The sequence below is a fragment of the Saccoglossus kowalevskii genome, chromosome 2 (genome assembly GCF_978046115.1).
Source record: "Saccoglossus kowalevskii chromosome 2, keSacKowa6.1, whole genome shotgun sequence".
Taxonomy (NCBI): domain Eukaryota; kingdom Metazoa; phylum Hemichordata; class Enteropneusta; family Harrimaniidae; genus Saccoglossus; species Saccoglossus kowalevskii.
This window is the reverse complement of record NC_140642.1, coordinates 26,146,595-26,282,779: the sequence shown is the minus strand read 5'-3', so window position 1 is coordinate 26,282,779 and position 136,185 is coordinate 26,146,595. Positions and strand designations below refer to the sequence as shown.

General features: G+C 34.6%; 7 protein-coding genes and 1 long non-coding RNA gene across 9 annotated transcripts; 3 read left to right on the top strand and 5 right to left on the bottom strand.

Annotated features, from left to right (window-relative positions):
• Window positions 1–5,069: 5,069 nt before the first annotated feature.
• On the bottom strand, window positions 5,070–21,725 carry LOC144343449 (uncharacterized). The gene is made up of 5 exons (XM_085506986.1): window positions 21,605–21,725; window positions 13,191–13,431; window positions 12,508–12,678; window positions 7,250–7,455; window positions 5,070–6,925 (listed from the first exon to the last, which is right to left on the bottom strand). Exons 1-5 carry the CDS (start codon window positions 21,671–21,673, stop codon window positions 6,689–6,691), a joined length of 924 nt encoding a protein of 307 aa, XP_085363112.1. The 5' UTR covers window positions 21,674–21,725; the 3' UTR covers window positions 5,070–6,688.
• Window positions 21,726–32,087: 10,362 nt separating this feature from the next.
• Window positions 32,088–34,716, top strand: LOC100373391 (tubulin alpha-1 chain-like). The gene is made up of 3 exons (XM_006825210.2): window positions 32,088–32,199; window positions 32,566–32,788; window positions 33,525–34,716. Exons 1-3 carry the CDS (start codon window positions 32,197–32,199, stop codon window positions 34,655–34,657), a joined length of 1,359 nt encoding a protein of 452 aa, XP_006825273.1. The 5' UTR covers window positions 32,088–32,196; the 3' UTR covers window positions 34,658–34,716.
• On the top strand, window positions 32,131–45,694 carry LOC100373241 (V-type proton ATPase subunit D-like). The gene is made up of 8 exons (XM_085493686.1): window positions 32,131–32,199; window positions 40,289–40,536; window positions 41,400–41,517; window positions 42,003–42,082; window positions 42,758–42,825; window positions 42,956–43,000; window positions 43,906–44,076; window positions 44,474–45,694. Exons 2-8 carry the CDS (start codon window positions 40,496–40,498, stop codon window positions 44,698–44,700), a joined length of 750 nt encoding a protein of 249 aa, XP_085349812.1. The 5' UTR covers window positions 32,131–32,199; window positions 40,289–40,495; the 3' UTR covers window positions 44,701–45,694.
• LOC144343440 (uncharacterized) lies at window positions 35,724–38,529 on the bottom strand. The gene is made up of 2 exons (XR_013418952.2): window positions 38,403–38,529; window positions 35,724–37,658 (listed from the first exon to the last, which is right to left on the bottom strand). It is a non-coding gene; the product is annotated as an uncharacterized LOC144343440 (long non-coding RNA).
• LOC100373090 (arpin-like) lies at window positions 45,560–48,223 on the bottom strand. Its single transcript, XM_002741718.4, has 5 exons — window positions 48,090–48,223; window positions 47,280–47,355; window positions 46,619–46,751; window positions 46,238–46,444; window positions 45,560–46,139 (listed from the first exon to the last, which is right to left on the bottom strand). The coding sequence occupies exons 1-5, from the start codon at window positions 48,179–48,181 to the stop codon at window positions 45,973–45,975; spliced, it is 675 nt and encodes a 224-aa protein (XP_002741764.1). The 5' UTR covers window positions 48,182–48,223; the 3' UTR covers window positions 45,560–45,972.
• Window positions 48,224–48,376: 153 nt separating this feature from the next.
• On the top strand, window positions 48,377–58,429 carry LOC100372948 (tubulin--tyrosine ligase-like). The gene is made up of 8 exons (XM_085493673.1): window positions 48,377–48,604; window positions 49,554–49,877; window positions 52,664–52,796; window positions 54,589–54,721; window positions 55,329–55,396; window positions 56,603–56,696; window positions 56,983–57,101; window positions 57,542–58,429. Exons 1-8 carry the CDS (start codon window positions 48,445–48,447, stop codon window positions 57,654–57,656), a joined length of 1,146 nt encoding a protein of 381 aa, XP_085349799.1. The 5' UTR covers window positions 48,377–48,444; the 3' UTR covers window positions 57,657–58,429.
• Window positions 57,876–102,101, bottom strand: LOC100372796 (protein PALS1-like). 2 transcript variants are annotated; one of them, XM_085493665.1, is made up of 17 exons: window positions 101,839–102,101; window positions 88,932–89,155; window positions 87,651–87,765; window positions 73,665–73,774; window positions 72,096–72,147; window positions 67,523–68,467; window positions 66,475–66,683; window positions 65,793–65,870; window positions 65,262–65,411; window positions 64,030–64,191; window positions 63,762–63,839; window positions 63,430–63,629; window positions 62,732–62,853; window positions 62,029–62,196; window positions 61,196–61,398; window positions 60,135–60,245; window positions 57,876–59,826 (listed from the first exon to the last, which is right to left on the bottom strand). In XM_085493665.1, the coding sequence occupies exons 2-17, from the start codon at window positions 89,058–89,060 to the stop codon at window positions 59,650–59,652; spliced, it is 3,009 nt and encodes a 1,002-aa protein (XP_085349791.1). In that variant the 5' UTR covers window positions 89,061–89,155; window positions 101,839–102,101; the 3' UTR covers window positions 57,876–59,649. The 2 variants fall into 2 exon arrangements, with proteins under 2 accessions (XP_085349791.1, XP_085349796.1); XM_085493670.1 differs by lacking the exons at window positions 72,096–72,147; window positions 73,665–73,774; window positions 87,651–87,765; window positions 88,932–89,155; window positions 101,839–102,101 and adding an exon at window positions 70,580–70,665.
• An 8,446-nt stretch (window positions 102,102–110,547) lies between these two features.
• LOC102809823 (uncharacterized) lies at window positions 110,548–135,502 on the bottom strand. The gene is made up of 28 exons (XM_085506979.1): window positions 135,314–135,502; window positions 133,725–133,829; window positions 133,271–133,335; window positions 132,999–133,120; window positions 132,244–132,401; window positions 131,998–132,087; window positions 131,492–131,555; window positions 131,241–131,307; window positions 130,924–130,990; window positions 130,380–130,534; window positions 127,338–127,493; window positions 126,853–126,967; window positions 126,116–126,172; window positions 125,997–126,021; window positions 125,694–125,790; window positions 125,458–125,527; window positions 124,016–124,203; window positions 122,830–122,881; window positions 122,524–122,571; window positions 122,026–122,087; window positions 121,363–121,449; window positions 120,405–120,678; window positions 118,197–118,304; window positions 117,788–117,863; window positions 115,103–115,219; window positions 114,686–114,891; window positions 114,255–114,446; window positions 110,548–112,092 (listed from the first exon to the last, which is right to left on the bottom strand). Exons 1-28 carry the CDS (start codon window positions 135,392–135,394, stop codon window positions 111,958–111,960), a joined length of 3,039 nt encoding a protein of 1,012 aa, XP_085363105.1. The 5' UTR covers window positions 135,395–135,502; the 3' UTR covers window positions 110,548–111,957.
• Window positions 135,503–136,185: the final 683 nt, after the last annotated feature.

Sequence of the window (136,185 nt, the reverse complement as noted above, 5' to 3'; positions counted from 1 at the left end):
ATAGTGTCTCTCATCTAAGTGTTCACATAATCGATAGTGTCTCTCATCTAAGTGTTCACATAATTGATAGTGTCTCTGATCTAAGTGTTCACATAATTGATAGTGTCTCTCATCTAAGTGTTCACATAATTGATAGTGTCTCTGATCTAAGTGTTCACATAATTGATAGTGTCTCTGATCCAAGTGTTCACATAATTGATAGTGTCTCTGATCCAAGTGTTCACATAATTGATAGTGTCTCTCATCTAAGTGTTCACATAATCGATAGTGTCTCTCATCTAAGTGTTCACATAATTGATAATGTCTCTGATCTAAGTGTTCACATAATTGATAGTGTCTCTGATCCAAGTGTTCAGATAATTGATAGTGTCTCTGATCTAAGTGTTCACATAATTGATAGTGTCTCTCATCTAAGTGTTCACATAACTGATAGTGTCTTTCATCTAAGTGTTCACATAATCGATAGTGTCTCTCATCTAAGTGTTCACATAATTGATAGTGTCTCTGATCTAAGTGTTCACATAATTGATAGTGTCTCTGATCTAAGTGTTCACATAATCGACAGTGTCTCTGATTTAAATGTTCACATAATCGACAGTGTCTCTGATCTAAGTGTTCACATAATTGATAGTGTCTCTCATCTAAGTGTTCACATAATTGATAGTGTCTCTGATCTAAGTGTTCACATAATTGATAGTGTCTCTCATCTAAGTGTTCACATAATTGATAGTGTCTCTCATCTAAGTGTTCACATAATTGATAGTGTCTCTGATCCAAGTGTTCACATAATTGATAGTGTCTCTGATCCAAGTGTTCACATAATTGATAGTGTCTCTGATCCAAGTGTTCACATAATTGATAGTGTCTCTCATCTAAGTGTTCACATAATCGATAGTGTCTCTCATCTAAGTGTTCACATAATTGATAATGTCTCTGATCTAAGTGTTCACATAATTGATAGTGTCTCTGATCCAAGTGTTCAGATAATTGATAGTGTCTCTGATCTAAGTGTTCACATAATTGATAGTGTCTCTCATCTAAGTGTTCACATAACTGATAGTGTCTTTCATCTAAGTGTTCACATAATCGATAGTGTCTCTCATCTAAGTGTTCACATAATTGATAGTGTCTCTGATCTAAGTGTTCACATAATTGATAGTGTCTCTGATCTAAGTGTTCACATAATCGACAGTGTCTCTGATTTAAGTGTTCACATAATCGACAGTGTCTCTGATCTAAGTGTTCACATAATAGATAGTGTCTCTCATCTAAGTGTTCACATAATTGATAGTGTCTCTGATCTAAGTGTTCACATAATTGATAGTGTCTCTCATCTAAGTGTTCACATAATTGATAGTGTCTCTCATCTAAGTGTTCACATAATCGATAGTGTCTCTGGTCTAAGTGTTCACATAATTGATAGTGTCTCTCATCTAAGTGTTCACATAATTGATAGTGTCTCTGATCTAAGTGTTCACATAATCGATAGTGTCTCTCATCTAAGTGTTCACATGTGTTATCAGATAAAACTGAAATATTAGCGGCTGGTGGTCGGAATCAAGCCTATTGCACACCTGACTATCACTAATTATATTAAAGACGGCAGCAGGTGCAAGTAAATATTCAACACTGACACCTCTTTCATTGACACACGTGAAAACATCACAGACTTCCCCTTTCCGTGCTCACACGCCATTGACCATTCACATGTCAGTTGTCTTGTAAAATTCCAAAAGCAAATTACAATACGGATACGTCAACAAAATTATGTATTTGAATTGAGACTTACTGCACATAATCTATGTTATTTAAACGATTTGCGGTTTTTACATTAAAGTCGTTACATAGGGTTTCGCGCATGCTACCTTATCTTCTAATTTACTGATTATTTTATTGCCAGAGTAAAGAGAAGATCCTCCGGTGGCGTATATAAACACATATAATAATAATAGAAGTACTGTCGCCAAACTATTAAATTTAAAGCGCGGTGGTCGTCGCGCAGCGCATGTTTGAATTTCATGTATTTCAGACGCGTTGTATACGTCGCTATGAGTCCCATATCTAACAGGACGCGACGCAACGACTGTAGCCCTTTAACCCACACAATATCGTTCGTATAGTTCTGAATCAGTTGTACGAATGCGAAAATACTAGTTTATAAAAAGACAATAAATCCACCAGAAGGTCTCCCAACACGATACCGTTTTTTAACGTATAGTATTGACACATTCTTGATTTGAAAATAAAACCAACAGGTGATAGAAAATCACAGAAATCAGAATTTAGGAAATTTGTGTTTTTAAGTCCTGGACATTTTTAACACATAATTTCTTATTTTATCTTAATCTATATACGTTTTGCGTCGTTTACAAAGTTGACATTGTTTACAAAGCAATAATCATCATTAGATAACGATTTGATATTTTAGCCTCTTCTACGCTCTATTATGTGCAATGCCATGATACATGTACATACATTTTACGTTATCATTTACAAGTTTGTAAAATTTCATATAGGCGGACTGCCCTATTCTCTTGCTTTGACCACACCCCCTCAAGGAACTGTGCTTTGACAAGTAGTTTGTCTAGTTTTCTTCTAGAAACCTTTACCAACCATGGGCAAACATTCTTCGGATACTCGACAACTAATATGCCGTCAACGAAATTATTTGCGGCTACATAGACATGGAGTTTTATTTTTCAATCGCAATCGCCGGAATACTCTTTCGAATTCAATTACTCAACAAACTAAGCAAGTTCGCTTGAGATAAATTCGCGCAACTTTCTTTCTGATTCATCCCGGAGTTCTTTGATCACATTATGTTTGATTCGCCGAAATATTAGGGTTCAACGTTTCATTTGATCCTCTTCTTTGTCTCTTGCTTCTCTTTCCAAATATAGTTGGCGTTTTAATTCATGGTTTGCGTTTTCCGCGACAAGACATGTGAGGCTTTACTTCAAGCAGTTCCTTTCGTAGTTACTTTACCCCACCATGCAATCTAATGCGTGTTTGCGGCTGTCGGGAGCAATTATCGACTTATCGCCGAATTGATTAGACGACAAACACAAATGGTTCAGGTACATGAGGTGATGTTTTACACTCGTTTGTATAAAATTCAAAATAAACAATTTTATTTTAACCATTAATGATTCTTATGGGACATTTTCGCCCAAAACGATAATTTTGTATTTTGGCGAAACGTGACTTGGTTTATTAATCTCACATTGCGACAATATCGAAATATCTCTATTTATTTTGATTTTATAGTTGAACAAGCAGCCTCTCGGCTGAGATAGCTCCGCTGTTACCAATGCACATTTCAATTAAAGAACAGAAAATATTATTAGAAAATGAACAATATGTAGACTTGCTGTTTTTAACAAAAATGACGAAAATAATCATCAAAATTAGATATTTGAAGATATCACCACGAAATTAACAAATCTGAGAGAGGTCCACATGTAGTACCTATATATGTAATATAAAAGCAATCGGACTTGTGGTTTTTAACAAGAAGTCGAAAATATCACTTTTTAACAACAATTACAAAAATATTCACTAAAATTAGAGAATTGATAATATCATCACGAAATGAACACATCCGAGAGAGATCCACATGCAGTACCTATATATATAATATCAAAGCAATTGGACTTGCGTTTTTTAACAAGAAGTCGAATATATCACTTTTTACAAAAAATGACAAAAATATTCACCAAAATCAGAGAATTAAAGATATCATTACAAAATGAACAAATCTGAGAGAGGTCCACATGTAATACCTATATATGTACTATCAAAGCGATTAAACTTGCGGTTTTTAACAAGAAGTCGAAAATATCACTTTTTACCAAAAATGACAAAAATATTCACCAAAATTAGCGAACTAAAGATATCATTACAAAATGAACAAATCTGAGAGAGGTCCACATGTAGTACATATATATGTAATGTCAAAGCAATTGGACTTGCGGTTTTTAACAAGAAGTCGAAAATATCACTTTTTACCAAAAATGACAAAAATATTCATCAAAATTAGAGAATTGAAGATATCATCATGAAATGAACAAATCCAAGCGAGGTCTACCCAAGGTACATATACACCAAGTATCAAAGCATTTAGGCTTGTAGTTTTCAAGAAGAAGTCGAAAAAGTAAAACATTGACACGGACGACGGATGACGACAGACAATCACTCATATGATAAGCTCTGCTCAACAAAGATTTGTGGTTTCTTCTCAGTATTTAATTTTCATTTCGCCTTTACCAGTATTACATATACACAACATCATTCTTGAGTGGACTGGAAAGGGCATCTTAATGACTGGATGCAGGTTCGGAAATGCATGAATTTTATTATTTTTAGGCACAGTCCAATTTTTTGTTTCCCCAAACACACCTTTCTATACCATGTTAAAAGAGGATGTCTCTACTCAAACGAAATTCGCCAATTGTTATTAAAAAATATCATTTAGGGCTGCATGGCCAACGTGATAAAGCAAATACGAAGCTGAATATAAACTGCAAATCTAGTCTACATGACCGCTGCTGGGAGGTCAGTAAGAGTCATGTTTTCTGATTAGCCAACACAATGTAGATGCGATATACCGGTATTGTTAAATACGTGTAAGCATTCAAATAAATTAGAGCATTCTCCAAGAGTTTCCCATCATGTAACTATGGCAATATATATGTTATTCAGTCAGCTAAGATATAGGATAGGGAGCTAAGATGTATAACATTTCTATGAAAAGTAGATCTCAGTTCTGCATTCATAAATTATTATATATAATATCATCTATAATCATTATATGTTCTGTAAGTAAGACTTATATACCAATAGCTCCGTTGCTTGAGATGCACACTGTGAAAGCAATCTGATCCACGCGAAGAGAAGTCAATAATAAAAATAAAACAAAACTTCAGAAACATTTAATTATATATAACAAAAGAAACTATTTGATGGTATAGTAGGAGTTGAAAATGATGAATAAACAGATTATTGAGGGGGGAGGCAATGTGTAAGGTTTTCATGTGTCTAAATCACTGCATGAACAACGCATACCACCATTTACTATCAACTGTAATTTATTCAATAAACATATTGCATTCTTTTAAAGAGAAAATTAAAATTTAACAAAGTATAAAAGTTAGTTCAAAATGCATTTTATTTTTTCCATTGTTGGTATTCTACATCATGTAAAATTTTAGTAACTATTTCTTTTTTCAAAGAAATCACTTTCTAAATATGTATGTCACTCCAACTACGAACACTATGCAGCCACAAAAGCATATTCTAATATAATTCAACTACTAAGTAAAGTTGGTTATTCTAGTTTCGCGAAGATATGCTCTAAAATTATTATAAACAACTAACTACTACAAGTCATGAAATGACATAGTCCCTGTCCAGTCATATAAAAGTACATGTATTTCCATGCAAAATAAAAAAGGCCTTGTTGGCCATTATTATACTAAAAAATAAAAGACAATTTGTCCATACTTGACAGAGTATAGGTTTGAACATGACAGAAAAGTTTGATTTTGTTAATACTAAAATGTGATACTAAAATGGCTGCCATTTGGCCATCTTGAATCAAATCACAAAACAAATAAACCTTCATGTGTATACTTATAAGTTTAATTATAAGTTTTCAGATTCTGTCTGAACAGAGACTAATTATTAGTATTTCATGTTGGAAACATTTAATATAAAGAATAGATAAAAGATAATTTGAATGCGAATAGATTAAACAAGTAAAAGTATAAGAAGGATAAAATACTGACAATCTTAGGTAGTGAGAATGGTAATTCACATAACTCATATGGTTATAAAAACTTGTACCCCAGCAGTCTTAAAGTGGGGGAGATGTCACCTGTGCATGCGTCAGATGGCCATAGCGTGTCATTGTTTACAAACAAGCGTCAACTCATGAGCCTTTGCGTTTTTAGCGTGAGTTGTTATCATCGCTTGGGACTCAATTCCTGCATGTGACAACGCTCTCGCTTTAAATTAATGATCATTCTGTATTTTAAAGGTTACATGCTGTAACTTGGGTATGACATGGTATATGTAACATATTAACTATAAATTCAGCTACACGTATTCGCAACAACAATTGAATTGGCTGAAAATCAAGAATGTGCGTCAGCAGCGGTATAATTTACTTGATCATTTACTGAAATCATGACTTGATGATTAAGCCACATAAATCACTCACGCTTGCGTTCATTGTTTATATGCCATGTTTTGACAAGTGCTTACTGAGCCAACTATGTGCTACAACTTGTATTGGTATTGGTATACCGTATATTGGTCTGACGATTCAGATTACCCGATTACAGCTCAGACTTGTAATTTCGGAAATACAGTTAAAGTAAAAAACATTCAGATGAATTTTAAAGGGTACAATAATCATGATGAATCAATATCATGATTCAATGAACATGATTTAATGCAACTGGTGAATTGATATTATGATTCAAGGAATCTGATGAAATGTCATCATAATTGAATGATTCTGATGAATCAACAACAAGATTCAATGAAATTGGTGAATCAGTGTCATGATTAAATGAATCTGATGAAACATTATCATTATTCAATGAATCCAAGTGTACGATAATATTTTTTTCACAAGTTTTCTACTATGGAAATTGCATGGTAGAGGACGTCATCCCAATACATTTTAGGAAGTGGAACTAGTTGAAGCCTGCGTGTATAGATTTCGTATTGCTGGTGCATAAGACTGCAATGCACAAACGAATTCTTTAGCGACCGTCAGTGAAACGGAAGGATTAAGATACATTTGTATCATCATACGATGTCCCCACGGTGGCATTACTACTCCCATTGTTATGTAACGATCGTTGTACGAGTGTCGTTCAGGTGCTCCTGCAAGCCAATGTTTCAGACACATTTCCATCTAGAAATAAAAAAATAATATTTTTTGCATGAAAACGATGTAATTATTTGTCATTAATGATTAATCATATTAATTTTAGAAAGATAAACTGAGCATTGAAGAAGCATTTAACAAATGTTATGATGTGAACAGAGCTAGTTTACCCATTCACGCTAGTCATAAGAAAACATTGTACTCTATATAGGTGTCAGTGACTACGAAAAAACATAAATTAGACTTTAATTTAGGCACCAAGAAAGATTGAAATGATTGAAAAATGAAGCCTAAATTAGAGTATTTACAGCAGTTTTTTGACTGTTATCAAAAATGTTAATCTTATCTTACCCCACATAAGCCAAACCAGCCGAAACAACACGGTTTTTGCCCATAGATATTGGTCTCAGCTTTGACTCCCATAGATGCATACAGTTCAACACTTTTGAACGCTCCCATCGGAATAGATATATAGTGCAATGTGTCCGAGCATGTTGTCTCTACGTGGTATCCACCGGGTAACTTCTTAGGATCACCAAATTTAGACAATTTTGCTCCTGTGAAAATCAGTGTCATGACAACGATATGTAATATGAATCATACTAACAATTATAAGCATATTCATTAAATATGCAACTGTTATATCGAGATGCACTTCTGATACAATACAGGGCATGTGCTTTTATTGGTATGTTATATAGGAGATGCACATCTAATAGAGAAAATATGGTCTGTGCATTCTATTGGAGATGTGCTTCTAATAGAGAAAATATGGTTTGTACAGGGCATGTGCTTTTATTGGTATGTTATATAAGAGATGCACATCTAATAGAGAAAATATGGTCTGTGCATTCTATTGGAGATGTGCTTCTAATAGAGAAAATATGGTCAGTGCATTCTATTGGAGATATGCTTCTAATAGAGAAAATATGGTCAGTGCATCCTATTGGAGATGTGCTTCTAATAGAGAAAATATTGTCTGTGCATTCTATTGGAGATGTACTTCTAATAGAGAAATTATGGTCAGTGCATTCTATTGGAGATCGGCTTCTAATAGAGATAATATGGTCTGTGCATTCTATTGGAGATGTGCTTCTAATAGAGAAAATATGGTCTGTGCATTCTATTGGAGATGTGTTTCTAATAGAGAAAATATGGTCTGTGCATTCTATAGGAGATGTGCTTCTAATAGAGAAAATGTGGGCAGTGCATTCTATTGGAGATGCACTTTTAATAGAGAAAATATGGTCTGTGCATTCTATTAGAGATGTGCTTCTAAAAAAGAAAATATGGTCTATGCATTCTATTGGAAATGTGCTTCTAATAGAGAAAATATGGTCAGTGCATACTATTGGAGATGTGCTTCTAATAGAGAAAATGTGGTCTGTGCATTCTATTGGAGATGTACTTCTAATAGAAAAAGTATGATATGTGCGGAATTTACAAAAAAAAAACAATTTGGATGACACATAATTTATTTTTACTGAAGAAAAATTACAAGCCAGGTGAAAATATTTACTACCTTATACCACAGTCCCTCTATCCCCGGTCTGGAAACGGTCATTGTATTAGGTATTACTAATTGGCCTCCTTCCCTGGCAAAGGCGCATTGCATTGCGGGTATGGGCAAAGCATTGTCACGTGATCAGTACGCAGCCGGCCACTATTTTTGACATCGTCAGTGTTATGTACTTTTTTACAACTTACCGGTAGTTGTTTATTCCAGAATTCGTGCTTTTTTACATAATTTTTTGATTTGTTATTTGTCACACCGCATTTTATTAATGTTAAATTGAGTGACTTTTATGGATGCTTTTTAGATCGTAAATGCAAATGGCGACGTTTTGAAATGACAATGTACTCAATTCTGTGCTAAAAAAACATTTATATACAAACATTGAAGCATTGTTATATACTTTTGCATAGAATAAAGCCATTAGTTGTTGTATAGTTGACTTGAACTGTTATGTACCCCCCAAGAATCAGAAATATCACAGGTTTTTCGATCGACTGCGTTAACATGAACGACGCCATTTTGACAAGATTTGTTTAGCGATGTCAGCATGTTGGCACGTCAAGTTTTTTCCCTATTAAAACAAGAAAATGAACATAATTCCCAATATTAATCTTTGCATTGCAGGAACTGGATGTTTATAAGCTGGTAGGCTGGTGGTGATGCGCATCAGGGTTCAAAAAACCCAAATTTCATAGTGATAATTTTGTTTACATGTTTGTTTACGTTGTGGTTGCCCGATTTTGAAGTCAAAGTGAAGTCATACAATGAGGTATCGCTTTGCATGACGGTAAATTTTCCGATTTTAATGAATATTTTGACGGTATTGTAATCTGTCTGACTTCCTGACTCCCTCGGCCCGGGTGTGAACGGTTTGTTTACCCGCACCGCGGTTCGAGACAAAATAACGCTAGTCGTTTCTAGACCGGAGATAGAGGGACTGTGCTTATACTAAAATATAATTGGATATTTAGAGTACTAACGAATTCCAACTTATGGTCCGGTTAGACTTAAAATACACCACGAAATTCACTTTTCAGATATAATTTTTGGTATGTGTTGGTTCTTGGATATCTAAGCTTCGTCGTTCTGTACTTCGTTTAGTAATTCGAACTTTCCAGTTTGCGTACAAAGGGAGAGTTTTGCGATTTTGACATTGAAAATGCCTTTGCTTCAGTATTTGCTGAGGGACGGCCGCTTAAGTATGTGCTCTGTAACTTACAGCACATGAACCTAAAAACGTTAGGTAATCAAACAAAAATGACGTTGTACTAAAGTCCAAAAAGTACGTTCAAGGTCTTCATTTTTTTCGTACCATAAAAACGATTTACTCCCTCGCTTATTGTGACACCCTCAAATCAACTGATTTCCATTCCCCTTAAGAGTGAAAATGGTATGTGCCTCCATTTTACGCTACGACTGGAAAAAGTCTTTTTTGCTTGACGTGTTCATTTGCCTTCAATTACGTTTCAGTGGCTGTCACTGTCGCATTCTGAGTCTTGCCGATAACATTTTGGTTCAAATCCACGTAGCTATTGCTGAAAATTCAAGAAATCTTTTATTTCTTTGGCAACTAACATGCCGGAAATCAAATTAGCATAACAATGCGTTCGAAGGTTGTTGCCATTTTATTCGACAGCTTTCCACACTAGTGCCACATCACTTACAACTAAAACATTTAAACCTTTGTTGGGAAATTCATGTGTAAATTGCGTTTTTAAGTCGCGTACCATAAATTGCGTTTTACAGTCCCTCAAGTTTGTTCCAAAGACTGCAGTCGCACCAGAGATAACCAGAACATTGATTCGTTTCAAAAACGTTCGTTGTTAAATTCACGTTTAAAAACGCTTTTGACCTTTGTGAATTGATGATAAGCAAAAAATCATGGTAGATTGGCCCCGACTTTCTGTCGATCGGAATCGCCAAGGGGATAAGATTCGATTTTCATAGACGCAGGTCGTTTAGATCCGACGGTTACTTTTGTTTCAGGTTCGATAGCTGCATTTAGTGTTCATTTCTATGAAATAATAACAGTTAGACACTGACAAGTAAGTAGGTTGGTATTAGTAAACAGCCCGGGACATAGTCAATATAGGAGTCTGAATCAGTTAGGCCCTGAAAATAGCGTCATCGCACAGTATTCCATTAATGAACGAAGTTCACATAACAATCTTATGCCTACAAATCATCCCATACCGGTAATTATTAAGTTGTTACTAGCTTATACTAAAACAAGCCGGCAGGCTGGTTCGGCGATTGGCTCCGCTCCAAAAACATGTTTTCTGCTGTTGCCACGGTAGGCACCGGGCACCGTATACGAAGGTCGCCAAAAAAAACACTCAGTCTTTAGAAGTCACTTTATTTTATTGCTAGGACGTATTCTGCTGTTAAATTTATTATTTCCAACCGTTTTGCAATAGTATTTTCTAGATTGAAGGCAGCATTTACAGTTCATTTAAAGTTCAAAGTTGCGTTGGGATTACGTTGATACAGTGTAACAATGTCAGCGCCGGTGATCTCTTACCGGTGTGCAGGCAACGTAGCCAAAATAAAAAGCATGACCATTTAAACACTGCTATTACAAGACTGGTAATAGGTAATACATTTGGGGCGAAAGTATTCCAATTAGTGGCGGTACGACCTGCCTGTCAAGTATGAACAAAATCAGCGAAGCCAAAAAAATCACAGAAGAGTTAAGAAGCAATTCTTGGTGAACTGTAACCCCAACTTTGGGGTCAAATTTCTCGGCAATGAAAAAAGATATCAAAAATTCAAATATCTACTTTGTGCCCACACTCAAGCTGAGTAGAATGAGCTATGTCTGTTATTTAGAGTACTAACAAATTCCCACTTCCGGTCCAATTAGAATTAAAATACACCACGAATATTCACTTTTGAGATTTTTGGTATGTGTTGGTTCTTGGATATTTCAGCTCCGTCATCCTGTACTTCATTTAGTAATTCGAACTTCCCAGATTGTGTCAAATCGGAGAGTTTTTTGATTTCGATATCAAAACTGCCTTGGCTTAATTATTTGCTAGGGGGCGCTTAGGTATGTGCTCTGCAACTTGCAGCGCATGAACCTAAACATGTTAGGTAATCAAATTCACTAGAAGTTGACAATCCCTAATACTGCTACATCGCCAGTTGTGAACTTTATCAGGATTCCCATATAAAGTTACACATCATTCTAGCAAGGAAAAATATTGCTTACTGTTGTGCAGGTTATATAATAAAATATGAAATAATCAATATTTCATTTTTGTTAGTATATCTTTATTTATTAAAATATGTACACATTATATCTAATTGGGGTGGGTATTGCCAAGCAAGTTTATAAAATTATAAACAAATCTTTAGAAATACAGTATTTCTATCAGTACAGTAGCAATAAAAGTATAATAAATAAGTATAAATAATGTAAATATATACATTCCTTTATTTCATTGTTGAGACTGAGTTATACAGTTTGTTACGTACTACAATTTATCTATATTGGTTATAGGGATTATTAATTTCAATAAACAATATTAAACTATCCTTTGCAACACCAATAAGCTCATAATGGTTAATGTTTATTGGTCTTTGAAACTAGAGGCATTATCAGAGCATGGGTCTTATTTTGGAACTCCTGCTAGGATGGTATTCCCAGAATATCGCCAGTTGTTAAAGAAACATAAAACTTTAATTCTCAACAAGGATGAAAGGACCAGTTACTGAGACAAAGATACAAAACCCAATTACCACGAAAGCCACTCACCGCGAAGCTACTAGTTAAATTAATTAAAAAATAAAGAGATCTACATTGCAACATGTTCTGCTTATCAGTAACATCAAATCACAAGATTACATACAAGCTGTTAATCTTATCCTGGTAACCCTTGAAATTTAGCTTAAAGGGGCACCTTCCAGTTAAGATTAATTTCACAACAAATTTACTTTCTGGATTAAAATAACAAAGGATAACAAAAGATAGATTAACATTGTAAACAACATAAACAATAGTGTCCCATGATTCTTTGGTGCAATCCAAGGGATTGAGCGGTTCCATTAAGCTATAAAGGGATCCTAAAAAGAATTAATACAATGAACATACCTGTGGAGTTTTCAGCTGAAAGTAGCAACAATCTATGAGTTGTGAGAAACGCCCTGCCTTGCTTCATTGCTGGCTTGGGGGTAACATTACTGTGTTCATCCAGGAATGACACAAAGCCATAGTAAATGTACTGATTATTTACAAGTAGTTTTTCTTCTTGGAATAAAAGGCCTTAAAAAAAAACCACAGAAATATGATAAGCAGACTAACAGTAGATACTGGTATGCATGTCACATAAATCCATCAACAAACCTGGACAGGTAATAATTAAGTTGTATAATAGTATATTGCAGCAATTTTATACAGCATTCTCGCTGCCCAGTTATATATTTCCTTCTTTTCCCCTTCATCTAATTCTCCGATTTTATCAACTTTCATATACCTTAGGAAAAAAAATGAACATCACAGAGGAAATTGTTATGATTAATATTTATTTTTTCATGAATGAATACTTAAACATGAATACCAATGAAAACACATATTTTCTCTCAGAAAAATATTTTAAACTGGGCACAAAAAATTATGATTGTGTCTGGACAGAAAATTGTTGATGATGAATTATTATGCTGAATTATTATGCTGCAAACTTCACAGAAAATGTGTATTAAACATTTAACCAATGAGTACAAAAGATATACTTGATTACAAACATGTGAATAAACAAACAATAGAAGTCAACATACTTGCCAGCAGGTTATCGTATCCCATATTATCATGCATAGCAGTGAACGCACCCGCTGTGGACTGGTATAGGTTTCTGGATACTTGAGTTATCACGTTGTTCAATAGCTCACGGCTCATATGAACGTACGTTCCATTTAATATGGCTCGAGACTCAGGATCATACAACGACTGGTCAAACGATGTCATAACTTGTGGTCTGGTTGTTCGCATGGATGTGCTGCCTGATGCACCTTGGGAACCCTGCAATTTATTGGCAGCATGGAAAATATAGTTAGTTGCTACTCCCAAAATAAAACAGCTCAAGACTCAGGATCATATAACGACTGGTCAAACGATGTCATAACATGTCAGGGTAAATGTGTTAGCTTTAAAACATCAAATGCAGCGTTAAATAAAAAGTGAATTTTATAGGATCAACCTTACACAAATAATCTGGATTTGGAAGTTGCATAGAAACAGGATAATTTAAGACTGTGCATTTATTGGGCCCGAATTTCTTCTCCGTGACAGCTAGCCATTTTTTCCCCAAAATATGCACGGGGATAATTTAATTCGAGTAGCCATTATCTAAGTGAATAGATTTTACTTTATTCAACTATGAACTTAATTTCAGTTTCAAGCAAATCACAAGTGCCCGTTGATTTTAATGTCTGCTACTCAAGGCTATCTTCAAATTTGACAAATATTAAAATACCATACTATGACTTTATTGTACGTGTAGATCCCTCTCCGATATCGATCTAACAATGAGATAATTATGAGAGAATGGGTGAGAAATTTTAAAATTAAAAAAAATCAAATGTGGAATTCTGATGTGGGTGTTGTCTAATATGGACATTAACATTGAACTGTGAATTATGAATCAAATTTACAGGTAGTATAAACTTGCGCAATATCCCTGCTCCTTGCATTAGAGGAAGCCGGCTTATTGTACATTTGAATTATCGGATAATTATCTGATAATTCTCGATGTTTTAGATCGATATTAGACAGCAGTGGTTTAATTTTTCTAAACATGGAATTCTCAGATAATTCTCTAAAAACTATCAATGTCTTAGACTAATAGAAAAACATATAACGTGTGGAGATAAACAAAGAATGTTGACCGAAAACACACAATATGGGAATGTAAAGAGATAGTGTGAAACCTTTGTACTTTTTGGCAATCTCAAATACTTATGCAAACACTACGGAATGCTAAATGCAGTGCCTATTTAATCTCTTGCATAATAAATACACAAATAAATGATTTTAATCAATATGTAGATAAATTTGGAAAGGTGCTACCCAGATGCACGGTTACTAAAAAAGACGGTTAGGAAACGCCATTGTTAAAAGGTGTGAATCTGCCTAATCCCGCAAGGATGCGTGTCGCGCTGTGTACGCCCTCTATTGCTTGAGATTTCAAGGTACACCATTTTGTTTCATTTTTGTGTCGATCACTTGATGTTCCGCGAATTTGAAATTTTAAGCTCGTTTTAGATAGAATATCCACGTTTAGTGAACAAGCTCTACGAAGAACCACATGTACATTTCGGATGAGTACTCTTTGTGACTGTGAAAACATTTAGAATCGAGAATCGTCATTTATCGTTTTCACTGTTGTCATGAGAGTAAGCTTGGGTCCCGGTAGAAAAGTGACAAAAATTCTAACCCCTAAGTCACTATTTTAAAATACATTATAATATATATAAAATACTACCAAATGAATTTTTAGTATACTAGTGTGCGTACTTATGAAGGTTGTGTGCGATTTGGGGGCTTATTAGAGTAATTTTTGTCGTTTTGCTTTCTCGTCACTGTATCAGCCATTTTGTTCAAAGTCGTAACACTTTTTTTGTAGACGCCGTAGAAATTGTTGAAAATGTATTCAACATTAGACGCCGTAGAAATTGTTGAAAATGTATTCAACATTTTCCGCCAGTTTCATAAAATGCCTGTTTAATTGTTCTTGTCTGTCCTTGTTTCAGTTTTTTTTGGAAATTTTTCATGTTGCAATATTCAGCGTGCCGTTAAATGTGGTTTTAGTCAACGCTACAATTTTTGAACACATTGAACTGTCGATACAACTTTCTAGCAGTCTCTTCGCCAAATCAATTTTTCGAACCCTTTTTAACCAATCTTAATTTCATTGGAACAGCCTGTTGTTGCATATTTGGTCTGCTTACATGCATTATGTAGAGCATGGGCGGGTCATTTCAGTTATCTTATCGCATATCATATCATGATACGTGGTATCATGGCTCCTCATTAAAACTTTCGCCTGGCTGAAATATAAACACTTGTATGGTTTCTTTGACGTCTTTTTTTCTGATCATGTTTTTTTGGTTTTTTTATTTCAGTTTTTTGCCGATCTTGTTATTTAGAAACAAAAATGCCATACACGCAGGCAAATTTGTTTTGAGTTTAAACCGAGCGACAGGTTTTGTCAGGATTCACTGTAACAACTTACACTTTAGTATTACTGAAAGTATCGACAGAGACACAATAAAATGGCGTGCAGTTGTTGATTGCAATGAACTCTGGGGAAAATGACGTCATATTTGCGTGATTTCCTGTCTACATTTTATGTTAATGATTTATCACAGATTAGTACGTCTTTTGTTTCAAATGTTTACCCGCGACACTCATCCAATGAAAAGAACATGATTCGTTTCCTAACCGTCTTTTTTAGTAACCGTGCCAGATGTAAACAACAACCTTGCAATTCCACGACTGATGAATATCGAAGTACAACTTTCATAATCAAAGAAAGCTTAGAAAGAACTCCCATGTGCTGAGAGTATTGGAGACACATTAAATATAATTCGAAATTACTTAGCTGAAAACTAATTATGCAAATCAGAAAATTAATATGACCAGATTTGAGTGTAAAACTAATGAGGTCTGCGCAATGTAACAGAAAATCTATGTCTCCAAGTTTAATTGAAATGTGATTAGAACCAAAAAATTATGAATTATTATGCTTATTAGGGAATTAATAATAATAATAATAATAATAATAACTTTATTGCATCCTTAGAAATACAATGTTTCTATCAGTTAATAGCAATAAAGATTAGTTGTGATAACTACTACTACAAAAAGAAAGTTAGTTGTTAAAAAAAAAAAAAGATAAAGCAAGTGTTACATATCAAATGGCATTTTTATGAATATGAACAGATTTTTACCCCAAACTAATTAGGTTTGTACATTGTCCTAGAGCATCTTTGTACTAAGTTTCATTGAAATGGAATAATTAGTACCGTGAAAACTCCAAAATTTCGACCCCTCTAAAAATTCGATCGCCTATTTATTTGCCGGGTTTCGGTGTTTTATTTACCTCCAAATTTTCGACTCCACTAAAAATTGCCGACTCATTCTTATTCGAAAATTGCGACCAGTTTTAGTTTTCCCCCAAACGAAAAAAAACCCGATGTGAGCGTTCAAACGGGACCTTCCTCGAAGGCATGAATCCGGGTTTCTGATTGACTGAGAGATTTTTATTTTATTGGTAACGAAAATATATTCTAAATAAACGAAGTTTCAAATAAAAACGAACACAAAAATCTCGGCATGCTGCGTTTCTGAATTGTTGATTATTACTGTACTCAGTAGTGATTATAATAATGTACACAAAATAAATTTGTTGAATGGTTATGAAATACAAATAAAAGTCAACTTAGTTTCATCGTAAGCGAATGATTCCGGTCTCGTATAAACGTTTGATGCTGTAGGATATCCGCCATGTTCTCTTTGGTCAAATAGGTCAAATCGCTAATTAACCAATCAAAAAGCTGGATGATGCCAACGTGTTCAAATTACCATAGCTTATTTAAATATGTTAATGTTATTGAACGCAATGCGGAAGAGATTGATGTTGTAGTACGATATTTTGGCTTGGATTTTGATGCGAAAACGGCATGATTTTTTTTAAATAAAAAAATTAGTTGTTTTTAAAAAATAAACTGGTCATCTGAAGAATAATTTAACATTGTTCACAGTGATAACAGCTCATTCTCGAAAGGAAGCTTACCCGCTCACGCTAGTCACGATAAAAATCATACACGTGTACTCTTGAATAGACAGACGTCAATGACTACGGTAAAACTTACTCTATTTTAGCCGGCAGGATTGATTGAAATGTCCGAAAAATGACGCCAAAATACACCTTAAAAGTCCCATTTTATTTTCTTAAATCCCATTTTATTTTTTAATCCAAGGGCGAATTTACGGCAGAATTTGGTCCCTCAAATAAGGGACACGTGAGCTTTGATTCTAACCAGATACATTGCACTGGGTCGGGGAGATAGTTTGCTAAACTTCCATGTATCTTTTGTCCAATGGGTACCTGTACTTCGAACATTCGCAAGTTTTCCTAGGTAGTGCGAGACAGCTTTGTCTTTTGACCTATTAGTTTTGTGCTGACCCCTTCTCCGCGTCTTGATGTTTTGTTTTGCTTGTCATAATACTCACTGATTGATGACTTTGTTTAGATTTTGAGTTACAACTCGGCCACGACCACAGTCCCTCTATAGAGGGACTGTGGCCACGACCTTTGCTTATACCGTGAAACATGAGGAAGTTTACGTCAATTGACGGACATTGCATTTTTTAAAAACTAATGAAGTACACTGTCTATCATCCCCATTTTTTCATTTGCTGATTTCTATTCTGAAAAATTCGACCGTCCGAAAATGCACCTTAATTTTGACTCTAAAAACACGTCACATTTCTAACACCAATTATTTAAAACCGGTCGAAATTTTGGAGTTTTTACGGTACTTTAGATATCAGTGTGAAAGCTTAAAATTGGTTAATTATGCAAATTAGGTAATTAATATGTACAGATTGTAACCCACAATTATTCAGGTCTGTCTATTGTCCTACAGCATCCATGTACATTCATTGATATGTGATGTATAGTACCTGAGATATCAGTGTGAAAGGTGGTTAATTATGCAAATTAGGTGATTAATATGCACAAATATTTACCGGAAACTAATTGGGTCTGCATAATTCTAGATTCATTGAAATGTGATGATTAGTACTTTAGATATCAGTAGAAAAGCTGAAAATTAATTATGCAAATTAGGTAATTAATATGCACAATTATTTACCCTAAAACTAATCAGGTCTCTGCATAGTCCTAAAGGATCTATGTACCAAGTTTCATTGAAATGCGATGATTAGTACTTGAGATACCCATGGAAAAGCTGAAAATTAACTAATTATGCAAAATAGGTGATTAATATGCACAAATATTTATCGAAAACAATCAATCTCTGCATAGTCCTTGAGTATGTAAGTACCAAGTTTCATTGAAATGTAATGCTAACTACTTATATCAAATGCTGAAAATTAATTAATTATGCAAATTAGGTAATTAATATGTACTGATATTACCATAAAAACTATCAGGTCTGTGCAGTGTCGTATGACATCTATGTATCAAGTTTCATTGAAATGTGATGATTAGTACTTGAGATATCAGTGGATATACCGAAAATTGACTAATCATTATGCAAATTAGGTAATTAGTATCCACGGATTATTACCAAAAACTAATCAAAACCTAGCATTAGTTCAGAGCATCTATGTACCAAGTTTCATCAAAATCCAATGAGTGGTTGTTTAGATATCAGTGGAACAGTCATGGAACCACTAAAAAATAGCTAATTATCATGCAAATTAGGTAATTAATATGCACGGATTTTTACCAAAATTAATCAAATCTGCGCATATGTTCAGAGCATCTATGTACCAAGTTTCATCAAAATCCAATGAGTGGTTCTTTAGATATCAGTGGAACAGTCATAGAACAGCTAAAAATTAGCTAATTATCATGCAAATTAGGTAATTAACGAGCATGGATTTTTACCAAAACCTAATCAAATCTGCGCATTGGCCCAGAGCATCTATGCACCAAGTTTCATCAAAAACCGATGTATGGTTCTTGAGATAGCAGTGGAACAGTCGGACACACATACACACACACATACACACATACACACATACACACATACACACATACACACATACAGACACACTAACTGCAAAGACTCCCATTTTGTGCTTCGCACATGGGAGTCAAAAAGGGTAAAATAATTCTCCGATAATTATCGATCTAATATCGATCTAAAACTTTGATAGTTAGGCTATCAGAGGATTTAAGGATTGAAACACTGACAAAACACACACAGATATTGTTAATGAATTGTCAAAGTATTAGACTGATACAATGAGCAACATTGTTTGATAGTTCTCTGATTATTATCCGATAAAAATATACAAGATCCCGCCTTCATGGATATTCGAGCATCATGGCCGAACTCCGGTTCACTTCAGTTGGATTCCCAGTATTAACCCACAGGACATCCTGGTTACAGGTCATAGCTGTCAAAGACCACGCAGGGTATCATATGCATTATAATTACCTGTGGTCACATGCTGTTGTGGCCATTTGACACAAGTATACTGTGTGTCGGAACATAGTAGTGTCAGAACATAGGGGTGCCGGAACATAGAGATGTCGGAACATAGAGATGTCGGAACATAGAGATGTCAGAACATAGGGCAGTCCCCCCAAACAGACAGTTTTCACAAAAGCAAGAGAAATCCGTTGTCATGTCATATGTTAATACTAAAAAGTGGCTGATATGAAAATTTTAAAATTAGGAGGTGCAAGAAAAAAACATATTCTTGTGTATTTTATTATATTACAGCAACATATACATTAGTTTATTTTGACTCATTCAGTTTTGTCTTTCAATAAGCTGTTTAACTTTTTGTTGTAACATCTTCACCTCTTCCTGGGACTATGTGGTAATAGCATTAATAATTAAAAGTAAAATGAAGTAAAACAGTCAAATTGGACTTTGAACATACCAGTAGTTTTTGATTCTTAATCACAACAACCTGATTTTATAAATTAAGATTTTTTTCCCTAAACAATCCAATTTTTCTTCTTGTATATATGATTTTATTTTATTGATGATTTATGATTTTATCGACATTCTAAAATAAAACAAAATACAACTAGGAACTATAAAGCTACAAAAATAAGAAATTAAGGTTAAAGGTTAAGTATTTCCATAGAAAATGGCATAATGAAAATTTTTACATAACCAGGAGGGTTATTTAGCTTAAAAATTTGATTGTATTGTGTTCGGTCTAGGTTGCTGTCTTGTACATAAATATTTTTCTACTTACTTTGCTAACACGATATTAAGAGATGGTTATATCTGAACTCATGATTGTGAAGAACTTGTTGGTTTTTGTCAAAACAGTGAAATTTTTAATTACTTTGCTGTTTGTATTTTTTACATGAAACTACAAAACAAGCGTGTCTTATATCATTAATTTCCATAGCAGTACATAGGTCGCACATTCCTTCGTCAATTGGAGTTTTAGGTTTTGTATGTCTGCCCATTTTTATTTTGAGACAGTGATTGCTGAGTCTGAATATACTCAATTGTTCTCTCATTTTGATGTTCTCGATATTAACCAGGTATTTTTCCAATATGAATATTTTTTTGAAACCTCTGTATGTTCTCAGTTTATTTTTTTCATTGACATTCTTTTTATTGTCATCATCATGATTGCGATAGTTTTTCCAAAAAAATTTAAAAAATGTTTAAATTTGTTTTTCCAATATTTTTGATTTGATTTTTGTTATTAGTTTTTCAATGTTAATAAATCCTGATTGATTGATTGATTGATTGCAAGTTGGGTTTCCATGTCCTTGTACCATTTACTGTAATAATTTTCCTGTTTCTATCTGCAGCATCTTTTAAACGGGTATTATTTGTATTCATTGTGAGATTGTAATATTTGATCATTTGTCTCTTGATGAATATATCTAATGGATATCTGCTGAGTGTTGCGTACCGTAGATGCCAATTTTGGAAGTTTTGTGACGCCAAGTAAAAGTCCACAGTAGCTTAGGTGTACCACCGCCCCTCAACATGTGTGGAGGGGCTGTGGGTGTACGACTGACTGAATAACCGTGTTCAAACCGACTGAATATTCAAATCATGTATTATGAAAATATGACAGCGATATAATTCAGTGAATAACGCGGTCATCGAACCCACGCGTCATCGGACCCACACACCACAACGGTGTAATGGAGTACTAGTAATTATTAGCCTGGTACATGAACTATTAAAAATATAGGAGAGTATAACTGTCGTTCGCATGGGCATTTGCTAGCCCTGTGTACATGTCTATTTTTTCCGGCCGCTACGGCGTACACAGGGCTAGGGCATTTACATACAATGTAATAATTCCGACGGGTGTTCTGAAAGAATGGCGAAAACTCGCACATGAACAAAACAGACAATTGATAAATGAATCTGCTCCTCCATTTGGTCTTACACGGTCTTTGTCCCCAAGTTAATGATTCAGATAAGAGGTAAATGATGACACTTACCACTGGACCAGTAAGTGCACTATCTTCCATTTCTATAGGATCGGCTGCGGGATTAACTAATTCTGTCATCCGCAAACAAAGTCTACATGCGTCCAATATAGTCTTCTGTGAATACCCAGCGTTCAATGCATCATCAATTACTAGTATCGTATCGCGCTTCCAGGTATTTTGGTGTTATCGAGATTATAATCTTCGCTAGCCAAGGTTCATTTATTATGCCATTGCCTCACATCGAACTCGCGAAACCGCGCTATTGGGCGATGCAAGCTTATGAACACCAAAGCTGTTTTATTTCATAGCTGTTATGCTGGTGCTCGGGTATGGTTTCCCATCATTAATATGAATTTATTCTGACTGTTTTCTTTATCAAAATTAAGAACTTTATGTTGTGCAGTCAGAAATAATTTGTCCCTATGATGACTGTAACTGGACATTTCATTACAAAATGTTGCTCATCCTCAATTTTATTTTGCATTGGCGAGGGTACTGGGGGGTGCGGTCGCGGTCGCCTCCTCGAAAAAATGTTGGGGGCGTCGCTCCTCCAAAATCTAGCTAAAACCTTTTGTGTCAGTGAAATTTTCCCCTCAAAATGCAGGAAATAGCGTTCCAGAGGGTCCATATTTCAAAATTTTTAAGTGGGAGCATGCTCCCGGACCCCCTAGTAAGGTCGCGCCTTCGGCGCAAAGTTGGTGAGCAGATCTCGTCCCATCATGCAAAATTTTGTACCGCCGCCTCTGTTTCGGCTGCACATATCACATGTTCTTTTATCCAGCAGCACATTATTATGTCTGCCGTTCTCAATTTTAAGGTCATGGTTGCTTGTCCTGAATTTTGCAATTAATCTTCTAAGACCATGGTTTTGCACATTAATTAATTGTAAATCTTGTTTAAAAAGTCTGTATGTTCTTAGTTTGTTTTTAGCCATGGTTTTTCTATTATCATTATACATGTCATTGGTTCTCAAATGATTTGTTTATTTGTTTATGAATAAAATCTAAATTTTTCTTATTTATTATTTCACTTACAATGGTAACAACATAAATATCTTGCATGAGGGTTTCTATACTTGTAAACCATTTAGTTTTGACATTCTTATTTACTATGTAGGCCAAGAGGGACCATTCAGATACTAAAACACATTCTTACCGAGAACAACTGGGAAAAACACGTTTTACCCTAAGTAACTTAAAAGAAGTGTTTTGAATTTATACTTTTGAAAACGTCATCGCCCCCATTACCCCCCCCCCCCCAGAATTTACAATGGCCCAATTTTTTAAGCAATATAATTTACAAACACGTATATGATTTTAATAGTCAAATAGTCAAATTCACCATCAGAATGCTATGGGAGGCCCAGTCGGACTGGCTTCCTCTTGTGTCTGTCTGGCGTTCCTCGGGGTTCAATCTTCGGACCTTTATCATTTTTGAGTCTTTGCGGATAGTGCATCTGTGTATGTCTGTGTTCCACTAATATCTCGAGAACCATTTATCAGATTTTAATGTAACTTGGTACATAGATGCTCTGGGATAGGGCACAGACCTTTTTAGTTTTTAATTGATTCCATGCATATTAATTACCTGATTTGCTTATTAATTAATTTCTCTTGTTTCTTATGCACTATTCCACAGACTTCAGTGAAACTTGGTACATATATGTTATGGACTTACAATGGTAGAGTCTATATTAAGAAAGACCAAAATGCAAGGTCAGTTATCATACGAGTTTCACCCTCCGAGTTTAATACCAAATTTGACACTAACTATAATGAATATCTCTCCATATCGCACATTAATATTCGTTCACTTAATAACAATTTCGATCAATTCAAGTTATTATTCCAAGATTGTCTCAACACTAATTTTCAATTTATTGCCGTATCTGAGATTTGGCAATTGAATAATCCAGAACTAGTCCAATTATCAAATTATTCCCTTGAGTTAAAATGTAGAGACAATGGCAGAGGTGGTGGTGTGGGTGCATACATCCACTCCACAATCAACTACAAACGTTTAGATTTCAATGTCATGCATTCCGAAACATTAAGAGTCGAAATTATTGGTAAAAAGAACAGAGTTGTTATCGCGGTTGTTTATAGAAAACCGGGTACAAATATTACCGAATTTACAAATTCAATACTTAATGTCCTCTTTAAAATTAAATTAGATAAAAAAACATTGCATTCTCTTTGGAGATTTTAACATTGACCTGACAGAAAATGAAAATATTGCAGACCCCCTAGTTAATAATTTACAATGTCTTAACTTACATCAAATTATTTCAATTCCAACTCGTGTTACTGTATCATCTAGTACTGTGATTGGCCACATCTATACAAATATCAATACTGGACAAATCCATACAGGTACTATTGTTACAGATATATCTGACCACTTTCCAGTGTTTTCAGCTTTTTGATATTAATGTCGCTGCCAAGAAAACAGTTTTTTCAAGAGATTTTAAAATGTATGATCGTAATAGTTTTAGACAAGATTTGACCAAAGAATCATGGGAGATAACTTTTAATACCACCGACACAGACACAGCATATGACTCGGTTTATAAGACGTTTTCTAGGATTTGTGATGCGCATGCGCAAAAGCTAGCACTAACAAGTGGATCACTAGTGCTATTAAAAAATCAATTAATACGAAACACAAACTATAAGCAAAATCTCTAGCAAATAATCATGAGCCACATGCCTAATGTAACTGGCTCAATTAGCATCAGAGGAAAATGTGTTCAGGAAGCCAGGGTAGTTTCATTTGTTGGTGTTTTAATGGATAAACATCTTAATTGGTCATATCACATCGATCACATCAACAGTATAAATAGAAAAAAATGTGTGGCGTATTATATAAACTTAGACACGTCATACCCCTTAACATTTTAATATTTCTTTACAACTCCATTATACAGCCGAATATTACTTATGGTCTGGAGGTTTGGGGTAATACATATCACTCACACTTAAATACCATTTATATGACCCAGAAAATGTTAGTTCGCGCAATTACGTTTAGTTCGTTCACTGAACACTCGGCCCTTTTATTCAAAAAAATAAACATCCTTGATATCTATAAAATGCACAAATTAGTCACTTGTACTTTCATCCATGACTTAATCCATCATAATTCTGCTCATAATATTAATAACTACTTCAAACCTATCCATCATTCATATCAAACCAGACAACTCCACTATCAAAATCTTTTTGTTTTTTTGGCCAGTTCTCGATGACATACTCAGGTGCGAAAATATGGAATAAAATCCCGGCTAAAATTAGGTCAATTATCTCACGCAGCTCGTTCAAAAAAATAATTAAACAATTATTATTGACAGAAAACTAGACAAATATGAATTTGGTTGCCAAGTTGTTTATTTATTCATTTTTTTAACCTGAATTATTTTTCCAAAACTTATTTTCTTAGACTTAGAAGTTCTGTATGGCATCAGGTTGGTTTTTGGCGGTACCACTTTCGCGGATGCCCTGCGGTGCTGGTGGTGGTGTTGGTAAAGTGTGATGCCATACAGACATATCTGTTCATTGATTAAAATGCTATATGTTTATTCATCACCGATTTGTATTAACTTTCATATTCGTTTGTTATTATATTTATTAATTTGGTTAGTTAATCTTCAGTAAGCTATTTTCTGATTTCTTTTTTACCCAATATATATATATATATATGTATTTTTCTTACCATTTGTTTTTCTTCGTATTTGTTTTTCTGTATGGCTTACTTTTGTTATTTTTTTCAGTGTTTCTTATTGTTATTATTATTATTAGGTTATTATTATTATTAAAGTGGTATTTACAGAATGATGACGTAATGGATGGTATAATTAAACTTGAAAATGACGTGGTAAATTCTTTGTCACAATGTAATGCTGGTGATATTAGCATAATAATGGCTGGGGATTTCAATGCTAGAACCGCATCTGACACTGATTATATGTTACATGATGATGCTCGTTATAGCATTGGAATCGATTCTAATTATATGCAGTGCGATTTTGATATTCCACGCCATTCTAGGGACCTTATCCGTTATAATTTTGGCATTTCACTTCTGTCTATGTGCAAACACCTGTCTGTATGTATGTTAAACGGCAGAAAAGAACCTGGTGAATTCACGTGTATTGCAAATGATGGTACAAGTGTAGTCGACTACGCCCTGGTATCCCTGGATTTGTATGGCTATGTGACATCCTTCACAATACCAGTCAGGAGTGAGTCTGACCATTTCCCACTGTGTTATAAACTTAGAATTTCTGGTGTACTTAATTCAGACGAAAATTCGATTGGAAATAATTCCATTGTGAAATTTCGTTGGAACAAAGAACTATTGCAAATTTATAAAACACGTGCTCTGGAGAAAACTGCTGAAATTAATTTATTGACTAATCAACTGGGGGCTCATAATTTAAACGAAACCCAATTTACAGATATTTTAAAAGAATCGGGAGAAATTATGCAAGTACAGATCCCTAACAAAAGATTATCTTCACACAGACAAAATAAACAACCATGGTATGATGAGGAATGTCGCATGGCAAAATTATATAAACGTTTACGTCGATATCGTGATACTGGTCGTGAGATTGATTTAAATAACTACAGAAGTGCCCGTAATTCATTTCGCTCACTGGTGAGAAAAAAGAAACATACATATAACGAAAAATTGCAGGATACAATTAAAGAAAACATAAGTGAAAAATGTATCTGGGAAACTATTAGAAAGAATAAGAGTAAAACTCAAACATCTATAATCCTATCACGGGGTAAAATCTCTCTCTGGGGTTCTCCACACTTGTCGGGGGGGGGGGGGGGAAACTCGTCTCGTCTCTATATCTCGTCCCCTTGAGGTACGGGATCGGGAAAGTCACTTTAACTTTACAGTCAAATAAGGCACACACAACGAAATACGTCATATCTTTTGAATAATCGTTCACTACATTAATAACTATGAATATCAACTGTCAAAATCGCGACGGTATCTTGTAATTAGTTCCAAATCACTGAGCCAAGTTCCGTCCAAAACTTCAAATAGGCCTACACGATGACAGACATAACACAGCAATTCGCTAATAATCAGTTAATTAAGTCGGTCAACAGATACGCAAAAACAAATTCATGACACATCCCTTCACCCAAACTGAGATATGCCTCTCGGCATTACACGTTCATAAATCAAAGATACCGTCAGCCACTCATCGTCATAGGGTTAAATACAATACTAAGAAAAAGGATAAATCAAAAAGAGTAAAACACACTAATTAATAAACTGATTATAAAGTCTAAATACAATGGTTATAAAGTCTCAAATATCAAGGGAAAGGCTACCAATCGACTCACTTTTCTCAAAACGGTCCGCTGAGGGTAACCCTTCGCTGCACTGTCTCCGCTACTAAGGTTACAAACTCTATATCAAAAGGTCAAAAAACTAAGGCGTGGCGGTGTAACCAAGCGATCAGCCAATCGCGGCAGTCGACAGCACGATCACGTGATTACCAGGGATGCGTCTCTTGGTTAAAGCATTGCAAAGCGGTAACTAATAAACAATGAATAAACAAGCTATTAATCAAACTCCTGTCATATACGCTTATAAACTTCAACTGAACTCAAAAGTCGTTAATCTAAACAAAAGTCATACGGCGTGGTAACAGAATGCAAAGACAATGTCGCTTTCATAACACATTACTCCTCTGGCAAAAAAGACGGGAAAGGCTAAAACGATAGAAACTACTGAATTACATATAAACCTGTCAATCATGAACAAAAGCTTGCGTTATCAAACAATACATATATAGGCGCACCAAACTCTCACCTCAAAACGACATTAAAAAACGTTACAAAGTGCTCTCAACTCAAAAAGCGTCAGAAGTATTCCGGAAACAACACATAAACAAAAACAACTCTTAAAACGTTGATATCTCTGTACATCGACAAATCTCAAAACTCTTAAAAACTCATTGGGGCATTACTTTCCCCATCATAATCCGTACTCATAAACTCCTTAAAACACCATAAAACATCACAAAACTCAAAACACTGTGTTGCAAATACTTGTCCACTGAGGCGCGCTTAAATCGTTATAAAGGACCTCGAACGTCACTAAATATCACTTCAAAACAAAAATCTGGGCGCTTACATACATACAATTCGACATCACAAAAAAACGGTAAAAACGATAATAAAAAGCAGGCAATACATTACATTACTGAGCAATAGGGTTAGGGTTGTGGAAAAGAGTTCAACGTCTTGAGTTACACAGTGTCAGTTACAGTGTCCAGCGAGCGGTACTCTAAGCAAATAGCTAAAGTTCTAATCAAAGTCTATAAGCGTCTTCTCTTGTCGCGTTATTCCGGGTCGTTCTTTGTCATCTTCTTGTCTTTAATGTCGCTCAATTCTAAATTATACAGTCCTATCCGGTACTCATCCTTCGTAAGGGGTTCAGAAGTCTTCATCTCTTCAGCGTCGTTCATCGGTGCCATACTGTTAACGGTGTTAGTCGTCAAGCGCGGTTTCGTCTCTGCCATCGAGCCAGTTAGTTCGGTTCACAAGAAAGACACATCTTCGCCATTTCACTTCTCTTCACAGGATGTCAATGTGTGTTAAACACCTGCCCGGTTTCTCCACTCACGTATCACGGGGGAAAATCTCTCTCTGGGGTTCTCCACACTTGTCGGGGGGGGGGGAACTCGTCTCGTCTCTATATCTCGTCCCCTTGAGGTACGGGATCGGGAAAGTCACTTTAACTTTACAGTCAAATAAGGCACACACAACGAAATACGTTTCAACTCTCGTCTTAGTCGATCTTTTGGAGCACTCTATAAGACACAGCGCCCTGGGGAAAAGTCCCCAAGACTCTCACAAGGCTGAACCAAGACTCGCCCAAGACTGGACTGCCTCAAGGCTCGCCCCTGGACTGGACTCTCGACTGCCCAGGACTGCCTTCTCTCTCTACTGCGTCTATCGTGCTGTGTTCGTCAAGACCAACTCAAACTCTCTTTATTCATTTTCACAACTCTAACCAATTACAAAGCAGTAAAAGACTCTAGGGCGTAACCTTCGATCATAAAGCCAATCACACTAAGTACTGAATACGTCATATCTTTTGATTAATCGTTCACTACATTAATAACTATGAATACCAACTGTCAAAATCGCGACGGTATCTTGTAATTAGTTCCAAATCACTGAGCCAAGTTCCGTCCAAAACTTCAAATAGGCCTACACGATGACAGACATAACACAGCAATTCGCTAATAATCAGTTAATTAAGTCGGTCAACAGATACGCAAAAACAAATTCATGACAATCCCATTACAAGATTGGGTCATGTACTTTGAAAAACTGTATAACCAGGATTCATGTAACAATAACATAGATCGAGAACATCTTACTGAAGTTAAAAACTTTCTGTATAATTTTGATCCGCATTCTTCAGAATTTGGTGAAACTGACACGACATTGAATGTGCCAATAACGAATGAAGAAATTATTCAGTAAATACATGAACTTAGAAATGGCAAATCTGCAGGTCCTGACCTTTTAATCGCTGATTTTTTAAAATTTTCATGTGATGTGTCGATAACATTTTTGAATGCCCTTTTTAACTTAATTTTTAATACTATTCAACTATTGATCAAATATTTACCTTATATGCCATAGTTCAGAAACAGTTAGCCAAGAAAGGGGGAAATTGTATTGCCTCTATATAGATTTCCAGAAGGCATTCGAATCGGTTAACAGGGAGTTTTTATTCTTTAGACTGGCCAATACTGGTATCAACGGAAAAATGTATGTAATTTTAAGTATTTATAAAGTTGTCAAATCATGTGTTCGTGAAGGAAGGGTCACTTCGAGATTCTTTGAATTGAAGAATGGGGTTCGACAAGGGTGCATGATCAGCCCTATTTTATTCTCATTTTACATTAATGAGCTACAAAGCATGTTGAATGACTCTGGGTATAGAGGAATACAATTGATCCCGAACGACATGTTAGAGTTGTTTTCATTATTGTATGCTGACGACATTGCTTTATTTTCAAATTCTGGTTTGGGCTTGAAAAGACTAATAAGTATATTGTATGAGTTTACAAACAAGTTGGATCTAGACTAAATATCAACTTAAATAAAACTGAAATTGTAGTATACAGAAATGGGGGATATCTCAGTAAATATGAAAAGTGGTACTTCGAGAACAAGCAACTTAGTACTGTTAGTTCGTATGAATACTTGGGATTGGTAATGTCATGTAAATGCTCTTTTAATATTACCACAGAAAATGTAGCTACAAAAGACAAAAAGAAACTGATTGCAATCAAAAGATACTTAGAAAATATGCAATGTTTTAAAGCAGACTTGTATTTTAAGATTGTTGACATTTTAATTCAACCTGTACTTACAGTTTTATTTTAAAATGCTGTATTTGCTCTATTGGAAGCATATGTACCTTTATCACACGGGAGTTCTTTCCTACATTTCTTTGATTTCTATATATTATTACATGATTGTAATGATTTGTCACTAGTACTTAGCAGTAGTAAGATGGCTTTATTTGCGGATGTTGAAAACATATTTAAATCATCACAGGCCTTGGATATAGTCGTACTGCAGTAGTATAGCATAGTTATAGTCGTATAGATATACTGTAAAATACTTTATTTAGCTGAAATTAATTTTCACTGAATAGACATTTTGTGTGTTTTGTATGGAATTTATTTTCACTGATTTTTGACAAGTTGAATGAAAGATATAGAAAAAAGGTATATTTGCTGGGTTTTATTTTCACAGTGATTGAATCATACTCTCGGCGAAAATAGCGAAAAAAAAATCCCAAGTGAAAATAAAGTATTTTACAGTAGCCAATTTTACACATTTCTCTTCTCATATAAAGTCATATTGGCTGTCGTACTGCCTTACACACTGATTTAGTAGCTGCTGTGACTGGCAGTGGTGAGTGTTGGAAGAAATTAGAATGGGCTCAATTGTATGATAACTTATAATTGAAAGCCCTCATTAGGTCACTTATAGTTATTTAGAGGGCATATTGAATTACATTGGGGCTGGATTGTTAGGGTTAGGGTTCGCATTTCGCTTGTAAGATCAGCTCTTAAGTACGCAAGTGCGAAACAAATGTAAAAAACTATATAAATCAACACAGTGCGCAGTTAATGAAATCATCACACCATCCTAAACGAAGAACGTTTGCTGTGCGCATGTTTTGCACATTTATCCTCGGATTATAACGAACATGTGGTGCATAGTATACTTCTGCCACATACAGACTTTATCTTTGTGGTCATTCACCGCTTACACGCGGCCTTTTCAGGTCAGTTGATTTACCTGAAAACGTACCACCGAAAGTGACTCCCGACTACGAATGTATGACTTCTGTAGAAACGTAAATACAAGCAATCTTATCAGGGACTACGTTGTGCGAAGGTAACGTTACTGGAGTGAAATACTGTGCGTTATACACTAAAACTGTGGTGAAGCAACAATGTGATTACGTGTTTTGTTGGAAAGACTAAAATATTGTTATCACTCAAGAGTCTAGTATTATGGTGATTACCTCAATAATATTTCTGGCGTGAAGGAATTCAAATTTACATGTTCCGCGCCTGCCAGCCTTAGAACATAACGCACCTAGCTGTTGTTACAGTTGGGTTTTTTAACCTTTCTTTTGACACTGGCTTGCTTTCGCAATTTAACGTGCCGAACGATAAAGGTACTACTTGTAATTGCATGTTTATTTCGGCGAACAAATCGATGTAATTTCAACCGCTTCAAACAAATTTGATAGGATCTAACTTTTGCGTTTATGTCAGTAATTCAGGCAAAGATTGAAGGGATCCCGCAAAGACTCGTGGGCAATGGGCGCCACTAAATAATGTCTACGGCCAATGAAAGCATCTTTGGATTTGAATGAAGCGTTTTCATAAACATTTATAAATGTCTATAAAACAGATTCCCCCTCTTCACGAAACCCGGTGTATTAGCTGGTCAATGTTTAGTAAATATCCCCTATTTGTGGATATGATTCGTGCATTCTGAAAACATACAGTTTTGTTTTTTTGTTTTAACAGTAAGCCAAACTTAGTGACTCTTCGATGGGACATCCCGAGAAATATGCAAATTAGTTATTAGGGGATGAGGGCGAGTATTTGTGTTGGCGATCAAATTTCTCAAAGATTCGGGCCAGTTTTTGCACCTTTATGAATTGTCTGTCACATGACTTTCATGTAAATTTGACATTCTGGTCGTACATTGCAAAACGCGCTTTCGAAAACAAATAAAGTAGGATCCTTTGAAATTCGATGGGACTCAAAATGGTAAGCCAATACAAAGCGTTTATGATAATACGTTCAAATGCGTATTTGCTCAAAATGGACTGGTCCAAATATTAAGTGTCATCCATCAAAATGGAATGGTCCAATTGTCGTTGTAACGCATACTATTACCAGGTGGTACGTACAATGAATATATATAAAACGAACACATGATCACATTTTCTTTATTTCCACGGTGTCTATTGTACGTTACGTTGTGGAGTTGTAGTCGCGTTTTGGATTCAGCTTGAAAATGGTAAGTTTGGTTGCCTTTCGGGGTACTTGCAAATTTATTGGAATCGTTGATGCAAATGTCCTGCATCTGTGAGTCTGTGGTTGTATACACCCATTACACCATTATTTCGAAATGGAAAGTCTCGTTTCCACATCGCCGAGACTATGGGATGGGTGGCTTGAACCTAAGTTTCATTAAATCGTACTGACAATTGCTTAATTTTCGAGTTGACAATTATGTGAATTCTGTACGTTTCTAGCGAGGCTACACATTATGGTACCTGCCGGAAAATTCTCTAACCGGAGCTCTCAACAATCTTGTTCACGTTAGTTGTGCCTTTTTTGGCTAAATACTCGGGACAAATGTTTATCTGTGTTGTGTTTCTAGCGTGAATGTATATCAATGCATCTTGGCCAGGCGGGTGTGCAGATGGGGAATGCATGCTGGGAGCTGTACTGCTTAGAACATGGTATTCAACCAGATGGGCAGATGCCAAGTGATAAAACTGTTGGAGGTGGTGATGATTCCTTCAACACATTTTTCAGCGAGACTGGGGGTGGCAAGCACGTGCCACGTGCCATCTTTGTGGACTTGGAACCAAGCGTAGTAGGTGAGAATTAAAAACTTAGATGCCATCAACAGTTTAGTCGTATGCCTTATTTTGGCCATATGCAAACAAATGCTACTCCTTTGTTTATTTTTTTTACATGTGCGCATGTTTTATCAGTGTAAAAATCGTCTACAAGTAATCGTCTTGTTAGCAGCAGCAGATTCCTTAGACCACTATGAAAACGCATCCCCGTTAAAACGCCACAAATATAATTGTATTTTTTTTAAATGCTTCTAGACATCAAAAAGTACAATGTAAGACACTACAAATCTTTTTGTCGCTATGTCGGAGCATAGTGATAGCGGGATGTATCCCTACCTTAGAAAACTATGGTAAAATGCCCTTAAGCAGATGCGTAAAATGAATTTCACGGCGTTTGTATTGATTGTATTTTTCTCAGAACAGAGTACGGTTACCCCCATATTTTTTTTTTTTTTTTATTCTTGTCCATCATAAATCAAATGTGTGAAAATGGCAATTTACTTGTTTAGCGTTCAGTGCATTTCAAAACCCATGTCCACAAATGTTAGTCATTTTCGTATACGTTATGCTTTACAGACGTTCCCAGTGAACCTATTGTATACAAAGAAGCCCCCTTCCCACGAGGGGGGGGGCACTAATGCGTGTCAATATTTATATCGCCATTATCTGAAAGTTTGTACGTATATGATGTTGCTTGTAACATTGCATTTGTAATATCGTTATTCACTTAACATATTTTCCATTCAACTTGCAGACGAGGTACGCACTGGTACCTACCGCCAACTATTCCACCCCGAACAGCTCATCACCGGTAAAGAAGATGCCGCTAACAACTACGCACGTGGTCACTACACAATTGGTAAAGAACTGATTGAGTTGGTCCTAGACAGAGTCCGTAAACTTGCCGATCAATGTACCGGTCTACAGGGATTTCTCATCTTCCACAGCTTCGGTGGTGGCACTGGTTCCGGTTTCACATCGCTGTTGATGGAACGTCTGTCCGTGGATTATGGCAAGAAATCGAAATTAGAGTTTGCCATCTACCCTGCTCCACAGATCGCTACTGCTGTCGTAGAGCCTTACAACTCTATTCTAACTACCCACACGACACTGGAGCACTCTGACTGCGCCTTTATGGTTGACAACGAAGCAATCTACGATATTTGTCGTCGCAATCTTGACATTGAACGTCCATCGTACACAAATTTGAATCGCCTTATTGGCCAAATCGTCTCTTCCATTACGGCTTCTCTTAGATTCGATGGTGCCCTCAACGTAGACTTGACGGAATTTCAGACCAATCTAGTTCCGTATCCTCGTATTCATTTCCCATTGGCTACCTATGCTCCAGTGATCTCTGCTGAAAAGGCCTACCATGAGCAACTCTCGGTGTCCGAAGTGACCAATTCCTGTTTCGAGCCTTCCAATCAGATGGTTAAATGTGATCCTCGCCACGGAAAGTATATGGCATGCTGCATGTTGTATCGTGGCGATGTTGTTCCAAAAGATGTCAACGCTGCTATTGCGGTTATCAAAACCAAACGCACAATACAGTTCGTCGATTGGTGTCCAACTGGTTTTAAAGTGGGTATCAACTACCAACCACCAACGGTCGTTCCAGGTGGCGACTTGGCCAAAGTACAGCGAGCTGTCTGCATGTTAAGCAACACCACGGCCATCGCGGAGGCATGGGCCCGTCTTGACCACAAGTTCGATTTAATGTACGCCAAACGCGCTTTTGTCCACTGGTATGTCGGTGAGGGTATGGAGGAAGGGGAGTTCTCGGAAGCACGCGAAGACTTGGCTGCATTGGAAAAAGACTACGAAGAAGTTGGCGTGGATTCTGTCGACAATGAAGAAGGCGAGGAAGAAGGCGAAGAATATTAAAATTGTACAAATTTAAAATTGCCAACAAATAATTGTAAATAAATACATTGATATATAAAGTGTTTTTTTTATTTAAAATAAAAACTTGTGTAGTGCACGACAACAAACCGTCGTTACCCACACTACGCTTGTACGGTACTGGCAACGTGGCAGGAATCATTATTATATGCGATAGCACAATAAATAAGATTAAGGTAGAAGCCTACTCATAAATTAAAATACCCAGAATTTAATAATTTTGCAATAAACTGTACTCCAAGGCAATGCACGGATATTGACCTAAAAAAAAAGGCTGGTGAGCCTTTTTTTCGACAAAATGATAGCTGTATTTTAGTGGAAAGTCGCCATTTTTACACTATTATAACAATTTTGTCATAGATTCCTATGGCAGAGAAATTTTGCAAAATCTAGCCTCGTGACATGGGCTGAAAAAATCGCATGTTAATGATGGAGTACTTTTTGTTTTGAATTATTTAAAAAATCCGGGTTTTACTTCTAAAAAGTACGGCTAACAGTCGAATCGTGGTTGTACATTTAGCACTGACAACTGTTACCAACAATTCACTGCGCATAATGGCATCCACAATTTAAGCAAGCATTGAACAATTTACTAAGACTGAAAAAAAATCTATGTGATTGTCGAAGCTGAGGCGATAGAACCCAATATTTTGCATAGAAAAATGTTTTCTAAAATTGCAATTAGCAACGTTATAGGAACGTGCTGCAATTCGGAGTGTCTTTTTTTTTTTTTTTTCTCTCTCGGCATAGGGTTAATATATCGCACACGCATGATTTCTAAAATAAAAAGAAAGCGAAAAACCGTACTTAAAATCTCTACCATGAAGACCATGCACAAATCGTGGTCGAGGTTCGGTCTATAATGCGGTACACTCAATCATAATTTGATCTAGAATGCAATAAACTTTTCACCTTCAAATGGTCTATGGTGAGGTACGGATTTGGGAGTTTGGTTAAACAGCCCCACCAATGGCGCTAATGTCCTATCCCAGCTAACTCGTCCAGTTCTAACAAGTCGTAGCAAACTTTTAACCAATGATAAGGCAGATTTCAGTCACGTTACATTATTTTACATTTAATACTATTCGGAATAAACAATTTCTATACGAAATATAATAATTTGTAATACTCAAGAATGCACAAAATTAAAAACTGACAGAATTTCGATTGCCAAACCGGTTATACGCATAGATCAGATTGGCGCTTGAGCACTAAATATATTAGAAGCGCGGCAGTCGTCGCGCTGCGCATGTGCGACATTTTTGTTGATAAACGGTGATTTTCCCACAATTCAATGCGCCCTACTAATGGAAATCACAAGTATGAGGTTTTTCCTTGGCGCGACTTGCACTAATTACCGCCGGTGACTCATTCGATACCTTCCGACCACCTAAATAATACCTAATTAAAGCTTCGTAACGTCTCAGTTTGTACTCGTTGATTTGCGCAACAGTCAAAGTCGCCATCTTTGTTTATATGAGACCCATATATCTCGCGCATGCGTGGCGCGACGACTGCCGCCCTTTAAGTTGCACTATCGTATAGTAGAAACAAACCGGGTGAATGTGCTGTTGGTAGCCGTGATACTGACGTTCAAAACCACCAGAAAACATGTATCCCTACCCCGGTGGTGATGATAATACATAAACTTATAACTGCAAAACATGTGTATATCTATACCATTTTAATTTTATTTAACTCCTAAACAATAGTGTTAATTAAAATAACACTGAAAAATATATACTGCAAAACGTGTCTAAATTATCACGTGTAGGTATTTCTTCTCAACGTTAAAGCGGGGGAGTCGTCACCTGCGCATGCGTCAGATGGCCATAGCGTGCCATTGTTTACAAACAAGCGTCTACCCACGAGCCTTTGCGTTTTTAGCGTGTTAAGCGTTTGTTGTTATCGTCGCTTGGAACTCGATTCTCGCGCGTGCGCAGGTAACGACCCTCTCGCTTTAAGTTAAAGAGCTCCGTGTTTACGTCAAGCCATTGCTCTGGATTTAAATTTCAACTCTTCATTGTACGTGTAGCAAGTTTTTAATATACACACGGGTTTTACACAATACCTCTATGTAGTGTTGAAAATGCATCATAACAAATAACTGACACAAATGCACATGTAGCTCTTTTCTGTTTTTTTTTTTTGAAAATTGAATAATTGTAGCGGAGCAATTTTCAAGTAACGGACGTATTTCCATGTAGCGGACCACTTGTATACTAGTATATGAGACACTGTATAATTCTTGTTTGCAGAGTAATTGTATCCGTTGCGGTTCGTTAATCGGTGCTCACATCAGGCGTACTTTTGACTTTTTGGCTCGTGTCGAAATTGCGCCCACATGCACACGTTTTTTCTTCTTGTTGAGCTGTCAGCGTGAAACCATAGACCTTAAAATATCTATGGTGAAACAAAATGTCATTTTCTCCAGGCTCCATTTACTGATAAGTGTTCTTACTTCGCCATCCGACCCCCATCTTTCCCGACAAGCTAGCTGCACTTCCCTCCATCATCATGTCATGCGAGTCAATATATCCGGGCGAACGTAATTTCATATTCGTGCCGATCGTTCAGGCAGCCAAGTATCGTACCGACTCAGTCTAGATCGTTTACACTCTCTGCATAATGTTTACACTACGAGCCGTTGTACAGAAATGTTGAGTGCGTACGCTCTATGTATTCGAATGTATCCTGTGTTACGTACTCATGAAGGGTGTACGCTGTTATTTTCTGTTCAGATTATTTATTAATGAACTTAGTAACGTAAATCGCGAGTAACAGTGATAGAGGTGGTACATTTTCAAAATGGTGGAATAGTGTTACCTTGGCTGCCTCCGTGTGCGTGTACTGAAAAGCAGCGAAGTGGAGAAAACCAACGGTGGCAGTTTGGGCAGACGGACTGTGCTGATCAGCCAATTTCTTCATAACGCCAAATCAGTACAAATATTTCAGTTTTTCTTATACATTATTAAAAACGCATCTAAATGAAAAAGAAGTGAAAAAATGTGAAACATTACAATTATCTTGGGTTTACACTTGGTCACAACTTGAAGCAAAAGGTAATCTTGCGTCTACTAAGAAAAGAAGGCATTAGTTGCGAATTGTTTCAAATACATTGGGCGGTTTATCTATTCAGAACGCCTATAAAAGTATTTGACTGCTGTGTATTACCAGTACTGTGTCATACAGCTCAAAGTGACGTGTATAGAATTAGTTTACGTGCCGTGTGTTGGGTCCTTACTGAGTGTTGGGTCAAGTGTCAACACTGCAGCAATGCAGATATGCTAATTATTACAGAAGCTAAATATTGTGTCTATGAGCTCCTCTCGGAAACTTATATTGTGTTGTTCAACATATAATACTCAAAGACTGAAATCGATTCCTAACAATTTCAGAGAGAGTATCTCTCGTACATTAAATCAGCATCACCGATGACAACAAACCCAACCATACTGTTAAATTTATCACTTTACATATATGTATCCATGTGAATGAGAAATGAAGCCCTGAAAATAAGAGCAGTTACTAAGTTTTACTTCCACTGCCGATGTCTTATCTTTTCAAAACGAATAAACGAGTAGCCATGGCAATCCGCCATGATGATAATGAATAACTCGTATCTAACTGTAGCCGAGGTACTTTCGGTGTTCTAACTACAGAGGACTCTGAGGAGAAAAATGAGTTCATCAATCACGCTTTCAAATTGGTCTTACATGTCACTTACCGCTGGGCCAGTGAGTACTTCCGCCTCCATTTCTACAGCGTCCCTGGTTCGATGGTACGCGATATAATCGAATTCTGTCATCCCACAAAAATGACCAGCAATCGTCTTGGCGTGTAAATACCCAGCATTCAATGCGCGGGTTTATATCGGCGTCACTGTTTCGGAGAATTCTGGTGTCATCGAGCGCAGAAATAATAATAATGAGAAGAGAGAAAATTATTCCAGTGAGACCATTGCCAGGTACCTGAAAAAGGACGACCGATCTTGAACATAGGGTGTTTAATTTCACCTCCTTTGCACGTTTGATTGACGCGAATTGAAACTAAAGCATTATTTGTCCGACCATGGTCCGACTGAGCATATACAATTATACATATTTTACACAAAGTATTTCACAAATGATGTATATTCCAACAGTATTGTTAAACAATGTTTATAAGCTTAAAACCTTATAAGTACCTGCATTAAAAACACCGCAAGTTTTATTGTCCGCATAATTACGCCCGTATATGATGAAAACCGCGACACTTTTTCAAGTTGTCAGAGTTTTTTGGATTGCAACATTTCAGGAATATTTTGCATACAACACATTTTGTGTTTATTATCTCGACACTTTGAACCGTGTATTCTCTCTTTCATCCCCGATTTACAGCGTAGATACACTGGGATGTTTTACGTCGTCACATTACCTTTAACTCTTCCGGTATATGAAGTCCTCCCCACGACCTACGTCCTCGACATCTTATAGTCTCGGATCGAACTTTATATGCTACACAAGTTCTCGAACAAGGGTTTTATCTGACTTGAACCCAACCGCTCCAAACCATCTACAAAAAGGGTTTCTGGTGATAATGAAGATCGTACAATACTAACATTTACGTAGTATCCATGATTCATTGGGCGTTAGAACAAGATCATGATGTTTACTACGTAAATGCTATAGCAATGAGGCTGTTCCACTTTTCAACAAAGACCATTTACACCTTGGAGTCGTGGCTCTACTATTGGCCCATACTGGACAAGGAGGTTATGAGAATCACGATTTTTTTTTCGTGTAATCGACCTAGATGTTATGATTGTACTTTTATCACATTGTAATATTTTTATTTCCAAAGGAAACGTTGTCAACAGTAATAAATTCAGATTCATTACAAGGTTGTGTATTGCATTCCATGCTATAAATTTACATTTGTTCAACAGTGGGACTTAAATATAGTTTTGCTGATCTATGACACCCTATGCAGAAAAATGGTTTTCATTAAATGGGCACTTCCAGTTAAGCCTAATCTCACAACAAATTTACTTTCTGAATTAAAATTACAATGGATAACAAAAGATAGATTAACTTTGTAAACAACAAAAACAATAGTGTCCCATGATTCTTTGGTGCAATCCATGGGATTGAGCGGTTCCCCTTTAAGTTCCACTTGATAACGGATATGTTCATTGTTGGTGTATGGTTGCCAATGACAACGAGAATCAATTATACGTATAATCTTCACATATGCTACTGGGAAAAGACCTTTTCCCGAAAAGCCCAGCTATTTTATACTTAGGACAACGATTGTCTAATATTGTCGACTATATATAGCATAGCTGTGTTTGAATTATTATCAAAACATAACACCTACGTCTATGCTTCTTATGAAAAATGATATTAATTCCTTATAAAATTCATGGTAACTGTATTATTTCATAATCTATTTTTTGACATTTTCTGTTTACATTTAAGTTGTTTTCTAACCAAATCATTATCATGTATATGCAAAAAAAGGAATGTCAAACTTCCTTTACAGTGATAATAAAGTATTCCATTCTATTCTATAGCCATTTTAATTCACCCAGGGAACGTCATGTGCTTTAGTACTAATCTTTATATTTATTAGTTATAGGCAATTAGAACTTGATGAAAAACTGAGTGTAAAAAAAGTGACGGAGGAATCAACCCTTAAAGCGGGCCGACGGAGACCAGCAAGCACGCCCTCCATCACCTGAAATGAGCAAACGCTTTGACCAGTTTTGTCACCTGACCTGAACGTAACTGAGCATGCGCAGAAACGTGACTGTGAATCGAGTATCAAACAGAACCAAAAATGTCGGATAAAGAGCGATTAGCGATTTTCCCCTCTCGGATGTAAGTATGATTTTATCTAATCCATATAATATATGTAAGTGTATTGTTTATTATCATAGTCCTAGAGAACCCTTTCAGAGTGACATGCATCCGAAAGATTCGTCGAAATGTCATCGTCTCTCTCTACTCAGTGTCATTGGTCCCGTGGTCAAAGCCATCCGACCGATGCACATCGATTCTCGCTATAAAACACACTGACCACACTGAGACCTAACAGCTTACATCTGTTATCAATATCTTGATTTACATATTTTATTGTAAATTGTAGAAAAATTGATCCGTACGTTGACTCTACGAATCAAATATGGCAAAGCTTTAAGTTAGGTAATGATGGTACCGTGATTCTATTTATAAGTCTGTCGCTGTTACAGTATCAAATATATTTAGAGAATTTATAATTATAAAATATCGGTATGGCTATAATCATGTATAGTATAATTTTTTTTGATTTTCTGTAGTTAATTTCACAAATATATTGTGTATATGCAGTCAACCCCTATGGTCAATGATCTACATGTTACCTTTGTAAACTAAATGGTTTTATAAAGGTGTGAACTGAACTGTTGTTTGTATTTATTTTGAGACTGAGGATGCCACAAATGATATATTATCAAGGGCAGATAGTTGATAAGGGTATGCAATTAGATTAGGGTGAGATCACAATATATACACATTTCCAGAAATGGGTATTGCTTGTTGAATAAAATCACGTTTAATAGATAATTTTAATCTTTTCTGTCTAATTGAACTTTTCTAATTCTATACAGTATTCAGACATGTGAGTGACATTTGTGAAGCTTATAATACAAGAATGTTTTCATTTCATGTGTGTATTCATTGTCAGTCATTATTTATTTTTGCAGGGCCCTTACTATTATGAAGGCCCGTCTGAAGGGAGCACAAAAGGGCCACAGTCTACTGAAGAAAAAAGCTGATGCATTGAGTTTGAGATTCAGACAAATACTTGGCAAAATTATTGAGGTATGTATTTGCACTGTCACTATTGGAAAAGGGTGAAACGCTGTAATACACTTACCAATTCTTTCGTACCATGCTATATGGGCATGTGTAAATATACGTCATTGCATGACAAATTGTCAATAACACAGCATTGATTTCTTTCAATGGATAGTTATTGTGGATGGACAGAAAATAATTAAAGAGGGATGGGAGTGAAAATTCTGCTGGAAGTTTCTGAAATTGTTCAGTGAACATATGACAACATCATGGTAATATCTCCCAATAAAAAACTAAGCATCTCCAAAGTCCAGCATTTGACCAACGTCACGCAACGTGGCTGCTATGTTAGAGGATAATGATATAGGGAAAATGAAAATGCTCGTTTCCATGGTGCTTATCTGGTTACATTTTTCCTGGGTTTGAGTCACTGGTAATCTCCATTTTGTATACACCTCAATGAATCTTTGATCAGTATTTTATGGAACATTGATTTTTTTTTTTAATAGACTAAAGTTTTGATGGGTGAGGTTATGAAAGATGCAGCATTCTCTCTTGCCGAGGCCAAGTTTGCGTGCGGTGATTTTAAGTAAGTGGAAAGTTTCAACACTAATCATAAATATGATTTATATAAAGACTTTATAATCTGTAATACATTGCAATCTTCAAAAAGGAATATTCATCCATTTCGCTCAGAGCCGTGTAGAACAACGCTCTCAATTACTTATACTTAGGACATGTAAGAAATCAACATGGCTGAAAACGATTTTGGTGTTGTGCTTGTATTGTTGTTTCTTTACATGACACGATGTCTGTCAGAGCGACAGAGATGGTCAATGCCGAATATACTCTCCTTGAGAAACAGGTACGCTCAAAGAAGACAAGCGAGGAGGCAGCGAATTATTATTGTCCAAAGTCGCTATCGAATGGCTCGTATTTTTGCAATCATGGGTCCTACCATTTATTCATTAACTGTTTCGGCCTCAATTGTTAGGCCTGACGTGTTTACTTGGTAAGAGCCATATCAGGCACAATCCTATCAGCTCAACCCCTAAGATTTATTTGAGCCAAACATGTGTATACATGGTTATTTTTGCTGGCTTGAGCTGTAGTGCCCTGATAAAATACTGTTGTGTAAATGCAGCATCTATGTACAGGTTTACCTACTACTATAATCATCATTGATAAACAATCAAGATCTATCACATCTACAACATTGAGTTTGCAATTGTTTTTTTGACTATGGTTTTTTTTTTTGCCTTAGTCATATAGTCTTACAGAATATAACAAAGGCATCAACCAAAGTCAGATCAAGGAAAGAAAACGTAGCGGGTAAGTGAGACAGAGCAGGAAAAACAGATTTTTTTCTTTTTCACAATCTTTGACAGAAATGAATTCAGAATAATTTGGATGCCTTTAATGTGTTGATTTAAATCATGTATATTTTTTATATTTTTCTCAGGTGTGAATCTTCCTATCTTTGAGTGTTGTCCAGATGGAACGGATAGTAAGTGAAAATTATTTCAACTATAATGAATATTATGTACCGGTATTAAATGTTACTTTTCACAGAATAAAAGTCTGTGTAATACGTTATACACTTTTTCTGCAAATCATACCCTCTGATGATGAAGCACTGCGAAACGTAAATAAGTGACAGGAATCTGTTCAAAATGGCGATATTTTTTTGAATACAAGTCTACTATATTTTAGACTACACAATGATTTTGACATCACACAAGTGCTTCGTCACTAGAGGGCCAATTTATAGAAATAGTGTATTACTGTAATTACTGGTAACTTTTTGAAATTCAAAGTTGCATGTTTTGTGACCTTCACCGAATGAACCTGCATTTTTCAAAGATTCAGTCCACTTGGTTAAAAAAAACTAATAATGATAATAATGAAATACATAATAGTATGTAAAATGTTGTAAATGTGAATCTAACTTTGTTAGCAGTGACGATGTATACCAATTGTTTTTAACAGAAATGTAGCAACATGTTTCATGAAAACAACACACACATATATGAAATCTGTGTAAAAAAAGAACAATGTATATTACTGGCGTTGTAAACATTGCATGGGACTCATTACGAACATAATGCGACAACAGCTTTGCTTCAATAAAATGTTATAAATGATAAGATGCTGCTGTTAACTTGTATGTGAACAGTTACCATGCCAGTCTTTAAAGGGGAACCGCTCAATCCCATGGGTTGCACCAAAGAATCATGGGACACTATTGTTTATGTTGTTTACAAAGTTAATCTATCTTTTGTCATCCATTGTTATTTTAATCCAGAAAGTAAATTTGTTGTGAAATTAAGCTTAACTGGAAGGTGCCCCTTTAAGTTTATACCACACATGTCGTGAAATATATTTTTTACAGCACATCATTTCCACCCACAGGTTACGAACTAACAGGTTTATCCCGAGGAGGTCAACAAATAGACAAACTAAAGAAAAACTACGCTAAAGCTATTGAGTTACTCGTTGAACTAGCGTCTCTTCAAACGTCATTCGTAACACTAGACGAGGTTATTAAAATCACCAATAGACGTGTAAATGCAATTGAGCACGGTAAGTTGACACTGATTGTATTGCCTGTCATGTAATCATCACAGATCATGGATTCCTTGCAACTATTAAACACACGGTCAACTATATGAAATCATCATACTTACATATGGTCATTATTTTATTCAAATGTTCTTTGTTTGAATTTGCATGCATTTGTCTGTGAAAGGGGAACTATATTGTGAAGATTTAGCAGTTACACATTAAGGAATTTCTGTCACGTACGTGTATGCGTGATGAGGCGATATGAAAGTTGAACACTATCACAAAGTTGATTGACCTCAGCCCTTGCAACATGTTTTTAGTTACTGATCATTCAGTGCATATACTATGTTACTATTGCTGGTGATGTACATTCAACATTTTAAAATAATTTTCTTTATTTCATTTTTTTCTGCAGTGATTATACCTCGCATTGAAAGCACTATCTCATACATCATCACAGAGTTGGATGAGAAGGAAAGAGAGGAATTCTACCGATTGAAAAAGATCCAGGAAAAGAAGAAAGTCATAAAAGCTCAAGCTGAAAAAGATAGACTTGAAAGGAAAAGGGATGCAGAAAATGAAGAAGAACTCGTCAATAATCTTCTAACAGATGCAGATGACGAGGATCTGCTTTTCAAATAGTCCTCATTAAATTGTCATTCCTGTTTTGTCATCAGTTGAATTCAGAATCAAATATATTAAACCCAATGAATGTGATAATATACATGTTAAAAACTTAGAACTGGTCTCGATATTGCCAGGATACAAAAAGGTCAGGGTTAAAAGTAATCGTACTTGATATGGTTTGCAGATGTGTATGTAACTCAATGGTGTGTAAATTTCTTGATGTATTTTTTTTGTTAAGGCTTTTTTCCAATTGAAAACTACCTTGTTCTCAAAATCACAAATCTTGTACATGCATGTATGTTGTATTCCATCACCACAGGCACATCAAATACGAGTTGTGACTGTTGGAGTGCATATTCTTATGCAAATTCCCAGTCTTGTAATGTTGCGTTGCGTTGCGTTGCGTTGCGTGATGATCTCTCCAGATATGATGTAAATAAACACTGATTGGCTTTGGGTTATCTCTAACCTTTTGGTTGAGATGTTTCATCTTTCTCTGGTAATGGTAGTTTACAATCAGCAGATGTTCTCTCTTTATATTTTATATATTCTAACCTATTCTCACCTAAAATTAAATCTTGATTAGAATCATCTAACTGTGGTGGAGCACTGATTATTTATTTTAGTGATTTATAGACAACAAGGAGATTTCAATAAACTCTTAGTGTCATTGTTAGGGAGGCCTTTAGAATAATATTTTCATCATTTGACATGTATCAGCTAGTCGTGCAATGTCATTGATTCAGCGATACAGGGACTGACAGTTTTTTGGAACTCTTATTGTGCAATGTCAGAACTGTATTTTAATTTTTTTAATTTTGTACCATCCTGATTTTAAACAATCATGTTTAAAGAAATGAATGTCAATGTTGAATATGTTGGAAATAAAACAAGACTTTTAATTCCATATAAAACTCTACTGGTACAAAGAGTGTAGTATAAAATGACCATCTAAATGTATGGAATTAAAGTTGATGAACTCGTATAAATAAAAATTTTAATTGACAAATATTGTGTGAGTATTTATATGAGTGTTTTAATACACTAGAATAATTTTCTTTCACCAGTAATATATATTATGGCGAGATGGCATTATAAAATTCTTGATAAAAAATTCACCAAATTATTAGCTAATCAGAAAGCTGTTGGGTGGCCATTGAGTGAGCATCATGATAGTAGGATTTCTAATGTTTGAGATTTACAGTACATCTCATTGGATCAGTCCATGAAGGAGAATGGCAGTTAAATTACGCTGAATATCCATGCTGTACAATTGATGAGTCCATTTTAGTCGTCCCATTCATTGTCATCAGCTCCTGCTCCATCTTCTTCATCCTTGGTCTCTTGTTCTGCTTTGACAGCCATGATTTTATCAGTCCATGATCCACCGGCAGCTTCTCCACCAGCGTAGTTGCAAACATTGACGTTAACAAAGTCAATCTTGGCAAATGATGCTGCAATTACAAAGACAATGCACATGTGCTGGGTTATTATTATTAGACATGGTGAAAAAAAGCTATTGATTGGCAATTCTAAATCTCTGAAAACTAACCTATAAATGGACCATCCCCTGATGTTTTAACTCTGATGTGATCACCATCTCCAAGTTCTATTTTCTCTAATGATTTCTCCTCAATCCAAACTGAAACGCAGCCTGGGGGACACTGATGTTCTGTTAACTTGATAAGTTCGGGTTTTGTCACAAGTGAATTAAGTTCTGGTTGAGACAGTCTATCACTCTGTCCTTTGGCTTCAACTTCTATTTAAAAAGAAAGAAACGCAAAAAAAAAAACCTATAAACTAGAAATTCATTAAGCAACTTGATTGTATTATTAGAGGTAGGTGAAGGTAATAGCTACACTAGGTATTATTATTGCCAGTATTCTAGAAACCAAGATATTGGAAATAAGAATATGGTAATATGGTTACTTACTGTATGACGATTGTAAATAACCAGTGCTAACTTTATGTTTTTCACTGAAGTTGGGTTCTATTTCGTTTCCACCACTGTCAAATTTTCTTTTATGGGCGTGATGTACTTTCATATGCAGCACATAGTACCTGTGCTAGGATACAAAATTTTGGTTTATGTTCGTAATAGATCATCTCATTATTCTGAGCGCAACAATAATTGGATGAAAAAGTCATGTGATATCAATATGCAGACCATATAATATTGATAAGTTTGTAAACTTAATGTCTATGACATTCAACAAATTCTTGACAACAAATACAACAACTTTTACTGCTTTCTGACCTTGCAAGCAAATATGCTGACTTCCAACCAACTTTTATCAACTTTCATTATAATTTCAAGAATTTCCAAACAACTTTTTTCAACTTTCATTATAATTTCAAGAATTTCCAAACAACTTTTTTTGACTTTCAACTTGAAATTTTCTACTTTCCATCCAACTTTTTTGACTTTCCAGTCACCATTAATTACTATTTTTTTTATATGAGAAGCCATAATTGATGATATTACTTATATATATGCAAATGAGTAAAATTGATGATTAGCAAATTTATTTGTCATTTCCATTGATATATACAGGGGATTAGACTGAACTGTAGTTTACGAAGTAACTGCCTACCTTGGTTTTAGACGAATCTGTTATAATGTGTCTGGATCGAGCTCGAATATTACCTTCAATCAGAATGCCAATCCCACTAAAAAAAAAGTTAATAGTATAGTATAGTATAGTATAGTATATTTTATTTGACACTAAATAATATATTTTGTTACATTATCTGTGGTCAAAAGACATTAAATATAATAAAACACAAGTTCACACACGAACAAAAGAAAATACATAAATAACTAAAGTCTAAGTTAAATTACTTATAGTAAAATATGCTGTCAATGAATTTGCTAGCACTATTGGCAATGAACCCATCTCTCGAAATTAAAATTTCAGTAAACATTTGTTGTTTTGATAGTTTAAGGATACTTTCATTATAAATGCTAACTACATTCAGAAATTCAGTACGAGCATTTGTTATTCCAGTATGGTTACAGTCTAAAAGTGCATGGATTTCATTGCCAATAGTCCCATTGTTACAAAGTTGGCACTTTCTTTCCTCTGGAGGTATCCCTTAATATCTAAGTTTTTCAATTGGTAGGGTATGTGCAGATATCCTAAATTTGGTGAAGCTCGTTCTATGTTGTGCATAATATATTGATTGAAAGATCAGAGAACAAGATTTAAAACTGACTGAAAAACTATCATGTAACAATTAATTAGTTAATAGTAAAATAAAGTATTTAAAAGTAAAGCCCTCCCAGGGTTTCAAATGGTACACCTCTTATGAACAACGACTGTTTCTGGGTTGGGTTGCACACTCGGACTGCGCAGGGCAAATCAAATCAGCGAATATTCTCTGTTTCCTTTTTTACATTGTACCTTTGCCAGTCTTCTTGTGTCCAACGTCCGCTCCATGTTTGATTAATTACTGGAACTGGCTGTAGTGGCCTGTCGTCATAAAAACGGCTCATTTCTCCACAACAATAACACTGGTACCCGTCACTGAAAGTGGGATGGGCTGCAGCCAGTAACCTTTTCTTTTACAGGAAGTACAGACCAGCAAGTTATACTTTTGTGTCGGGCGTGCTGATTGGACAATATTATGAATGATGTCCAATGAGCGATAGTTTTACTCAAGTGGCGTTTTAGTCCCTTATTTACAAAACAAAGGGTAAAGCTCGTACAGATGAGAGAGGGCCGGATTCCATGAAGGGCGATTTCACAATGTACAACCATGTACAAGTTTGTTAATCGGAACGATGATAGCACAGTGTACAGCGCCGTAGCCGAAGTGCTGACGAAACGTAATTCTGAATGGCTCTGTGTTCAGAAAGACAGTGCCCGTTTTCATTTGATGCTCGGCGAAATCAACAAGTTACCTTTTGCAAGGCTTGGTAAGATCATTGGATGTTTACATCAGTGTTTAGTGCACAGCGACCTGACGATCTAAGTACGGCTGGTAGAATCTAGCAGACAACATATACAGTAATTCCATACAGCTTAGATATTCATTTCGTGGCCAGTAAAGAAAAACCCTAAAAAACTACGTAATGATATAAGTATATATACATATTCTGTTGTAGTTTAAAAAAATAATATTAACAATATTGTGCTAAATTTCAATTTTTAGTAACATGTAAATGTATTTGTATGTAGTCAGATTGTTCAAGCTCGTACTAAATTTGAAGCTGAATCAGCAATTTATGATGACAATTTTTGCATGTTATCAACTTTTGAGAAATTTGCTAGTAATGAAGTGGTTGCTAGCTATAGCTTCATTACCAATTGCCTGGCAGAAAGGCATTCCTTCATCTTTATAAATCTTTATAAATTTCAATAGCAGTTGAATCAAGCCAGCCCATCAATGAGCACAGTGCGCAAGAACGTTATTTTAAAACATTCTAATGTTATTCAATCAGTAAGTAGGAACCTCTCATTTTAGTTTGAATTATGAAATTTATAATTATTTATAAAGATGAAGAAATGCCTTTGTTGCACCAATAGTAGTTTTTTCTGTTTTTTGTTTGTTTTTATGACCCATCTATTTATTTGTCTGTCTGTGAAGATGAAGAGAATGTGTTTGCTGCACTGATTAGCATATTTCAAAATTTATGTATTTGTCTATGCGACAACTTGAAATTTGAGAATTGAAAAAAAAAATTTATTTGAATTAAGGGAAACATTTTATGATTTGCAAGTTTAATAATAATTTGTGGTTACTAATCTTTCAAGCACTTTTATGAATTCAATGTCAATATGTTATGATGAAAAATATTGCATGCATGTAACCACAGATATTTTCTGTAATTCACTCGTAGTCTCCTATCACTGTCTCTTTTAAAGGGCATGGACAAGGCATGAATCCACTTGTCAATTATTACCGCGGTTCTGGAAGACTGTGTCGAAAGACAGCACTTGTCAAAACACTGCAAGAATACTGTTCAAACTGCAATAAAGACCCATTTCAGATTATTCCACCAACGTATTATCTCTACCCTAAGATAGCTGATGTACCGATGGAGTCTGGCAATAGCCTAAAAGCAGTTAAGATGCGAAGTATGCAAAACAAGACAGATGAAAGAGAAGCGTTTATGAAATGCTATCACAAAATGAAAGAGAATAAACAAGGAGATGTATGGATCGCTAAATCTACGTCTGGTGCTAAAGGTGGGTCATGAACTTGATGTTCATCTTTTAATACTAATAATAATAATGATGAAAAAGGATAGATATGATGTAGATTTATAAGAATTCTGTGCTAAGGTCTACTGTGTAGTTGTAATAGACCATTTTCCGTTCACTGCGAGAATCACGCGTTATGCGTGAAATCGAACGTAAAAACAGGACAAACAAAGGTCATAGCGTCGTAGTCGCGTCAAACATCGCGTGGGATTCGATAAACGCAAAAGTATTTCGGGGACATTTCCATGCTTAATAATGTGCTGTCCACATTTGATGATAAGCAATTTCGATTAAGTAAGGGTATTCGGAAGCAATATTCCTCTGTCGAAGATCGGCCGGTCAATGTAAGCTATGAAATAAAGAAATTCTAGTTCAAAATCAAATCGTTCGATTTTTGCGGCAGACGTTCGACGCGCGTCATTCATGCATCTCGCGAGATCTCGCAATTGTACGGAAAATCCCCTACTCCTCATTTCAAATCCTTTAAAAACAGTATTTTGAAAGATCTAAGTCTTATTCTTGTTAAATATTTTCAGTCAGGTGCTAGGGTTTCTCAAATTTGTTGGTCACTCTGAGATCCACAATTGATTCAAGGATGCTTTGAATAGTGTCAAAATTGCTTACTGGCAACACAGATAAAACACCAATAGTATTGTATGGAGTCATTCCTTTTGCCTGTCGACATCAGAGCAGGTAATCATCACTAGAGGGCGCTACATACTTGAAAGGTTCTATTGCTTTACTGCAGTCGTGCAACTACAGGGCTCATACCACTAATTGAATTTTCATAGACGACAATGTTAACATATGACGAGATTGCTATATGAAAATGACGAAGAAAGTTGAAAATATGGCTCAAAAATGGGAAATCAATATGCCAGTAATCAACCATATGAAAAAAACTAACATGTTGGCCAGCTCAAACTCTTGCAAATCTCAGGTAAACAAGACACACCTACTGTATTTGGATTGCACCAAGAGAAATCACTGGAAAAACACCAAGATTAGAACATCCAAATACACACAGAATAAACCCACAGGTACACATCCGCTAAGTAGTAAACAAAAGACCACATGTTTGTCTCACCTCTGACCCAGGTGATTACGCCCTCAAACAGGGAGCACCTGAGAAAAAAAATATTTAAAAAATGTCATTGGTTCTTGCTAGGCATTTAAATTGAGGGCTACGAGCAGCCATTGGTTAATTAGTGGCATGAGACCTACATAATACTAGTAGTTGTGTTCAGCCTACACTCTAGCACAGAAGACATGCATATCAACTTGACCACATTGTGTCCACATATGAGAGGGACCTACTGTTAGTCCAGACTAAAGGACGCCCTGTCCATCTAAGGGATGGCCAAAACTTACTTATAATATTAAAACTTGATTTCTTAGTACAGTATTCAGGGAGGTTGTAATACCTGTTTTAACTCTATGATTATACCATAAAATCATATAACAATGCAAATGCAGTAACTGTAAATTAACAAGAAGTCAGTACAGAATCTCATTTTCAGTCTATTTTGTTTTTAAGAACAATGTAAGTATCTGAATTCACTTGCTTTGATTGCCATTTCAGACATGTGACATACTGGAATTAATGTGGATATAATAGTAAATATATGGACACTGTGTCTTATAACTTTAAGGGGTTTGTATGAGCCTAATGGATACACACTTGATCCATACTTAGGGGTCAATATTTTCTAATAATGGATCCTTCAAGTTAGGTAAAAAAATCCTTTAGGGAAATCAAGTAAAGCATTTTTTATTTAACCAAAATTTCTTCAATAGTCTTTGATTTTTATATTTTACCAATTCTTTCATATTCATCTGAAATTTGGTTGGCATTTGAGAAATACAATGTAGAATAAACCAAGCATGAAATTTTGCACTTAAAATCCTGTAATAACAGGATTTGAATTAGGTCATCTGATATTGCTGTGAGAATGGAACTTGGTATTTAATGATTATTTGAGGCATTTACTTATCAGAATGAGAGTTTACTCTCCTCCGCTAAGACTCTTCTATACAAAATAAATAAAAACTTTGATCAATTTTCAACTCTACGAATTAAAAGCTTGACACACAGTATTAAACTACTGTAAAAGGGTTAATTATTCACTGGGTTTTAATTTTGTTTATTTCACTGACTGGAAAATGTGCTAAATTAAAACCCAGTCAATATGTAAAATTGAGCATGGAACCATTATCTAAATGATAAAACCATGAATTTAAAACCCACTGAATATGCCCGAAATGCTAAATCAGTGAAATTTAAACCCAGTGATCATTTCACAGTATTGTTACATAATACTAGGACTAAGCATTATTTGACAATAAGAGCAGACTGAAGATTTATAGAAATATTTGTGATTACAACTGTAAATCAAATGAATATCTTAAAAAAAACTGAAAACCCAACCCACAGAACATTTTCCATCTGATATTGCTCATTGGGTTGGGTGATACCTTTATCAACTGTACAATCTCAGAGAATACTTTGTTGTTATGTAAGTTTAGTTTATTTTACCTATATACCTTCAGTAGTAGGAGATCCTGGTCAATAACATGTTTCATAAAATAAATTTGTTTATCTGTAATTTCTCAACTTTTGTAGTTGATGTTTACCATATGCATTTTGTTACCAAGGTTACAGTATGTCAGTGGCTACAAATTTGTAGTATTATAAATCCTGTTGTCATTGCAGACCATTATTACCACATGCTCACATTACTTTACAAATCAACTTTTTATTTCTTCTCAAGGTGAAGGAATATTAATATCAGATAATCCACAACAATTGATTGATTATATCGATGAACAGAAACAGAGCCATGTCATTCAGAAATATCTCGAAAAACCTCTACTTCTCAATGGTGATAGAAAGTTTGATATTAGGTAAGTATATAATTTGTTGGTGATCAATTTACAAATGATGATATCCATGTCTGTTACGAGTTATTGGTTAGGAAATGAACAAACCAACAAACTGGCAGAACTTGTATCTTGTATTACATGAGACAATTGTATACTCTTTTTGCTCTATTACCGGTAGTAGCGCATGCACTTACATGTATGTAAAAGACCGAGTTTGTCTATGGTCAAAATAAGTTATATTCACAATTTTTCATTGACATGTGCTTCTATATTAGAGATGTATTTCTAATAGAGCACATACAATAGACATGAAAACATACAAATATAATATTATGAGGTTAATACGAGGATGCCTCCAAGTATGCACAAAGGCAGTACAGCGAGAGTATTGACCAAGCGCAGCAAAGGTCAATGCAACGGCGTACTGTCTGAGTGCATACTTTGAGGTATCCTCATAATAACCTTATTATTATACATCTTCCCTTTCCAAGGATACATCATGGGAATGCCGAAATCCAAAAAGTTTAGAACAGAATCAGCGAACTTCTTTGTGTGGAGTCTGGTCAAACCCTGGGGTAGTCATGTTTGTTTTTATTATTAGAGAACGTTTATGCATGTAATCATTCCATATTTGGAATTCGCATCTCCTAATATGGTATGATGAAAATACCCTGTAAAATACCACAAAATCACAGTATGCATGCTGTAACTTATGGCATTATGGTGACAGATGTTTTATAAAAAATGTCATTGAGAAATACTATTAAATGAGAATTGTGAATAAGATCATTTATTGATACCGGATATATCAATTATTAACATAAGCTCGGGTAATTTTTCAAGATTACTGGCAAGTGAAATTTGGGGTAAATTACAAAATGTTATGTCATGTAATTTTCTTGGGAGTTGCAATTGTAATTTGTATTAAAGTGAAATTTTATAAATAATTATAATGAAGTGTCGGTAAGTAACATTATGTTGAAAAGCAGTGATGATAAACACAATAATTTTCACACAAACCAAACTCTACTAACAATTCAATATGGTGACAAGTACGCATTTGAGTTTTGATCTGGGCAAATTGGACGCAGTGGTCCTGGTGAAATATGCAGTGGTCCTGGTGAAATATGCAGTGGTCATAATTTACCTCTATAAACCTTGGTTCCTTCTCTTTTCTTATACACTCTGATCTACGCAACACTAGAATTTATTTCTGTGGATGTGTGCACTATACATATGTTTGTATGGGATCCATATCTTGTATGTGTGTGGTGCAACAACCTCTGCCCTTTAAGTACGAATAATACAAGTGCATATTCACTGTTCGTTCATTTGATATAAATTACATAATAAATTCAAAATGAATTATTATTATTCAGTCACCTTAAAGATCATTGTTGTTTGGAGTAGTTCCATGCAGATATGGAATTACAGTAGTTGTAAATATACATGTATTGTGTTTTGATCCCTATTTGTGAAGTGAGTAGAATGTAAGCTTATGAAAAAAGAAATGCTATGTTACGATGTATAATTGTATAACAGCTCGATGCATGGCAATTTTTTCTTGAAATGTACGTATACTGTATTGAATTTTGCATTTAGCAATCAAAGCACAATACTTAAAACCAGTGCATGTATCAGAGTGATGTGAGACAATGCAGCAATCAGCTGGAGTTATCGCCTTTGACCAATCAACATTATCCAGTTTGTACAGCACTTTTATAATTATTTTATAAATGTTAGGGATTATATGAATTCCATTTACATGGAGAACACTGTGGTACTCACAATCTGTGATACTGTTTTGATACAGATGTTGGGTTTTATTAGACCATCAATACAATATTTACCTATACAAGGAAGGTGTATTGAGAACAGCGTCTGATCCGTATAAACCACAAGACTATAGCGACACTACTGGACATCTTACAAATCATTGTTTACAGGTATTTAATAAACAATTCATCTAACAAACAAATTATTATTATTGAGTCAGCCATTTTGAATGTCTTATCTATTTTATAAATATTGTGTTTTTGTTTTTTCAGTAATAAAGAACATACATTTGCTCACTTTACACAGCAGTATTTTATCAAATAAAACTATTCCTTCTCCCACCAATTAACAGGAGATTATTTCTTATGTGTTTATATGGTTGTAGTTTAACGTGGTCCAAAGTTCGCTCTGGTTTGTTAGAGCTATTAGCTGAAATAGCACCCTTGACTGGAGATTGTCATTTAGATAGTAAGGCCATGTCAGGGCTCAGTCCTGATGAGGTTTAACCCCAAGGGTTTATTTGAGGCAAACATGGCTTGCATTTAAAGGGCGGTGGTCGTCGAGCCGCGTTCTGTTCGATATAGGACTCATAGCGGCGTGTACAACGCGTGTAAAATACATTGTTTATTTACATAAAATTCAAACGCGCACTGCGTGATGACCACCACCCTTTAAACAGTAATTTTTTCTGTCTTGAGTTTTTGAACTTTTGATAAAATGCTGTTGTGTAAACAAGTTAATTGACTGGGACTAAACTACTATTCTATTTTCTGTTAGGAAGCACTGTCACCTAATTTTGGCAAATATGAAATAGGCAATGAAATGTTTTTTGATGAATTTAACAGGTGAGTTAATATAGTGCTGAAGATTTCAAAATTTTGTATATTTATTGTATATTTATTGTAATTGACAGAACAGGACTATATAAAATTAATATTTTCAGACTTCTGCAAGATATGAGTTGCCACAGTGTCTGGAGGAACAGACTTTGTTGTAATATTATGATTAAATGTTTATAAACTACATATATCAATACAGCAATGTAGCATAGCAGTTCAGGTAGCAACACTACAATGTTGCTTGGTGGGTTGGTTAATTAGTTATTTTTTCTGGAAACAGTAATGGTTTGGATTTTTAGTCAGATGTATTGAGACTTGTGTTTTGAGTTCCATCCATCCGACATAATTTCAAAGATTGTAGATTGATCTTTTTTAGTCCCCGTTTGAAAACAGGGACTATTAATTTAGGTTCCGTCTGTCTGTGCGTCCATCCGGAGCCATTTCTCGGACACCCTTTGACCGATCTCGTTCAAACAGACAGGCTGCCATTTTGTTTGATTCCTCCATAAGATATGGCCTGATTCAGTTCGAAGTTTGAACATGGGTATTATACTTCAAGATAACACAACACCGGTTTTGTTTTGAGATTTGATCAAATTTGTCGAAATATCTTAAAATCACAGTCTGTAATGTGTTCGGAACTGTTTCTCAGTGCTGAATAAGGCAATTTCAATCAAACTTTGTATGAGGATCATTACGTTACACATATTTTTGTCAAAGTTTGGTCCAAAATGGCGGCCATTTTTTTCTTCCTTTTTTGTGCCGATTCCTGTGAAAGATATGGCCTGATTCACTTGAAAGTTTGTACATAGGTAGTGTACTGCAAGGTAACACAACAACATGTTTTGTCTTGAGATTTGATCAAATTTGTCGAAATGGTGGCCATTTTGTCAAAAAAACGTAAAATATCATTCTGTAACATGTCCGGAACTGTTTCTTGGAGCAGAACAGGGCGACATGGCCTGATTCAGTTGAAAAGGGCATTTTCAATCAAACTTTGTATGATGAACTTACATATTAGGTTACGATGCAAGCCATATTTCTTTTGGAGATACTTGAACACTAATACCCGGTACCAATAAAACCTGGTGTGTTTTAGTGGTTGTCATGACGAATCATATATTTGATGGAAGATGTACAATGTGTGTAAAATACATTTCCAAAAATTTGTTGCACAACGACCACCAACCTTTCAAAAACTATTTGTATTAGTTATTTACAGGACAGATACCAAACTGAAATGGAAGAGAGTTTAATACCTCAGATAAAAGAAATAATCAAAGAAAGTTTATACTCCGTCCAAGTAGTAAGTATATATACACCATATTTGTTCTATTGGATTTAAACATTGTGAACTGTAATTTTAAAATATAAAGTATTTTGATTATATACATGTCTATGATTTGTACATTAGCGAATGTGCTTCTAATAGAGACAATATGTTTGCCAAATTATGAATAGTTGCAACACTAAAACATCCACAACAGTGGTGTCAAGCCAAACACAGAGTACTTTTACCCCCCCCCCCCCCATTGTTTGCTTAACAAGTCCCTATGTGAATGACTCTACAAGGTTATTACTTGTCTACACAGCATATCAGTACTGAAGGGCTCTCCTATCACAGCTTTCAACTATTTGGTTTTGATTTCATGGTCGATAGTGATTTCAAAGTTTGGTTAATTGAGGTGAATGGATCGCCAGCATCTGCCGAGTAAGTATATTATCGATAGAGAGTTGTGACATTGATGTATCATACTCCTTAAACATTTTTTTCACTATTACTGTATATACCGGTAAACACGTCTAGAACATTACACATGGTACAGTGCCATGTCTCCTTAATATCACATTTTATTTATATACCGGTTATACATTAACAAGTTGTCAGCGATAACTATTAGTAGCTACACATTTTGATGTCTAATTAGCATTTGATTTGCAAGCAGAATTTCAAATAATTCTATTTTTTGGCAATTGGATCTGTTCATTCGATATCTTCCTGTCCAAGACTCCTGATATTCCTTGAGCTTACTGATACCCATAGCACCAATGGCTGGATAATGTAGAAAATTATTGTGTCACTTGCATCAACCAACTCTACAAAGAGGTGAAATCAAGGGATAACCATACCACTATTCTTTTCCGTTTCAGAAAATTGTTACCAGGTCTTTCATCTGCTATTGTTACAGTCGCTATAGATTCTGTTTTTCCTCCACAAAATGAATCTGAAGACAAGGAACAGACGCTATTCCAGAAGTTGAACTGATGTCAAAATCACGTTTACTTCCGTCCTGTACACCAATATTTTTTTTTTTTTTTATAATTAAACTGTTTTGGTAACTGGTTTACCAATTTGGGTTTTATATCTAGTCTGAAGTGGATCCTTTGGTCGTACAGTCCACTATCTCAGTTGCATCTGTTCAGCGTTTTACTGTGGACCAGTAAATTAAAATCAACAAAAAATAATCACACACAAATTAATAAATTAGCCTTCAGTAAATTATTTATTACTCCGATAATAAAAGTGCATTTTGTACAAATAGTGATTTCAACAAAGCCATCACTCATTATTAATAATTTTTTTTTTTTTTGGGGATACATTGGGGTGAAAACGATAGCTCAGTCATTAAATATAAATTGTATTTAATATGGGAAAAACACTGTAATGCCACAGCAACACCCAGGCCAATTCAAACTGAATCCAAATTGTCAACGTTGGATATCAAGTTTTTTTTTGCCACAAGAGGGCAGGCTTCATGAGCATTTTCTGGGCCTGCAATGCATGAATTTTTAAAGTACTGGGTTATACAGTACATTTTATATATCATATGTACTTTGATAATGTAGAGATGTTCTTGATGTGATTTAGTCAGATTATTATCAAGTAACACCATTTATAGAATTTGATATGATTGTATTATTGAAGGGTATTGTTTGATTTCTGGAAAATGTTGGAATTATTATTATGATAATACATAAATGTAATAAAAATGGTGAAATAAACATAATTCAGAATAAATACTTTACATGCAAATGAAATAGATAAATGACCTAATTTATTGCTACATGTCCATGATTTCAACGTAACATCTGACTAGCACTGATGTGTCTAGGGATACTTGTTTCTATTGTCTATGGGAAAAGCAACATTTTGAAAAGGATTTTCAATGTAACTGAAAATGAGTTGTACAAATTAGAAACGTTACCGTGCCATCAGCCACTTGCGGTAAAATAACCAATATTTTAATATGACCAGAATGATTGTAGCAATTATGGAAAACAATAAGACTAGATGCATGAAGATAAAAACACACTGATGTGTTTCGGAAATGTGATTGCTTAACTTGAGAGAGAGATAAGTTATATTGTGACAACAGAAATGTGACCATGTTATTTACGAGAATCATTTCGATAGACAAACAAATGATGCAAATTCAAGGGGGTTATATGTCATGGTTATCTTAGATCTGAAGAATAAACTTCAACCTACAGCATACCGTAGTTCATATTCAAAACATTAAATATAAAATAATGGATTTGTTATTAAAAAAAGTGCGACAATGATCTGTGATGAATAAGCGAAATGCTGTATTTTGAAAAAGGTATGAGATATTTTTTTTATACTGTGACAGCTGATGTGAAAGTTCTAAAAGCGAGTCGCATACTGTGTTGTGGGATGTGAAAGAGAGAAGCCAGCTCTCAATGTGATCCAATGTCAATTGTACATTTTTGACTAAAGTGATAATGCAACTACATTTTTTTTCTTTCTTTTTATAACCAAAATGTCTTTGAAATCTACAAAACTATCATTTACAATTACAAAAAAAACAAAAAAAAAACTGGAAGACTAACGCAGCATGGTGGTACTGCCACCTAAAGGCACTTTATGTTGTAAGTTAATTATTAATATATTTTATCAAAATTACAATAAATTCATTATTGAGAGGCACTTCTAACACTAAAACATGTACAACTGTATTTTCAATGCCTTTCAGATTAAAAAGAACCACAGTGTTAAAGAGAGGTCAACTCTGTGATAGAGGAAAAATAGGCAGCACCAGAAAAACCCAAAACCATATTTAAAAAGTCCCAGAAGTATACGAAAAAAGATTGCATATTATTTTTGTTTCTAGTCCATATAGTACGGTAAACACCCCGTTTATTATAGCAGACTGGCACTTTGATTTCTCCCCTCTACACTGTTCCCGATGTTAAGTACACTGTACAGATAGATTTATAGCATAGATGGTGGATCCCCTCTAACTTAACCATGTAACTGGCACCCACGTTGGTTCTACTTGTATCCTGTTAATCTCACTAACAAGTTCATTATAGGCTCTGTCAAGGTCAGAGTTGATGAGCACATAGTCAAAATAGTGTCCATGTGTGTCCTCCATCTCACGACCTTTTTCAATCATATCCCGGAGCTCCTCATCCTTTGGAGAGAACAAACGAACACATGAGGCATTATTATGTAAACCTTGGACTTCCCACATGCTGGAGAGACAGGTTTTATACATGGGCATGGGTTGCATAAATGTGTGAGGACAAAAATGGTTTCGAGTATTAATTTCATTAACAAGATTACTCTTTACTTGAAGGTGATGTTTGCATGCAATTAGAGTAGCAAGAAAGTTCAGTTTGGTTCAGTGATGTCATATTTCAAGATAGCGCCCTCAGTGGCAACATTTGACAAAGCTCAATCCAAGCCATACAAATTTCTTCAAATAAAATGTTACGTTACCTTGAGGTTTTCTCCAGTTTGTGCTTTCATACGTCTAAGTCTATCTAACGACGGTGGTCGTACAAATATAATATAAGGCTTCAAGTCAGAATTCTTTAATATTTTTAGTGCCTGTGAAAAAAATTAAATACACAAATATTAAAACTAGAAAATAATAATAACACAAACATGGTGAACTCAAAGAGTATATTCAACAGCGCCAGCCTATGGATTGTGTTCAACATCAAATAATTCAAATAATGAATTCAAAGACTCTGTTCCAATAAACACTAAGTCTCTATCAATTGAATAGTAGAAAAATACAATTTTCCCATGTAGTGTCAGCGTTTTCTATTGGGCAAAGTTGCGTGATGTCTAGTCCAACTGTACACATGTTTTCTGCATAGCCACTAATTCCCAACTGACTAGATCACTAGATCAAATGACCCGTAGTTGTTTCTAACAGGTCACAAGGTTGAGAGAACAACATCTCAACAACAATATTCTTTAAGTCATGCACAACAACAAAAACATGATTTTTTTTCATTCAATCGTAAAAGTAATTATTTAACTATAATAAGTTGACTAGAAGCAAGCGTTACTTGGCATTCAAATGTCTAATGATTTTTTTCTGAATTTTTATAGTAATCAGCGTCAGTAACTGGATACCAGTCACATTTCATTACTGATGGCATATACCATAACACAGCTGATAACATTATCTGCTGAGCTCTACTTTTTTTTTACAAAGAAAGTTAGGTACAATATCATAGTTATCATACACCAAACAACTTTTTTTTTTCAATATAGCGAAAATATCGTACTAAAATCACTAACTTTTGAATATAATTATTATTATTAGATAGTAGCTAACTCTTCTCCCCTTAAGTTGAAGTGTTGGTCCTCATCAGTTTCAAGGGAGAAATTTGCTCGCCTTTTTTGACCACGATAACTTTTCTGATTTGGTGAGCAAAATTTTGCTAATTTGCAAACTTTTACTCTTCAAATTTTGTTCACCATTTATCTAAACCCTTTTTATAAGTGGATGCACAAACACAAACATAGCAAGGCTGCATACTTACTTGTGGGTGTAAATTCAGTACACACATCTTGCCTGAGGATACAACATGTCTTATCGCTTCTAAGCTAGTCCCATAAATATTTTTTTCAAATTCTCCGTGTTCAACAAATTTCCCTGTAAGAATATCTTGCTCAAATCTCTGTTTATTTATAAAATAATAATCCTTTCCATCCACTTCTCCACTTTTCTTGCTTCTTGTAGTGTCTAAAGAAAGAGAAAAACACCAGTCAGATATTCCACAAAGTCAATGCATGGCTTTCACTGACAGCAATAGAATCCACCAGTGTTTCAAAGTGTTTTAACATCATTGAAAGTAGACCATCAATTACACATTACAACTGATGGATAGAATGGACATCTGTTTGGGGTGAGGGTTGGTTTCCATAATCACATCAAGTATTTTTCCATTATTTTTCTTTAGAATTTTATTTTTTTGATAAATCAAAGCACATGATTTTACAAATCTATGATTTGTCAAAGAACATAATTTTACAAATCTGCGATTTGGAAATACATGTCTGTAGTGCTTTGGTCAATGTGAAATTCCCCTTTGAAGGTGTTAAATGTGAAATATCATCGTTTGATCAGCTTGGCTTCAGACTTCTGATGATTTCATTAGATTACATTCTAATAAAGCAAATTTTAGACAATTTACAGTTGAGTATGGAAAAGTATGAGCACAAACTGGTCTACAAGGTTCATAAAATCTCAATCATATAATCTTAGTTTGCTATTTCAGTAATACAATATAACACCAATGCATTGATGGCATATACAGACACCTATCAGACAGACTCACAGTATATAACATCACAAATAATACAACAGACTTACGCGGTATTGCAGCAGCGAATCTGTCTGGATCATTATCCAGCAATCTCTGCCTAAGTTCATGTCTGCCAACATTTGTAGGACCTATGAGTACAATGGGTCGCTTTTTATTACCCCTTGGTTTAAATAAAGATACTTCTTCGTATGTTAAAATTTCCTCCACATCATACTCTGAAATAAACAAAGAAAAAAAATTTATAATCAGCACGTATTATTGAGAAAAAATTTATTAATTTTCGCTATTTTCGCTGAAGGGATGATTCCGTGAAAAAAAAATCCAGCGAATATACTTTTTTCCCTATATTTCACATTAAACTCATCTAAAATCAGTGAAAATAAATTCCATACAAAAATAAAGTATTCCACAGTATTGTATACGGAATAGATGGTATAGCGCATACACACTCACATAAATAAATTTGTGTTATTTGTAGCAACTAACCGACATAGATAAAACAAATAGCTATTTTTCCCAAGGAATGGTTCAAGTATGTGATTTTTAATATACCGTAGTAGTACATAGACCATTACAATAATATAGGGTACAAACACCGGATTGGCTCAATACTATACGTGTTTACATAAATGAGAGGTCAAAATAAATCATATTATAATGCTTACAATAAATGCAATTTTCAGTTCTATCAGAGTGTGCTTCTAACACAGAAAATTCGATACATTGACTATTAAAGTAATATAAAGTCACCTTCATTTTGGTTTGCATTGTACAACACTTTCTTCTTCTTTTTCTTCTTCCGAGCACAGAACCATCTGCCTTTCTTTTTAGGTTCTTGATCATCGACCAATGTGTGCTTCATGGCTTCTCGTCTAACACAGTAATATATCAAGCGTCAAATAAAGTTTGAATAGTCCTAAAGGCAGGATTTTGCTAAATTTTTTTTTATTGGCTGTTTTAGATTGTGATGAAAAAAGTTTGGGTACCAGCAAGGGTTTAAGAATTATGTATTTTGTCCATCTTCCAATCCCAAATGCCTGTCGAGCTATGGGGAAATAGCAAAGTCACTGTTTCCATGGAAACAAGTTGGGTACACTACATTTTTGCAATAATTTTTTGATGAACAATATTATTTTTCTAAAATATTTGTTGTGCTTTTAAAATGTCCACAATTGTAATGACAATTCAACTAAAGTTGCTATCTAAATATGCAATCACAAGATTATTTTCAGGAAACGAAATAATGGCAATTAAGGTCAAATAAATGCTTCAATATACTGCAATAATAGATGTTTTGTTTTTATACATTCAGAACCAACCATAAAACGTCATATACGCTTATCAGTCAGCAGCTCAAACTAATGCAGCCAAACACAACCAACATAAAACAAAACAAAACAAAATATCGAATACTATCAAGAAGAGTTACAATGACTTATTCTACTTACTGTTGTCTGAAATGCTTGCTTGGTACAAGTCCAGCTAGCGTCTGATCATCTTCTCCTTCTCTGTAAGCTTGCCACCAGTTGGCATCTTCTTGATTAATCACATGTAATATGTCCCCTTTCTGGAATGACAGTCCTAGTTCACGACACGGTATGTACATGTCATCTTCTGGATCATAGTCAAAATTAGCTCGGATATGCACCTGCAAAATATAACAACAAATGAAAACTTGTTGATATACAGAGCAACACAGGGAATTATTTAGATTGTAAGTTCATAGCGATACATAAGTATTTGCTATATCATAAACGGATAGTATAATAGAACAACTTACAATAGCATTTTCTTTGTTAGCTTGCTTCATATCTCGACATGGAATAAGTAAGAAAGTCAGCGTTCCCGTCATAGTTGCCTGGAGAGAAACAAATGAATTACTGACATCTATCGGGTCACTTAAAAGTGTATACATGTAATAAATCATGTGTAAGACACAGACAGGATCTATGAAACCTGATCCAGTATAATAATAAAATTGTTGACTCGCAATGTTTTTCTTTTTCTGTTTTTAAAATGACACAAACAATAAATGTTTGCATATTTACCATGAGATCACAGACTTCATTCACTGATTTGCCTTTCATTTCATGTCCATTGATATCAAGAATCTCATCACCCTCGTGTAGAAGTCCGCTTTTATCTGCTGCTCCTCCCCGCACTATCCTCCCAATGACAATGGAATCGCCCTCATTCCTCACCGTGGCACCCTGCAAAACAAGACAATACTCATGTATTTATTTACCGCTCCAATATGCAGACAGAGAGTTCACATACATACCAATCTGAAATCACCAACTCTTACAGAGAGTTGACGAGAGAAAAAAGTCAAATCATCTTGTGAAAATCTGCTACTCTTGGTGAAGAAGATGCCTGCGTTCTTTACATAAGCTGATGGCAAAAACAACACACAAGGCCGACAGGTTTCGTTTGTTTCCATCCAAAAGTATGCACGTTTTTCCAAGACTAATATTGAGGGTGTGAGGATCTTGGCAGAATGTACAATCAAGTGATCCGATAACTTGATCACACCCACCGACTGTGACACCACGCCCAGGTTCAGATTTGAATATAATATTAATAATAGATTACTCATAGAAATGTCAAATCAAGATAAACAACCAAGTCTGTTCAACTTTTTTCATGAACAGCCATCTGAACATACTAGTATAACCCATAACATTTTCGCCACCAGACTTTCCCGTTCAAATTTTTCTGAACTTTTTTCTTAAATTCTTCAATATTTCTGGAAATGAATCCTAATTTTGAAGCCAACAGACAAAGTTTTCAGTTTTCACATTCGGCTATTTTTGTCTCAATCTTCTGAAGAAAAGTGTAGACTATATAGGGGCTATTTTGTGATGAAAAGAGGGAACTGGTGGTGAAAAGGTTTACATCCCAATCAGTATTTGCTATATTAAAAACACAATATTCAATAGAAGTGTACATAAACACAAAATTGCATTTACTGTACACTGTCGAAATATGTCTTATTTTGATTGTGGACCAGTCATGTCATTTACATGAGCAAATACTTTTCTAAAGAAGCAAATACGATACACTCCATGGGAAAAGTGACCATAATACATGTACATGGATTACAAATGGCCTAAACCAAATATCTAAATTTGACTCGATACTAGTCTATAATTTCAACCTGTGGACAGTATTTATTGGTATCCGTTATTACCGGTACATGGGTTTATTTAAGAGACTGCTACATGTTATCATGTGCTAATATGTTTGCTTCATCAATAATGTAATCAACTCAAGTACTTACAAGTGGTTCAGCAGTTTTGTCTATTCTCACAACTTTTACGGAATCTTCTGTGAAATTAGATACCATGTCATCGTCTTCATCTTCCATTTCTGGTGGTGGTACAATATATGGGTCTTGCTGTACTATTCTGTCATATGCTAATAACAATGACTGTAAAAAAAAAAAAAAAAAAATCAACATTTTACATTTAGGAGGATGACATGTGATTTTCCAGTCACTCTGAGATCTTGTGTAATTCCCGAATGATGCAAATTAAATGTTTGCGACAAAAAAACAAATAATTTAATTTCTCCTTTTCACTGTTCAATGTCAAGAGAGGATTATGGCGCTGAGGTGTTCATTACCATCATTGAACATAACACATTATTAAACATGGAAAAATACTTTCATGTTTTTTGAAACTCACAATTTTAATGAAATCCGCCCAGTGGAGTATATTCCTTCACCACCAGAAATACAAACCAGCTTGTAATAGCAGATGTATACATATAACAAGAGTATCGGTATCAAATTAATATTAAAAATACTCACATCAAAATGAGCATTCCTAAATATGTTTTTGAGTTCTTCACATTCATATGTATTAACAGTATGCAGTATGCCCTTCACCTGATATGAGGGAAATACATGTATAAATATTTTATCATTTATATGTTCGTAAAAGCAGTTTCTGGTCATTCCACAAATCATTTCACCCTCATCGCCAACTCACAAATCACCCATCCATTCGTGGTAGAGAATTGTTGTGTCTGCGTAATGTACTCATGTATCAGCACTCTTCTAATAGAATCGTTAACTCATGTCACCTCTAAAGTGTTAACTTGCGTTGTACAATTTTAATTTTAAGGCTTTGATCTTATTTGATTTGAAATGAACGTTGGTGTTGAAAACTATTTTTATTGCTGGACAAATAATGGGTATGACAAGGTTTAACATCTGTAGTTATGAATTGGAAACCAAGTGTAGCAGAAAGCAACGAAAACAGATCCAGCTATATGAAGTATTGTTTTATAATACAGTGTACCATGTCTGCAACTGACTGTCTATAAATTGAAGACTACCTCTAATCCAATCTCCATAGATTGTCTTGTAAAACGACTTCTATCAACTTGACACCTCCATAAACTGATCAATTTAAAACCATTTATAATAATCTCACTACATTTGACACAAATGGTGGTAAGGGTCAATGATGAAATAAGGCCATACTCACTTCCCCGACAAGCAGTTGTGCGTTATCAGCTTCCGGTACAAACGGTACTTCTCGTGTTGAGATTTTCGTCACTTTGTTATGAATTCTGACAGTCTGTTGAAATTCCTGGTTCATGAATAAATTCTGCAAAAACCTGACATCCTCAGCATTACCAGAACTGGCTAATTTGGTTTTAATATTATTGAGGGCTGCAAATAATTCCTCCACACCTGCCACAGTCAGATAAAAGTATAAAGGGTAAGTGCGTACAAAGTACCAGCAAAACAATCAAACAGTCTAGGAATAGAGATCAATTAACATTTTGTGTGTCAAGTATTCAAAACTGACTTCTCGAATAAATGCTATAATGAATAATACCAGAATGAATATCAGCCTTATTAAAGAAACAACATGGAGTTATAATGACCTCACATGAACTGTGAAGTGAAGCTAGCAAGATAATAGTAATGATGTCATTATAATTGATGAACCCCACCCCCCACACAAAGTATCACCAAGGTAACCAACCAACTGATGTACTTCATTCCACAGAAATGAGTTTATATAGACATGGAACCTAAAAGTGAAACATTTTAATTAAACATCAACAGTGTTCTCACTACGGCATCTTTGCAGTTGTTGTCACATGTATTGGTCTACATACTTTTAAATCACATACTACACAACCTAGTCAAACTTAAGTACAGTTGGTTGAAAATTACACAATGTTTTTACAAGTAGATCATTACATGACCCAACACAGTGTAGATCAGGAAAAATTCCACAAACAGATTTTTGTTGGTATGCTAACCTACAGGGAATTAGAGGCATAATTCTGCCACCATGCAATACCCGATACAATGCTTGCATATAGCAGGTCAACTAAAAGCATCACAGTCAGAATTCTCCATCCTGTTTGATATAGGGTCCCATTAAAACAAACACAGCACATGTAAATACAAAGTTTGAATGTGTGATGCGCAGTGAAATGTTTTTACCCTTACTTGTAATGCCAAATGTAAATAGAAGACAAAAAAAATTATATAGTCAACGAATTTTTCTTTCTTACCTACTGTCTTGACAGGTTGCTCACCATGTGAACTAACAGGTATCTGTTGTGGCTGCTTCCACTTATCCTCACTCCTTATTGAGTTTGCCTGCACCACCGTTACCCCGGCATTAAGGTGTGTTTGCGGCTGTACCATTTCTTCTGTTTTCATCTTTTGTTTACTTCTCCTTGCTTGCTGATTCATTGGCAAAGTAGCCTGAGAGTGAATATCATCCGAGTTTTCATTTTGAGCATAGAACGGCGGCGGATTTTTCATTCCACTCGCCTTAACAAAACTTGGTGGACAATCCACCGGGAGTTCTCGCGGCACAAACTCCTCCATTTCGATATTCTCCTCCGAACTCATGTTCATTCGATTGCTGGTATTGTCTAATTTATCAAAGTCAGTAGGGGGAGCTTTGTCCTCTTTTACTTCACTTTTCTGAGCCGGCGGTTCAGCAACTAATTTTGTTCCTGGCGGTGAATGGTACCCACCAGCAATGTTAATATAAGGATCTGATTCTGTACGCAAACTACCTAGTCCATTTAGTCTAGCACTGCTCGTACTACTAGTATGCGAGTGATTGTCACCAATTGCACTTGTCGGAATGGCAGTTATTCCTATTTTACCCAAATCTAAGCGTGAATTATCGTTGTCGGCAGCTGTTGATGTTTGTATCACAGATTCCACATCAGACTCATCACCGTTTTCTTCCGTGGTAGGTCCATTGACATTGTTGTTCTCATAAGACTCCTTTAAAACTGCATAGATATGATTTTTATCCAAGACTCCATTCACATTGGTTCCATTAATATCTCCCGGTCGTTCCAATCCGGGCATATTTGACACATCAACAGGCTGAACTTTTTCGAGCGCCGACAGCTTGGCCAATCGTTCCTTAGCCTGCTGTTCTACGGCTATCACATAGGCTTCTTGGATGCTGCTGGGATCAGGACCATTGGTATCTGTTTTTTTTTAAAGGTAAGAAAAACAGGTTAGGAAAAAACATAAATTGCTTGTTACATAACTACACACACAAAAAAAATGATTGTCAATTTTCAAAATTTCCATGTACATAATTGGTAATATTCATAATTGAATTCAACTAGAATTTCAATAATGTACTTTAATTATAATTGTTTTAAATACCGTAAAATTTGTATTAGAAGCCACATCCCTAACAGAAGTTACACTCATTCTTTTTGAATAACTAAGAACCAGAAATTCAGTAGAAGCTCTAATAGAAGCCACATCCTTTCTGTTGCATCGTACCATTTTAATAGAAGCCACAGTTTCTAATACAGATTTTACAGTACTACCAGTAAGTAAAATACTCAGAAACTGAAAGCACTGCTGTGTGTAAAAACTTACTAATTGATGAAGTTTTAATAATATTAAAACTACAACAAAAGCCCACAAAAAGTACAGTTCTACAATCCTACATACTCATTCAAGCAAAGGTTACAGTTAAAGCAATGAGACAGGATCTCTGTAAATAAAGACGACTGACCTTAAAATAGACAATAAATTATCAAGACATTCCAACATTCTTGAATTTTCACACAAACAACATCAGCAGAGTTTTAGATTTCAATTAAAGTCATTGCACATTTCAACAAGCAATTGTTTCTTTAAATCAAGAATTCAAATCTATGATGCAATTAGAACGACTGATAACCTAAATACACTGATATACAGCATAAATGAAGAATCAATTTGTACGAGTGCTTGATAAATTCCCTGATGAAGTAATCTCAGTTGGAATGCAAGGGTGCGGAATGAAAACACTAAGTCAGTTAAGAATTACATTGCAACTTGAGTTCAATTCTAGGCAGTGATTACTTGATGTGTACTATGTTTTAAATTGGAACAGAAAGGGCAGAAAAATTTGAGCAATGTGCATGGTTTGATGGACATTAATTGGCAAGTAGAAGTGGATAATGTATAAATAGAGATAGGTATATTACAGTACAATGTTACATGGATGCCTGTCTACTGATGATATAGTCTCTGATCACACTACGTTTGTCTGTTGCTGTACAACTATAGTTTTAAGAGTAAAACATCTGGCCAGCAATAATCCTAATGCTAGGAATTTTCCCTTCAAACTAAAAAGAGAGTGAAAAAATGTCATCATTTTTCATGCTGTCTTTCAAAACATTGGACCACTAACTTAATTTCCTTCCAAATAAATCATCATATTTTCACAAATGAAATAGATGAAATATTAAATAATATCAAACAGATACCATTGTGTTTACAGAGGAGGAACACAGTGGTCCATGACATGCAAAAACAACTTGATATCAAATTGAAGCCATTCTAAGATGCAAGGACATCAATAAAAAATATGCAGGTTACTAATATTTGCCTCACATTTAATATGTCAAAATTACTATCACAAATTTCAGCATGAAGCAAACATTTAAGATAGAAAATATGCAAAATGGGGATATTATTTGGCTGATGTTTAGCAATTTTTGACCTCAAAAGTACACTCATGGAAAAAACATTTATGTAGTTAACAACAAACAAACTACAGAAAAGAATTTTAAAAAATATTTACAAAAATTATTATCTTCGTACATGTTTTGTAACAAATAACAGCTTTGAAATTTGTATATAGCACTGCAGCAGCAATGACCTCCCAACTCCAGATACTGGATTCTACGAGAATGTCTCATTAAGGTCAGTTTAAAACAAAACTCAATATTAGAATACTCACTGAAAGCATGGAGAAGTTACTTGTAGTGTTTTAAAGTATCAAATTACCAAGGCACACACACACACTCAATCCACCACAGACAAGTCTTACCGGTAAGGAAGCAACATAAAAACCCAAACAAGTTATACACAAGAACATTGTACCTTTGAACAGGAAGCTGAGAACATAATATTTGAGCAGACGCAATGATGTAATGCTGTTTTGAGTCAGGATGCAAGAGCAGCAACAGCAGCAGCCATGTTGGCAGCATGAAAACAGGGAGGGGGCAGATACTACAAGACTCTGCTAACATGTTATAAATGCTATTACCTAAGGTGTCAAGAAGTGATTAGAATCAGACTGACTTCCATACCTCACATTGCTCCTTAGGTGATGAGAACTTATAATTTCCCTACAAAAATGTCTTCCTGGAGAAACTTACTGATCATTCCATTTAGTGGGAGCAGGCATGCAATGGGTGAGTTTACAGTGGGAAAAATGCGGGTGATGCCAAACTCTGCCTAGATGGGCAAGAGGAAGTAACAGTGGGGTGTGAGTATTTTATTTATCCCATGGCTGATTAAGATAGACTTTTATTTTTAAATTCCCTTCACTACAAATATATACTTAGGAGGAAGATTTGTTAAAAATCTGAGCAATCTTAATATTAGTGATATAAACAGGGGATTCTGGATTACACACATCAAATTTCGGCTTAGAATTTGTCTTTCTCTGGAGAACTTGTTTCACTTTAACAACAACCCATATAAATTTAACTATATCTACATTGTTAGGCACATACTTCACATAAGCACAATTCCTTTATTAGAATGAGGTTGTGACTTTTACTTTTAGAAAACAAAACCTATTCCCCTCCAGAGAGACCCTACACTTCCCTCTGGCATAATAGTTGAATCTATAAACATCATGAACTCATCAGTTAAGAACTTTATAGTGTGACCTCCAAGGGGGGTCACATATATAAGCAATTTCAAGGCAACAGACATAAGTAAACCCCTCCCTTCTGTAAAACAAAACAAATACATAAATAAAACAGACGACAAATCCTACATGTTTTTTTGACTATTGACTATCACAAATAACAATGTGGCTGTAACATAATAACTTCAGGCTTTAAACTTGACAAGTAAATCATCACTACATTAATTTGTGGAATATATTATATTATATTACAGCATATTATTTTACTATAAGTAATTTTACTTAGACTTTAGTTATTTGTGTATTTTCTTTTGTCTCGTGTGTGTACTTGTGTTTTATTATATTTAATGTCTTTTGACCACAGATAATGTAACAAAATATATTATTTAGTGTCAAATAAAATATACTATACTATACTATTATAGACGCAGTACTGTGAAATACTTTATTTTAGCTGGAATTAACTTTCGCTGAAAAGGCTTTTTGGGTGTTTAGTATAGAATTTATTTTCACTGATTTTTGATGAGTTGAATGTGAAATATAGGAAAAAAAGTATATTCAGTGGATTTTATTTTCACGGAATCATCCCTTCAGCGAAAATAGCGAAAATAAATTCTAAGTGGAAATAAAGTATTCTACAGTATTTTAAATGCAGCATTTGAAAATGCAGCGTTCTGTGAACATGATTTATTCATGCTATTGTCATCACTGAATTGCCTGAAGGTCAGACAAGGTCAAATTCAGTTGGAGTTATTTTATTAAGTTGAATTGGTACCCTTAGGAAAACAATACGGCGACATGCAAACACAATGAAATATTCGCACGTTCCAAGCTCAAAGGCCAGTAAACCTTAATAATTGTGGTCGGAGAAGCAGCGCAGATGTTTACATATTGTTATATGTCTCCAACATGTGTCTCTGACTTGAAAACGTAAAATGTACACTTACCTCCTGGTGCACGTCTCTTGACTCGCAGAGATATAGTTCTGGAGCGAATACACTGTGAAAAGAAAGAAGTATAGCAGTCAGAGAGACTGTATTACAGCATATACTGCTAGTTGGTACCGTGCCAGGTTTGGTATCTGAGTAGGTGGTGTATGTATGTGTGTCAGAGAAGTCAAGTTGCAAAGGCAACCATAAAACAATATCTTAATCACGTACGTAGGATAACCATACACTTTGGTGGTTGTGAGTATTGTAGACCGATACAGTTTAACCTGTTCCAATTTTGCAAGAGACGAATTTCAACAATTTTGTGAGTCCGTGAAAATTGTTAGCAGTAAAAATTGAACAGTTTACAGAATTATACAGTATGCAAATAGTAAAATGCAGTATGACCTGGTTTTATTACAACTGGCTTTTCTCATTGGCTGGCAAGTAAAACATCTGGTCAGATTTGAAAGAGTAATGTGCTTTCTTGTGACGCCACTATTAATGTATGTTAAGTAACAATAAGTGGTAGTATTCAAAGAAGTTAAAAATGAAGGTATTCTGCAGACTGTATTATATCAAAACAATGATAACAAATTTGAATGAAAACAGTGGACCTTTTATTTCTTTACAAGAATATTTTCACACAGTGCGGGTGTACTCTACAACTGCTGAAGCTAGTAACTGATTTTGGCTACAGTACATGTACATTTCAGTAAATAGAAAAAGAGAAATGTAGTCCAGTGAAAAGTATTTCCATCTTAACTACCATCATCTATTGTTATTTAACTCCATAATTTTTCCCATTAACATTTTGATGATGAAGTATTTTGCCAACTTTTATTAATTTTTGTTATTTTGAAAAATATAATTGTTTAATTGCCATAGATCTTATTACAGATTTTTGGTAAAAAAATGGGAAAGCTAGTTCGTTAACGATGATTTATTCGCAGAAAGTGGAAAACACAGAAACATTGGAGGTTTTTGGCACAGTCAAATTTGTTTTCTTAAACACCCGTGTGGAATTTCAACAAGAATGAAATAATATCTGAATTACTGTGAACAAGTACGGTACTTGTTGTTTGGGTTAGGATGGATAATTTCAACCTGTGTAGTGTTAATACCTAAACATACAGGTGAAGAATTAATATTGCAATTTGAATGATGCATTCAACATTTATCAAATAAACTTGTTACAAAGAAACACAAACTACACTCCAATATGTGCTGCCACTTGGTACCGGTGAATTCCAATTACTGTAAATACATTAATTATTATTCACTGATCAGAAATTTAATTTCCCTATTTTTACTGATAAGAAATATTTGCTAAATTAAATCCACATAAACATGTAAATAACAATAAAACTCATCATCTCCCTGGCAAATTCGTGAATAAAAAAAAAATCAGTGAAATGTTTGCAATATCAAAATTAAATGATTTTACTGTACTAGACATAACAATACAACACTGGCTGTCAAAGGGATCCAGAAGTCATTCAAATAATATGTTAATATCCACACAATATATAATTTACATAAGTGTGAGTTCAATTTAAAGTATAGCTGACAATATAGAAGACCTACTTTATGAATATGCTGGATGACTTCAGCATGTGATGCAGTTTCCAGGGATTGACCATTAACTTCCAGGATCTCATCATCTACTTCCAGATCAGCTCTATCAGCTGGGGAACCTGAGATGAAATGAAAAGATATCCAGTTTAGATATATACAACCAGGCATTGGAATCAACCGGGTTATTGGAAATTATACAGTGTATCCGGTTATTCTGTACATGTGTTTTCACACAAACACTGCACAGATTGAATTCCAGTATATGTAATAGTTTGTTTGGTGTGCATTTAGAGTTGTGTATCAAGTGGCCGCATTTCTTGCAGGCATTGTCTTGAGGAGGTGGGGGGACTTTTGGGTCAATCACGATAACAGATTAGTACTGCCCAGACATATATGGTATAATTGAAATTCCTCAATTTAAATTGACTGTGAAATTTTCAGAAAAGCAAGAAAATTTATAAGTGAAATGAGCATGAGTGAAAGTTTTTAATTGGGATCTTGAAAACAGGAGTTGATGATGGCTAACGTACGTACACCAATTACCTGGTATATGAGAACAAATATGCACTAGCACATGTGTAAAACCAAAAAAGAATGTTCTATTTTATTCTATTGTGCATGTTTCATTTTCTTAATAGATTCTGGTTTTCTATAGCATGCATCGATAATAGATATTTGGTTATTTTGCACAAATATAGATCAAGAAAGTATGCCTCAGAGTGTTTGATATCTACAGCCCACAACAATAATAATATTGTCTTCTTTTATTATCACCCAAATAAAACCATGATGACATCAATGCTCTAGAATACTGCATATTATTATTTTAAATTACTGCTTAATGACACAGTATGAATAGAGTCTGGAATTGAAGTGAAAACTGACTTCAATTGTTAGTCCTGAGAGATAACGGTTCTACCACAATGCCTACAACCGCAAGTAAAAGCGATGGATTGATCAAGCACTGCAACTCGCATTACAGCACACAAAGTGGCTTTTGTATATCGAGTTCAAAAAAAGCTGTACAACACAATGTGGGACAAGTAGATTTAAACTTGAGTATTAAGTAGACATTAAAAGTAACTTCGTACAATACGCCCCTTTTAAAGTTTGGAATGAAAGGTAGGGAATTCTGACATGAGTAGTAAGTAAACCAAGTTACAGAGGGTTGGTGTATTCATGTAGCAGAGGATACCACTACAAAGCATTGCACATTACTTCACGTACAAATAATTGTGATAATTTCACACCAAGCATTTGGTCTGCAGAAACACTTGGGGTAAGAAACAGTGTTGACATCAGCAGCAACTTTACAATTAAATTTTAAAGGTGAGGTCAGTGATATAATTGTTAATAACTACGATGTGGAGGGGGATTTTGACTGAGAGTATTTAACCCTTTTCACCACCAGACTTTCTTGTCCAAATCTGTCTATACTTTTTTTTCTTATATTCTTCAATTTGACTATTTTTGTCCTAATCTTCTGAAGGAAAGTGCAGATTATATAAAAACAGAACTATTTTGTGAATTTGTGATGAAAAGAGAGAACTGGTGGTGAAATGGTTAAATGAATATAAAAGGAAAAGCTCTGCACTTTCAAAGAGGTAGTCATTTAACACTCAATGTGCACCATGGAACATATACCTCAATTTTTGACATGTTATTCATTTTTTTAGAAAAATAATTCTCATTGATAGAAAATTTGTTTGCTAAATGATGATGTCATATGTTTTTAATCTCACTATCATTAGCATCCGGCCTGAAATGAAATGAACCATGAATGGCTATTTTCATAGCTCTTCTTTCAAACTGACATTTCCATGAGATCTCATTTTCAATTAATTATCAGTTCATAACCTGTACTTGTAGCAGTTCTATTTTGGGGCACCAAATTAAAAACTGAGTGTTTTTTTATGGTGTTTAACATGATGAATTACATCAAAATAAAATACAACCAATCAAAGATGAATATAGAAAAGAATTAACACAAAAAATAAGGAATACAAGAGATCCAAGGAAAGTAATGAATTATTGATGATGTATACTTCATATCTAACACTTTATAGCCAATGTCTAGACGACATGTATAAAATTACAGTCTATAGACATCGCACCACCAGAGGGCGCAGTATAATAGAAATCTTGCTTCCCATTGTCTTTGTGACAAAACTGCTATTGCACAACTGATCACGCCACTCCAGTTCAAAACAAAAACAGTTTTTAAACATAATTAATCAGATTTGAGACGCAGACTTCAGAAATACTTACACAGCACATGCACATCTCTAATTAAAAGCACATATAAACACAAAATTGTGTTTATTGTAAGCTGAATGACTTATTTTGACCACAAGCCTACATTTACCGGTATGCAGAAGTAACTTATGGTACAGGTGAGCTTCTTGAATCAAAAAAAAAAAAATGTGTTTGTGTTATCAACTGCGTCTTCACAGTTCAACACAGTTTGAACCAGAAAGATATAAAAACAAGAATGACACAAAATTAAAATCCAATGCAGTTATCAAGTAGTAGGACTATTATATCATTTATTACAATGAAAAGTACAAGTTAGATGTTCAGCTTTTTCTTGGTAGCCTCCAATAATGTGTGGGCATTCAACTTATCAGTATTTAAATAGTTTGTTTTTCTTTAAATATTTGATTTTACCCCATGTAACATTCGTCTTGTATGAAAAAATAGATAATTTTGGAACAATTTCTGAATGTTCAAACATTAATTTTATATCACAAAAAATAAACATTAAAGCGATACAAGTCCCATGTGGCATAAGTGTATACAAAGTGGGTAGAATTTTGTTTACATGATGAAACATGACTTACCAATATTATCTGTTTTTTTTTTTGTGAATAGCATATAAAAATAAACCCACATTATGAAAGTCAATACTGGAAACACAAGCCACGGAAACAATATAAATGGATGTCCTGTTATTACAGATCAATATTCTTGGCATTATCCGATGCAGCACACCAGGAGGGTGCTTCTAAAATGATGGCAAATAGCAGCAAGACCAATACTTAGATATTCAGACAATATTTGCAGTGTGCTAAATAAATTTTAACAATCCAACGACAAGAACTCATCTACAGGACACATACCATATACACACACACAAAGAAAATAAGCAGAATTTTGAGGGGTTTTTTCTGTGTCATCTATTAAAGTTGGGGATTTTGAATCAGTGGGTTGTGCCACACATCAAATGTTTTGAAAACTGAATTGCTAGAAAAGTTATTTTTATTTTCATTCATAATTTGTTATATCCACGGACCTATTAAGGATGCTGTATACGTTTTTGATATTGATTTTCTAAACTGATGTTATCATATAAAATATTTACTGAACCACACAAAGCTATATATTGATGGAAAGCCTGTTTCACACTGGATATGAAATCGACAAGATAGTGTGTGTAGTCACGTGATCTCTGTGTAAACACAGAAAGCCATTTTCGGTAAAAAATAATTGAACCAATGAATAAACAAATTTAGTAGAACATTTGCAACAAAACAGTTTTTTCAGATGACGCTCACCACCATTCTGCGTTGATTGAGATATATATCTACATGATAGTTGGAGAAGAAATAATATATTTAGCTATCTTGAAAAAATAATGTGATCTGGTTCTTTCTGGTATTCAGAAATTAGAACGTGATTTTGAAACAAATAGGAAAATACAAGAGCCGCTTGAGAGGGAACATATCGAAGAGTATCTGAGCGAAAAATTAGTATAATGCATCCACTGTAACTCAAGATCAAATGCCTGCAGTTGCCGTAAATCACTGATTTGTTTAACTGAGAAAACGGCAAAAACAACTTAGCAGCTAACTCAAAATCTGTTTGTCACTTGGATCATAACAAACTCATAACGACTAGTTATGGTATCTGTCTGTCATAATCATGCAAATGTGTGGATATACATGGCACAATTGGTTATAAAGTACAAAATTATGGTTCCAAATCCAAATCCAATAGGAAACAGTGTTTCACCGTGAGATAAAGCCGCGCCAAAGTGACGTCATGATTTACATATTCATTATGAAGTTGTGGGAGGAAATGCTAATTTTCTGAATGACTCATTACCATACATTGCCCTACATGGAAGGTAATTCTCTTGCTCTGCTGAACCAGTAACCGTGGCTGAACGCACCACCAGAGTCAACTAGTTTTCTTTCCAAGATTTGTTTTTACCACGCGAGATGTCTTGATGAAGATCTATATTATCTGATTTGAATGGCAATGACGGGGGAGAAGTCACAGCGAGTGTTGAACTGAATCGAGAGATTCGATTGCTTGGGTTTAAAGTTGTCTGTCGATAGGACAGTGAACTTTTAGTTTGTTTGCGCAGTTATTATTTTGTAATAACCTGTTCTCCATAAATCATTTTTTCCGTTTTTTTTTTAGTTCCCAAAACTGCTGCCACAAAATTAGTGTGAAGATTCTTTTTTCATCTTCAAAGTGTAATACATAGTACCGGAACAACCGCTGGCAATGACTACTGTCGGTATTTTACAATCAGTTCACTTTCTATATCAGGTATGACAAATCTAATATCATTGAATCCGTCAAGTTATTTATTGAGAAAGTGAAGATTAAAAAAAAATAAAACAAGGATGCTCACACACAGACGTGTACGTTTTCTTTTACACCTGCTTGTCTCAAGCTTTACGTGTGAATGTATCTTAATGGCCAAATGTTTCATTGTGGTTGGGGTGTCAACGAGTCCATGACATGTAATTTGGTCACGAAAACTAAGTCTGCCATGTGCTCAAATTTTCTACCTCCATGGTCTGATTGATTAAATCATCATAATAATTGCTTTACATACTGTTGACGCTCTTCTCCAAATTTTCTTTGGATTTGTTTTCTTTTGCCCTTGTTTCATAGTGTTGAAGAGCGAGAATTTCTCCGAAATTTAATTTGTGGACGATCGTAAATGGAATGCATGTATGATTGAAGTGTAACTTGTACTGAATGCAAGAGTGTTTATATTTACTAACTACTGTAAAATACTTTATTTTAGCTGGAATTAATTTTCACTGAATAGACATTTTCGGTATGGAATTTATTTTCAATGATTTTTGACAAGTTGAATGTAAAATATAGGAAAAATGTACATTCACTGGATTTTATTTTCACTGAATCATTCACATGCTTTTGTTTTTAATTAACAAAATGGATTTTTACACCCTATAAAAACATCTAATTCATTTTTGCTCCTTGTAGTCCAGCATTAAAAAATACAAAAAAGTAGAAAATTGGGTTTCAAAGCCAAAAAAAAACATATACAGCATCCTTAAAGTTAATTTCAACTTTTGCTCTGAGGATGTCTATGATATGACCACAGCTATAAATTTTCATTTCAAATGTCTAGTCATCATATAGTTTTATTTTACAATTTTAAGTTTGCATTATTTTCACCTGTACATACTAGTCACATTTTTGTTTCTGTATCCCATGTTCTTCGAATAAACATACTAAACTAAACCTCCTGCAGGTTACCAGTTCAGTGTCCGTGTGCAAATAAAAAAGTCATACGCTCAGTAACTGGTTGCCACGAATCATTCATGTGCTTCTGAAGATGAAATAATGACATTGTTCACTGCTGCTGCTGTTATTAAATATACATGTACATATCCATGTTAATGAAACTACTTGAGAGCAATGTTGTCAAAGCAGATAAGCTTGTGCTGATTACTGAGTAATGGGCATACACTTGTTAAGCATTTCCATACTGGTAGGCAAAAATGAAGTCACAGAGCGATGGCCTATATAGTGACAAATTATCACAAAGGAGAGAACACAGGTCAGAGAAGACTGACAAGACACCAGCAATAAAACTGTCAGTTATTCAATGAATGAACTTGATGACTGACAGCACCATTAGTGACAACAGATAGAGTATAAATTATATCTGCTACATGCTAATTAAAAACATTAAAAAAGTAGCTTTTTTAAATGCATCATCAGGCTGTAAATGTTAATAGGAGCTTTTAGTTTTATTAAAAAATAATAATAAGTAAACATACTTTTATTAGATTTGGGGCAACAGTTTATTATAAATAGAACTATAAAAACAACATGCACTGCTGGACAGCAAGACATATTGTTTTTCAGTTTGCTCTAAAACGGAATAAATTGATGAACTGTAAAACCAACAAACACTAACAGGAGCATAGAAATTGAAAGAAACTATGTCACAAACACATAAAAAATTAATAATTATTTAATAGTTTATTTGCTCTAGGTTATTTTTGCTATAGATATAATGCGGCCGGCTGACACGTACATGTTTATGTTGAAATATATACACGTGGATCTCCTCTCTAAATACACCACCGTGAGAGCGATGACGAACATTTGGATGTCCTGTTATTACAGACACAATGTTCTTGGCATTATCCAATGCAACACACCAGGAGGGTGCTTCTAAAATGATGGCAAATAGCAGCAAGACCATTACTTAGATATCCAAAGATATTCAGACAATATTTTCAGTGTGCTAAATAACTTTTAACAATCCAACAACAAGAACTTATCTATCAGCACACATACCTTACACACACACAAAGAAAATAAGCAGAATTTTTGAAGGTTTTTTGTGTGTCATCTATAAAAGTCAGGGATTTTGAGTTGTGCTATGCTATTTGAAAACTTAATTAAAAGTTTTTTTTATTTTCACACATAATTTGTTATATCCACGGACCTATTAAAGTTAATTTCAACTTTTGCCCTGAGGATGACTATGATATGACCACAGCTATATATAGACAACTGGAATGTACTGTGCTACAGATGATAGCAAACGAAAGTCTTATCCTTATTAATTTCATCAGGAACATCTGCACTGTATTTAAGAAACTCTAGAATTAAAGTATCACCAGATTTACTAAACATCGTTTCAAATTAGCTGATACTGTGACTACTTGAACTTGCATTCTTATCATGTTTTATCTACATCAAAAGAATTGTCCAAATTTGCTGGATGGTTTTGAAATATGAAATTAATTACGGCAATATCACTGGATAAAAGCAATGAACTTGAGCCGCACTTGGCAACTAAAAAATACATGGCAATATGTCCCTAACGAAAATCACCTGTATATAAAGATTTCGAACATCAGCCTGATTGATGTGTGCCCACTTTAGTTCAAGGATTGTGTTACTATTCTAGTATTAGGGGTCTTGACATTAGTTTTTAAAGGGGTTTCAGTTCAGGTAGTTTTCATAAAACACCCGCCTCCCCCGAGGCCTTGTCAGTATGCATACTAGTAGCATTTAACAACTAGATCACAAAAAAGTACACATTTGTAGAAGACTTCCTGACCTTGAACGGGGCAATAAAAACAAAGACAGGTGTACAAAAAAAAAAAAAAAAAAAAAGGTGAAGTGACAACAAATGCAGTGGTGTTACCAAACTCAATAGAAAGGTGGAGTAGTATATTCCATCTTGATTTAATAGCACAGATAATGACCTGTCAGTGTGAGATTGTAAGAATTGGTTGATGGAGGCCCGCTTCTTAGTATCACCTGTAACCGTAAGTCAATCAGGTCAGCAGATTGGTTGCATGATGAGCGAGAGCAATAAAAAACAACATCTGCTTACCGTACAACTTGATTTTATCATCCTTTCCATGCACTATAAGAATAACGTAGCCTCCATCATCAGCCATGATTAGTGCTCATCAAATGACATTGCACACGCTTATATCAAGTTGACTTTAAGACATACGTGTATTTGTCCACGACTCGACAGTGAGTCTGAATGTTTAAACTCCTTGGCATGGTACTATCTAAATACGTGATAACTTATTAATGGAACTCCACACAGCAGACATGATTAGACACTCCCGTCAAACAGTGGTTTACTCTACAATCATTATCTAATTCATATTCATGAGGTGAAATTATGCTGACAGTCAATTGGACGCTGGCTCCCTCAGGGCAGGATAATTCTCGTTTACTAGAAAGTAGTTAATAATAGTCTTTCACAAAAACGCAAAAAGACTTATAGACATAATTTCATCTATTTTCCAATTTTAAACGTTTTAACAAATAAAATGCCTGATATTTAACATTCTTAAGACCTTGTTATTTAAAACAAGAATACTTTCACCTAATAAATTCCTATTGGATAGTTTACAAACTGCATTAAAAAACAGCTGAGCATAATACACACACTCTGCGATGACAAGGCAAAAAAAACATTTCTGAATTTTGCCGAAAGAATCACACATAGATACAAGTGAAAACAATGCCGATATAAATACTACAAGGCTATAAATAAAACACTAAGCTTCGAATTAAAAAACAAAAAAAAACAGCAAAACTTAGTGACGTTAGCATTGATTCTTGAAGTTCATTGTCACAACTAATGCCGTTAATAGTTGGGTGTATTCTGTGTAGATCTGATCACACTAAATGGACAGTTTTAATTCAATTCTGACCACAGTTGATAACCCAAAAGGAATTTAGCTCAACCTAATTTTGCATTTTAACTGTGTTCCTACGCATATGAATTTTGTAAGACCAGCACTACTGTAATTGTGACTGATGGGTTTGAATATGGACATATTTCCCCCTTATACATTCCAGTTACATTTATAGCAGTTCACATTCACATTATCAAACACTACTTATTTCAAAAACACTGTTAAATCTATTCAGTCTCCCTTGAGCGCACCCATGAAATATACTGAATAATAATAATAATAATAATAATGACTGCTAGAAATGTGACCAAACCATTATAATGAGGCAACAGGTCTATTATGAGCAGAAATGTAGCTAGATGAACTACACTAATGTGAACTAGATCCCCCAATGTCATAAATTCAATCTGAATAATTTACCTAGCTGACAATACAACTAGAGTCAGTGTGGCATTAAAAAAACATGAAGGATGAAGACATGGTAAGAAATTGTCAATTACTCATAAGAAACAAAACGATTATTCATAAAACCTGCACGTAGTCAAATGGCAATGAACGGACACGACATGTGAAATACATTGTAATTAAATTACTTCTTTATGAACCAAATCAGCTCCTGACAATTTCAGAAAGCACGCAAGATGATTTGATTAACGACATTATAACAAATTTGATACAAACTTAAAATTTTAAAACTGTCTATGATGTGAATGATGCTGAAAGAAAGCAGCTATTGGAAATTGACGAATATCAATCAAGGCAACATAAAGCTTTTTTAAAAGCAAGCACGCTAGATGATAATAATATAGCGGAAATTGATTCATTTTGATAGTTTAATATGAGTAGCACGCAGCATTTTGTTTTGTTTGGTGATTTACTGAAACTATAATTGGAAGCTTTTCAAAGGTACAGATACCAGTAATATTGTATCAATAAGGATCTGTTGTCAAATGGGTGGCACATGTTTATCAACACTTGGTGACAGCTAGTGTGGCTTCTTCCATTTTACAAGAATTAACATAAATCATACTTATAATAATAATCAGCTACATTGTCTCTGACTTTCTTCACTTTCTTCACATCAGTGTTTGTTATGTCTACTTTACATTGGTTTATTTAATTAATAATTACAAACAGTGTCACTATTCAATTGTCAAACTGCACTGATCTTCGCAGTAAAGTAAGTTTACAACAATCCATTTTCGATTCAGTATTTTTTTTTTTTTCAAAGCATTCCTGGAGTTAAGAAACCAAATGCTCTAAAAGGGATTATTTTCACTGAACTCACTGTTCATGATTACTGATTTTATGTTTTGTTGTATTAGCAAATACCAGATTTCAGAATAAACCTGAATATAGCGATCAATAATCTACTGGTGCTTTATTTCAGTTCTAATTATGCATCAAGCACACATTGCCAAACAGACGAAATAAAAAATATTATTCAACTTTAATAACCAAATTGTAAATTACTTGATAAAAATAGCCATGGTTACATACCACAGTGAAAACTAATGGGATTAAAAATATAACAAATTTGTGAGAAAGATCCAATCTTTGTGACATTCTATTTATGATTCCAGTATTCCCTGATCACAGACTCTGCACTGCAGAATCACTTTGCAGTCATGTTGATTAAATTAACAGCCTCCTTTATCTATGTTTTGTTGAAATTTGATACATGTTACAACCACAGTTTCGGGTATAGTACTGTATTTAATGTAAACTATTGGTAAGACTATGGTGACATTTACATTAAAGAAAGATAGTTGGCATTCCTTAGCCTAGACTATACCAATAAAACTACAATGATAATAATGTTCAAATATATATTGAATAACAGAATACAAAAAAATGTCATGCAGTCAAAATACGAAAATAATTTTGGCTTAACAGTCAAAATACAAAATAATGTCATCAGTTCTTAAAAGCAGTTACGTTTATGTGTTACTTCAAGGGGACTCTACAAACTCTGTGAATGGAAGGTACAAATTGAATGAGGATGTTGTGCAATTGTAATCATCCTTAACAGACAATATAATAAGAGGATATTTAGTTGACTGCATCTCATGAGTGAAAGGCTTTTGTGTATCAATGACAGTCAGCATGTAAGCACAATTCCATACATATGTGTGCACAGTAATTGGAATTTTAAACGACAAAAACAATTTAAAAAAAAAATATTGCCAGTCAAAATTTTGAGATTATTTTACACATGTATATGGTTTCTGAGTGAAAATTAAACATGGCTGGCAGGAGTACGTATTATGTCATTTTTATATTTATCAAGTACACCATTACACTAAAGAATAGTGGGTTTGACAGGGTGTGGTGGGTTAGAGTAGTGTAAGGTAGGAGAGAGTGGAATAGGATAGCATACATTGTAGTGAAAGGTAAGGATAGAATAGAGTAAGGTTGTGCGGTATATGGCAGGGTTGTTTAGGATGGCAAAGTGTAGGGCAGGGTTGTGTAGGGGGGCAAAGGGTATGGCAGGGTTGTGGAGAATGGCAAGAGGTATGGCAGGGTTGTGTACAATGGCAAGGGTATGGCAGGGTTGTGTAGGATGGCAAGGGTATGGCAGGGTTGTGTAGGATGGCAAAAGTATGGCAGGGTTGTGTAGGATGGCAAAAATATGGCAGGGTTGTGCAGGATGGCAAAGGGTGTGGTAGGGTTGTGTAGGATGGCAATAGCTATGGCAGGGTTGTTAAGGGAGGCAAAAGGTATGGCAGGGTTGTGCAGGATGGCAGATAGCATGGCACGGTTGTGTAGGACGACAAAGGGTATGGCAGGGTTTTGTAAGTTGGCAAAAGGTATACATTGTACCAGAGTTTTGATGAGTTTGAGTTATTTGAAGTTTCTATACATTTCTGATTTATGAACTATTTTCAGTAAGTAATTTAAAAGAAACAGCCCTTCTTCTTAATTAATTATTATCTTATTTACTAATTCTAACAACATCATTCAACAACACAATATACACTATATCAAGCACGCATAATTAACACATCAGACTTAGTGTGAGTAAATGAATTTTCTCGGCAGACATATCACTTTCAACTATGCTACCATTTTAGCACAGTTCACAGCATGGTTCCTTGATCCCACAAGAATCATAACCACAGTACAAGGATAGAAAACAACCACTAACACAGACACAGACATGAATCACAGTCAGATAAATCACCATTACATGGGCTGCATTTTAACATTTTATAACAAATCCATATATATTATGTGTGGTGTTTTTTTATAATGCATTTTGTGAATTACCAGTAGCAGCATTCTGAAAATCTGGATTGTAACTTGGAAAGCATTTAATAAATTTTATGATCACCTTATTAATTGGTTTATCTACATTTTTCACATGTTGACTGCTCTTTTTAATCAGACCTTCAAATTTGTTCAAATATATTCATCAAAATTCTTGAATCTCATCACACTTGATTGTGTAAACAAAACAGTTTCTATTTTTGAAATTAATTTTGATACTTGAAATGCAAGCCTCAGAGTTTTTACTGGCATAGCCACTTGAAAGTACTAATAACCTATTTTATTATCAATCCTGGTTAACATTCATTTATTCTTAATAGCCATAAGCTGGTAATTAATTTATGCATGTTGGAATCTTAGGCTTGTACGCATGTAGTAGTAGGGGGAGAGCAAACAACTGTAAAAAAACTGTACCACCAAATTTCAAGGCTATGTCATAGTAAGGTAAGAAGACAAACATTCTGGGTTATCATTTTCCAAATAGATAGTTACATGTACCTCACCAACTGATCGTGCATCACACACCGATTTAGAAATGAAAAACAATCAGCCAATAGGCTGATCATTCATACTAAATGAACTAATCTGACAGAGAAATGAAATCGCAATCTGCAGTGGTTTTTCGAAAAGACGCCAGAAATAATTTGTTTTATCCACAAATGACAAAAATATTCCCCAAAATTAAGAGAACTAAAGTTTGTTTTATCAGTACAATTTTTTCCTAAAAATGAACAAATCTGACTGAGGTCCACCTAAAAAGTCTACATTATAAAATATCAAAATAATTTGGATAGCCATTTTCAAGAAGAAGTCGAAAACAGCATTTTTTTTTACCAAAAATCTTCACTAAAATAGACTATTGAAGATAATGTCACGAAATGAACCAATCTGAGAGAGAACCAATCAAGGTATGAAATCCATACAGTTGAACATTTTTAAAAAGTTGAAAATATAAAGTTGATGATGACAAACGACAATCAGTAAATCATGAATAGCTCTGCTCGACTTTGCCGACAATAGAGATAAAAAGTTAACTGCGAGATCGAAAGAGTGACCTTTCACATTAAAAATATCATCCCACAGTTTATAAGACCAACAACCTGCAGGTTATTTTCAGTCACCAATCTCACTCAGAATTTCTTCAATTTGACCTAAAGTTACACCATAATAGAAATTTATGCTCCAGCTGTCTCCGTTTTTTTGTTAACGCTATCTGAACTGAACTGATATCAGGGTTTCTGTGCCGCAGTACAGGGTGAGCTGCCACCTCTTTTGAGAAATAAAAAAAAGTAACATTACATTATCATGAAAATGAAAATGAAATCCTGAATGTCAAAAAATGTTTTAAAAAAGAAGGTGGAAACCAAAAATGAACTGTGTGATAAGAACCATGAAATAGAACAGCGCCCTCTTTTGACAAAATCATGTCCAGTGTCACCTGCTACAACAGCTGGATACGAAAGGAATAGAAAATAAAACTCACACTGTCCTCCCAACAGAGTAGGGAATGTCACAAATATCTCACGTGATTAACCTGTGGCTTTCCATCTAAAAATAACAAAAGCTCAGATTTCGTTTGATTGAAAGCCTAGAGATATTTCTTAATTCACTCGGTAAGTAAACCACGAAGACATAATCAGTTTAATTTATATGAAAGACTGGCAAGGAATAGCAGGATATCAATTCACTAGAATTCAAATTCTGAACGGCCTCAACAATAATTGCATATCAGTTTCTGCTTTAACGATTCAGCAGAAATTAATGTCCTTCAAGTCACATTTTAATTGTCAAAATTAAAATGATTATTACAAACAAGTACTTTGGTCATTTTAACGACAACCTTTAAAAGTTTATCTTCAAGTCTGCAGCATTGACAGTAAATAATGATGTAACTGCTACTATTTGGAACGAGTTGCATTCTACTGAATGACACATATTTTAATGTGCTGGCAACATCAACTGAAACAAATTTAATTAATTGCAGTGTCTGTTTTTCCAGGGCTGCTTTATTCTCAAAATTTATTTATTTCTTCACAAAATCTTTGAAGATTTCAATTTCAAGTAGTTAATAAATATTAACAAACGATGTATAAATCATTATATTGTTGTAACACCACTGAATGCATGCGATACAAAAATGGTATGACAAAAAAAAACCTGAGAGTGTGTGTGACGATGCAAAGGAGGGCAAGCGAAAAATGATATCTTTACTTCTGTAGCATATTATAGCAGATTGGGCAGGTCAGGACGTGTCAGGTGCATTCAAACTCACCTGGTGTTATATCATCGACCCGAGGTGAGATACCCTCTTCCATCCCTCCCATGACGGAGAAGCCAAACCTATTGTCTGCTCCCTCCATAGTGATGGTTGTCTCCAGCACCACAACCTACAAAGATAAGAATGACATTCGTGTTAAAGCTCCGCAGTGACATCCACCGCTTGACAGGCAAATACACATGCCGTTTTAATATCACACTTACTTGTACTATCCCAGTCAACACTTTGGGTTCTCGTTTTGACAAGATTGCAGCTTTCATGGATTTGCCTTTATGCATTGTTACAACATATATAAACACAGACAGACAGCTGATAGCAACAACAGACATGGGACATTGCAACACGGAAATCCACATGAATGACATGCAGAGAAGCAAGATATCACACACTTGACTCAACTCAAGAGGGCGGTCTACACTTAATTAGACATTCAGATCATGCGACTGGCGTGGGCATGTTTGTTGCGAGTACAGTATTAAAGCACAATGATTTTAATAACACCAAAACAATTCCTTAGATTAAATAAATGTTCCAGTATGTTGTTTCAATTTACTTTATACCAACAGTTAAAAGCTTAGTATAATAGACAAATAGAAAAAGCTTTGCTAAGCTCTGTGGAATTACTTTCAATTCACTAACAGTTCTCTTTATGTTAAAGTTAACTATAAGGTTTGTGGCTTTAACGAGGCAATAAGAATCAACTTCAACCGAACAGTCGGTTACCGAACACAGACAATTTGGCAATTATGACTTATTTTAAATACTAATAAACATTCAACTATCAGTATACATTAAACAGAAAAATCTTAGCATATTGCAGAATTAAAATCAAATTAAAGGCTACAATTGCTGTTAATGTTACTTGTTAATACTTAAGAAATAGAAATGCATAAGACTAAGCCTGCTAGCAACATAGGAATATGGGCAAGGGGTCAAGTTTACAAAATCGCTTGAATAAAGTCAGTGTTTTATCTTATTAGTTTGTCATTTCATAGGAATGAACCAACAACAATAAGTTTTTTTTTATGGTAAATTGTAATAGTAATATGTAGACTGTTAATATTGTTGCCATAAATTAGATATTATTTTCTTTTGAAATATCAGAGTTCACTAGTACAGAAACAATATTAGGAGTTGTAATTATTTTTTTAACGATATTGATTGGGTTATTTGCATATCAACACATGCTACTGACAAAGAAGGGATAAAATATTAAATATTACAATGTAAAAAAATAAATTTACCACTCGCAGGAAAAATAAAAAAAAGTCTTACCATATCCTCAGGATCTCCATTGTAGTATTGATAGCTGTCACCACCTGCCATCATGTCTTTACCCGAAGTTACAATAGGCCCATTCATTGGTCCATTCCCAAGCTGACTCACGTCAACATCTCCGTTCATGATATTATTACTTGTGATATTATTATACCAATAATGCTTAATAGATGTACAATATCTTGGGACCAAAAATGAGCAGTCAATGCTACATTACCATCCTATGAATTCAACAAAAAATTAATTTATTATTAAGTGACATGATTTTTTTTTCTTCAAAAATCGAGCCTTTGTTCCCTGAAGTCAATAACAAAATTTACCACACCTATGCTAAATTTATGAGGTCATCCATGTATAGTCAATAGATACATCGCTTGGCAGGAATTTTAACAATGCATCAGTTACAAAGGTCAAACAGGGATTGCGTTAACCTCATATTTTGCTTCCCGGACTCCAATTATTGAAGAGGGACCCAGTTTTTCAGGCAAGCTGGGGTCCAATCTCTAATAAAGTTATTCAGGGTCAAATTTCAATTTCTTAAACTTTTGTAAGTGGGACTCGTCTTGCCGAGACACTAGCGCAAACCCTGTCAAAGGTCAATTTTGACTTAAATGTGGTGCTGTGGGTCACGGCACCTTCAATAACCTAATATATAAAATAACTTATATAACTCTAACCACAAGATAAGGCAATTGTTACATTTTTTATTTATTTATTTCAGTTTGATTTCAAACATGCCAGGTTATAATTGAATATTCCGAGACAAGTCACATGACACACGTACAAAATCAAACGTTGATTACAAAAGCCAAAAGAAGATACATAATAAAACATGACACACCAAGAAATGTTACATGTTACATCATTTTATTCTCTTCAATGTTTGCCTGAGTTGCCTGTTCTTTGTATTCTCTAGTGTCTTTGGTTTAATCAGATTTGGCTGCATCATCTAGATGAATTAACTTATTCATCCTTTCAATATGTTTTGTACATAGTTTTAGTACCTGGCTTAATATATGGATAGTAAATTCAAAAGCAGCCAAACATGATACTGTTAATTGTAAATATATTACTTTATTAATACAGGATTGAGTATCATGAGTATACAATATTACTACCAGTCACTGTAGGTAAATTACATACTGTAAGTCAATATTGTTGTTTCCAAATTTTCACATTTTTATGGCGTTCATGAGGGAAACATTTTGCGATATTCACTGCGACCCCGTGGCTTCAGACCCCGTGGCTTCATGACTCCTAATAAATTTAATGATATTTACTGATTCACAAAAATTTCCCCCATAAAATAGTATGTCCCAGTAAGGGCACTACAATGAATCCATTAACCCAACAATAACAGCTTATTCATATGCAAATTAGTTATTAGTATATTCTATATTAAAAAATTAATACGAAGGGATTACACTGTAAACTTGACCTAATAAAAAAACGTATATTTCAACAGCAGTGACAGAAATAACTTCAATTTATAAGAATTCTCGCTTTTCGAATATGACGTTCCCACAAACAAATTAGTTTCAAACAGCAATCACCTGACCTAACCTTATAATATAATATATCAAGGTTTTAGAAATTCCACTTGTTGCTATGGAAACATCAGTACTGACTGATTACAGGCAACAATTCAGAGCAATAAAGTACCGTGGTATGTGCAAAATACAACAGGAAATCTGAATTTCTAGGACAACCATATGGAATTAATATAGGCTACTGGTTGAAAATGACCTTTAAAAAAAAAGCCCACACAAGATATCAGTATTTATACATGATGTATGGTTGTATGTAATAATCTATAAGACATCAATTATAAAATATAAAAAAAAACACAGTAAATCTATTAAAAACTTTAGCAGCTCTAAGTTGAAATGGATCACATATGGTTTCTATGGTGAGCCGGGTCAACAGACACAGAATTGAAATTTAATTCATGGCTTAGTTTACACAGAGCCTGTCAATACTTAACTGTCTTCCATAAAACCATATGTTGCGTGTATTCACAACAATTACGCATTGTAACAAACCTATTTTCACAATTCAACCATTTACAGAGGAATCTCAGTTCAGGGTCTCATGAAAATTTAAATGAACAGTTTCAAGGATATGCCAGACAAAGCCAGACATTCTGAAAAGCATTTTGAAAATTAAATGTTACTAAAGGCGAAATATCAGGAGACCCGCCTACATATTCCCTGTACAAATCTCCCACACATTATAGCTAATAGCATGTGTTGATGCAGCAATATACCTGTACACAGAGTAACTACTGTAAGCCGTTTGATTTGATTTCAAGATTTTATGGTATTCGTGAAGTCAAAATTTTGTTTTGCTGAACTTCCAGGAAATTTCCACTGCTGCAAACTTTCACAGTTTTCACTGACTAGTGAAATTCACAAAAATTAGTCTCATGCAAAACTAAAACTGCATACAGTATCAAATGTACTGCACAAAAATCAAAAAGTTCACAAACTGTTTCCATAGTTGGAAGGAGAGAAAAATTTCAATTGTGAATGGTTAACGATACGATCCTATCATTGTTGTTGTCTTAGACCCAGACATAATGTCTGTGAACTCTGTGATATCTTGCATTTGTATACGACAATACACGTACATACGCGTCAGCATTATGTATCAGTAGTTAATGAACACACAATCCAACACAGACACACCCTTGGTCTGACTAAAATACAGTTCTGACAGATAATTCTAAATTTAACTAATGTTTAATATTCAACTATACTAATATTATCACAGGTGTTTACAAAGTATGAATGAGCATTGTGAAATTCCACAAATCAATAATCTTTTATTGGATGCGATTAAGCTGTTACCTTGATATGCAACATTGGATGAAGCATGGACTTACAGTATTTTGTTATTGTACAAGTTCAACAATGCTATTTATGTATGTCCACGAATATGTGACATTACACTATAGTAATCCATGTACATAAAAAGTCGGCATTCAAACCAACAATAGAATGAACTGTAATACACAAAAAAACCATTACAATTGCATCAAATGAACCCTGACCAAAATGATGTAGCACGTAATCTCACTTGTGTATTTTTATCTGTTTTTCTCAACTGATCAGACATTATTTAAAGTTGATTACAAAGATCTACTCTTTCGATATTCCTTGTGTGTCAATACAGTTGCCTAATGCGCCACATTGTTGCACAAAATAGCTGGGGTGCTATTTCCTCTCCTGGGATGAACATGTAGGAAGTTGATGATAGAAACGTTTTTTGTTAGCCAGAGAATGTTTACTTTGTACATTACAACGAAAATATAGGCAGTCGTCATTGTGTTAAAAAACACCTGGCTTACAAGTAGACCTGGCAATTATTTAAATATGAATGAATTGCAAGTACGTGAATCATAACAGAATAATTTTTAAATGATTTACCACGATCAATTTTTTTCTATTTTTTAATGGTAGCGAAGTACCTAATGATACTTGCAGGGAAACTGAAACAACTCGCCCCTCAGAGAAAGCACAGTGTGAGACTTGGCAAGCATTCACAAACCTGTATCCGGTCAACATGTGGTTTAGGATATATCGGTTTCTCAAAGCATTGCCTATCAAATTTACATTCACGTTGAGTCAAACCATAAGCAGTGGTTTGAACATTGAATGAAGACATACTGCACTGTAATATATCATCTACATTATTAAGTTGGATGAGACTACAACTCCGATGGAATGTCTTAAATTGGACAAATGCATCACGCAAGTCCATCATTAGCTCCAGACTTCAAACTAGATCAGACTTACAAACATGTACCACCAGTATATATCGAGTTGACAGATATCAAATACCGTAAGTACACTGAATTTTGAATAGAATAAATTCATTATTCAAAATGCAACTTGCTTAGATGCGATTTATTTTTATAATTCTTTGAATTCAACAGGTATATCACTATAATGAAACGGTTAAAGCAAACCAAGAGTGGATGAAAATATAAGGGTCTGCCAATTTCATAACTATGAATGGTAAAATGCAATGAACATTTCTTTGAAATAATATATGCAATTTATATTTCATGCATGCGACAATCAAACTTGTTTTGACCAAGATGATGTGAAATTTCATTATCATTGTAGCCATGGAAACATTAGGGAAACAGTGATGATCAACATTATAGGACAGGCAATTATATTCAAGAAAGCAAAACATGAAGCAACAGTATACATGTTCTATGAATACACATGAACGAAACAACCCATGGCAATATTTTTAGAAATTATTTGTTGTAATTAGAGAAATCTTATTCCAACATACATGTAATCCTGATATTGAATTTAGAGGTATTTCTTAAAATAAAGAAAAGTGATCCAAGTGATTACAAAAATGCAAACTACATGTATGTTTGATTTGGTATTGAACAAAACTTTCAGTGATAGCAAGAGTCACTTCTCCAATATTTCAGGATTTGTAGACAAACAAACTGATTTTATCATAATTCTCATGCTAATCACAATAACCAGTGTGAATTTGCAAATCATACAAAGTATGAATTCAACTTTAATAGGCATAATCCTAAATGTATCAAGTGAAGCAAATACATTTCTATGATAAATTGATATGGTAATGAATTTTGACAAGGCAAGAGAGGCAGGAGTATGAAACCATCTGTACTGGAGGTCATTGAGTTTATCTAATTAATAAATGATAGCTTTCATTCAGAGTTCATGCAGGAGAGGAACTTATATATGCAGGCCCTGTGTTACTATGACGATGAATAAACTAAATACACCTCAAGATCAATTCCAATGTACTGTTCATGAAACGTGTTTGAAATATATTTACTGCATTTATTGTACAGTGAGCTAAACTGAGGAACAAAGAAAACCTGACATGGAGGTCCAGACATGTTATTGCAAACTATTCCATTGAATTGTCAACTACATGTAATTTGTTGTTTTCAGCCAAATACACGATTATAATGCAAGTTCATGTTACATTTTTCTTCAATAGCCAGTAGTTTTGTACCAATACACAGTCTATATAGCTGTGTCAGTAAAACATGCAAGAATCAAGCGAGTAGGACTCAGTAGTTCAAAATATCACGACAGTACATCAGTATGTTATAAAGCTATGAAAGATTCAGTATTCTGACAGAGATAAATGAAGCCGCATGAACTCAATGCACTCAGAATCAGTATAGTTTAGTATGTGCTGTCATAACTACCATTTTCTCAATTTGATGTACATTAGAGACAAATTTATGAGCTGATAATGGTGCTGAGTAAAGCGATTACTTTAAAGTGGTTGCTCTCTTTAACTGCAAATTGAGATGCATAATAATAATCTTCATTCATTCTGGTACATTCTTTTCAATTAAAAATGAATTTTTGCATTTCTTTTTTTTTTTAAAATGTTTTTGTGCCAGGCGACAGTTCCAAACATTGAATGTCACTGTTGTCTCTCCTGACTTTTTTTTGTAAGTGCTAATTGCAAGTGCTAGTGCTGACACATAGTGCATTTTTGCCACAGAAGTCATATTCATGTTTGGGACTCCATGACAGGGCTGTGTGGCCATCTCTCTGTCAAATGGCAATTTTAATGCGCTATCCTGGCGTTAACCAGGCCCGGTCGAACACAAGCACCTGCAGACCTTAACCAAGGTTCCATCAAAGTCGCATTCGTTAGTGAATGAATCTCGGCCAGTGGAATTTGCCTTCCCATTGAGTCTGTGGCACACTCACCCAGGGTAGGGGTCGACCCTTTGATGTTCAGCCTAAGGTAAGATTTGAACTTGGGTCTACCGATCATGAGTCTCATGCGACAACCACTATGCTACCAGTGACCGGCTTTTTGCATTTCTTATGGTCAGAGATGACAGGGCAATACTGTTTGTGCTGTTCCTATCAGTGTATATGCAACAGCAACACGCACCTTTTTTTCATATTTTTATTTTTAAATATAATCATATTCATGCAAACCGAGGATTGCTATGTGTTATTAACAATAGTAATAGAAGCCGCGACTTCTATTAAAATGATACAATGAAACGGAAGGGATGTGGCTTCTATTAGAGCATCTACACATATGAGAAATGGTGAATTTTTGGTACTCAGTTGTTCAAAAAGAATGGGTGTGACTTCTATTAGAAACGAGACTTTTAATTTTACGGTAATCTTTTATCTACCCTCTCTTGTATAATGTCTGTTCATCTCGCAAATAACCTTTGCTGCCTTTTAAGAGAATGGAATGCTCTGATCATCAATGACCTTTATCAATAATAATGTAAACTTGATAAACAAACAAACAAGACAAACTATCTATTTTATACTAAGCTCTATTGCTACGTTTACAAGATAGCATTCTATCGGAGCCAAACTACTGCTCCTCTAACCGATTAACAGGAGATTATCTCCAATGCGTTTACACGGTCAGGGTCGAACGAGCCGAGATCCGTCCGTGATCAATCTAGTTCGGTCAGAGGGAACAGAACACCGCCCTCAATTACTTACTATGAAAACAACATGGCTGAAAACAATTTTGTTGTTGTGCTTGTGTTGTTGTTTTTTTACACATGATACGGTGCATGTCAGAACGAGAGAGAAGGTCATATCAGAGCTCAACTCCGAAGGTTTATTGGAGCTGAAAGCATATACACTGGCTTGAGCCGTAGGGCTCCAATAAAATACTGTCGTGCAAATGCACCAAATGTACACTACCTTTTAAAGGCCCATGTGGATACAGACATTTTTTGATATAATTATTTTGGTAGTAAGTAACAAAGTTTTTTAATAATAATAATAATATGCAAATTAATTAATTTTTAATAACTTTTTCTAGCTAATTGCAGGTTTAAAAATGTTAAGAACCAGAAGATTTGACAGTATAAATCCAGAGAACACCAATAAGTAATATCAAAGTACCTTGGATCAATATCACTAGACAGTATGCAGTATGACTGACAGCATACCATATTAGCTATATTAGCATTATGTCTATTATCATAATAATCAATAATACACTACAATAAATCATAAATGCAACTGTTGGTTTACATGCGCTTCTAATAAAATAAATACGATATAGAGAATTGTCAAACATTAGCACACAAAATATGCCAGCAAACATTTCTTATTTATTTTAAAGGTGGCGTGTCTCCTCGATACCAATATATTTCACACGTTAAATGAACAAAGTCCACACAGTCAAACACTTGACGAATGAATGTCAGTGTAATTAGCCATTTTAAAATTAAATATTATCATAATTTAATTAGCAAAAAATATTAGTTATTAATGTAAAAAATTAGATGTGTTTATATATGTTTTATATTTACTAGAGATTTTGAAATTACTTCTGGTCAGTGTTGTTCTTATAAAATGAAAATGGGAATAGAAACTTGCAGTACTTTTCAATTAATTTTGAGTGGGGTTGTTCAGTAGATTAATATTCAGTATATTTTTTTACTAGATTAAAAAAAATAATAATAAACATTATACAGATCGATTGTTTAAATAACAAGAACAATAATATCCCATGATTCCATTGTGCAATCCCAGGAATTGAAATGCCGTGGTTTGATTTAAAAAAACTTGAATAGCATTCAAACAGTACTGTTCAAACCTTGTTACTGAGTATTTGAAATTATGGTGCCCGGTTTTAATCTAAAACATGAATAACGTGCACACAGTACTGCTCAAAACTGGGTTACCAGATGCGCTGCATAACATACACACAAAATTCAGCTGACTATCCTATATCCTATCCTACACCAACATGTACAGTGTTTTATGAATACCGGTAATGCTAATATATCGGAAACAATGAAACTATTTTATCTGTAGCAATAAATTAGCTAATTAATATTTAATGAGATAATCAGAATAAAATACCTGAGAACGTTAAACTTCGGATTGAAGTAGGACCAGATGACAATGACGAGACCTGAACACGTATTATGTACATCGTGATACTCGTATGCGCATGGGCAAAAGTTAAAAATAATCAAAATTATCTGACCAGTGAACAACTGGCCTGATTACTGCTTATCGGTTAGTAAAACCAAACACTGATCAAAGGTGAGGGTAGTTGATGCCTGGGAAAAACTGAAAATACATCATCTGTAACGGTTTACAGGCTTATAAACCCTGGAGCCGAGTCATACAAGCCTGACATTCCACGCCTAAGCCGAAACTATCCAGGCCAGTAGGCAAAGTAACAAACTCTGCTATTTCCTGTGGAGAGAACGACGAAGGCAGAATGGCAATTCAATGTGATCTGGAGCCAATCCCATACATCCCTGGAGTTGACAGTAATAAATAAAGAACGCACTTCCTACTGTCAGTCACGTAAATTACAAAATGTGTTCTTATCGATTGTTCCACTACACTGTAGGTACAACAAAACACTCTACTTTCATCCACCACACCAAAGGTATTTCTTTTCATCAACAAAGGGAAAGGAATTTAGCTGATTTGGCCTCCGGCTGATACTGTAACATTCGTGTACAGTTGAAAAAACTACTTCATCTAACCTAGATAAGCATACTGTACATGTACTGGTATTTACAGGGCCTGCAAAACTGTCACTGACCTATTAAAGCCGACCCCCCCCCCAAAAAAAACCCAACAACAATGGATGTCAAGTCACCACTATGCATCACTTTAGTTCTATTCATTGTTAGACAATTTAAAAAATGTGTGAGGCACAATAAAAACTAGAGCACAGCAATTATATTTGATGAGATCTACAATTAGAGACAACATAAAATACTGAAATGACAGACACCACTCACATGTACTGATACTGTAGCTATAATTTAGTCATTTTAAAACAGAAAACTGTTAATTAAGTTAGTAGAGTTCGGGCGCAGTAGTCTCCCACAAAAAATCAATTACTTCAATGCAGTCACTTGAATCGCAGAATTTACTGCTTCCTTCCCTCAAAAATCCAAAAGGGGTATATTTCATCTATGGATTCTGTATTTATTAATATTTTATATAGCTGACACATAGACTAATACAATGTATATACCAAGACCAGCTCAATCTAAACAGATAAACCCTTGCATTGTTATATTTGCACCGAGCACAGCAACAGGTGGTTAACTAACAAAGAAAGATAATATGCTTACTGAAAAATACACTACTGACTAGTAAAACACCACACAATAGGATGACACTGTTTTTAAGTGTAGCACTGAAGTCAAATCATGTGTTTGTTGCAAGCTAAGAAACCAAAATAAAGTTTCTGCAAAGCGTTGTGTGTTAGAACTTCAATCATATGTCCATGTACCCTGCATATGATATGTAGAGTTGGAGTTGTTTTCGTTTTGACAGAGGACAAATTTTGGAAGCATCTTTTCACTGCATGCTGAAATGGTCAACCAAGTAATGACTTTGAGGTCTTCAAGCATGAAGCCATTCTCTTCCTCCTTTTGTTTGGTATCTCTTAATCGTGGTCAAAGTAACGCACTGATTGGTTTGGTAAATATGTAGAGCTACAAACACATTAACCACATATTTGGGTTTACAGTAAGGTAGCTATGTGAAGTCGACTTTAGTGTGTTCCACTCGTATTTGTTTTTGCAACAGACTATAGGTCTGCTTTCAAATGACGACGTCAGATCAACAGGCAATTTACCATATTTACCTGCTTTAGCGTCCAGTGACCTCAACTCACTAATTCATAATTTTTAAGTGGTGGGTACTTAGCCAAGTAGACTCAGAAAATTGTTACTGTTAGGAGGCATATTGTTTTAGACAGAAGAGGGAATAAAAAATTGTTGAATAAAACGTAGTTGTTGATTTCTACAACATTTTTACAATGAGCAACTAACAGAACAATTAGAATTTATGATGTATATCAGTAATACTAATGTACATGTAACAGTCATGTACTAAGATTTGAATCAATTCTCCCTGGGGCATGATGTATCTCTCACCTGTACTGTAGTATGTCAGGTAAGGCTAACAACATGTTCATCAGAAAAAGAAAAGATGTTTTGCTAGAAAGTCAGAACAACTGAGTGACCAAAGGCTATTACGTGACACCACTGAAGTCTGATGTTGTGCTAGTGAAGTAGGGGTTAATATACTGTCAAGTGAGACCACTTTCTTTATAGAGCTCTATCTCAGCACTATCACAAATAAATGCAAACAACAAGTCTCCTATGAAAAAAAAGAACGTGTACTGAATCTCTAAATTTGTTTTCATGTTTGCAATTGGACACAATTATCCTGTGACAGGTAGTCATTATTTTGTGATGGCAACAAATTAAATTATAACTGTTCTGCTTCCATGAATGAACACGTAATTGGTGTCAATGAGGGAAATTAAATTACCAATTATGTAATTAATACCAGCAATTAAAATTAATACTCATTACCGGCTACTGAAAACAATCACATTTTTAGTATTTAATTGTTTGATGAAGTTTTGATAAATTTTGTAAAAATCACAGTGACCTCCTGTCTAGCCGGAACCTCAAATGACATTTTCCACTGATTGAAATTAATTTCAAAATGTCCCAACAGTCTAGTAAAAATGCGAGTGAGCGACTCTCACAAAAGTTGTTTTAAGTATGTATGGAACAGCAGAACTCATGTACAAATAAGTCTTTTAATTAATTTATTTAATGATTGAACATACAGTGACTTCCATTCAAAAACATTTATATGTATAAACCTGGGCATCAAAGAACTAGATATGTGAGAATCTAAATAGTTCCATATGGTGTGATCAGCTATGTCTTATTTTTAGTTTGACCTTCATGTTAAACCAACTTTGACTATCATTCCTCTAATGTATTGACAGTTCATTCAGTGATGAGAAAATACCATACGAATCAATCAGAGCACTGATGCAATATTTACCTTCAATATTAAAAAACATCAGATCCAATAATTGTAGTTTCAGCAGTGTCATACTTTCAGTAGGACATCACCATTTTAATACAACGCAAACTTACAATTTGATAGATAACCAATGAATGATGTTGTGACAAAACAGGTATTTTTGCATCAATGAAAACCCATTCACATGTTTGAAACAACCCAGTGCAGTGTGGGCTTTCTCAGGGAAGGTCGCTGTAGTATATACAGTGTTGGTACGAAAAAAAAATATTTCAGTCAGATAATTTGCCGTAATAAAATACACCAGTCTGGAGAATGTTTTTTTGTGAACTTGAGCTTGAGTGCACAACTACCATCGGTCATGAACATGACTATACTTGACTAAATTGTTTTTTTCAAGTTCATGTCAACTGCTTTTTATATTACGTTAGTAACATCCGGCTTCGGATTTGAACCATTAGATACTCAAATAAACATGCATCATGTAGTATTTTACAAACAACTTAGCTACAAATCAGTTGTCTATCATTCAACTATTTCTATCAGAACTTTTACATTATTAACTACAGGACTCTACATGTACTCTGAGCCCCCTGTGGTGAAGGCAATCATTTGTATATGTACTGGTACTGGTAGTATTCAATTGTAACTACTGGCAGTGTTACTAAAGTCAAAGCCATGTCAATTCTGACAATAACATTTCCCCCAAGTTACATGCAACATGGAGGTTTACCTCCATACATGCAATATCACTCAGTTTATCAATATTAAACATTTTTATGTACAGTAACATTTTCACATATTCTAAACTGAGCTTCATATTTATTTTTTTGCATAAAAATACTCAACATCCTAAACTTTAAAACTTGTCCAGGGTCTCTGTTGAATCTTTGACCCTAGGGAAGAGGTCTATGGTTGAATCAGGTTGCAGTCGCAGATCTGACAGCAGTCTTCAAAACATAGTCCACCCAGTAAACAATAATAATATAATAAAAACAACTCTGTAATCCTAGGTCATAGTTCATAATGTATTTTTATCTACAAAGTTCCATGTTATGATGTAGTAAATGATTTTGACATTTCTCACTAATAATGGGACATACACAAAGACTAGAAGGTCAATTATGACTTGGAAAAACAGTGAAATATTATTAAAACAATATGCTATTTGCTATTTCAACAGTGAGCAGCTCCAGGTTCCTGTACGAACATTGCTGGGGCTAGCAGGTGCATACAGTTATGTAGTACCGGTATATCCCCATCAGGGCCATCTGTGTTTCCATACAAAACAAAATATTTTGCGATGCATCCAATATAACTGCACTGCACAATGAAATCCAAACAAAAGTGACAATGAATCCAACCTTAACTAATTCAGTGTTACATTCTACTAGTACTACAATATGTCTAGAAGCTTGCGGTTTTAGGGAGGTTCCCACCATGCGTTTAGATTACATTGTAACCTTGAAAAAACAATGCTCTGGCCCTGACAACTGAAATTATACCCCATTTATTTTTAGGCTGCCGTTTGGTCTTCCGGTATGATCAAGATACGAACAAACACAGTAGCAAATACAATGTACAGTTTATCATAGTTATGATTTCAAAAGAATCAAAACAAAGACCTCCTTCACTCGTGATTCTAAGCTGTGGAAACAGGGTGTACCGTGAGCGGGTCACATGTCGATTCACCGTCGATCCTCACGCTTTTCGATAATCTCTGCCCGATCTAAACACATCATCGCCTCGTGTTTCTGGCACGACAGTTAACTCCCACGAAACATAAGGTGACGCACTTTTGACCATCGATCTGGGGTACACACCCATTCCGCCACTTTGGCACAGGTAGTATAAAAACTGAAAATTTCTGGCTCGATAGTGGCGGTGTTTACTTTGGATGCCCACTGTCAATTAAACTGCTAGTGGTATTTGATCGATCTGTTATTATATTATCCAAAGACAACACCGATGGCATGTGCATAATCACAGCAGGACCATGGAACGCAGAATAATGGAATATATCGATGAATTTGACATCGGAATGTTAAAATTTGCCTTACCTTTTGTGTGTACGTAAAATTTCAAAATGGCGGGTACGCCGACTCGACTGTAGTGTAGAGCTTTCACAGTAAAAATATCGGTATGGCCTTTCAAAATTACTTTTTTGGTATCAAAATACGCTGGTACAGCTCAGGGGTGGTATCCTAGTAACTGGTGATGACGTTTCAGATAAAAACGTCAGCTGATCCCTAGAAAAATTGTTACTCTAATTCCAAAGTCGATGACCCACGTATAAATCCCAATGTGAACCGGTAGGGGTGAAGGCACTATCCGGAATAGCTGAATACAATGACGTGATTGGGTAACTTCGACAGAGCTTTTTATTTTAACAATTACACCCAAGATAACAAAGAAAAACTATTGTTCGAAGTCGTTGATTTAGGGATGGATACCATTACCTAACATATCAGAGAACCCATTATGTTCTTTGGAGAAATTAACATCCTAATATAGTTGTATACTATAGTAAACTAGTTTAATGCTGTAAATGTAAACGCGAGTCTAAAATATCTTCATTAATTAATTTTGGTAAATTAAAAATGCTCCGGTTCCAACCTTGAATCCAACAATGAATGCATCTCAAGACAAAAATATTTGTTGATTCTCTGCATGTAATAATCACAATATTACTGATTTGGCAACTATGAAGATGATACATGTATATATGCATTTACACAATAATTAATATTTGATTTTTAGACCAGACTAGACTAGACTAGACTAGACTAGACTAGACTAGACTAGACTAGACTAGACTAGACTAGACTAGACTAGACTAGACTAGACTAGACTAGATTAGATTAGATTAGATTTATTCATTTGATAAAAATCATTTTATATTCTTTTTTAATAATTAATTACATCAGTGATGTTATTTTGTAACCAAACTTTCTAGATTATGTAAATTGCATGAAGGCATGATTTTTTTCTTTATAAAATAGATTATATGTTTATAAATATCATATGACGGTTGAAAACAACTAGACCAACCACATGCATGCATGCATGGCAATAAATCGGCCAATGGCTGACGAAAATACTCATGGAAGATAGGTGCTACCAATTGGCTTCTTTTGAGTTGAAGGGTTAACGTTTTAAAAATCTTTTATAAATTTCCATAGAAGTCGTTTATGCCTTCACAATATTCACAGCAGTGGCGGATCTAGGGAGTTTCTCGGGGTCCGGACCCCCACCCCCACCCCGTTGAAAAATGTATTCAATTTGTTTTTGTATAATAGAAAAAAATCATTAACTTAGTCTTTAAAGTTTGGACCCCCCATGAAGAAACCTTATATCCGCCCCTGCACAGTACTAAACAAAAGCTGTTGATGATTTGATTACAATCAATCTTATTGTTTAAAAGTGAAGACAATTGTAACATCAGTCTATTGTTTGTCATTGTTCTCATCATACATAACATCAAATTGTCATATTTTAATGATTCTTTGGCCAAACAATATTGTGGCGGTCTAAATTTTCTCAAAAGCAAGTTATATTGCATTCTAATTGAAGAACAGCTCTATTTTTTGTCGAATGAATACATATATTTGTTGGTATTTTCCCAATCTGGGGGTAATTGTAAAACCCAAAGATATAAAACAAAAACAATGAATGAATACAATAAAATCAAAATAAAAGGTATGAAAATAAAAAAAAAAATCATCAGATTTTAAACAAATTGAATACAGTATATGTCAGTATGTTTTTTAGTTTTCGATTAATGGAAATTTGTTCAAAGGTATGCTTCAGATTCCCAGTTTCATGAAGTAATGGTTCTCATTAACATTGTTACATTTTGTGATAACAATATTGAGGTTAGTTATTCCTAACGATTGGGTTGACTATCAGAACTGCATAATTGTGTACCTAATTAAAGTAGCGGAAGATAAAATGAGTATTTAGTTAATATTGAGTTACACAAGTTCCTGTGAACCTCTAATTTTTTTTTACAAGGGGTTTGCTATTTATAACATTTTTTTTAATTTGTCCAAATATACCCTATATCCATGCTTCAAAAGCTAATAACCTTGCAATCAGATACTCCCAGTTCTGGAGGTATATAGTTCATCAAAATTCAGAATGACAGAGATCTTGTGGACTTCTCTTTTTAAACCATTTCATGGAGAATAGATTACGTAATTTGTGCCCAATGTTAGCGTGGGCGTTGAAAGACGACATTTTCAAGTCACGATAGTTAAAAAATTTAATAAAACGCGTCTTCCTATTTGGCTGTGGATATACAGCTAGATTATTATAAATTCCTTAGCGATCGTATTTTATTAATATATCTACTACGGTGACTTGAACAAGATATTAATTTATTTAAGACCATTTGTTATGTCAGACAGCTTTCAGACAGTCTGTCATGTGAATGTAAGGTGGATGATTACCCACAACATGGTGTTTTGATCATAAACTGAAGTTACACACCAAATACACACAGTAAATTTGACCAATGATAAATATAGCATATTTTTTGGGCGGATATTCAGGCATCCATCTCCAGCGAAAAACAGGACGAAAACTCCCAGAAAACTCTCGGTGTTAAGACTCTCCTGAACAGTGTAACAAGACTACTCCTACATGTGCAACATATATCAATTTGGTTATTCAGTTTTACCTCAAAGTAATTTGAGTTTGTGTGCAACCGGTGTTTCACAGCAGCTCACACAGAGCCCAAAGCAATACGAGTCTAAGCAACACAGAACGTCCTGTGACGTAGCTCCGCCCGAGACAAAGGTTACCCCCCATAGTCAGATATTGTTTTCTCATGTCTCCATCTTAACCTGAAGGTGAATACTGTAGTCCTATTTCAAATACTCAATTTGTACGGCAATTTAAACAAAAGAATAAGGCAAGACAAACATTTTTTGAATGCGAATGATGTCCATAGATACATACTAGTATTCAATGTTAATGTTAATGAATGGGTGATGTTAAAGGGAAAAAAGAAACTCAACTGAAAATGCAAACGGAAGAGCGGAAAATTTGAGCAACATAATGACAAGCCGGTAGGCTGATTGGCGATCTGTTCCGCTCAAACACCAAGCAATATGTTTTCGGCTGTTTTCATGGTAGGACATGAACGTGAAGCTAACGTCGGGTTATAAATAAAACCTAGCGCGTCTTTTGCTGTTATCGTTATATCCACGCAAGTTGACCGTTGAAGATGACAAACTTTTATTTTCGACCGTTTTGCGATTGTATTTTTTTAGATTCTTTGATTGAATGCAGCATTTACAGTTCAGATAATGTTCAAAGATGCATTGGGACTTACGTTGATACCGTGCAACAATGTCATGATCATTTAAACAGCATTATGATAAAACAAACAGTAACTTTGTGCCCACATTCAAGCTGAGTGAGCTATGTCCGAGGTTTTTAATCCTAAATTTGTAGAAGATGCATTTGGCGCGAATATATTTAAACAATTTTTGGTTGTTGCTGTGGCAAAGGTGGGCCAGAATTTTTTTTTTTCCGATTTTACCATTTAACTAGAGTGAAGGTACGACCTGCCTGCTAAGTTTTAGCAAAAACGCCCAGCCAAAAAAATCACAGAAGAATTAATACGTGATGACATTGGAAACTACACACACACACACCAAAAAGGGAAATCCTAGGATGGATCGCCAACAATTAATCCATACATTACCTAGACTTTATTATATAGTCGATCATTGAATGCATGCATTTACATTGACACATTCACAAAAATACTTTATATGTATGTACCAGTATATTGCAGAAAAATATTCATTTGTCTGATATCAAAAAATATTGTCTTGAGGATATTATAACATTTATAGCCTTTCAAACCAAACACAATGTCGAAATGGAAGATTATTAATGAAGCAAGTATTTGCATTCAGGACTGACGGAAAATCAAAAAAATCAATGCAAAACAAGATACCGCATAAAAAAACAAAAACAAGATGGCTGCCAGTCGGCCATTTTTAATCGAATTGCTAAACCACTGCATGTGCATATGTCCCACATAAGGTACTAGGCATATGCAAAAAATGAATGGAATCGGTCCACAGGATTCTGAAATATTACTATTGACAGACTGACGCACGAACGGACGAACAGACTCAGAAACTCACTGACGATCGGGGACATGTATCCTAACATGTATGATCGATGTACTAAATTTGAATGAAAACTGACAAAGCATGTCCAAAATACGACATTTTCAAAAAACAAGATGGCTGCCAGTCGGCCATCTTTGATCCAATTGTGAAATAAATCGTCATGGACATGTATCCTAACATGTATAATCCATGTACCAAATTTGAATGAAAACTGACAAAGCATGTCCAAAATACAACATTTTCAAAAAACAAGATGGCTGCCAGTCGGCCATTTTGAATCGAATCGCTAAACCACTGCATGTGCATATGTCCCAGATAAAGTACTAGGCACATGCAAAGAATGAACGGAATCGATCCAAGGGATTCTGAGATATGACTCTGGACGGACGCACGGACGCACAGACGCACGGACGGAGACCGAATTAAAAGTCCCCGTTTTCGGACTTCGTCTAAACGGGGAATAATAAGGTTGCTTCAACTTACACTATCAATTATTCATGTTTCCTTTACCATCGTCATTCAACAATTTTTGACGAGGTCACATATTCATATATGGTTGAGTATGTTTATTGCAAAATGTTTCAATAAAGTACTTGTTACTCCAGTACTCCAGTCTCAAGACCTCATGTATATGGTCATTAAATATGATGACCACATCTGGGGGGTGAATGCCTTTATCTGCAACAGTGCTCTTAATACTACTTTGTACATATGAATGGCCAGACACTGCTAACTACTATATTACCCATCTGAACTACTGCACTATGTACATTGACAAAAAAATGTGTTTTTGTACAAAAGTATGGACAGTCACATATTTTATAAACTGATATATTTATATAATCTTTATTTCATTGTTTATTCCTCAGTATGTTACCGCAAGACAATGCAATAACATCTTGCCAATCAATGTTTAGATTTCAGTGAACTTCACAATTCATAAATTTTCACTGAATTTTTTATTTTTTTATACAGATATTTATTAGTCTTTAAATGTTAAAGACAATGGAATCAACAGGTACAACAAGACAACTCTGGTGGAATCAACAGGTACATGATGACAACTCTGATGAAATCAACAGGTACATGATACAAACTCTGATGGAATCAACAGGTACATGGTGACAACTCTGATGGAATCAACAGGTACACGGTGACAACTCTGATGGAATCAACAGGTACATGGTGACAACTCTGATGGAATCAACAGGTACATGGTGACAACTCTGGTGGAATCAACAGGAACATGGTGACAACTCTGGTGGAATCAACAGGAACATGGTGACAACTCTGATGGAATCAACAGGAACATGATGATAACTCCGGTGGAATCAACAGGTATATGATGACAACTCTGATGGAATCAACAGGATCATGATGACAACTCTGGTGAAATCAACAGGTACATGGTGACAACTCTGATGGAATCAACAGGTACATGGTGACAACTCTGATGAAATCAACAGGTACATGGTGACAACTCTGATGGAATCAACAGGTACATGATGACAACTCTGATGGAATCAACAGGTACATGGTGACAACTCTGATGGGATCAACAGGTACATGGTGACAACTCTGATGGAATCAACAGGTACATGGTGACAACTCTGATGAAATCAACAGGTACATGATGACAACTCTGATGGAATCAACAGGTACACAATGACAACTCTGATGGAATCAACAGGTACACAATGACAACTCTGATGGAATCAACAGGAACATGGTGACAACTCTGATGGAATCAACAGGAACATGATGATAACTCCGGTGGAATCAACAGGTATATGATGACAACTCTGATGGAATCAACAGGAACATGATGACAACTCTGGTGAAATCAACAGGTACATGGTGACAACTCTGATGGAATCAACAGGTACATGGTGACAACTCTGATGGAATCAACAGGTACATGGTGACAACTCTGATGAAATCAACAGGTACATGGTGACAACTCTGATGGAATCAACAGGTACATGATGACAACTCTGATGGAACCAACAGGTACATGGTGACAACTCTGATGGAATCAACAGGTACATGGTGACAACTCTGATGGAATCAACAGGTACATGGTGACAACTCTGATGGAATCAACAGGTACATGGTGACAACTCTGATGAAATCAACAGGTACATGATGACAACTTTGATGGAATCAACAGGTACACAATGACAACTCTGATGGAATCAACAGGTACACAATGACAACTCTGATGGAATCAACAGGTACATGGTGACAACTCTGATGAAATCAACAGGTACATGATACAAACTCTGATGGAATCAACAGGTACACAATGACAACTCTGATGAAATCAACAGGTACATGATGAAAACTCTGATGGAATCAACAGGTACACAATGACAACTCTGATGGAATCAACAGGTACATGGTGACAACTCTGATGAAATCAACAGGTACATGATACAAACTCTGATGGAATCAACAGGTACACAATGACAACTCTGATGAAATCAACAGGTACATGATGAAAACTCTGATGGAATCAACAGGTACACAATGACAACTCTGATGGAATCAACAGGTACATGGTGACAACTCTGATGAAATCAACAGGTACATGATACAAACTCTGATGGAATTAACAGGTACACAATGACAACTCTGATGAAATCAACAGGTACATGATGAAAACTCTGATGGAATCAACAGGTACATGATACAAACTCTGATGGAATCAATAGGAACATGATACAAACTCTGATGGAATCAACAGGAACATGATGATAACTCCGGTGGAATCAACAGAAACATGATGACAACTCTGATGGGATCAACACCAACATGATGACAACTCTGGTGGAATCAACAGGTACATGATGAAAACTCTGATGGAATCAACAGGTACACAATGACAACTCTGATGGAATCAACAGGTACATGGTGACAACTCTGATGAAATCAACAGGTACAAGATACAAACTCTGATGGAATCAACAGGTACACAATGACAACTCTGATGAAATCAACAGGTACATGATGAAAACTCTGATGGAATCAACAGGTACATGATGACAACTCTGATGAAATCAACAGGTACATGATGAAAACTCTGATGGAATCAACAGGTACACAATGACAACTCTGATGGAATCAACAGGTACATGGTGACAACTCTGATGAAATCAACAGGTACATGATACAAACTCTGATGGAATCAACAGGTACACAATGACAACTCTGATGAAATCAACAGGTACATGATGAAAACTCTGATGGAATCAACAGGTACACAATGACAACTCTGATGGAATCAACAGGTACATGGTGACAACTCTGATGAAATCAACAGGTACATGATACAAACTCTGATGGAATCAACAGGTACACAATGACAAATCTGATGAAATCAACAGGTACATGATGAAAACTCTGATGGAATCAACAGGTACACAATGACAACTCTGATGGAATCAACAGGTACATGGTGACAACTCTGATGAAATCAACAGGTACATGATACAAACTCTGATGGAATTAACAGGTACACAATGACAACTCTGATGGAATCAACAGGTACATGATGACAACTCTGATGGAATCAACAGGAACATGATAACAATTCTGGTGGAATCAACAGGTACATGGTGACAACTCTGATTGAATCAACAGGTACATGATACAAACTCTGATGGAATCAACAGGAACATGATGATAACTCCGGTGGAATCAACAGGTACATGATGACAACTCTGATGGGATCAACAGCAACATGATGACAACTCTGGTGGAATCAACAGGTACATGGTGACAACTCTTATGGAATCAACAGGTACACAATGACAACTCTGATGGAATCAACAGAAACATGGTGACAACTCTGATGGAATCAACAGGTACATGATACAAACTCTGATGGAATCAACAGGAACATGATGATAACTCCGGTGGAATCAACAGGTACATGATGACAACTCTGATGGGATCAACAGCAACATGATGACAACTTTGGTGGAATCAACAGGTACTTGATGAAGACTCTGATGGAATCAACAGGTACACAATGACAACTCTGATGGAACATGATGACAACTCTGGTGGAGTCAACAGGTACATAATGACAACTCTGATTGAATCAACAGGTACATGATGACAACTGTCGTGGAATCAACAGGTACATGATGAAACCCTGATGGAATCAACAGGTACATGATGACAACTCTGGTGAAATCAACAGGTACATGATGACAATCCTGATGGAATCAACAGGAACATGATGACAACTCTGGTGGAATCAACAGGTACCCCCGGTACATGATGACAACATTGATGCATTCAACAGGTACATGATGACAACTCTGGTGGAATCAACAGGTACATGATGACAATCCTGATGGAATCAACAGGAACATGATGACAACTCTGGTGGAATCAACAGGTACCCCCGGTACATGATGACAACATTGATGCATTCAACAGGTACATGATGACAACTCTGGTGGAATCAACAGGTACATGATGACAGCTCCGGTGGAGTCAACAGGTAGATGATGACAACTCTGGTAGAATCAATAGGTACATGATGGCATATCTTGTAGAATCAACAGGTACATGATACAAACTCTGATGGAATTAACAGGTACACAATGACAACTCTGATGGAATCAACAGGTACATGATGACAACTCTGATGGAATCAACAGGAACATGATAACAATTCTGGTGGAATCAACAGGTACATGGTGACAACTCTGATTGAATCAACAGGTACATGATACAAACTCTGATGGAATCAACAGGAACATGATGATAACTCCGGTGGAATCAACAGGTACATGATGACAACTCTGATGGGATCAACAGCAACATGATGACAACTCTGGTGGAATCAACAGGTACATGGTGACAACTCTTATGGAATCAACAGGTACACAATGACAACTCTGATGGAATCAACAGAAACATGGTGACAACTCTGATGGAATCAACAGGTACATGATACAAACTCTGATGGAATCAACAGGAACATGATGATAACTCCGGTGGAATCAACAGGTACATGATGACAACTCTGATGGGATCAACAGCAACATGATGACAACTTTGGTGGAATCAACAGGTACTTGATGAAGACTCTGATGGAATCAACAGGTACACAATGACAACTCTGATGGAATCAACAGGTACATGGTGACAACTCTTATGGAATCAACAGGTACACAATGACAACTCTGATGGAATCAACAGGTACATGGTGACAACTCTGATGGAATCAACAGGTACATGATGACAACTCTGAAGGAATCAACAGGAACATGATGACATCTCCGGTGGAATCAACAGGTACATAATGACAACTCAGATGGGATCAACAGCAACATGATGACAACTCTGGTGGAGTCAACAGGTACATAATGACAACTCTGATTGAATCAACAGGTACATGATGACAACTGTCGTGGAATCAACAGGTACATGATGAAACCCTGATGGAATCAACAGGTACATGATGACAACTCTGGTGAAATCAACAGGTACATGATGACAATCCTGATGGAATCAACAGGAACATGATGACAACTCTGGTGGAATCAACAGGTACCCCCGGTACATGATGACAACATTGATGCATTCAACAGGTACATGATGACAACTCTGGTGGAATCAACAGGTACATGATGACAATCCTGATGGAATCAACAGGAACATGATGACAACTCTGGTGGAATCAACAGGTACCCCCGGTACATGATGACAACATTGATGCATTCAACAGGTACATGATGACAACTCTGGTGGAATCAACAGGTACATGATGACAGCTCCGGTGGAGTCAACAGGTAGATGATGACAACTCTGGTAGAATCAATAGGTACATGATGGCATATCTTGTAGAATCAACAGGTACATGATGGCATATCTTGTAGAATCAACAGGTACATGATGACAACTCTGGTGGAATCAACAGGTACATGATGACAACTCTGATGGAATCAACAGGTACAGAACGACAGCTCCGGTGGAGTCAACAGGTACATGATGACTACCCTAATGGATTCAACAGGTACATGATGACAACTCTCTCTTGAACTCCCATTTATTTCCCCAGAAACCAGCACACAAGTAGCCACCTGGTCCCTTGGCTTTGAACTCTGGTCCAGTTATAACAAAATCTGGTACCATATTGGAGAACTACAAAAAAAAGAATCGTAAATCTGATTAGAAAACATATAGCATAATACAATGTAACCTTGACCACAAAAGGGTGCACTTCTGATTATAGGTTTTGTAGATTCTGCCTTTGAGTATGTCAGATACAGCTCAAGTAAACAAACAACAACAAATGTTAAATTTATTGCATCCAACAAATTTCCTTTCACTAAAATTTTTCACCTTCACCCATTAGTTATAAAAATGGTTTTGTCTAAATATGCATACAATGTAAATTATTTATTTAGTAATTTCTATAATACATGAAGATGTAGTAATTAGAAATGGAACCCAATTAAGTGTTGAAAGACAATGTTAAGAATAATTGACATGCAAATCAGATAATATCTGTAGTTGTCTTTGCATTACCCTTCTTTTCTTTTCAAGAATATGCCATTAAATGGAAAAAATGAGTTTTCTGTCTACTATCAATAATTTATTTTGTTTGATTCATGTTTCACTGTATGAATTGTCTGGTTACAATCATTCGGTTATTGCTGGTACTAGCATGCAGGTACTAATACATGTATGTATTTGACTCGTAAAGATCCCACCAAAATATTAACTTAAATCAATTTACCCATGGCATGAACTACAGATGTGTGGCAGTAAAAATAATTTTTGAATTTGCTTTGAGGCATTGCTTTTTTTGATTGTAAGGCCAGACTTTTATTAACCCTTGTTTCGCAACCTCGCTGAATGAACAGGAGCCGAAAATGAAATAAAAATAAAATTTTAATTCAGCGTAATTTCTCGTGCACTTGTAAGTGCAAAAAATTGCTAAAAAAATATTATTTCTATCTTCATTTTTCCACCGCCCGCCGCATAACAAATCCAAGTTGCATTTTCGTGGGAGTATCATAATCAAAATACCGAAGTCTCGTGCAGATGAGAAACAAGGTTATACATGGAATAAAATTTTATTTCATTTCTTCTCTCTGATCAATGATCTCACTTACAATTCTTGGAGAATCACACAAATCTAATGGAAAAAAAGAATTAATTTTATTTTTTTTTCGCCCTCCTCAAAAAAATTGCCATATAAAAACCCAAGAAATAAGGAATAAAAAGTCTAGCCTAACCTCTTATATGTTTAACCTTGTGGAAAATAAAATAAAAATGATAGACATTTACTCTATATTCGATTGATCTTCAAATACAGTACTAGTAATTTACACACTTGTAAAAAAAATACTTTTTACAGTATTCAGCGCACGTCACTTCCATGCCAGAAACAGGTGGCCGCACCAGCAAGGGACATGGCTACAATTCAGTTTCAATTTTACTTGATGATGATTTATTATTTTATTTTATTTTTTTATCACAAATGTCACAAACCAAAAACATGATTGTATAGGTTGGCATTTCAAAGACACTTTCAGAAATTATATATCAGAATATATACAGAATATCATTTTCTGATGACAACAATAGATGGTGCTACCCCGAGAAACATGTGGAAACATCTCTATTTCATGAAAGGAGTGACGCTCTAATCCTAATTTACCTGAAACCAAATTTATTTAGATTAAAGTAAGTATTTCCTTCAATCCATTGTGCAGTATTTTTATTTTTTTTGAGGATTAATGAAACTGTACTATTTCGTTTATTTTTTTTCATTGTTATATTTGTCTTTGTTGAACAGGTTAAATGGAAGCAGAGGTCTGTCTTTTGTCACTCTGTACATGAAATTAGAGGTATATGAATGCCAGCCATTGACTGCAAATATTATCATGTAGTTGTTTTGCAATAAATTATACATATTAAACACAAAATAAATATTTCTATTTCTTTCTTTCCTTATAACAAAATCTACCTATCTATCTTTTTTAGCCCGTCACAATCTTTCAATCCATTACAGCAAACTATTAAAATACATATGGAATATACATAAAATATGCCATTAGAATGCAATTAGTTAATTAGAATTTACAGATAAACAAAAATTTATTATCAGAAAGCACTGAGCAGGAACAGTTTCAATCAATTTGAGCATAGTGTTGCTATGATACAGAATAAGCCAGTTGAAAACAGTTAAATAGTATGCAAATTGGTATGCAAATTAGCATGCAAATTGTCAGTAAAATATTATACCGTGATTGGTTGTCAAACGAGAAAATCAGGAAATAAATAAACATACTCACGGGTGATCGTGTCATTGGTGGTATTGTGGGAGATGCTAGTTTCATGATATCCATGATACCTTCTAGGGAGTTACCTGCAAGTATTAGTGCTAAGCCAGTTCCTCTGTGAGGCGCCAAGAACAGAACGCCAGTCTTGGGGTCTGTGAATTGACATTCACCGAGGGTTACACCTGAAACAAATACAAATCTGTGCTGTCATGTTTACTCTGGAATACTGAAAAATCATTATTTGTCACTGGTATTTAAAATTTCACTATTTTGATAAATTCACAGAATTCTATTTTTACAAGTTCACATGAATTTAAATTATCAGATTGCAATTAAATAAAACTGAATAATTAATACACTTTGAACTTGCTATCAAAAATAATACAACTACAGTACTTTATTGTATGGTTCTTACTTTTATCTTCATTTACTAATGATGATGCTTCTGCATCCCGAATTATTTTGGATGTCCAGCTATTTTCATTTGGTCCTCCAAGAACTATCAAATTATGTTGATGAGCTACTTCATCTGTAAGGTCAACGTCCTTTATCACTGGTGCGATCGTGTCAGAGGTCAAGAAGAAGAGATTTGCTATGTACACAGACAACTGTTGAAGGGTTGACGTGAACTCTGATGAACTCTTTGTACCTATAATGTCAAAATTTCTGTATGTTTTATTTAGGTTGACTCTATTTGTATATTTTGTTAATGAAAATAATATATTCTATTTAATAAATATATTCCAACATAACTGTAGCAATAAAGAATTGAAACTAGTCTACTGATGCATGTTGACTGCTCGATCAACTACGTTATAAAATTTACTAAATTACTTCAATATACATGATTTGCAAAATACCTGTAACAATAACAAACTGATGTTCAGCCACCCGACGTGCTGGTCCAAGATTTAAAGGTCCTCTTTCTTTGTGTGATTCAAAGTCATTGCCAACAATTTCACACATGGACCATTTACCTGCAAAACCAATTATCATTAGAGAATAAAGCCTGCTTAAAATGAATTCGCCTCTGTAACAAAGCATCTCTCCATTGAATCCCTAACACAGTGAAGTCAGTCTAAACCAAACACATGTATACATTTTTTTCAATTTTTTCTCTATCAACTATCTAAAAACCCAACTCATCTTTGCATGTGTCAATTCCTTTGATGTTGTTCTGTTCAGAAAGGTTGTGCTGAAAGATAAAACTCAAAATTTACTTTATTTTTTATTCAAAAGAGAGAATGCAGTTAAATAGCAAGATTTGCACAATGGAATACTATGCACTCTGGTAGTTGCACATTGATTGCCATGAAATAGGCCATGTTCTTAAAAAGAAAAAAAAATCAGTTGCAATAAACACTTTTCCTGAAGTGTAGTCATGACAAAGTTCCTTTTAATTGTTAAAAACATAGCAAAGAAAACACTGAACCCAGATTGGAGAATTGCTCAAAATTCTCATATGTAACCAAAATATGGTTTTCACAAAATTACATTAATTATTTAACAGCCATTGAGTGTTCCTTTCTAATACATACAGAAACACATTCATCAACTGTATGTGTGTAGCAGTTGGAACAAGAGAATTAATTTGTATGTGCAACTGAATCCGCAACCAATTAAATCATTGCTTTGCCATCCATAGCAGAAATTGTTTGGTCAAAAAGTTTGCATTCCTAGCGTAGAGCCCACCCGAAAAAAATAACAGAAGGATCAAGCACTGCAAGTTTTCTGATAAATCAAACATTATATAATACCTACCAGCTGTCAATGCAATTATTGAAAATGTGATTTTAATTTTTCTCAAGGACGAAATTTCTAAAAATTATTTTCATATATAGCTATTTTTATGTTGTTAATTTAGCTATTACTTAAATAGAATTTATCATACATGCTCATGTGGTGAAATCTGAAAAAATTAAATTTCCCTTGACCTAACTGAAATGAAACATTATGCAAATGAAGAAGCAATGCTCAGACTGATCAAAGTGCTAGCAGATGTAATCACTGTAACTCTCAAATTTATAAGTGCGCCCTCTTGTGATCAATAGTGGAATTTGCTACATTTTTCTAATAACTTTAAGGTAGCGAGACTATTATTTGTGTTGAAAATTACGATTTTCACATTTATTTATTAAATGATGAAATGCACTATAAACTTTCATGTGATAAAGTCAACATAACATAGAATGTCATGTAAGTTGGTTAAAATGTAGATTTTCTGAAGGGAAGCAAGGCAGCTTCAGTAGTGTTTTCCAAAATCAACAACACAGGTTTAATCTGTGTGCCTATAAGTTTCAAAGATAAACTCAAGACAAAGCAATGTAGTTCTTAGTACATCCATGGTTAGGATGTGTTATCAGTAGTTATCTGACACACAATTAGTGTTTCCAAACATTTGAGTGGTTTGTCTCTGCCCCTATTTGTTTTACAGATTAGTCATTTGCATATGAATGTGTCAGACACAAGGTCACACAGCCACTGAAAAAAATCATTGATTTTGGTGTTTTCATCTGCCGATTTTATCCAATTATAGCTATCCCATTCCTTTATTTTTTTTGGTTTCCAAAAGCCTTACACATTTGAATGTCCCTACACATGTTAAAACAGACTTTGATGGGAAAACAAATTGATTGTGCCGATAAACAAGCTTGAAAATCTTTGCTGTTACTTCATGGAAGTTTTCTAGGAGTTTATGTTTTTCAAAATACAAGGTCTTTAACAAAAAATAACGTATACTTATTATCGTCGGATTAACACCAAATTTTCACAGCTTTAAGGTGACAGTGAGAGGAACTTGAATGTGTCCAGACAAACTATTTCATCGATTATTTACCAACGAGTCGTGGTTTGAGTTGGGGGCAATGCGACTAAAACAGTAATTGAAATTCAGCACACTATTTTTTAAAACGCGTTGCTTGAATAAAACTGACCAGACACATTCAATTTACCAGACTATTGAACAACTAGGAAAAGTGAAAAAAATACTTCTTATCGCCAGCATAAATGCGTAATTATTTTTTTTTACAGAAAAAGTAATTTTTCACCTTTGGTTGAGTAATGCGTCGTAGAATGCAGATACGGGCATGCAAAATACACTTGTGAAAAGCTTGAAGTCTGGCGATTCTAAAAAATATATACTTTCCTGGGTCTATTTGTAGTCATTTAGTCACAAATAGAAGATGAAAACAAGTATGCAAATAATAGTCTCGCTACCTTAAACCATCTGTGTGCCAACTTTTGTCACATTTTCACAAAATAAAACCCACAAAGATTTAGGATTTTTTCGAAAATTTTGATTAAGACCTGCAGCTGATAGAAAAGGATGTCCATATAGTTAAAAAACATTCTAATATTTATAGAAACATACATAAGATTAGACGAAATATAAACGTCCAAAGGGTTATTTGTATCTTGATGTGGAACATCCAACTTGCTTTATATATTGGGATATTTAATTATTAGAGTCATATTAAGGGTTCACACACTGGTCTAAATCTTCATGCATTTTGGTACTGTGAATGGAGATATGACACTGAACTTACCTTGATTCTGGCAAAAATGTGATTTCTCTTTCATCGCTGTTATCATGTCATTCATTGAGAAATCAGTGTTATCAATCTAGAAATCAACAAGCAGGAGGATGATTGACAGAGGTCTTTGCTTGGAAAAAAGTCCCATCGATTCAATTATGAATTATGTTACTAGGCTGACACAATCCACATAGATTAAGATGGATTGGGTCAAAATATAATTAAACTTTTATTGATAAATTTGTATATCAGTCTTTGAGTTGGGACGATAGGGGGCACCATAATTAGGGCAGATAGCATATGGCTTTTCTTTTTAACTATTATTTCAAATTTTGTATCTTCCCACAATGTAGTCAATGTTGAAATTTTGCTTTTTTCCATGGCAATATTTCAAAAGCTTTGAAATGCAATAATAACTTACCCTGAGTGGAGTGGTGTTCCAACCGACAGCTGAAATCTGGGGTTCATATAATGCTATCCTCTGTACATTGGTGGTAGTCAGAGAGTTGACGTCTTCTGTGAACTCAATCTGCAGAGTGAATATTTTGTGAAAGAATGAAGAGAAGAACAACAATTAATCAGCAATAATTTGGGGAGATTGCAGTGCCCTTTATCTTCAATCCACAGGAAAACCAAAATATATTTACACCTCAGGCACACACTGAGGGCAGACTAATAGTGGCTGAGAACACCTGACCAGCAAGATACAGGTTACAGATAGTGATATACTTGGTGGTGTATTGCCAATTCACTGAACACAATCCTAGACCAACAATTAAATAAACCTACATTCAGTTTTACTCCCACCAATGTACCCCTGGATCTGGATGTACCTTGATTTGACAGAGTATTTACCATGCTGTTTATTTGGTGTTATTTTCTTACCCCTGGATCCAGACTGAATTACTTTATATAAGGTAAAAACAAGAAATGGTTTAACAGAATCATTTTGTTCAAATATCGGAGTAAAACAAGGATGCAACCTTAGCCCAAGTCTGTTTAATTTATTTATTAATGACCTGCCTGATATTTTTGATAATGATCATTGTGACCCTACACTGTTACACAACACACCCATTAATTGCCTTCTTTATGCAGATGATATTGTGATTCTTTCAAAATCCAAAAGGGGATTACAAAACTGTTTGGATAAACTATCAGCCTACACATCAAAATGGCAGTTGTCTGTCAACACAGATAAAACAAAAATAATGATATTCAATAAGTGTAACAGACTCCTTAACAAGGAAATATTCTTTTATGAAGGAAAAGAAATCAATATAGTTAAAGATTTCAATTATCTTGGCTTAACTATGAGTCCAAATGGTAAATTTAAAGATGCAATGAAAAACCTAAAAAGAAAAGGAATAAAAGCCTTATTCTCATTAAAGACCAAAATTGGATCTGGTAATCTGGACATGTCCATACTACTGTCACTATTTGATAAACTTATCAGACCAGTTATTGTGTATGGGAGTGACATTTGGGGAGAAGAAAGCTCTACAAAATCAATTGTAGAGGATGTTCAGCTTACATACTATCGGTACATTCTTGGTATCTCAAAAAATACACCAATCATGGCAATATATAGTGAATTGGGAAAATTACCTCTTGACTCTTTTATTAAGAAACAAATGATAAAATATGCCAATCGTATTGCAAATTCCACAAATACTCTACTTCAAGAAGCATACTATGTCAATAAAATTATTAAAAGTAAATGGTTTAAAAAACTTGATCTGATATTAAATAATATTAACCATTCTTATCTTTTAAATGAAACAAATATTATCTCATTATCAAAATTAAAAACAATTGATGAGAAATTAAAAGAAGAGTTTACAACTGAGTGGAAAAATGAAATAAATAATGACAATAGGAAAAAATCAAATTCTAAAAATAAACTAAGAACCTACAAACTTTTTAAAACCAAAATAGAACAAGAAAACTACTTAACAATTATGAAAAACAGTGAACTTCGCAAATCCTTAACAAAATTTAGACTTGGCAACCACTGTCTGAAAATTGAAACAGGCCGGCATACAGGATTGGATTTTAAAGACAGAGTCTGCAATATGTGCGACAATGACCATGTTGAAGATGAACAACATTTTGTCACAAATTGTCCTCATTACAATGAAATAAGATCAAAACTTTACATTGTAGCTAATAAACGTATACCAAATTTTGACAAATTTAGTAATGAAAATAAATTCATATCATTACTAAGTGACGAGAAAATGTCAATTCCTTTAGCGCAATATTTAAAAAACTGTTTTAATACAAGACAGCAGCACCTACATAAACTAAGCCAGTAATACATTCCTTGTATTCAACTTATTATCTTTTTTTTTTTTTTATGCCTTTTTGTTCCCTTACTCTTTATGTGGTTATTTTTCTTTTACTAATATCTGATTTGTAACCCTTTTCATCCCCTCCGGGGGATGTTGTGTGTTAATAAATAAATAAATAAATAAATATAAATGTATCATATTGGTTTTGTACAATACTGGTCAGAATCTTTGGTAATTAGGGCATATTCATAACTAGGCCAGGACAGTCATTCCACAGTTGTTCATTTCAATGTTTGTCTGTCTAGTAGCTAAAATAATCCAAAATTTCAACCTACCTTAATCTTACTGATTCTAAATGGCACTATTTGTTGTATTACTTGGATTCCATGAAGTCCTTCCATGAATGCTGGGTTTACAACTGTTAAAGTGTATGTCCCTTTCTTCTTACCCGCTGCGGTATATCTAGTTCCCATGGCAACATCATCACATCCTTCATCATCACACTGTTCATTAGTCATTCCAGGAGACTTGATGAGAAGATTTGATGTGTGCTTCACAATAAAATCCCTCAATGACTTATCATTGACAGCACCTCCATCGTTTGTTTCCCTGGCAATAATAATAAATATAGGATCTTATAAAACAAATGTGAATTAAACCAATGATAAATAAAGAAAAAAAATGAATTCTGTTTGGCCGTTGTATACAATCAGAAAAAAGCAGAATCTAATTTCAAGTAATTTAAACCTGACTGAAAATATTTATGTTTATTTATAAACACATGTATATTTAATCTTCCTATTGTGTATTACATATATTTAAAGCAACACATTGTTTCAATTTTTGTGATAAATAAGTAAATGTATATTGTGATAATCATGTAAAAACAAATTATGGTGTTTGCATCACCCACTGTAGTCGGTTCCATAATTTGTTTGAACAACATTAATATAACTCCAGTGTTCAGCTATGGGCAACCCACAACTCATTCTAACCTTGTGATGTCTGGATAATGTAACAATCACATTGTGTATTTCCTGCCAAGTCAATTATAATGAAAGAATGTTGATTTCAGAAAATAAATACCCTTGACAACAGGGTCAAAATCTGCAATACAAGGTATCTATTATTTCTACTAATGAACACTAGGCGGCGCTATTGATTTTTGAGATGCATTTTGAACAAGTTGCTGGTCATTGAATGTTCATATCATACTATGATATACATAGTGGTTTTATTATCCAAATGAGAAGGCATACAACATGGAAAATGTAAAAAAAAAGTGTAAATTACCATGTATCCCACCACCAGTGCTCTTTGCCTGCTAATTCGTCATAAGTTACACTTGCTTTCTGTTCTTTCAGTAGACGATACATTCTTCTGGATACAGAAAACAGTTATGATTATGGCGGATGATTGATTGGTTCACAGTAATATGGACCTGGCAATCTTTAACTCTTTAAATGCAATAATTCTCCTGACAAACATTTTGTGCAACATATTGTAAATTTTTATCTATTTTTCTAGAATAGAATTTTAAAATAAATAAACAAAATTTTATCTTGCCAACAAATCATGATCAAAATTTTTGTGAATAACTTTAAAAAATAACTGGGAATATGTGGTTGAACCTTTTCACCACCAGACTTTTTCAATTAAATTTTTCTGAACTTTTTTCTTATATTCTTCAATATTTCTGGAAATAAACCCTAATTTTAAAGCCAACAGACAAAATTTGAGTAAATTTTCAGTTTTCACCCAAAAGGATTGACTATTTTTGTCTCAATCATCTGAAGGAAAGTGCAGGCTATAAACGGGACTATTTTGTGAATCTGATGAAAAATGGGAACTGGTGGTTCACAGGTTAATTAGGTTAATGACAGTTGACTTTTTTGATGGCACAAAATAATTGCGACAATGTGTTATATAAAATATACTGTCTGAATATCAACATACCTTACAAAATATGGATGAACTGTCCTGTCGTTTGCACCAATTCTTGTAAACACATCAAGATGCTAGATCAAAAGAAGTGTGTTTAAACGTGTTTGCTATCAGGTCAGAAATAATGAGATGCGATGAATTTCATAATACAGAGGTTGTGCTTCTTATTGCTGAAAAATACTTTATTTTAGCTGGAATTAATTTTCGCTGAAAAGACGTTTTGAGTGTTTTGTATGGAATTTATTTTCACTAATTGTTGACAAGTTGAATGTAAGATATAAGAAAAAAGGTATATTCGCTGGATTTAATTTTCACTGAATCATTCCTTCAACGAAAACAGCGAAAATTAATTCCAAGCGAAAATTAAGTATTTTACAGTATACAAATTTGTTCTCCGTTACACCAGATATGCAACATAGTCGCCAATTCCTGTTCCTGTAGGAATCCTCTTCTGACACTTCTTATTATTATCGACAAAATTCAGAAGTTTTGAGAGAATATAAATATTACCTGTATATTGGATACATGTATATCAGCATTGTTTTCAACTATGCAAGCCTAGTAAAGTAGAGAAAGGAAGAAATTTGTGGATAAGAAAGTATGACTGCTGTTACCATGGTAACACATTTTGTGAGAGACAATCTATTATGATGCTAGAAAAATCAGAAAATTTTCTGGTTGTTGCAAAAATTCAATTTGAAATTTCATGAAATCTGGTCCTAATTAGAAAGTTTTCCAAACTATAAATTTCTGATGAAAAAAATGGTTTACAGGATTACTAAAAAAAGTTCAATGAATTTGAAGAAAAATTGTCACCTCCATGATAGCTTTGACTGCAGGATCTGTGTGACTGGTACTTGTGTCATGTCTGAAAACAAAAACAAAACAGAAACTTATGACTGCATACTGATATGCCTAAAGATAAAAAGTTTTCTTTCTGGTGATATCAGTCCTGGGAGAAGTCAACACAGAGCCAGGTTGAAGGAGTCTAATTAATTATTAATTTACTTCATTCATGCATTCATTTCTAAGATTCTTTCTATTAGGAACATAGAATCATTGTACCGTAGTAGTCAAGACACTATTATTTTTTTTATATCACATATCAATGTTAAACACCGATTGATTGATTGATTGATTGATTGATTGATTGATTGATTGATTGATCTTGATATAATTCATAATGAAATTGTGAATATTGTGACTGATCTACATACATTTTAACTTGAATTATGAGCCTGAGTTTTAGATACAGGTTAAAAATGAAATGTAGTTTTATCATAGTGTTCTATGGCAACTGTCCTGAAAATAGTAATTCTTCCATAATATTTGTATCACACAACAGAATGATGTTTATTTTTATCAATTTTCTATCATATACATATACACATATGTGTATTCTCCATTTAGCCATTTCTACGTCACACACTATTGCTTACAAAATAAATTGTGTGGTCACCCAACAGTATAAAACACTCGTAAAAAGGCGATTTCTGATTCCCCATAGTTTGCTACCATTAAAAAACATACACAGAAATCTTTGAAATTCAGCAAGACTGGGACTGGGTTACTGTAATGTTCAAAATTCTGAATATATGGTCACTGAACTAATTTTTCCATTAAACAATCTCGAAAATTTGTCAAAAATGTGTGTTTTGAGTAGTATATATTGGTACCTATGGCAGAAACATTGTATCATATTTCAGATTTGTTATTCGGTGACCTATGCTAAAAAAATGATATGTAGCGTTACAGGGGCTACATACGACTGTCATGAAAAATTTTAAATATTACTATTCATAGAATAATGTGTTTACATGGATTCTGTACATGGTCGCTTTTTGGATTATTTTGCGTATGTTTTCTTGAAAACACATCCTTCTTTCTCTTGAAATATGAATGACATGCATGTATGCAAATTGTGAATGAAATAAACATTATGAAAAGATAATGAAAGCATATTATCAATAAATCCTGTGTGATTTGCATACTTTGTATTTACCTGAAAAATTCATTACTGTCACTGTATTCCTCTTTCTTGATCCATCCAGCCAATGACATCACAGCTAGTGCTCTGTCAGGAAAGTGGGTTGCTAAATGCCATGCTCCATGACCTCCCATAGAATGACCTGCAAAGATCACATGACTTGCACTTGCTTTGGTCTTCAACCAGGATGCTGAGAAGGTTATCTATGTTTGGGTATTGAAAGTGATGACATTATTGCAACAACTTATGTGCAAATGCCTCGTTCGGGAAGTGTGATTTGGCGCGATTCACAATTCTGGGAGTTCCCTCAGAACTATTTGTTGGTGCGTGTTCGATTGTTCATAAACTTTATATTTGGGTAGTAAGTTTAGGAAATCACACAGTATTTCCTACTATAAGCATGATTTGAGGACTATTTCGGCAGTAAATAATTTATTTCCAATATGAAAATGCCTAAATATTTTTGTTGTTGTCAGATCTGCAAACTTGACATGACATATCATCAGCATGATACATAATTACCTTACCATTCCCCTAGTACTGAACACTCATAAAATGCTATATACATGTATTTTAACATGTACATCAATACAATGAAACAATGTATTACAAATATTTATCTAGTTAAAACAACTAGTAGGGTTGATAAACTAGACTGTTTGTATGGCAGAATAATGAGGTATATGTACTTAATTATAGAAATTGATCCAGAGTAAAATAAGTGATAGAAATATAACAACTGAGGCATCATTAAAAAATCACCCTCTTTTATTCAAAATAAGGGACATTCCCCCCTTATTTTGAAAAATCACCCTCTTTTATTCAAAATAAGGGACATTCCTCCCTTATTTTGAAAAATCACCCACTTTTTTTAAGAGTGATGTGGCAATGTACTTGGCTCACTCAATGACAAATGTAAATAGGTTTCTACTGTCTTCATCTAAATTAAAAGATCACAGTCTGAAATTCTGAAATTTGTCATACGCTTATTTCATATGTTAATATAAATGACTTTTATTTACAAAAACATAATGAATTATTTATTGAAAATATATGTATCAAAGTGAATTCAGATACACAATAATCTCAGGGACAGTTCTGAAATTCAAGGGAGCATACATGGAGGCAATTAGATCATATCACATTGTTGATCACACCACTCAGTTATTGAGTTATTTTACAATAAAAAACATTGTTTGTGTACAAGTAATTTCAGTATCAAAATACTAAAATAGCATAAATGCACTAATTTTGGCAAATCACTTCTAAAATTCAATTTGTTTTGATTTGATTTAATTTGTTTGTTAGATGCAATAACTGGAAATGTTGTGGACTGGTGTGTTTTGTGTTATACAATGCAATTTGAAAAGTGAAAATAATTACCCCCCCGGTAGGGGTACATAGTTTCAATGTCTATCAGTGTGGATGAGTATATTAACAGTGTACATGTCAATCACCTTTTCCAGAGTGTCCAGGGCAGTGATGGATGTTAGTGCTCCAGGTCCTTCCCAGTTATGAGCTCCATGCCTAAACAGACAAAATAAATTCAAAATAAATTAATTATTATTACTTAATAAATTAATTAATTCATATTAAAGTAATCTGTATTCTCCAGTATCATATCAGTATTTACATGACTAAATACTGGTTTTTGATTGCAGTCTATATTCTGACTAAAATTCTTGAGACTTGCCTTGTGGCTGCCAGCACCCAAGCAGTCTCAAAACCAAATATCCAGTCACCATTTTCCATTCGCTTATAGCTGTCTGCTTGATTTTGAACTTGAACACCTTCCGGAGGAAACAAAGCGAAACTATGATGACCTTGCTACAATTCAAGAATGTTGTATTCTTCAACAGAATACCATTGTGAATTTCTAGTGTGCATAATATTTGATCATCATCCTTCATTTCATTAATTCACATTAAAGGCAAGCCACATCATTATAAACCAGTATAGATGTAGAAATAGATGTAAAATTATGAAAGACACTCACCTGTACCATGGAGAGTCAGTAATACCTGCAGGGTCAATAGCATAAAAATATTTACGATTGTCGTTCCTCGTATTTCATCCAGATGATAAAGTTGTTGACAAAAACTTACAAATACTTACAGGACAAATGTTATTTGGACAGTCATCTAAAGGTGGTATTGCTGATGCCTGCTGTACCTAGACGGGAACAACAAACACAATTTATTGAAGCTTTTCCATTTTTAAATGCTTAATCACTGAACTTCCTAGCCATGAAATGAACTTCCTAGCCTATTCTGAAATGAGCTCCCTAGCCTGTTAAGAGATGAACTTCCTAGTCTATTGTGGGATGAACTCCCTAGTCTATATGAGAAGAGCTCATTAGCCTGTCATGAGATGAACTTCCGAGCCTATTCTGAAATGAGCTCCCTAGCCTGTTAAGAGATGAACTTCCTAGTCTATTGTGGGATGAACTCCCTAGTCTGTTATGAGAAGAGCTCATTAGCCTGTCATGAGATGAACTTCCTAGCTTATTCTGAGATGAACTTTCTTGGCTGTTAAAAGATGAAATTTCTAGCCTGTTAAGAGAAGAGCTCCCTAGTCTATTGTGAGATGAACTCCCTAGTCTGTTATAAAAAGGCATATATTATCATCTTTCATAAGCTTTGGAACAAGACTTAATATAATATTCAAATTATCACCCGGTATTCAGTATTGGGCTTTCACTATTTGTTATGTTATACAAATCATCATCTATGTATGACATAAGCTGATTCTGTCAATGTCTTAAGATAAATTATAATAAAAATACAACATTATGGGTTACACTGTTGAGATTTGATTCACAATGAATACATGTGATAATATGTGAAACTTACAGACCCATCATGATCAATAAATGTATATATAAATGACTGTCCATAGTTCCTACATCTTAATGATACCGGCATTCGCTGAGAGTGGCCATCAGTGGTACTTAGCTTTAAAGTAAACCTGGAATATATTGGATAAAAAAGTCTTTGCGAGATTCAATCCAGTCATGTCTATTTTGCAAAGTATGGGAATATCAAAACAATTACATGACTGTCAAATATTGGGCATGATTTGTGTCTTATTAAAGACTTAAACATTAAATTATGAGTTTTCGTACAAACTGTTATAAAATGCGCAAACTTGTTTTATTTAATGGTGTCACCATTATAAAATCTATGATTTTTTTTCCTGAATCAAACGACCTCCTGCATATTCATGAGTTTGTAATTAAACAAGGAAATGTCGTAACAAATTTGAACTCAAAACTGTGAATATTTTTCTCATGAAAAAATCTCAATTCAGATACAATCCCATCAAAAATGTCACTCACCTTATTTCTGTACAAGGCATTATGGTCAATTCATCTTTGTGAAGTATTTCTATCACTATGGCAACAGTCTGACCAGGTGCAATACCAAACTGTCTGTTTTTATCAATTTGTTTAATTTCCACTGGGGATCCTGAATCTTGGGCTACCATGGCAACCCTGGATAGATGTATGATCATAGACAATATTTTGAAAATAGTTTACACACAAAACCACTAGAGTGCACAGTCAACACCCCTACTGTATTAATTAGTTGACCTTTTGAGTTATTTGCTTTGAAATCTAGGATAGTTTACTGGATGATCAGAGATTTTTTTAAACAAGGGAACAGGGGCGCAGCGCCCTCATGCCATGGCCATGTGTCCCATTACCCTGGGGAGCAGATCCTCTGGCAACCATAAAATTCTGATTGACCAGGGATCACATGTCTGATAGTAATTTTGGCCTCAAGGAAGCCATAGAATGCTCCATTTTAACTTAGAATTATATTAAAACTCCACACCCTGGTAGGGAGAACCCTATCTTCCCCACTTGGTGCAGTGCTCCCTCTTGCAGTTTTTTTTCTAGAAAAACCCCTGATGATCATTCAAAATCATAATCAAAATCAAAATTCATCATACCACAATGGAGTTCATAATGAGTGATTGTGAATGACATAGTCCCTGTTCAGTTTTTAGTGACTGTGTCAATTATAATTAAACAATGAAAGATGTACATAGATTATAATTAACTGTTGGGAGAATTATTGAGCATGTTAAAATATGGTGTTACTTCAAATGGCACCTTATTCAGGTTTTGTTCAGTCAAAGTAATAGGAATAAGATATAACAAAATAGCATAATCCGCACATAAGCCAGTGGGACTTTTTCATCTTGAATAAAAATCACGAAATTATATTTTAACAAGTTTGATTAATAACTTTAACAAGCAGCCTATCGGCTGAGATAGCTCCGCTGTTAGCAATGCACATTTCAATTAAAGAACTGAAGACATCATTAGAAAATGAACAATATGAATAGTATCAAAGCAATCGGACTTACAGTTTTTAACAAGAAGTCGAAAATATCACTTTTTACCAAAAATTACAAAAATATTCACCAAAATTAGAGAATTGAAGGTATCATCACAAAATAAACAAAGCTGAGAGAGGTCCACATGTAGTACCTATATATGTAATATCAAAGCAATCGGACTTACAGTTTTCAACAAGAAGTCGAAAATATCACTTTTTACCAAAAATGACAAAAATATTCACCAAAATTAGAGAATTGAAGATATCATCACAAAATGAACAAATCTGAGAGAGGTCCACATATAGTACCTATATATGTACTATCAAAGCAATTGGACTTGCGGTTTTTAACAAGAAGTCAAAAATATCACTTTTTACCAAAAATGACAAAAATATTCACCAAAATTAGAGAATTGAAGATATCATCACGAAATAAACAAATCTGAGAGAGGTCCACATGTAGTACCTATATATGTAATATCAAAGCATTTGCACTTGCGGTTTTTAACAAGAAGTCGAAAATATCAGTTTTTACCAAAAATGACAAAAATATTCACCAAAATTAGAGAATTAAAGATATCATTACAAAATGAACAAATCTGAGAGAGGTCCACATGTAGTACCTATATATGTAATATCAAAGCAATTGCACTTGCGGTTTTTAACAAGAAGTCGAAAATATCACTTTTTACCAAAAATGACAAAAATATTCACCAAAATTAGAGAATTGAAGATATCATCACGAAATGAACAAATCTGAGAGAGGTCCACATATAGTACCTATATATTTACTATCAAAGCAATTGGACTTGCGGTTTTTAACAAGAAGTCAAAAATATCACTTTTTACCAAAAATGACAAAAATATTCACCAAAATTAGAGAATTGAAGATATCATCACGAAATAAACAAATCTGAGAGAGGTCCACATGTAGTACCTATATATGTAGTATCAAAGCAATTGGACTTGCGGTTTTTAACAAGAAGTCGAAAATATCACTTTTCACCAAAAAATGACAAAAATATTCACCAAAATCAGAGAATTAAAGATATCATTACAAAATGAACAAATCTGAGAGAGGTCCACATGTAGTACCTATATATGTAATATCAAAGCATTTGCACTTGCGGTTTTTAACAAGAAGTCGAAAATATCAGTTTTTACCAAAAATGACAAAAATATTCACCAAAATTAGAGAATTAAAGATATCATTACAAAATGAACAAATCTGAGAGAGGTCCACATGTAGTACCTATATATGTAATATCAAAGCAATTGCACTTGCGGTTTTTAACAAGAAGTCGAAAATATCAGTTTTTACCAAAAATGACAAAAATATTCACCAAAATTAGAGAATTAAAGATATCATTACAAAATGAACAAAACTGAGAGAGGTCCACATGTAGTACCTATATATGTAATATCAAAGCAATTGCACTTGCGGTTTTTAACAAGAAGTCGAAAATATCAGTTTTTACCAAAAATGACAAAAATATTCACCAAAATTAGAGAATTGAAGATATCATCACGAAATGAACAAATCTGAGAGAGGTCCACATGTAGTACCTATATATGTAGTATCAAAGCAATTGGACTTGCGGTTTTTAACAAGAAGTCGAAAATATCAGTTTTTACCAAAAATGACAAAAATATTCACCAAAATTAAAGAATTAAAGATATCATTACAAAATTAACAAATCTGAGAGAGGTCCACATGTAGTACCTATAAATGTAATATCAAAGCAATTGCACTTGCGGTTTTTAACAAGAAGTCAAAAATATCACTTTTTACCAAAAATGACAAAAATATTCACCAAAATTAGAGAATTAAAGATATCAACATGAAATTAACAAACCTAAGAGAGGTCTACCCAAGGTACATATACACCAAGTATCAAAGCATTTAGGCTTGTAGTTTTCAAGAAGAAGTCGAAAAAGTAAAACATTGACACGGACGACGGACGACGACGACGGACAATCACTCATATGATAAGCTCCGCTCGACAAAGTCGACAGCGGAGCTAAAAACTCACTTGATATTCTTCATCCATTTATCACTATAGCGATTTGTAACAGGTATAGGAATCACATGACCAAACAAATGACCATCTATAAGATCAGGTTTCATGAGAGGTTCATGTACCTGTAACACATCACTTCCAGCTAGTTTTATATTACACTGGAAGACCTAACAAACGTGGAATTAAAGAAAAGAAAATTAAATAGTTTTAAAATTTTACAAGTTTTAATGAAAATAAAGATGAACTCACATTTTAACAAATATTTTTTTCTGATGGATGGCCATGGATAGGTTTCATGGTCTCTGCAAGTAATTGGTTATTAACCATATTTTTTAAGGATGTGTGTTGTGATTTGGAGCTAGGCGATTAGGTGCCAAACGTTCATTTGAATCATGCCGATATTTATTTAATATAGTTTTTAGCTTGCCATGTGTTTGATGTTATTTACTTGCTATTATGAGTTTACACTCTGAAATATTATTCTGAAATATACTCTACACTTCCATCACTATTTTTCATAATTTTGAACTTTTTAGAAGCACATTTTATTAGATACCTGTGTTCCCTTGGTTCTCAAATTCACATACAGTGTATGAATTCCATGTGACAAAGATACAGCAAACCTATATGGTAATAAAGTCATATTATACAAATAGACAATACAATACTTAAAATGAATAAAATTTTACGACGAATGCATAATTCATGAGTTAACCATGCATTATTCCCACAATAATCATGTAACTCCCAATGGTGAAACACTCGTATATATCTTCCTACATTAGAATTTGAAGAGGATTGATCAATATCTTTCTGTGTATTTTATTGATGTGTAATGGTCAACACGTTACTGTATGTGACCCTTTAACTCACCAATATTGATTGCGTCTATAGACATCACCTGTCACATATATTCCATCTACATACATAACAGCAACACCTGGTGGAAAGATGTGAGACAGAATTATAATGCAGCACTTGACTAGATGATGTCATAATCACTGTATAATAGAATACATATGTTTTAACTGTGTTTCTATATTATTACCCCCCTTCTTATTAAACTGTTGTGGAGGAGACTGCAGCATGGAGACGAGGTCATGAACTTGGCGGCTTGTACTCACCTAGGCACTGAATGAGAACATCCTCATTGTTATGGTTGACAGCAAATTCACCAACAGCCCACCCCTACAAATAATACAAACCAATATATCACCAAGTTTTATTATGCAGTGTTATTATATCACCCTTGACCAATTTTCTACTTTCTGGAGAATCATCTCAGAATTCCAAACTTTTATTCTAATTAACATCAATGTATTTGATTGTGATCAACTCATGTAAAAACTTTACTCAGTAACTATGGTGGGAGATTCACTAAAAAAATTTTAACTGAAGCAAAATTGAAAGGAAACCTCAAATCTGCAGAACTATACCTACCCCTATGCCAAGTTTATGTTATTATCAGAGTTTATGACCATATTTGGTATATTCATAATATTCCATTTTGGGTGCAATAACAAATTCACTGAATGATACCCGGACATCCCTCAGTGACCAAGGCAGGCTAGGTGCTTCAGGTTTGATAGACACTGACTAAGAAACAGATGCAGTTGTTCTATTTACTTACTTGCCATTCGGTGATTGCCATAGACCCCAATCCTGAGACAAGATCATTCCAGTTAATCTGAGGATTGATCTGCACATTGTCTGTCGCACTCTTGAAAAAAAAAAATCCCCAGTGTAGTGATTATCAACAGACGAAACATTTAAAGCAAGAAAAATTAATTGTTGAAAGCATTTTTTTTTAATAAGATATTTTATAAATACCATCAATTCACATAGAAATGAATACAATGAATGGATTGAGACCTACTTTTTGCAGTACTTTTTTCCACTGGATTTCTGCACCTGGTACAAGTTCTGAATAATATTTAACTTTTTTATCATATCTATATTTAGATGCATTGTAGATGCCGCCATAGAATTCCAAAGGATCACCGTCTATCTCAGGTTTACCAACAACAAATGGACCTGATTTGAACAATAGTATAATCAATATATTAACAGTCTGAATGTGGTCAGTTGTCAAGGATACATTGTATATGACATGATCATATTTGGATTAAAATATTTTAATATATGCCTCATAGATTATATATGTGAAATTCATTATTCAAAACAATAACATACATTAATGATTACTAAAATGCAGCCACACTTTGAAGATTGTTGCCAGTTAAATTATAGTTCTCTATAAAGCAATTGTGGCAATGGCAAGGGTCTGTACAAGATTCAAATATCAATTTGTTGTGAACGCATGTAATAAGATTTCATTTGAAGATGTCCTGAATATTTTGAGACACACTATCTCCATTATGCAGGTATAATCAAACAGGTGCAGTGGTTTTGCTTTTATGTATTTTTCTATAAATTTTTGCAAATTATACCGGTAGACGAAATATACATAATTTCTGAATGGCTACAGGTCTTGGCCATGAAATATCATTACTCTGGGCGCTAACATGGTCGAGTACAGTATGTGGCTTATTTTGTGACTTTAGCATTGAAGGGAAATGATAGGGTACCTTTTTCCAGACAGGGTAAACAATTCTCAGTACCGGTACTTACCAATATAGTGCCACGTGGTGACATGGGACGACAGTTTGCCATTTATTCTAGCAGCTTGTTTCAAGGCAGTAGTGGCTTTACTGCTTTCTCCTTTGTCTTCAAAAATCGTACCAAGTTGAGACCTGTAAAATCAAACATATTCCTTTTATGAAAAGTCATCAATTTGAGGTAAATATATAACTACATTATGCGTTGTCATGTTAGCATGTGTTGTCCTTTGGGTTTGTAATTATAGATATGATTCGTAAATTAGTCATTGATAAAACACTCACCATGCCCATGCATCATCAGGATTTGTCTCAATATTCTTAAGTAAACATGCCACAGCTTCTCTTTTCTGAAACCACAAAATAAAAGTAGCACCATCAAAAATGGCAAATACTGCAAAATGCAATTATTCACAAGGTTTTTAATTTTGCTAATTTGATTTTTAAATAAAATTCTATCAATTAAACCTAAATGATCATGTAAAATAACAAATAATTCACTGTTTTCCAAGGAAATTCTTGAAATTAAAACATGGCCAATGTTCTCAAAATACCAAAAAAGTGAAAATAAATGGTTTTACATAATGATACATATTATGAAAAGAGAGAAGGAATGCATGTGTCTTTGCAACAGGAGGAAGCATCAAAGCATAGCGTGGTTGAATACTCACTCATGTTTGGCTGTTTAGAGGCATTGCAGCTTACATAGTTTCAACAACCAAATAATACACATACCTACCTTATTTTTTATTCGTAACTGTGTAACAGAATCAGTTGTAATTGATTTACATATTGTTGTATCTACAATCTTTAATTCTTTTTCTAATAATTGTGACGCTGATTTCTGTGATTGAAATAAAGACACATAACAGTTCTTGTGATAAATACATGTATAACTGGTGACAAATAACAAATGCATGACATATTTTATTTTTATACATCTAGCAGCGAAAACAATAGCATTCACCCGCCTGTAAAACGCTATCTGAAGATGTTTAGAAGTTAATGTATGCATTCAAATACGCATGATATTTACATCACATTCAATTACTTCTCATTTTACATTGCAAACACCAACAATGTAGAGTCATGTAATTTTATGCAAATATTATTAGTCTGCAATTTTTTGTTGTTATCTCACATTGAATTATTATCAGCAAAGAAAAGTTGCGTAATAATAAGAATATCATGAGAATATTAGAAAGTATACACACAGGCAGTGAGGGAAGACATCACCCTCAGCTGCTCATTGATCGATACGGCCGCTGTAATGCCTTTGTGTAGAGTTTGTTATATTTCCATGATGATCTCATATTATTTTTGGTTATTTGAGTCGTTAAGTTACAGCATACTGAATTGTATGATTTAATTGACATACAGATATGTGCACATATCTAATTTCTACATGTCATGAGACGTTCTGATTGAAAAACTATGTGGGAAGTTGTCAAGAATCATATACTGTAGAATACTTTATTTTCGCTTGGAATTTATTTTCGCTATTTTCGCTGAAGGGATGATTCCGTGAAAATAAAATCCAGCAAATATACTTTTTTCCTATATTTCACATTAAACTCATAAAAAATCAGTGAAAATAAATTCCATACAAAATGCTCAAAAAGCCTTTTCAGCGAAAATTAATTCCAGCGAAAATAAAGTATTCCACAGTATTTTACTGCACATAGAATAGAATTGTTATTGCTATCGTACTCCATATTTGAGTACAATAAAGTAATAAATTCTGCAAACATAAAAAAAAAAACTAACACTAACAATACAGGAAAAAATCAAACAAGATGCTCAAATTTCTAAACATAAAAAAAAACTGGTTAATCTGAAGAAACTGGCTTAAGCATTTTAACTTTAATTGATTTTTTTCGTATATTAAATCAGTTACAGATGTGTTTTGCCACATCATTTATAAAATATTGTAATAACGTTGAAATTTTTTTTATTTGAATAATTATTTGATAGATGGTAACAAAATTTGGGTATTGTGAGAAATCGAGCAATACTAGTATGTATGGGACTGTGATTCATATCGTACCAAAATATAAAACACGTGTTGGGCTCTCATGTATAATTTTATTTCAGACTCAGTGTTCTTTTTTTTTCTCATACATGAAAACAATGAAGATATTATTCACGTAGCACAGAGCATGGAACTATAGTTCCATGCACAGAGTAACTCACATAATCAACGAATGTGATTATTTTACAACATCCCACATCAATAATCATTCAAAATAGGAGAACTGTATTTTACAGTAACAGTGGTGATCACTGAATACCAACCCTATCATCACAACAAAATAATTTTGAACTTACGTGAATTTCTCTCTTGCTGAAGCAGCTGCTCACACAACATAACAACATGGACACGATAAATAAATAAGACGTTCCTTTCATTGTTTTGTCAGTACCACTGGTTCCACCGTCACACAAATAGATATGCTGACAGTATTTATTTACACCAGGCGTACCTCGTCTTTTGATTGATCAGCTGTTAGTGCCCTCTAACTTCACGGGAAAACTAGTATCATTACTGGTAATAATTTCAGCGTGCTTTCGAATATATGAACAGAACATTCGTTTGCCTTGTAATGTGTTAGGATGGATAGACTGAAACCATGGATATGTTATATTCTAGTCAAAGTGCCCGGACCGTCGTCGTTGGAGATAGTATTTTTATCCGACAGTAAGCTAAAGGCTCCAGATGCACTCAACGGTTGTTTGGCTGAAGCGCCCCAACAGTTCATATGTTGAATGTTTTCATCTTCCTGCAAGCATTTTTATGGCTATAATTTGTTTGGGAGAGAGCGGGAGTCATGGAATATTGCCCGGGGTAATGGAAATGTAAGATGGTGTATAGAGACGCATGAGCAAGGTGCATTCAGATAATATAACGTGCCAAACATTACCTCGGCGCCAGAACCAAACAATATAATCTGAAACAAGTTAATGATTGCGTATTTTCTATCACCGGTCTCATCATAATCATACAATTGTGTCCGAACATTTTTACTTTATTAAAACACATACAATCCCCGTATGGTTCGTGTCCAAACGTTGTCATTTTTCATGTGTCGTACGGGTACTCGGGAAAGTCTCAGCCGGAGTATCGGAAGCAGCTCCTGTCCAGAACATCGGATGCGGACATGGGCGCGCGTATTCGAAAAACTCACGCGAACCGCAGTCGC

Bases quoted from the DNA above. Each gene is read 5' to 3' on its own strand.
- LOC144343449 (XM_085506986.1), bottom strand. From the start codon at position 21,673: ATGACAGAATTAGTTAATCCCGCAGCCGATCCTATAGAAATGGAAGAT. The intron at 13,432-21,604 runs GTAAGTGTCATC...AATAAATTGCAG, and splicing joins GTGCACTTACTGGTCCAGTG to GGTTCCCAAGGTGCATCAGG. The intron at 7,456-12,507 runs GTATGTTCATTG...TGATTTTCACAG, and splicing joins TTCAGCTGAAAACTCCACAG to GAGCAAAATTGTCTAAATTT.
- LOC100373391 (XM_006825210.2), top strand. The intron at 32,789-33,524 runs GTGAGAATTAAA...TTCAACTTGCAG, and splicing joins CTTGGAACCAAGCGTAGTAG to ACGAGGTACGCACTGGTACC.
- LOC100373241 (XM_085493686.1), top strand. From the start codon at position 40,496: ATGTCGGATAAAGAGCGATTAGCGATTTTCCCCTCTCGGAT. The intron at 42,826-42,955 runs GTAAGTGAGACA...TATTTTTCTCAG, and splicing joins AAGGAAAGAAAACGTAGCGG to GTGTGAATCTTCCTATCTTT. The intron at 44,077-44,473 runs GTAAGTTGACAC...TTTTTTCTGCAG, and splicing joins TGTAAATGCAATTGAGCACG to TGATTATACCTCGCATTGAA.
- LOC100373090 (XM_002741718.4), bottom strand. From the start codon at position 48,181: ATGAGCCGTTTTTATGACGACAGGCCACTACAGCCAGTTCCAGTAATT. The intron at 47,356-48,089 runs GTACAATGTAAA...CTTTTTTTTTAG, and splicing joins ACACAAGAAGACTGGCAAAG to TGGGATTGGCATTCTGATTG. The intron at 46,140-46,237 runs GTTAGTTTTCAG...TTGTAATTGCAG, and splicing joins AGGGGATGGTCCATTTATAG to CATCATTTGCCAAGATTGAC.
- LOC100372948 (XM_085493673.1), top strand. From the start codon at position 48,445: ATGTACAAGTTTGTTAATCGGAACGATGATAGCACAGTGTACAGCGCC. The intron at 55,397-56,602 runs GTGAGTTAATAT...TATTTGTATTAG, and splicing joins TTTTTTGATGAATTTAACAG to TTATTTACAGGACAGATACC. The intron at 57,102-57,541 runs GTAAGTATATTA...TTTCCGTTTCAG, and splicing joins GGATCGCCAGCATCTGCCGA to AAAATTGTTACCAGGTCTTT.
- LOC100372796 (XM_085493665.1), bottom strand. From the start codon at position 89,060: ATGAACGGAGATGTTGACGTGAGTCAGCTTGGGAATGGACCAATGAAT. The intron at 72,148-73,664 runs GTAGGTCTTCTA...TTCTTTTCACAG, and splicing joins TCATCCAGCATATTCATAAA to TGTATTCGCTCCAGAACTAT. The intron at 62,854-63,429 runs GTAAGTAGAATA...TTACTGTGTTAG, and splicing joins AGCAAGCATTTCAGACAACA to ACGAGAAGCCATGAAGCACA.
- LOC102809823 (XM_085506979.1), bottom strand. From the start codon at position 135,394: ATGAAAGGAACGTCTTATTTATTTATCGTGTCCATGTTGTTATGTTGT. The intron at 130,535-130,923 runs GTATCTAATAAA...CACGTTTGTTAG, and splicing joins TGAGAACCAAGGGAACACAG to GTCTTCCAGTGTAATATAAA. The intron at 122,572-122,829 runs GTGACAATTTTT...CTACTTTACTAG, and splicing joins CAGTCAAAGCTATCATGGAG to GCTTGCATAGTTGAAAACAA.